At 47.7% G+C, this 138,719-nt stretch overlaps 1 protein-coding gene across 2 annotated transcripts; it reads left to right on the top strand.

The window, feature by feature from the left end:
• The first annotated feature begins 11,211 nt into the window (after window positions 1-11,211).
• LOC137521109 (dimethylaniline monooxygenase [N-oxide-forming] 2-like) lies at window positions 11,212-100,143 on the top strand. Of its 2 annotated transcripts, none has more exons than XM_068239913.1 (9): window positions 11,212-11,301; window positions 40,548-40,683; window positions 41,275-41,463; window positions 44,108-44,270; window positions 47,651-47,793; window positions 61,606-61,802; window positions 88,853-89,208; window positions 89,416-89,488; window positions 98,125-100,143. In XM_068239913.1, exons 2-9 carry the CDS (start codon window positions 40,552-40,554, stop codon window positions 98,468-98,470), a joined length of 1,599 nt encoding a protein of 532 aa, XP_068096014.1. In that variant the 5' UTR covers window positions 11,212-11,301; window positions 40,548-40,551; the 3' UTR covers window positions 98,471-100,143. The 2 variants fall into 2 exon arrangements, with proteins under 2 accessions (XP_068096014.1, XP_068096015.1); XM_068239914.1 differs by lacking the exon at window positions 11,212-11,301 and adding an exon at window positions 11,374-11,538.
• The last annotated feature ends 38,576 nt before the right edge of the window (window positions 100,144-138,719 follow it).

Below are 138,719 nucleotides of genomic sequence, written 5' to 3' on the forward strand. Positions count from 1 at the left end.
AGAGCCCGAGGAGACCTAGAGGCACGCCCCCCCTGCGACCGGCCAATCAGGAGCGGTGGGCGCATGGCGTGATGTCAGCCGACCCTTCGGTTAGCTAAAGCGACCTTATGGGCAGCAGACAGACACGTCCTTGGCGTTCTAGATGCCGAGGCACGGGTAGGGGGCCAGGCAGAGACACGGAGGCAGCTGCGGTGACGGTGCTGTTTGCTGCAGCTGCCCCACTATTTGTGACAGGCCTCTTTCACAAACATGTAAGCAGACTTTAGACCTTTAGATCAGACAAAGCATGTAAAACATTATAAATATATAAATATATATATATATATTTTTATATATATATATTTTATATATATTTATATACACACACACACACACACACACACACACACACACACACACACACACACACACACACACACACACACACACACACACACACACACACACACACACACACACACACACACACACACACACACACACACACACACACACACACACACACACACACACACACACACACACACACACACACACACACACACACACACACACACACACACACACACACACACACACACACACACACACACACACACACACACACACACACACACACACACACACACACACACACACACACACACACACACACACACACACACACACACACACACACACACACACACACACACACACACACACACACACACACACACACACACACACACACACACACACACACACACACACACACACACACACACACACACACACACACACACACACACTATATATTTTTATATATATATAATATATTTATATATATATATATATATATTTATATATATTATTCATAACTACTGCTGAAGATGATGGTTCCTGTAAAGCAGAAGCCTGTCACCGTCACCACAGCCGAAGTCCTGGTGCCTCAATTCCTCCCTGCAACAGTCGTCCACGATCCTCTCTCCAGCTGACCACTGTCCTCTGCTACTCCATCCACGATCCTCACTGGCTCCATCCGCGATTCTCCTCTGGCTGCCACTGTTGGCTCCATCCTGCGATCCCCGCTGGTTCCATCCCTGCGATCCCCGCTGGTTCCATCCCTGCGATCCCCGCTGGTTCCATCCCTGTGATCCCCGCTGGCTCCGTCCTGTGATCCCCGCTGACTCCGTCCTGGGGGTCCCCGCTGGCTCCGTCCTGCGATCCCTGCTGGCTCCGTCCTGCGATCCCCGCTGGCTCCCACCACTGCCTTGTCCACCCACATCCAGGATCCACATGTTCGCGCCGCTTGATGACAAGAAACAGGTGATGCTGCTCATGCTAGTATCTATACCTCCTCCTTTAGGTAAAGCCTCCTCCTCCCCAGGCTGAGCTCCCATAATTACTTGCAGCATGGGACTGAATGCCAAGGCACTAGAAGAGCTGAGGGGCGCAGCTTCATTAGTTTATTCAACAAACTTTTTTGGGAAGAATGCCCAAGAAACTATATGTAAGAGGCTCAAAAATGACAACAGCAAAAGTTTGCCTAGGATCCACTTTAAACACAATTTTTGCTTATTGCTGTTAGGTATACTATGTCTGTGACATTAGTCGAAACATTTCCATGCGAAATAACCCATGTATCGTGTGCAGTTTAGCACAGTGGCAGCTGCTAATTAGTGGCTGCTACTACAGTGGTGGCTGATTATCTACAAGTGAGCAAAGGGGGAGGCAGAGCGGCAACACAAGGTGGCCCCTGCAAGTGGCACTACAGCCTGCGGGGTGAATGGACTTATCAACTGTAGAGGGCTTTGGGGGCTACCAGAAGTCTCAGCGGGCTGCACTTTGGACATGCCTGGTGTAGATTCATTCTGTAAGGACGTCATTTAGTAGCGTGTAGAAGAGTTTGAATATTTGAAAAGTTTTCTTGTTTTCTGCCCCGGGGCCCCATATACCACATATGGCCAACAAAACCGCACAATCAGTTAACACTTTGCACATCACATACACTACAGGGACGCTCCCCAGAATTTATATGCATCCTAACTTTGATACTCATCAATCACTCATCAAAAATGTAGGACGTGCTGTTAACCACTTGCCGACCGCACACTCATACCGTGCGGCGGCAAAGTGGTAGCTGGAGGACCAGCGACGCTGTTCTGCGTCGCCAGGTGCCTCCCTAATTAATCAGGAAAGGCCGCTTGCGCGAGCGGCCATTTCCTGTCAGATCACGGAGCGGGTCTCCGTGAATAGCCTGCGAGCCGCTGATCGCGGCTCGCAGACTAAATGTAAACGTAGGAGACACATGTCTCCTTTGTTTACATTCTACGGCGCCGCTGCTGCGCAGCGCCGTAAGGCAGGTCGGCGCTCCCTGGCCAATCAGCGGCTGGGGATCGCCGCCATGTGACAGGGGACGTCCTGTCACTGGCTGCACAGGACGAATAGCGTCCTGTGCAGCCTGGATCACTGGGCATGACAGGTAGGAGAGGGAGGGGGGAATTTCACCGCGGAGGGGGGCTTTGAGGTGCCCCCCCCCCACAACATGCCTGCAGACCGGAGCGATCAGACCCCCTCTGCACATCATCCCCATAGGGGGGAAAAAGGGGGGCGATCTGATCGCTCTGCATGCCAGCTGATCTGTGCTGGGGGCTGCAGAGCCCACCCAGCACAGATCCCAACAAACAGCGCTGGTCCTTAAGGGGGCGTAAAGGGTGGGTCCTCAAGTGGTTAAATATGAAGCTCCCCTAAAAGGCACCCAGCTATTTGCCTCTATCCCATAGGAATAAATATAGGCCTATTTAGTTAAATTGCAAACCAGAGCCTAGTAATGCGGGTAGATATCCATGATGAATGCTACCACCATCTTGGGTTTCTATCCCTAACCTCAGAGCTTGAATTTAGCTAAGTGAGTTAACGTGTGTGTGTGTGTGTGTGTGTGTCATCAATGTGCTAGAATGAGTGAAAGCTTATTACACCAACCAACTATGGTGTTTTTATATCTGATTGGGAAAAGTTGAAATACCACTTGTGAGACCGCTGATTGTAGCAATACAAGTGTTAGCAGCCGAAACCTGTTCACAGCAACCCTAAGTACCCTCTGGGTTGTGAATGCCACATGTTGAGAACCTAGGTTCTAGAGCATCGCAATGTATGTAACTGAAACTGCAAAGTGGTCATATTGGTGTAAACGTCCTCACTAATGATACAATCTTGATTTGTACATTTTTACCAAATCTATGTAATAGAAGAGTAAACAGAGTGAATATATGTTAAATGGATACTTAAGTAGTCCTTCATATTACCTAAACTTGGTAAGATTATACAAACAAGATTGTAGCATTAGTGGGCACCTTACGGATCTAATCAATTTGTTCTAATATTTTAACCACTTAAGGACCACAGTCTTTTCGCCCCTTAAGGACCAGAGCCTTTTTCTCCATTCAGACCACTGCAGCTTTCACGGTTTATTGCTCGCTCATACAACCTACCACCTAAATGAATTTTACCTCCTTTTCTTGTCACTAATACAGCTTTCTTTTGGTGCTATTTGATTGCTGCTGCGAGTTTTAGTTTTTATTATATTCATCAAAAAAGACATGAATTTTGTCAAAAAAATGACTTTTTTTTACTTTCTGTGCTGACATTTTTCAAATAAAGTAAAATTTCCTATACATTTGAGCGCGAAAGTTATTCTGCTACATGTCTTTGATAAAAAAAAAACATTCAGTGTATATTTATTGGATTGGGTAAAAGTTATAGCGTTTACAAACTATGGTGCTAAAAGTGAATTTTCCCATTTTCAAGCATCTCTGACTTTTCTGCGCACCTGTCAGGTTTCATGAGGTGCAAAAATTCCAGGATAGTATAAATACCCCCCAAATGACCCCATTTTGGAAAGAAGACATCATAAAGTATTCAGTGAGAGGCATGGTGAGTTCATAGAAGATTTTATTTTTTTGTCACAAGTTAGCGGAAAATGACACTTTGTGAAGGAAAAAATTCCATTTCTGCTAACTTGTGACAAAAAAAAAAATTGAAATCTGCCACGGACTCACCATAGCCCTCTCTGAATACCTTGAAGTGTCTACTTTCCAAAATGGGGTCATTTTGTGGAGTGTATTTACTGTCCTGGCATTTTGGGGGGTGCAAAATTGTAAGCACCCCTGTAAAGCCTAAAGGTGCTCCTTGGACGTTGGGCCCCTTAGCGCTCCTAGGCTGCAAAAAGGGGTCACACATGTGGTATTGCCGTACTCAGGAGAAGTAGTATAATGTGTTTGGGGTGTATTTTTACACATACCCATGCTGGGTGGGAGAAAGATCTCTGTAAATGACAATCTTTTGATTTTTTTTTACACACAATTGTCCATTTACAGAGATATTTCTCCCACCCAGCATGGGTATGTGTAAAAATACACCCCAAAACACATTAAACTACTTCTCCCGAGTGCGGCGATACCACATGTGTGGCACTTTTTTGCACCCCAACTGCGCTAAGGGGCCCAAAGTCCAATGAGTACCTTTAGGATTTCAAGGGTCATTTTAAGAAATTTCGTTTCAAGACTACTCCTCACGGTTTAGGGCCCCTAAAATGCCAGGACAGTAAAGGGACCCCACAAATGACCCCATTTTAGAAAGAAGACACCCCAAGGTATTCCGTTAGGAGTACGGTGAGTTCATAGAAGATTTTATTTTTTGTCACAAGTTAGCGGAAAATGATACTTTGTGAGAAAAAAACAATAAAAATCAATTTCCGCTAACTTGTGACAAAAAATAAAATCTTCTATGAACTCACCGTACTACTAACGGAATACCTTGGGGTGTCTTCTTTCTAAAATGGGGTCATTTGTGGGGTTCCTATACTGTCCTGGCATTTTAGGGGCCCTAAACCGTGAGGAGTAGTCTTGAAACGAAATTTCTCAAAATGACCTGTGAAATCCTAAAGGTACTCATTGGACTTTGGGCCCCTTAGCGCAGTTGGGGTGCAAAAAAGTGCCACACATGTGGTATCGCCGCACTCGGGAGAAGTAGTTTAATGTGTTTTGGGGTGTATTTTTACACATACCCATGCTGGGTGGGAGAAATATCTCTGTAAATGGACAATTGTGTGTAAAAAAAAAAAAAATTTAAAAAAAATTGTCATTTACAGAGATATTTCTCCCACCCAGCATGGGTATATGTAAAAATAGACCCCAAAACACATTATACTACTTCTCCTGAATACGGCAATACCACGTGTGTGTCCAATGAGCACCTTCAGGCTTTACAGGGGTGCTTACAATTTAGCACCCCCCCACGTGCCAGGACAGTTAACAAACCCCACAAATTACCCCATTTTGGAAAGAATACACGCTAAGGTATTCCATGAGGGCCATGGTGAGTTCATAGAAAATTTAATTTTTTTGTCATAAATTAGCAGAAAATGACATTTTGTGGAAAAAAACAAAAAACAAAAAAACAAACCACAATTTCTGCTAACTTGTGACAAAAAATAAAATATTCTATGAACTCACCATGCACCTAACGGAATACTTTGGGGTGTCCTCTTTCCAAAATGGCATCATTTGTGGGGTCTGTCCTGGCATTTTAGGGTCTCTGCAATCATTACATGTATGGCCAGTATTAGGGGTTTCTGCTATACTCCTTATGTTGGGCATAAGGGTAATGCACTCTGGGCTGAAAGGAAAAATGTACATCAAACAATAAATCAATCAATGTGGATGAAAAAATATCTGCCCAAAAAAATTTGCAAAAAAAAAAAAAGAGGGGAAGGCGTCTGCCAGGACATAGGAGCTGTCGCCCCAAAAATCCAAGCTGACAGACGCGTAATGTTCTGTCAGGATGCACCATCAGTGCTGCAGCTGGTTAGTCGTTCGCTCGGTACACCTGGAAGGTTATTGGATGGAAAAAGAGAAAAAAAAATACAAAAAAAAACAAAAAACAAGCAAGCAGCAAAGCAATTACTTCATTAACATTAATAAACTTTGAACTTTTTTTTAATAAAAACCTTAACATTGCAAACCAAACATTAACTTCTTTGCTTACCTGTTTTTTTTTTTTTTAACTTACCTCCCGAGGACAAACCTCTCCTCCCCCATGGGACAATGTGCGACGTGCAAATCGCACAGAGTTGTGGCGAAGTACATTACGCATTTTGTCCCAAGTGAAAGGAGAGGTTTCTGGCAGCCCTGTGTATTACGATCTCTCGAAACCAGATGTTTGGTTTCACACTGCATATTGACAAATTCGGTGGGTCGAACCCGCCGCACCGCATCGTCCAAAACAGACCTCCAGGGAATGCCACAAGAGTAGCATTTGGCCTAGTAATGAACTGCGTCGCCATAGACTAACATGACTTCCGGGCAGATCGATATTGCCACAGAAGCCACTCAGTAACGTAGGCATGCACTAGTGTTAAGTCAAGCACTTCCGGCGTAGGGGGGGGGACCGCAAAGTGTGACTTTCGCTAGGCATTTTGCCCTAAAGCATCGCAGCAGTGTGAAATAGCACTGAGAGACCCTTGTGTGCCTACCGCTGTGTTTGGAGTTCCCTACTCTCTAATAGTGTACCTGCTCGTGGTACCTCTCAAAACACTCCCCTAGGCACAGGCTGGTCAGGACAGGTGGGACAATAAACAGTGGTGTCACGCCTTATTCCAACCCTGCTGCAGACACAACAACGTTTTCTTCGGATTCGGTGACCTGGGGTACTCGGAATTGGATAGGCGTAATGCCTTCCATGCAGCCAGCTAGCTGTATCTTGGGGTTGGGCCACGGCACCTCCTGGATACAGGAGTTCCATCACGATCTGTTTATTAAATTGAATAAACGATCCAGTAAATTGCCAATTGAATGAGGTAAAAAGACACTTTTTTTTATACGAGCGTCTTGTTTTTCGGGCAACTAAATAGGGCGCTAACCTCTGGTCATTGAAGTCCACCCCTCCCATGTTAGTATTATACTCGTGGACGACAAGGGGTTTTTCAATGACCTCAGTTCGCCGTTGAATTTCAACTGTCGTGTCTGCGTGAATGGTGGACAGGAAGTAAACCTCCCTCTTGTCCTTCCATTTCACCGCGAGTCAGCACACAAGGCGGCCCTCTGCCCCCGTTCAAGTCTGGTGGTAATGAGCTGTTGGGGGAAGCCCCGGCGACTAGGCCGCACGGTACCACAGCATCGGATTTTTTCTATTTTTAAGTGCTGAAAGAGGGCCACACTTGTGTAATAATTGTCCACATAAAGATAGTACCCCTTCTGGAACAAGGGTGACACCAAGTCCCATACAACCTTTCCACTGCTCCCCAGGTAGTCAGTGCTTGGGATGTACTGTTTGATGCGAAGGCGCCCGGTAAAGCGTATGAGGGACTCGTCTACGCATATGTCCTGGTCAGGGGTATAAGCATCTGCAAATCTGTATGACAGGTGGTCTATAAGGGGTCGAATTTTGTGGAGCCGGTCAAAATCAGGGTGGTCACTTCGATGACAGGTTTCGTTGTTATTGAAGTGCAGGATGTTCTCAAATCGTGTCCTGGACATGGCAGCAGAGTACAGGGGAACATGATATGCTGGGTCCGTAGACCAATAAGACCGCAACACATTCTGCTTTACTAGTCCCGTGTGAAGGAGAAGGCCCAAAAAAATTTTAATTTCGGAAACTTGGACTGGTTTCCACCGAAAAGGCTGGGCAAAGAACTTTTCCGGATTGGTGGTTATATATTGTGTGGCCTTACGGTTGGTCTCTGCCACTATTAAGTCTAAGAGATCCTGGGTGAAGAATGAATAGAAAAAGTCTAGGGCCGATCCTAGATTATCTGTCTCCACCTGGACTCCAGACTGGGCGGTGAAAGGGGGAAGTACGGGTGCGGCGGAATCAGGGGATTGCCAATTTGGGTTTGCCAGCACCTCTGGTAAACTAGAGGTAGTACGGGTCCGTCTTCTTGGTGGCTGCGACTGGGATCTTACTGCACGTGCCACCGAACCAGTTTCAACTTCCATGCTGGTGCTCGCCACTTCACCAGGGTCTACAGAAGTACTGGTGCTAGGTCCAGGAGATGTTGTGCTGCTGGTGCCTGCCCCACCATGAAATCTCAGACCAGCACGAACACCACTCTGCTGCCCTTGAGGCCGATCCTGCGCCACCTGCGGTCCAACAACATGGGGTGTGGTACGCCTGGCTTTAGCCGGGACCTCAACCTCGTCATCACTATCGGTCAGTGAGCCACTGCTCAATTCAGGTTCAAACTCTGACCCGGAAGATTTGTCGAATGAGGCGTCCCAATCGTCCTCATCCGACTGGGCCATGTACCTGAGAACCTCATCATCGGAATACCCCTTTCTTGCCATGGTGGGCTGCTAAATTTAGGGGGTATTCCTCTGAGACTACCCAGAAAAAAAGAGCACCTACCTAGCAAAAGGGAGCATTTGAGAGGTAGAAAGCTGTGGTCACTGAGTTTTGATAAAAAAAATATATCAAAACTGAGGTTAACAGTGCCACAGCTATTGTACAGTGTTTTTTGCAGTGATCAGGGGCGGGCTGAACGCAAGTGCAGGCGAACGATCAGGCCTGATCAGGCAAACACTGCGTTTTTTTTGTGTGGATCCTAGTGACCCTAATAGATCTGACTGCGATCAGTAATGATCACTTACAGATACTATATAGTACCAATGTTGATTAGCGACAGTGATGACGCTAATTAGTGATGGTGCAGTGGGCTGAGCACTAACTGACACTTACAAATGGGCCTAGCTAACTGGCCTAACTGCTAACACTAGTGATACTAAAAAAGTGACAGTTTTCACTGATCACTGTTTTTAGATCACTAGGATAGTGACAGGGGGGTGGTGGCGAGTGGGGAATCAGAGGCAATCAGAAACAATCACAGGGCAATCGCAGGCCAATCACAGGGCACTCAATTCACGGGACAATCAAAGCCAATCACAGGCCAATCAAAGCCAATCACAGGGCAATCAAACCAATCACGACACAATCAAAGCCGATCACAGGCCAATCAAAGGCAATCACAGGGCAATCAAACCAATCACGGCACAATCAAAACCGATCACGGGACAATCAAAGCCGATCACGGGACAATCAAAGCCGATCACGGGACAATCAAAGCCAATCACAGGCCAATCAAAGCCAATCACAGGGCAATCACGGGACAATCAAAGCCAATCACGGGACAATCAAATACAATTACAGCACAATCAAATACAATGCACTGGGAAGGTGATGGGGGGGGGGATCTGAGGGTGATCTGAGGGTGTGGGGGGTTGATTAGGTGCCCGCACGGGGCAGACTGGGTCCTGATCTGACACAGGAGGCGAGGATAGGAGATCAGTGAGGAATTACAGGGGAGAATAGATGTAAACAATGCACTGGGGAGGTTATCAGGAGGGGGGGTCTGAGGGCAATCTGAGGGTCTGGGTGGGTGATCAGGTGCCCCCAAGGGACAGTATAGGGTCTGCGCTAATGGGTGGTGGTGACAAGGGTGATAGACAGGTGATAGACAGGTGATCAGTGGGTAAGGCAGCTATATAGCTGTATACAGTATTCAGGGGGGTGGTCTGGGGGGGGGCGGTCTGGGGGGGATCTGAGGGTAGGGAGGGTGATCAGGGGACCCTAGGGGGCAGTTAGGGACCTAACCTAGGGGATAGCGTCCCTAGATAGTGACAGGGAGTGATTGATGGGTTTTTAGGTGGGTGGTGGGGTGCAGATACTGGTGTGCTGGGGTGGTCAGGGGGGGTTCTGAGGGCTGGGGTGGGCGATCAGGGGTTCTGTGTGGGTGAAAATGTGTGTTGTAACACTTAGCTGTAAGGCTGCCGTCCTCTGATGGTCGCACGGCGAGTGACCATCAGCGGAGGAGGCAGCCAGTATAATACACTTTGTTACAATAACAAAGTGTATTATACGCTTTCCCATAGGCTGATCGCCGCATTTGAAACCCGCCGGCGCTGCTAATTGGCCAGCGGGTTTCCGAGCAGGGTGGGCGGAGCCTTTTGCCGGCGGAGATCGCGTCATTGATGACGCGATCGCCGCACAGCCACCGCTGATGCCACCCCCGCCGATGGGCGTATTGCGGTCGTTTGGGCCCGGTCTTTGCCGCCGCCCATCGGCTGGGGGCGGTCCTCAAGTAGTTAAAAAAAAGCCATGATGTTTTTATTTATGGCTGCATGGCTGAAGAAGTTACAGTGCAACATGATTGCTCTTCATTGCATATATATGTGTATGTACAGTGCAAAACATGTTAACTGCTTCCGGACCAAAGCAGTACAAATCTATGTCCTGCAGATGGTGCTGTGGCTCTGACATGACGTAGATTTTACTGCTTGGGAAACCACACATACCCGACGCTATGACGATCACGTCACTTTCTCCCACTGCAGTTCACTTGTTTATATGAGGGCAGAGCTGTGTGAGCAAGTCACGAGCTGATTTATTTTGCTTCTGACCTCATGACCTCTGTAAGCCAATCCAATTGGCTTACATTGACGGACAGGGTCTGGAGCCAATGAAAGCGGCTCCTGATCGGTACACAGAGCTCTGCCGTCATAGAGTCGGCAGAGAGAGGAGCCTGTGGCATTGGGAGAGCAGTGTGACCAGCGGGAGTGGCGGGTATGTGCGGCAATTCGTCGGTATGTGCCAGTTTTTGGTACCAGCAGTCTCTGGTTCTTAAGGGGCCAGAGACTGCTGGTACACAAGTTGTTAATAACCAGGCTGTTTTACTTATTTTATTTTTGAGCCTAAAATAATAATTTTTTTAGGCATGACAGCTTCTGTCTTCTCTGTACCATGCCGGGAATATAGTAAACATCACTGATCAGTTAATTACAACCCTAAAAGTTTTCCTGGCAGAATACCACTTCTGAGAGAAGAGGGAGATAGAATACAGAGTAGTGACCTTTTTCTAACTCTGGGACACTTATTAGGCTGCAGAGGCAACAAAACATTCAACCTACTTTGTAAATGTTTAAATATAAAATAAAACTGTGGTATATCTAAAAAAGTCATTTTAGGCGTAGGAGGATAAATACAATTTTTTTTTTTTTATCTCATCAGTTTATTTTCACCTCGGGTTCACTTTAAATGAATCCTACTCCCTAAAGTATTAGCTTTAGGCACATTCAAATATTGCAGATTAAACTCGAGAAGTTTGTTGTTTTTAGCCTTGATTATATAACGATGTTCTCTTTCTTAGGTTACAGCCAGACCCCTTTTCCTTGCAGCCACACCCACATCTTGTTTCTGATCCAAATTCACAAACGCTGCTTCCTTGCCGTTCTCAGCTGTGTCCCTCTCTCCAGGACCCAATTCTGGGAGGTATGAGACCTAATTATCTATGCAGTTTTTGCTTAGATTAGTGAAAGAAATGGCACACTTTGTGTTTTCCTTGACTTACAGCTGGGCTGCCTAGAACAAAAGATTAATGATTTAAAATGACTTCACAAAGTATGCCAGGGATGTTGCAGGACATTTTACAAACCGCTAAGCCAAGTGCCTTTTACTGTTCAAAGGTTATTTTGTGCTCAACACATCGCAAAAAGGAGAAAAACGGAGGTAAGACTGATCTGGAAGGAATAAGAATCTGAAAGCATTTATAGACTTTTATCTCTAGTAACATGCTTTCACGTTATAAAAGGTGGTTTATTTTATGCAGCGTGTTCCAGATTCTCTTGCATTATAAAACAAATATTGCGCAAGGGAGTCTTATCTTGCGTAACTTACTATTGCGTACTATGATTTGTACATAGCACCATCATCTGTGTGACTGTAGAGAGGAAGGTTTAACCTTAGTGTATGCTTAAAGGGGAACTGAAGAGAGAGGTATATGGAGGCTTTCATGTTTATTTCATATTAAGCCATACCAGTTGCCTGGCATCCCTGCTGATCCTCTGCCTCCAATACTATTGACCTTGACCTTTCAAGATGGCGCCGCACCGGTAGCCACGGCCACAGGGCTCCGGCCTCTTCTTTTCTTTACTATCTCTTTTCTCTCCCTGGTCCCCCCTGGTCTACAGGGGAGGATGCGGAGACACGAGAGAGGACACGCGAAGACATGCAGAGACTTGGGCTGGTTCGGGGCGTCCGGTCTCGGGTGCTGGCTGCGGGACCTCGTGCTCGCCGCACCTTCAGCACTGCCCGGCTCTTGCCGCGATCCAGCCCTGCCCACCACCATGCAAGGGAGCCATCCATCACTGCTGGCTGCCACATCGCCTTTCGACCAGCAAGATAGAAGGAACAACCCGCAGGATCCCACGTGGTGCAGCCGCGGCTCTGCTGCCGGGGCAACCAGACGCAGCCTAGGAAATGCAGCTGCTCTGCGACGATCCGAGGACCCGGGGACTGCCTGTCCCACACTGGTATACTTTCAACACCACTGCCAGGGAGATGAGACGCCGCCAAGGACATGTGGCTACCCTGCCATGTACTGAGAGCCACTACACCCCGGAGAGGCCATCACAGAAACATGCGGGGCCTCTCCAATGCTGCGATGCGGATGGTATGTACACCACCACTCACCCGGGCTCCCTGTTCTGCTCCTTATGGCCACTGAGAATCAAGGCCGCGGCCGTTCCACCACTGCAACCCGTAGGGTATGTGCGCCTCCGCTCACCCCAATCCCTCTCCTGCTTCATGCATGCCACTGGAACATGCCAGGCCCTGCTCCCCACCACTGAGCCTTAAAGTCACCAGCAGCACAGTGCAGCTCTAGAGTACCCATCTGCTCTTATCCACCAGGCCACCAAGACCAGCCTACACAGCAGCCCTGGATCCCCGTAAGCCCTGGAAGGCCTAGTTCCAGTCACCAGAGGACCAGCTCCAGGACAAGTGGTCATTAGTGTTGGGCGAACATCTAGATGTTCGGGTTCGGGCCGAACAGGCCGAACATGGCCGCGATGTTCGGGTGTTCGACCCGAACTCCGAACATAATGGAAGTCAATGGGGACCCGAACTTTTGTGGTTTGTACAGCCTCCTTACATGCTACATACCCCAAATTTACAGGGTATGTGCACCTTGGGAGTGGGTACAAGAGGGAAAAAAAATTTAGCAAAAAGAGCTTATAGTTTTTGAGAAAATCGATTTTAAAGTTTCAAAGGGAAAACTGTCTTTTAAATGCGGGAAATGTCTGTTTTCTTTGCACAGGTAACATGCTTTTTGTCGGCATGCAGTCATAAATGTAATACATATAAGAGGTTCCAGGAAAAGGGACCGGTAATGCTAACCCAGCAGCAGCACACGTGATGGAACAGGAGGAGGGTGGCGCAGGAGGAGAAGGCCACGCTTTGAGACACAACAACCCAGGCCTTGCATGAGGACAAGAAGCGTGCGGATAGCATGCTTTGTACCACCATGCAGTCATAAATGTAATAAAGATAAGTGGTTCAATAAACAGGGACCACGCGGCAACGCTAACCCAGCAGCAGCACACGTGATGGAACAGGAGGAGGCGCAGGAGGAGAAGGCCACGCTTTGTGAGACACAACAACCCAGGCCTTGCATGAGGACAAAAAGCGTGCGGATAGCATGCTTTGTACCGCCATGTAGTCATAAATGTAATAAAGATAAGAGGTTCCATAAACAGGGACCGGCAACGGTAACCCAGCAGCAGCAGCAGCAGCACACGTGATGGAACAGGAGGAGGCGCAGGAGGAGAAGGCCACGCTTTGTGAGACACAACAACCCAGGCCTTGCATGAGGACAAAAAGCGTGCGGATAGCATGCTTTGTACCGCCATGTAGTCATAAATGTAATAAAGATAAGAGGTTCCATAAACAGGGACCGGCAACGGTAACCCAGCAGCAGCAGCAGCAGCAGCAGCACACGTGATGGAACAGGAGGAGGCGCAGGAGGAGAAGGCCACGCTTTGTGAGACACAACAACCCAGGCCTTGCATGAGGACAAAAAGCGTGCGGATATAGCAGCAATGCTTTTTGCCGCCATGCAGTCATAAATGTAATACAGATCAGAGGTTCAATAAACAGGGACCGGAAACGCTAAACCATCCCAGATGTTCATCGGTCATGTTACTTGGTTGGGGTCCAGGAGTGTTGCGTAGTCGTTTCCAATCCAGGATTGATTCATTTTAATTTGAGTCAGACGGTCTGCATTTTCTGTGGAGAGGCGGATACGCCGATCTGTGATGATGCCTCCGGCAGCACTGAAACAGCGTTCCGACATAACGCTGGCTGCCGGGCAAGCCAGCACCTCTATTGCGTACATTGCCAGTTCGTGCCAGGTGTCTAGCTTCATGCCCGGTTTCAGGTCCAGCGGTGCCAGCCACAAATCCGTCTGTTCCTTTATTCCCCTCCAAATTTCCTCCCCTGTGTGCTGCTTATCCCCAAGGCAGATCAGCTTCAGCAACGCTTGCTGACGCATGCCAACAGCTGTGCTGCACTGCTTCCACGATCCTACTGCTGCTGGTGCTGGGTTAGCATTTCCGGATGAGGTACAGCTTTGAGATGCGTTGGAGGAGAAGGAGTCAGAGAGGTAGGTGCTGCTGTTGTTATCCAGCTGTTTGCGGCGTGGGCAACACCCGCGCCGTAGCAGGTGAGGAATCGCTGCCAGGCTCCACAAGGTTCACCCAGTGCGCGGTAAGGGAGATGTATCGACCCTGGCCGAACGCACTCGTCCAGGTGTCAGTGGTGAGGTGAACCTTGCAGGCAACGGCATTCTTCAAGCTTCGGGTTATTTAGCTGACCACGTGCTCATGCAACTCAGGCACTGCAGAGCGCGCAAAGTGGTAGCGGCTGGGAACCACGTAACGTGGGATGGCCACTGACATCATGCCCTTGAAGCTGTTTGTCTCCACCACTCGATATGGCAGCATTTCGCAGGCCAGAAGCTTGGCTATGCTGGCTGGCTGTTACTGCCACGGCCCGGGGGTCATTTGCTGGCAATTTCCTCTTGTGCTCAAACATCTCAGAGACAGACAACTCAACCGTAGCGCTGCACACCGAAGGGCTGTTGGTTGTTGTGTTTGATGAACACTGGGAGACCTCAAGAGCACTAGTCCGGAAAGTGACAGTGTCAGCATCGTCTGATGTTTGTGAATGTTGTGAACCACGCAATGGCTGGGCTACTGCTGCTGCTGAGGCGGGTCTGGTGGTGAGTCTGGTGAACCCAAGGGAGGCAGTGTTGCTGGTGGTACCCTGTCCTGCCGCGTTTGCCCACAGAGTGGGATGTTTGGATAGAATGTGGCGGCTCATGCTGGTGGTGGAGAGGTTGTTAATACTTTTCCCCCTGCTCAGGCGGGTCTTGCACACCTTGCAAATCGCCATGGTAACATCCTCAGTGCAGTCTTCAAAGAAAGCCCAGACTTTAACTGGCTGAGGACTCGGACCTCGTGCGTGATGTGCTGGTGCTGCTTAACCCACTGCTGGACACTTGAGAGGTCTTCCAAGTAATTATCTGGTCCTGTTCTTTTGGATCTGTGAGGGTTGTTGTCCTGGACAACATGGGCAGTATTGAGTGGGTTTTCTTGGGTGCTCCCCTGTGGCCTGTACGTGAACCGTCAGGGGAAACACCTCTTCCCTTGCCCCTCCCTCTTTCACCGGATTTCTTCCTCATTTCACTTATCCTTAAAGTACACGCTGACTGGCAGCAGTACAGTGGCAGTACAGAAATGCTATACAGTGGTGGGTGAGCGGTGTACCACTATTGTCAGCAGTGACACAGAGCACAATGCTATACAGTGGCGGGTGAGCGGTGTACTACTGTTCCCAGCAGACACAGAGTGGAAGTAAACACAATGCTATATAGTGTGGCTGAGCCGTGTACACAGAGTGGCATTAAACACAATGCTATATAGTCTGCTATATAGTCACCCCGAACAGGGTGATGTTCTGCAGAACCCGAACAGTGGCAAACACTGTTCGCCCAACACTACTGGGAGGGAACGCAGATTTTAGTACCTAAACACACGATACAACATGTTTTCCGGGGTCGGACTCTGAGGCACATACAGATGGTCCCGATCATCATCCTCATCATACAACTCTTCTCCTGAGTCTGACCCACCCACCACCTCTGCCACCCCAACATCCCCAGACACAGACCCCTCATCGTCCTCAACATTAACTTGGGATGCTGGCCTGAGCCAGACCTCCTCCTCCACATCAGGCCCCATCATCTCCTCAATGGCAGCCCTCATTAATCGCTCTGGCGACGGACTGATGGACACAACGTTCTCCTCCGGGGAGGGCTGCTGCTGACCACTGGCTGCTGGGGTGGATGTTATAGCTTGCGTGGGGCGTTGGCTGTTGCTGTTGTTGGGAGTGCTGCTCACAGCGGAGGTCTCTGGGGAACTCATGTTGAGCTCATATAGTGGTTGACGGTGAGTGAAGTATTACTGATCCCAGCAATATACACACTGACTGGCAGAGTACGCAATGCTATATAGTGTGGCTGAGCGGTGTACACAGAGTGGCAGTAAACACAATGCTATATAGTCTGGCTGAGCGAGCGGTGTACTACTGTTCCCAGCAGAATCAGAGTGGCAGTAAACAATGGTATATAGTCTGGCTGAGCGGTGTACACAGAGTGTCAGTAAACAATGGTATATAGTCTGGCTGAGCGAGCGGTGTACTACTGTTCCCAGCAGAATCAGAGTGGCAGTAAACAATGGTATATAGTCTGGCTGAGCGGTGTACACAGAGTGTCAGTAAACAATGGTATATAGTCTGGCTGAGCGGTGTACACACAATGCTATATAGTCTGCTATATAGTGTCAGTAAACAATGGTATATAGTCTGGCTGAGCGAGCGGTGTACTACTGTTCCCAGCAGAATCAGAGTGGCAGTAAACAATGGTATATAGTCTGGCTGAGCGGTGTACACAGAGTGTCAGTAAACAATGGTATATAGTCTGGCTGAGCGAGCGGTGTACTACTGTTCCCAGCAGAATCAGAGTGGCAGTAAACAATGGTATATAGTCTGGCTGAGCGGTGTACACAGAGTGTCAGTAAACAATGGTATATAGTCTGGCTGAGCGGTGTACACAGAGTGTCAGTAAACAATGGTATATAGTCTGGCTGAGCGGTGTACACAGAGTGGCAGTAAACACAATGCTATATACTCTGGCTGAGCGAGCGGTGTACTACTGTTCCCAGCAGACACAGAACAGTAAACAGAATGCTATATAGTGTGGCTGAGCGAGCGGTGTACCACTATTCCCAGCAGACACAGAACAGTAAACAGAATGCTATATAGTGTGGCTGAGCGAGCGGTGTACCACTATTCCCAGCAGACACAGAACAGTAAACAGAATGCTATATAGTGTGGCTGAGCGAGCGGTGTACCACTATTCCCAGCAGACACAGAACAGTGAACAGAATGCTATATAGTGTGGCTGAGCGAGCGGTGTACCACTATTCCCAGCAGACACAGAACAGTGAACAGAATGCTATATAGTGTGGCTGAGCGAGCGGTGTACCACTATTCCCAGCAGACACAGAACAGTGAACAGAATGCTATATAGTGTGGCTGAGCGAGCGGTGTACCACTATTCCCAGCAGACACAGAACAGTGAACAGAATGCTATATAGTGTGGCTGAGCGAGCGGTGTACCACTATTCCCAGCAGACACAGAACAGTAAACAGAATGCTATATAGTGTGGCTGAGCGAGCGGTGTACCACTATTCCAAGCAGACACAGAACAGTGAACAGAATGCTATATAGTGTGGCTGAGCGAGCGGTGTACCACTATTCCCAGCAGACACAGAGTGGCAGTAAACAGAATGCTATATAGTGTGGCTGAGCGAGGTACACAGAGTGGCAGTAAACAGAATGCTATATAGTGTGGCTGAGCAAGCGGTGTACTACTATTCCCAGCAGACACAGAGTGGCAGTAAACAGAATGCTATATAGTGTGGCTGAGCGAGGTACACAGAGTGGCAGTAAACAGAATGCTATATAGTGTGGCTGAGCAAGCGGTGTACTACTGTTCCCAGCAGTGACACAATGACAGGGGGGACCCTGGCTAGCGTGGCTGGAGCGCGAACTACCCTGCCTGCCTACCCAAAGCTAAACCCACAGACAAATGGCGGAGATATGACGTGGTTCGGGTATTTATTTATCCGAACCACGTGACAGTTCGGCCAATCAGAGCGCGTTCGGGTCCGAACCACGTGACCCGTTCGGCCAATCACAGCGCTAGCCGAACGTTCGGGGAACGTTCGGCCATGCGCTCTTAGTTCGGCCATATGGCCGAACGGTTTGGCCGAGCACCGTCAGGTGTTCGGCCGAACTCGAACATCACCCGAACAGGGTGATGTTCTGCAGAACCCGAACAGTGGCGAACACTGTTCGCCCAACACTAGTGGTCATCAGTCAGCCTGCTGCACCACCAGCTGCCTTGAGGGCTCCAGCCATCCCACGGGTCCCTGTCCTCCAGCACGCTTCAGCGGCCAGAAGCACGGGGTCCCATCTGCCTACATCCACCATAGATCACTGCACATCAACTGGACTGATGGCCAGATCCAGGGGTGTTTTTTTAATCTGCAGCCCCATGGACTCTGCCTCTGTCTCTCTCTTCTTGCCTTGGTCTTCTCTTCATCCCTCTTAGCTATCCTTTCTCACTCTCTCTTCCTCTATCCACTCTTTCCAGGACACATTGCGGGGCATCTGGAACTGCTGTGGAGCGAGCGAGCGCCGTCGATAGTTGACAGGCTGCTCCCCTCACATAGCACTCCAGATTCCCCCACGCCTCCTTCACTACAGTTATAGGTGACGTGTATATATAGGCATATGCTTACTTGTACTACTGTACCTGATTGTATGTGTTAAATTGCATGCATGTGTTGGTACCATCTCCGACCCTGTATGAGCCAAAAATAATTCCGGGTACAACCCCCGTTGTACTTGGCGAAATAAATTTGATTCTGATTCTATTAACCATAGCCCCTGAACAAGCATTTAGCAGATCAGGTGTTTCAGTGGTTCAGACTTTAAAGTCAGATCTGACAAGACTAGCTGCATGCTTGTTTCTGGTGTTATTCAGATACTACTGCAGAGAAATAGACCAGCAGGGCTGCCAGGCAACTGGTATTGATTAAAAGGAAATAAACATGACAGCCTCCACATAGCTCTCTCTTCAGTTCCCCTTTAACATATACAGGTATAGAGTATATCTTTTTATGGGACAACACTGAAGAGAGTCACATCTTCAGTGTTGTACCATGAAAAGATTTAATAAAATATTTACAAAAATGTGAGGTGTACTCACTTTTGTGAGATACTGTACATGTAAATAGTGGTGCTCAGCAGAGCTCGAATATTCGAGTAGCTCGAATATTCGAGCTCTTTTTCAGCTATTCGAGCTCGGTATTCGAGCTCCGAATAGCTGTAGCTATTCGAATGGGCTATTCGAGAACACTCGAATAGCCCATTCACTATTCGAGCTATTCGAGCAAACCGGCGCTATTCGAGCTCGGTACCGAGCTCGAATAGCGTCATAGCCCAGATTGATGTGCTTAGAGCCAATCAGAGGGCTCCCAGGCCCTCTGACGGCAGCCAATCACAGAGGGGGACCCTGGCCAGCCCCTACCCTATAAATAGCGGCCGCCATGTTCGGGTTTTCCATGCTTGCCTGAGACTTGTACAGAGAGAGATCTGCTCCTTTGTGCTTTGGCTTAGCAAGTGCTCTATTGTGTTCATTTACCTAGCGTTTTTGCTCACCTACACCTGCCATATACACCTGTATTGTTGTTATTTAGATAGACATTGTATTTTAGTTAGTAGCTTGTGTGTTACATTAGAGACAGGCAGCTGCTGCAAGCTTACAGGTTTAGGCCTCAGGGGGGCCTTGCCTCTGTGGGCAGCTGTCCTCTGTTTATTTCTCTCATCATCTATACCAGTATTTCTGCTGTCCTTTACTAATAGTATTGTAGTTATACTGTACTAGGAGTAGGACACTCACTGACTGTCACTGTTTATAGGCTACTAGCTAGCTCCTGCGTGTGTGCACTCACTCACTGTCTGTGTGTACACACACTCTATTTCCTTCTCATTACTGATTGATTATTGTTAGTTGTACTTACTTACTACTTACTCTTACTGTACCCGTAGGGACACTCACTGTCACTGTTCATATAGGCTACTAGCTCCTGCGTGTGCGCACTCACTGTCTGAGTGTACACACACAACACACACTCTATTTCCTTCTGATCGCTGATTGATTATTGTAATTAGTTAGTTCTACTTACTGTTACTACTTACTCTTACTGTACTAGGAGTCTAGGACACTCAGTCACTGTGTTCATAGGCTACTAGCTCCTGCGTGCGTGCACTCACTGTCTGAGTGTACACACACCACCCACACTCCATTTCCTTCTGATCGCTGATTGATTATTGTTATTAGTTAGTTCTACTACTTACTGTTACTACTTACTGTACTAGGAGTCTAGGACACTCAGTCACTGTGTCCATAGGCTACTAGCTCCTGCGTGCGTGCACTCACTGTCTGAGTGTACACACACCACCCACACTCCATTTCCTTCTGATCGCTGATTGATTATTGTTATTAGTTAGTTCTACTACTTACTGTTACTACTTACTTACTCTTACTGTACTAGGAGTCTAGGACACCCAGTCACTGTGTCCATAGGCTACTAGCTCCTGCGTGCGTGCACTCACTGTCTGAGTGTACACACACCACCCACACTCCATTTCCTTCTGATCGCTGATTGATTATTGTTATTAGTTAGTTCTACTTACTGTTACTACTTACTTACTCTTACCGTACTAGGAGTCTAGGACACTCAGTCACTGTGTCCATAGGCTACTAGCTCCTGCGTGCGTGCACTCACTGTCTGAGTGTACACACACCACCCACACTCCATTTCCTTCTGATCGCTGATTGATTATTGTTATTAGTTAGTTCTACTACTTACTGTTACTACTTACTGTACTAGGAGTCTAGGACACTCAGTCACTGTGTCCATAGGCTACTAGCTCCTGCGTGCGTGCACTCACTGTCTGAGTGTACACACACCACCCACACTCCATTTCCTTCTGATCGCTGATTGATTATTGTTATTAGTTAGTTCTACTACTTACTGTTACTACTTACTTACTCTTACTGTACTAGGAGTCTAGGACACCCAGTCACTGTGTCCATAGGCTACTAGCTCCTGCGTGCGTGCACTCACTGTCTGAGTGTACACACACCACCCACACTCCATTTCCTTCTGATCGCTGATTGATTATTGTTATTAGTTAGTTCTACTTACTGTTACTACTTACTTACTCTTACCGTACTAGGAGTCTAGGACACTCAGTCACTGTGTCCATAGGCTACTAGCTCCTGCGTGCGTGCACTCACTGTCTGAGTGTACACACACTAAATTTACTTGTGATTACTACTACTGATTATTGTAACTGCTAGTTGTACTTCCTGACTGTTAATACTTACTTACTGTACTAGGGGACACTCACTCAGTCACCTCACCAACCAACCCACTCCATTAAAGTACCCCACTTTTCACCCGCCCTTTTACAAAACTTTTGTCTATACGCCCAAAACATTGAAGATGTCTGGAAGTGGCAGCCAGCGCGGTTTGGGCAAGGGGAAGGGCAGCAAGGGAATCAGGAAGAGAGGGAGCAGCATTGTGGCAAGCCGCGGCCGCGGGCGCGCCACCATGCACAGTTCCGCAGCAGCAGCAGCAGCGTCAGTGGCTAACATTCCTCCCATAGCCACTGGCCGTGGACGCCTTGGGCGCCGCCCAGGAGGAGCATCTGCAACTCACGCTGCAGAGACACAGCAGCAGCAGCGTGTAGCACCTGCTCCCATTTTCCTCCAGCCGGGTCGGAAACGTCCCATTGAGGAAAAGGATGCAGACACTGTGGTGCAACTCATGACGGAGGATGAGCAGCCCGCCATCAGCTCTGCATCCGAGGCCTCCACCCTCACCACCACCACCACCACCACCCCTGTTCGCAGCAGCCGCCCAGCAGGGTCTGGGGAGGAGGCCAGTTCACCGTCAGTCGCCGACCTCTCATTCAGCACTCTTTTGACCCCAGGCATGATGAGTCAATTGAATGCTGTTGTTGGCGATTTGGAGGAGGAGATGCTGATGGGCACTTTGGGGGAGGAGGGATTGGACAGCAAGACTGTGGCGACAGTCAAGCGTCCCATCCATGCATCAGCAGAGGAGTTTGGGGGGTCATCATCAGAGCAGGACATGTTTCAGGAGGGGCATGATGATGATGACCCGGTGACAGACAGAGACTGGGTGCCAACACATCCAGAGGATGTCGTCCTCAGCAGCTCTGAGGAGGAGGAGGAGGATGCGGTTGTGGGCCTTGCAAGGAGGCGCATCATTGCAAGCATTGGCAGCGTCCCACAGCCTGCTGGTGTCTCAGGCTCAGCAGCAGCAGCAGCAGCATCAGCCAGTACCACCACCAGCCGCACCCAAGACCCCCCCCCCCCCCCCAACCACCACAGGGAAACAGGCAGCAGCGCTTCCATGCCGTAGGGGGATGTTTTTGTCACCAATCTGGCGGTTTTTCACCATGCCCACAGTGTACAGCAAGTACGCCACTTGCAACCACTGTCAGCGGAAGTTGAGCAGAGGTGCAGACCCCTTGAAGTTCAGCACCAGCTCGCTGATCAACCACCTTTCTGCGAAACACTTCCACCAGCATGAGGAGTTCCAGAGGCTGAAGGCATCTGGTGCTGGCAGTGGCACCAATCCCATCACTGCACAGCCTTCAGCAGCAGCAGCAGCAACAGCAGCCACCCGCCCTCCTGCTCCTCCAGCAGCACCAGCAGGAGTGCGGAAACGCCCTGCTCCTCCCCCCTCTGCAACTCCTGCCGCCGACACTGAGGCCTGTTCTGGCAGCCAGTCCTCAGTGGCCTCCTCTGCTCCGTCTGCTGATTCCCGTGCCAGCAAAAAGGCACGCCAGAGCCTTTTGAGCGAGTCCTTCCAGGGGGTGGTTAGGGCTCTGCCTCCCAGCAGCCGTCGCGTGCGGCAGCTGAACGGCTTGCTGGCACGGGCCATGTGCTCCCAACTCCTGCCGTACACGCTCGTGCAGGAGGGGAGCGACATGCGGGCGCTGCTTGCTTGTGCAGCCCCAGACTGGCAGCTCCCCAGCAGACACTTCTTCGCCCGCAAGGCCATTCCTGCACTGCACCGCTTTGTGATGGCCAATGTGGAGCGAGGGCTGGAGCACGCGGTTGGTGAAAGGGTCCACGTCACCATGGACTCCTGGAGCAGCCGCTTCGGGACAGGCCGCTACCTGTCCTTCACTGTCCACTGGGTCAGCTTGGTGGAAGGGGGTGAGGATGGGAGAGCAGCAGCGGGCACAGCAGCAGCAGCAACACAGTGGGTGGTGCCACCCCGCAGGGTCAGGGGAACTGCAGCGGGTTCCTCCGATCCTCTGCCATCCTCCGCCACACCTGGCCAAACCCCCCGCCTCAGCAGCAGTGTGAAGGCCCGCCACTGCCAAGCGCTGCTGCACTTGGTCAGCCTTGGCAAGACCAAGCTGACGGCAGCCCACGTGTTGGCCAAACTCCAGGAGCAGGAGCGGATTTGGCTGACCCCCAGAGGCCTCAGAGTCGGAGAGGTGGTGTCCGACAATGGGGCCAATCTGGTTGCTGCCATAGACAGGGGAAACCTGACCCACATCCCCTGTCTTGCCCACGTGCTGAACCTGGTGGTGCAGAAGTTCCTGCGCACCTACCAGGGGATGGACGAGCTGCTGGAAACGGCAAGGAACGTTGTGCGTCACTTCCGGCGCTCGGCTGCAGCCTGTGCGAGCCTGGAAGACGTGCAAAAGGAGCTGGATCTGCCACGCCATCGGCTGATCATTGACGTTCCGACTCGCTGGAACTCCACCCTGGCGATGTTGGAGCGTCTGGTTGAACAGAAGCACGCTGTCAACCACTACCTTGCCCTGGCCACTGTTTCCGCAGCTCAGAGAAGGGACAAGACCAGCAACATCCCGTCCATCGTCCCCGATGATGACTGGAGGCACATGCAGCAGGTGTGCTTAGTGCTGGCTCCCTTCCTGCAGGCCACAAACATGGTGAGCAGGGACCATGCTATGGTCTGCGAGTGGGTGCCCCTGGTTTCTCTGCTGAACAGGGCACTCGATGCTTTGCTGGCACAGGGAGCGGCAGCCTTGGACCAGCAGGAGCGGCAAGCAGCTGCACAGTCCACCTCTGAGGGGGAGGAGGAGGAGGACTTGGTGGAGGTCCCTGACCTGGCTGCTGATGAGGGGGATCAGCGCAGTGCAGCTGAGTTGGTGCGGGGGTGGAGAGAGGATGAGGCAGCAGAGGAGGAGGATGAGGAGGACAGCACTGACGTCGATGTGCCAGCAGACGTGGCCCGCCTCTTCCCAATGGCAGCGCACATGCTGACGTGCCTGCGCAGGGACCCCAGGGTGATCCAGATGAAGCAGAGGGAGGACATCTGGATCAGCATGATGTTGGACCCACGCCTCAAGGGGAAGTTGAGCCAGTTCCTGCCGCCTGCAGGAGGAGACCCAGCGCAACAAATAAGGAGCTTGCAGCAGGCCCTTGTTGAGCGCTTGGAGGAAGCCTTCCCCCAGCCTTCCACCCCCACTGTCCAGCAGCCAGCACAGAGGCAGCAGCAGGTGCCTGCATCCAGCAGCAGCAAGCGCCCCACAGACCTGCTGTCTCTCAGCCACGAGCTCTACAGGACTGTAGAGGCTCCGGCAGCAGTGACTAGAGAGGAGATGCATGCAGCAGCATCCTCCTCCGGTCACAGCCAGCGCCTGACCCGCATGGTGGCTGACTACATGGGGTCCTACAGCGGGCTTGACAGCGATGCCCCTGTTGATCCCATGGAGTATTGGGTCAAGCGCATGGAGATCTGGAGCGAGCTGGCGCAGTACGCCCTGGAAGTGCTGTCCTGCCCCCCTTCCAGCGTGCTGTCCGAGCGCTGCTTCAGTGCAGCTGGTGGCGTGGTCACCGAGAAACGCTCACGTCTGTCTCACAAGTCTGTGGACAGACTGACGTTTCTCAAGATGAACCAGGCGTGGGTGGAAGGCGAGTTCCTGGCCCCTGTTGTCGGCGAGAGGGGGACATGAACTGGCTGCCGGAACTTAGTACCATCGTTAATGTGCCTTACCACCCTTTACCACCTCCTGGCTCCTGCTCACTAAGCCAGCCTGGTTCACTTTGACTATTACGTCGCCTGCAGCCACACATTTCACACCTACAGTGGGCTGCTGCTGTGTACTGCCCTTCTGCTGTCTGTCTGTGTTTCCCACTGCCAGGGTACACAGAATTACCGTCTGCTGCCACTCTGCCACCAGCTATTACGTCACAACAATAGCTGCTCACACTGCTCCTCCATTCCTCCTGCTGCTGCTGTCTGTCTGTGTTTCCCACTGCCAGGGTACACAGAATTACCTTCTGCTGCCACTCTGCCACCAGCTATTACGTCAAAACAATAGCTATATTGGTTGTAAAACCAAAACCAAAAAAAACCAATAAAAAAAAAAAAAGGTTTAATTTTTCTGAGGTGCCCGGGTTGAAAACTGTGTTGTCCCAGTTGTGTATTGGACACAATGTGGGCTGCACGACCGCTGTCTGGGACCTCCTGTTGTGTTTATTTACAGCCCTGGTATCACCGCTAGGTACCAGGGCTATTATGTCACGCTGCCTACCTGCTGCCACACTCACACTGCTCCTCCATTCCTCCTGCTGCTGCTGTCTGTCTGTGTTTCCCACTGCCAGGGTACACAGAATTACCGTCTGCTGCCACTCTGCCACCAGCTATTACGTCACAACAATAGCTGCTCACACTGCTCCTCCATTCCTCCTGCTGCTGCTGTCTGTCTGTGTTTCCCACTGCCAGGGTACACAGAATTACCTTCTGCTGCCACTCTGCCACCAGCTATTACGTCAAAACAATAGCTATATTGGTTGTAAAACCAAAACCAAAAAAAACCAATAAAAAAAAAAAAAGGTTTAATTTTTCTGAGGTGCCCGGGTTGAAAACTGTGTTGTCCCAGTTGTGTATTGGACACAATGTGGGCTGCACGACCGCTGTCTGGGACCTCCTGTTGTGTTTATTTACAGCCCTGGTATCACCGCTAGGTACCAGGGCTATTATGTCACGCTGCCTACCTGCTGCCACACTCACACTGCTCCTCCATTCCTCCTGCTGCTGCTGTCTGTCTGTGTTTCCCACTGCCAGGGTACACAGAATTACCGTCTGCTGCCACTCTGCCACCAGCTATTACGTCACAACAATAGCTGCTCACACTGCTCCTCCATTCCTCCTGCTGCTGCTGTCTGTCTGTGTTTCCCACTGCCAGGGTACACAGAATTACCTTCTGCTGCCACTCTGCCACCAGCTATTACGTCAAAACAATAGCTATATTGGTTGTAAAACCAAAACCAAAAAAAACCAATAAAAAAAAAAAAAGGTTTAATTTTTCTGAGGTGCCCGGGTTGAAAACTGTGTTGTCCCAGTTGTGTATTGGACACAATGTGGGCTGCACGACCGCTGTCTGGGACCTCCTGTTGTGTTTATTTACAGCCCTGGTATCACCGCTAGGTACCAGGGCTATTATGTCACGCTGCCTACCTGCTGCCACACTCACACTGCTCCTCCATTCCTCCTGCTGCTGCTGTCTGTCTGTGTTTCCCACTGCCAGGGTACACAGAATTACCGTCTGCTGCCACTCTGCCACCAGCTATTACGTCACAACAATAGCTGCTCACACTGCTCCTCCATTCCTCCTGCTGCTGCTGTCTGTCTGTGTTTCCCACTGCCAGGGTACACAGAATTACCTTCTGCTGCCACTCTGCCACCAGCTATTACGTCAAAACAATAGCTATATTGGTTGTAAAACCAAAACCAAAAAAAACCAATAAAAAAAAAAAAAGGTTTAATTTTTCTGAGGTGCCCGGGTTGAAAACTGTGTTGTCCCAGTTGTGTATTGGACACAATGTGGGCTGCACGACCGCTGTCTGGGACCTCCTGTTGTGTTTATTTACAGCCCTGGTATCACCGCTAGGTACCAGGGCTATTATGTCACGGCGAGCTGCCTGCCTCATTGACTGCCTGCTGCCACACACTCATCCTCCTCCTCCTGCTGCTGAATTTACCTCCTGCTGTCTTTGTGTTTCCACTGCCAGGGAGCACATACAATGGCGCTTCCAACATGCGTGCGCCCACCAGCTATTTGTTACGCTCAAAAATAGCTGCATTTCTTTAAAAAAAAATTTGAAAAGAGAAATACGTGAAGAAGAAGAAGAAGACGATATTGAAAAAGAAGGAGAAGGAGAAGATGAAGAAGAAGATGAAGAAGAAGATGAAGAAGAAGAAGATGAAGATGAAGAAGATGAAGATGAAGAAGAAGAAGAAGATGAAGAAGAAGAAGATGAAGAAGAAGATGAAGAAGATGAAGATGAAGAAGAAGAAGAAGATGATGAAGAAGATGAAGAAGAAGAAGAAGAAGATGAAGAAGAAGAAGATGAAGAAGAAGAAGATGAAGAAGAAGATGAAGAAGATGAAGAAGAAGATGAAGAAGATGAAGATGAAGAAGAAGAAGAAGATGATGAAGAAGATGAAGAAGAAGAAGAAGAAGATGAAGAAGATGAAGAAGAAGAAGAAGAAGATGAAGAAGAAGAAGAAGAAGATGAAGAAGATGAAGAAGATGAAGAAGATGAAGAAGAAGATGAAGATGAAGAAGATGAAGATGAAGAAGATGAAGATGAAGAAGATGAAGAAGATGAAGAAGAAGAAGAAGATGAAGAAGAAGAAGAAGAAGATGAAGAAGAAGATGAAGAAGATGAAGATGAAGAAGAAGAAGAAGATGATGATGAAGAAGAAGAAGAAGAAGAAGAAGAAGATCTAGAAGAAGATTAAGAAAGATAAAGAAGAAGAAGAACAAGTATATACAGTAACACTACACTACTGAACCAAATTAAGGACACAACTTCTCTTTCCACATTTTTTTTTAAAGGAACATCCCCACATAATCACTTGCTGTTGTTACTTGGAAAAAAAGATGTTTCTTGCATCATTCACCCTCAAAACAAGTGTTGGAAGCTATTTTGGGCCAATTCGAATAGTCAGCTCGAATAGTGAGCTCGAATACCGACTCGAATAGTGAGCTCGAAGTCCGAGGTCGAATCGAATAGTAAAAAATATTCGACTCGAATATTCGACTGACCTCGAATAATTTACTATTCGAATTCGACCAAATTCGAATTTTTAAAAGGGGTATTTGAGCACCACTGCATGTAAATGGAAATACCAATTATGTGGTAGGGAAGCAAGTTGGTGGAGACGCCCTTTAAACTTATCAATATGCCAATATTTAAAAAATATGTGAGGTATCTTTACAAGTAAAGGTTAAGCTGTAGACAACGCGTTTCACGGCAGCCCGCTTCCTCGGGTCAATAAACAGAAACCGTAATTGCTAGCCGTGCAGTGCGGGGGCGCTTGTAGAATTCTGTGGTAGCAACAATTGAGTACTTCTCTGCTGATTCTTGTGGTGTTCTTGCAGTGGTAAAAAAAAATAAAAAATCGAAAGAGGTATCTTAGTGATCTGCATAAGAGCACATTTGGCAGTTTCCACATCAGAATATACCATTTGTTTTTTTTTTTTTGTTTTTTTTTCATTATCTAGCCAATTACATTACCCTGGAAACGTTTGCGTTACTTGGGTAATGCAGGTCACACTACTAATGCAACTCTTGCAATACTTCGGTAATGCAAGTTGCACTAATTAGGCAAATCTCACGTTACATCGGTGATACAGTTGGCGCTGATCAGGCAGCAGGGGCTACACTGTCAGTGGTAGTACCAAAAAGATTTCCATATGCTACCTGTGCATAGCAGGGCTGGTTCAAATAACAATTGGGCCCTAGGGCAAAATTAAAATTAGCCTGGGGGCCCCCCAACAGACACCCCCCAACCAAAAAGCGTCATTAGGGGCCCTTTGGGGCCCTTTGTTGCAGCCAAATTTCCCTCCTGGGGCCCTGAGCTGGCTGATGACCCTCCCCCAATCACCTCCTAACTTAACAGACTCTGCAGAGTCCCTGGGGAGCAACAGTTAAGATGGGGAGGGACAACTTGGGGGCCCCTAAAGGCTCTGGGGCCCTGGGGCAATTGCCCATTTATTCCTATGGTAGCTCCGGCCCTGATTCCTACCAATAGATTGGTGAATCGGGGCCCTTATTTCACGCAATAAGATAGATAAGGAAAGCTAATACATGAGATAAAACAGTTAAGGGGCTCAATATAGTTCAGTTCCATGAGGTAAAAGGCTAATGCTTAGTACACATCATGCAATTGTGATTTCCCTCTGTGTCCTCGGGGTCCCCTCTATTCTAACGCTGGTGCCTACAATAAATGGACAGCCCAAACATGAGTTGTGACAACTGCGCATGCATGACCCCATCTGTGCGTTGGGAGCATTCTGCACATGCGCGGGTTCAAGAGTTCAGGTCCACTTTAAACAAGTTCACTTGAGCATTACAAAGGAGGATTTAGGGGATTTCTGTTTGCTTGTGCTGAGAAGCCTTATGTATCACGTAATGCCTCAGAGCTTAACCACCTTGGTGGTAATGACGAGCTCAGCTCGTCCATTACTGCCAGGGCGCGCCGCTCAGGCCCCGCTGCGCCGATTTTAATAATTTTTTTTTAAAACACAAAGTTAACACTTTGCTAGCTGCGCGTGGGGGACGATTGCCGCCGCTCACCGCCGATGTGCCGCTACCCGCCGCGTAACAGCCCCTCCCCCCCGAGACCCCTGTGCAGCCTGGCCAATCAGTGGCAGCGCTGATTGGTGGATCGGGATACCCTGTGACGTCACAACGTCGATGACGTCATTCCGTTCGTCGCCATGGCGACGGGAGAAGCCCTAAAAGAAATCCCGTTCAGAACGGGATTTCTTTATGGGCATACGCGCCGGCGGCGATCGGAGGGGTGGGAGGGACGCTGCAGGGAGGGGGGCATCCTGTAGCTAGCCCTAGGCTAGCTACATGATTTAAAAATAAAAAAGAACACCTGCGCAGCCACCCTGGCAGATTTAATAGAACGCCTTAATAGAGGCTAGAACCACTATTCTTTACATATTTATTTTTTAAATAGCTCTTCAAGACAGTTATGAATTATGGGAGTCTTAAGACAACATTAACCACTTAAGGACCACAGTCTTTTCGCCCCTTAAGGACCAGAGCCTTTTTTTCCATTTAGACCACTGCAGCTTTAACGGTTTATTGCTCGGTCATACAACCTACTATCTAAATTAATTTTACCTCCTTTTCTTGGCACTAATACAGCTTTCTTTTGGTGCTATTTGATTGCTGCTGCGAGTTTTAGTTTTTATTATATTCATGAAAAAAGACATGAATTCTGTAAAAAAATATATATTTTTTTTACTTTCTGTGATAAAATTTGTCAAAAAATAAAATTTCTGTATACATTTTTGTCCAAATTTATTGTGCTACATTCAGTGTATATTTATTGGTTTGGGGAAAAGTTAGAGTGTTTACAAACTATGGTGCCAAAAGTGAATTTTCCCATTTTGAAGCATCTCTGACTATTCTGAGCACCTGTCAGGTTTCATTAGGTGCTAAAATTCCAGGATAGTATAAATACCCCCCAAATGACCCCATTTTGGAAAGAAGACATCCCAAAGTATTCACTGAGAGGCATGGTGAGTTTATAGAAGATTTAATTTTTTGTCACAAGTTAGCGGAAAATGACACTTTGTGACCAAAACAAAAAATGAAATCTTCCACGGACTCACCATGCCCCTCTCTGAATACCTTGAAGTATCTACTTTCCAAAATGGGGTCATTTGTGGGGTGTGTTTACTGTCCTGGCATTTTGGGGGGTGCTAATTTGTAAGCACCCCTGTAAAGCCTAAAGGTGCTCATTGGACTTTGGGCCCCTTAGCGCAGTTAGGCTGCAAAAAAGTGCCACACATGTGGTATTGCCGTACTCAGGAGAAGTAGTATAATGCGTTTTGCGGTGTATTTTTACACATACCCATGCTGGTTGGGAGAAATATCTCTGTAAATGACAATGTTTTGATTTTTTTTTTTTTTTACACACAATTGTCCATTTACAGAGATATTTCTCCCACCCAGCATGGGTATGTGTAAAAATACACCCCAAAACAAATAATACTACTTCTCCTGAGTACAGCGATACCACATGTGTGGCACTTTTTTGCACCCTAACTGCTAAGGGGCCCAAAGTCCAATGAGTACTTTTAGGATTTCACAGGTCATTTTGAGACATTTGGTTTCCAGACTACTCACGGTTTAGGGCCCCTAAAATGCCAGGGCAGTTTAGGAACCCCACAAGTGACCCCATTTTAGAAAGACAACACCACGAGGTGTTCTGATAGGAGTATGGTGAGTTCATAGAACAATTTTTTTTTTTTTTTTGTCACAAGTTAGCAAAAACAATACAAATCAATTTCCGCTAACTTGTGACAAAAAATAAAATCTTCTATGAACTCATCATACAAATAACAGAATACCTTGGGGTGTCTTCTTTCTAAAATGGGGTCACTTGTGGGGTTCCTATACTGCCCTGGCATTTTAGGGGCCCAAAACCGTGAGTAGTCTGGAAACCAAATGCCTCAAAATGACTGTTCAGGGGTATAAGCATCTGCAAATTTTTATGACCGGTGGTCTATGAGGGGGACGAATTTTGAGGACCCGGTCATAAGCAGGGTGGCCTCTTAGATGACAGGTTGTATTGACACTGAAGTGCAGGAAGCGCAGGGTGTTCTCAAATCGTGACCTGGACATGGCAGCAGAGAACATGGGCATGTGATGTATTGGGTGCGTAGACCAATAAGACCTCAATACATTCTTTTTGACTAGACCCATGTTAAGGAGTAGGCCCCAAAAAATGTTAAGTTCGGAAACTTGGAGTGGTTTCCACCGAAAAGGCTGGGCATGGTAGCTTCTTGGATTGGCAGTTGCGTATTGTGTGGCATAACGGTTGGTCTCGGCCACAATTAAGTCGTAGAGACCAGCAGTGATCAGAAAAAAAAAAATTCTGTCACTGTGGTGGGGTGGGTGAGGGTTTGGCTGGGTGATCAGAAGCCTGCAGGGGGCAGATTAGGGCCTGATCTGATGGATAGGAGTGCTAGGGGGGTGACAGGAGGTGATTGATGGGTGTCTCAGGGGGTGATTAGGGGGGAAAATAGATGCAATCAATGCACTGGGGAGGTGATCGGAAGGGGGTCTGAGGGGGATTTTAGTGTTTGGCTGAGTGATCAGAAGCCCACACGGGGCAAATTAGGGCCTGATCTGATGGGTAGGTGTGCTAGGGGGTGATAGGTGGAGCCAGGAGGTGATTGATGGGTGTCTCAAGCAAGCAAGCAATGCACTGGCGAAGTGATCAGGGCTGGTCTGAGGGCGGTCTGAGGGTGTGGGCGAGTGATTGGGTGCCCAAGGGGCAGATTAGGGTCTGATCTGATGGGTAGCAGTGACAGGTGGTGACTGGGTGATTGATGGGTGATCAGTGGGTGAAAAAGATGGCAGAACAGATGTAAGCAATGCACTTTGGAGGTGATCTGAGGGTGGGTCTGCGGGCGATCTGATGGTGTGGGTGGGTGATCAGATGCCCGTAAGAGGCTGGTTAGGGTCTGAACTTATAGGTGGTGAATGACGGGTGATTGACAGGTGATTACAGGGAAGGATAGATGTATACATTACACAGGGGGGGGGGGGGGTCTGGGGAGGATCTGAGAGTGTGTGTGGGGGGGTGATCAGGAGCCCCCAGGGGGCAGTTTAGGACCTAATTAAAAAAATAGCATTGACAGATAGTGACAGGGAGTGATTGATGGGTGATTAGGGGGGTGATTGGGTGCAAACAGGGGTCTGGGGGGTGGGCAGGGGGGGTCTGAGGGGTGCTGTGGACAATCAGAGGGAAGGGGGGGCAGATCAGTGTGCTTGGGTGCTTACCTGGGGGTCTGCAGCCTGCCCTGGTGGTCCCTCGATCACTGGGACCACCAGGGCAGGAGGCAGCCTGTATAATACGCTTTGTATACATTACAAAGCGTATTATATGCTTGTATTGCGGTGATCGTGCAGCTAGTAACCCGCCGGCCGGCGGGTTACTGCGCAAGGCGGGTGGAGCCTGTCTTCGGCGGCTGATCGCATCATGCATGATGCGATCGTCGCATAACCGCGCCCGCCACCGATGGGCGTATTGCGGTCGTTTGGGCCCAGCCCTTGCCACCGCCCATCGGCGGTGGGCGGTCGGCAAGTAGTTAAAGGTACCCTAAACTGAGAAGAATATGGGTTATTCCTCTTAAAATAATACCAGTTGTCTGACTCTCCTGCTGTTCCTGTGTGGCTGTTACTTATAGCCACAGCCCCTGAACAAGCATGCAGATCAGGTGCTCTGACTGAAGTCAGACTGGATTAGCTGCTGTTTTAGGTGTGTGATTCAGCCACTACTTCTTTCAAAGATCATCAGAACTGCCAAGCAACTGGTATTGTTTAACCACTTGATGACCCACCCTTTACCCCCCCTTAAGGACCAGCGCTGTTATTTGTGATCTGTGCTGGGTGGGCTCTACAGCCCCCAGCACAGATCAGGGTGCATCCAGAGCGATCAGATCGCCCCCCTTTTTCCCCCACTATGGGGATGATGTGCTGGGGGGGTCTGATCGCTCCTGCCTGCCGGTGTTGCGGGGGGGGGGGCACCTCAAAGCCCCCCTCCGCGGCGAAATCCCCCCGCCCCCCTCCCTCTCCTACCTGGCCCCCCTGGTGTTCCGGGCTGCACAGGACGCTATCCGTCCTGTGCAGCCAGTGACAGGACGTCCCCTGTCACATGGCGGCGATCCCCGGCCGCTGATTGGCCGGGGATCGCCGATCTGCCTTACGGCGCTGCTGCGCAGCAGCGCCGTACAATGTAAACAAAGCGGATTATTTCCGCTTGTGTTTACATTTAGCCTGCGAGCCGCCATCGGCGGCCCGCAGGCTATTCACGGAGCCCCCCGCCGTGAATTGACAGGAAGCAGCCGCTAGCACGAGCGGCTGCTTCCTGATTAATCAGTGTCACAGGAGCCCTCAGTGGCTGACCGCACTTAGCCTTCTAAACGGTGCCAGCGCACAGATCGTGCGAACTCTGGTCGCAGTCAATGCGCAGGAACCGTTAAGAATTAGCCGCGGACAACTCAGAAGGGAGCCTGTGAGACACGGGTGATTACCACTTCACCCACTGGTTCAGAGTAAACTGCCACCACCGCGGTTATCATGGGACCGTGGGGCCCACTAACTGACTGACTAATCCTGCGAATAAAACGGTTAAACACACGATATTCTGTCTAGCCAACAACAAACAAACAGTAGCGTATCTTCAGAGACCCGGGATCATTTCTGTGTGTGCTGATAAGCAGGGTAGCGGAAAGTGAATGACTTGGAGAAAGTCGTTTATTCACGCAATATAAATAATTAATATATACAGACAATTATTAAACAGTAATAGCCAGTATGAAAAATAAAAGAAGGGAGAAAAATACTTAGTTCCTGAAAAGATGTCCTTATTGTGGGAAGAATCATAAAGTCCTTGGTTTCAAAGTCCAGAGTTCAGAGTTCAGACCAGGTGGATACCAGCATATCCTCAAGCTGGCATCTGATGAGTGCAAGATGGTTCAGTGTGGAGGACCCTGAGTTTGGGTCCTCAGCCATTCTTATGCCCCTGCTTCAGTAGGAGGGAGTGAGGGCGGGGAGCTATACACCTCCTTCAAAGATGAGATGAGCCCTCCTCTTGTACTGGGGCTAGAAATCATATCTACCCATATATGGGCTCTATCTCACAGAACCGTACAGGTCAGGGCAGATTTACTAATATTTTCAGATCTGCCTCGATGTACCCAGCAGTCTGATACCAAACATGAGGGGTGGGACCCCTGTGGTACCATTAGGGCACTGTTGGACTGCCTAACGGGCAGTCTTTACCTCAGAAGGTTCTGAAATGTTCTCAGAACCAACGCCAGGCAGGGCCCTACCTGCTCTGTTAGTTTGGAGGGTCTGCCAGCCTGGCAACACAGAAAATATGATACATATAGCAATTTATGGAATATGAGAGACCCCTGGGATTTATACCAGGTCATTCCCAGGCAAAGGTTCTTTGAAGTTGGCAGCAGCAAGCCACATGTCGGCTCCCTGCTGGGAAAAGGAGTCGGAGTGTCAGAGTTTCCTCACTCTAAATTGGTTCTGTCATGGTGTTTGTCACCTTATACCTGATGGATGGGCCATCAGCACAGCTTGAAGCCAGGGACTCTCTGGGCCCAGGCTCATTAGCATATCAAAAGAGCCATCCTGCAGTTAAGGTGATGCTATTCCTCTGCTAAGAAAGGACTGCAGACCTCCTACACAATAAATCCAGATTCTATCGATTTGAAGCGCAATCGACGCAGAGAATCGAGTGCGATCGCTTTTCTTCACAGGCGGTTACAGGACGCGCCTGCGGCCCCGCAACCGACCGTGACAGCCCTCCCTGGGGAGAAGGCAGATAGACATTCATCAGCAAGATGTGTGTCGTTGCCGCTAACCTGCGAGATCTGATCTAGTTCCCCGTTGGCGCTCTGGGGTCGGCTGCCCGCTGCGGGTCGGCCAACCTGGCTGACGGGTCTCGGGTTGACGGTGCGGCGGGAAAACCTATTGGAGCCTGTGGCTCGGTTCCCCTGGACCGGTCGCAGCCTGCTACCCTCAGGGTTGACCCGACATGGACCGTTCTGGACAGGGCGTTTGCGCCACTGCAGTCGGACGTGGTGTCTGCCGGGACTGCTGACAACGGGCAGTGGGTTGGTTAGGTCAACAGCCAGCCCACGCAGGGTTCCCCTGCCAAGTGGCTGTGGACCCAAGGGAACCCCGCGGGAATCCCTGGACCTTCCCAGCTCCTGACAGACGGCACATGCCCTGCAGTAGTTCGCTACATCCCTGTTCATCCGGGGCCAATAATACTGTTTCCGAATACCGGCAAGTGTCTTGCGGACACCCGAGTGCCCTGTCAGAGGATTACCATGTGCGGATTTCAGCACATGTCCCCTGAACGCACTCGGGACCACAAGCCATTTGGTATTCGCGTGTGATCTACCGGTAGGGGGCTGTACAGACTCACTGTACAGTCTCCCACCTTCCCAGTACACCTTGAAAGCGGCCCCGTCTGCGAGGGGCTCAGCGGCTTGCTGCCGGAGCACCTCCAGGTTTGGGTCACTTTGTAGTGCGGCTGAGAATACGGCGCTGTCAGTTTCAGCCAACTGGCTCATGTCACACGAGGCCAGCGGCTGAAAGGTCTCATCCCTGCGGTCAGAGGAGGGGGAGGAGGCCGGAACCCCCTCCACCTGTTCTGAGCTCGGGTTCCGAGCAGTGCAGCTGCGCGGTATGGCTAGCACAGGTACACTGTCAGAATGGCACATATTGGCATTACCTACATCATTGTCACAAGCATTTATAACAGTAACAGGAACATTTTCATCACAGACAGTTTGTACAGTAAACTCAGGTACAGTTACAGCATCATCACAACAGACAGTCTGTACATCAAACTCAGGTGCCTTTGAAGCAGGCACTATTGAACCGGGTACCCTTGAACTGGGCACATTTAACCCACCTCCCCCTGGTGCTCCCCCAAGTGTATAAAGTACCTGGTGGTGGGTGGAGAGTCCGTCTCCTTCCGTGAGCGACAAGGCGGTCGTGGCAGGTTCATAGTAGGACACAAGCTTGCCCAAATCAGTCCCTAGCAACACAGGGACTGGGAGATCCTTCATAACCCCAATAACCCTTTCGTGGACCCCTCCCACTCCCCAATCCAGCTTCACTCTGGCGTGGGCTATGTGGAAAAGGGTGCCCTCTACTCCAGTAAGGGCAAGGGATCGGCTGGAGCTGATGCTCTCCTTTGGCACAAGATGTGAGTGAACTAACGTGATGTCAGCTCCGGTGTCTCGAAATCCGGTGACAACTTTGCCGTTCACTCTAACAAGTTGCTGCTGGTCGGTTCGGTCGCGGATTTCCTTTCCGCGGGCAAACAGGACAAAATCGGATGATCCAGGCTGTGGTTCGCTGGCGGGCTGCCTCTGCTGTGGGTGAGGTGCAGGTGATGCAGATGATCCAGGTGCTGGTGGTGTCTGTCTCCGCTCCGGACAGTCGAATTTCATGTGTCCGGGCTGGCGGCAGTAGTGACAGGTGACCTCTCCAGGCGCTGCAGGCCTGGGTGCAGCAGCTGCGCTGGGTGGCCTCTGTGGCGGACGGCTCACAGGGGCAGGAGGGTCTGCCGAGGTATTGGGCTGACCTCCTCTCCAGCTGGATGGGACAGTTCTGCGGGGATCAGCCACCCGGGTAGTTGCAAAAGTCTCAGCAAGGTCTGCAGCGACAGTGGCTGAAGCCGGCCTGCGTTCTAACACAAACTGTCGTACATCAGCAGGGCAAATGTTCAGAAATTGTTCGAGGACTATCAAGTCCTCCAGGACGCCATAAGACCCTTTGGTGAGGCCTAGCGTCCACTGGCGGAGTGTGGTGAGCAAGCTGCTGACCACATCTCGGTACGAATCAGAAGACTTTTTCTGCCAGGCCCTGAACTTTTTCCGATAGGCTTCTGGCGTCAGCTGGTACTTACTAATGATAGCGTCTTTTATAGCAGCATAATCATTATCCTTTTCCGCAGGCAATTCTGCGAAAGCATCAAGCGCTTTGTAGCGCAGCAAAGGTGTCAGATGTCTGGCCCACTGGTCTTGGGACAGACGATACTGACGGCATGCTTTTTCGAAAGATCGCAAAAACAAGTCAATGTCTGTGTCTTTCTCGATATTAGCAAATTTAAATTTTGCACTTACGGGGGCTGCAGCTCCTTCAGCAGGGAGGCTGGGCGGTGAACTCCGGCTGGCCTGTTGAACCTTTGCCATGTTGAGCTCATGCTGTCGTCTCTCCCGCGCCTCGGCAGATTGGCGCTCCCGTTCCTCTCGTGCTTCCATGTACTGCATGTACTTGTCCAGGTCAGTCTCCATCAGCTTTTGTAATGCCTGCTGCATTACCGGGTCAGCACCCATGGACAGTCCAGTACTGGCCAGTTCCGGGCGAGTAATGTCAGAAACTCTGGGATTGGGGTCCATACTGACAGTCTCTGGCGTAACTGTTGCAACAGGGCCCGCAGGATGCTCAACCTCTGTACGCCTAAGATCTTCAGCCTCTGGTTCCCCTTGATTGTCAGATGGGCTGGTATCCACCTCAGCGGACACTCCCGGCTCCCGCAGTTGCTGGGCATCCCATCTGGACAAGTCTGCTATCAGGTCCCGTTTTGTCTTGCGGAGGATGCCAATGCCCCTCTCTTCGCAAAGATTTTCCAGGTCTGCTAGGCACATGTTCTGGTAGTTCCCGGACATTTCCATGCCAAATAAAATAAAACTTTGGGGAAGGGGTACTGGCTACACAGTCTCTCTGTATATATAAAAAATATATTGCCTTCCAGCTACACCAACGAATTAGTTCGTTTCTCGATAGCGCTAGCGCTATCGCAGATACTTTCAGCACAACACAGGTCCCAACCGCTGCCTAACACTGTCACAGGAGCCCTTGTGGCTGACCGCACTTAGCCTTCTAAACGGTGCCAGCGCACAGATCGTGCGAACTCTGGTCGCAGTCAATGCGCAGGAACCGTTAAGAATTAGCCGCAGACAACTCAGAAGGGAGCCTGTGAGACACGGGTGATTACCACTTCACCCACTGGTTCAGAGTAAACTGCCACCACCGCGGTTATCATGGGACCGTGGGGCCCACTAACTGACTGACTAATCCTGCGAATAAAACGGTTAAACACACGATATTCTGTCTAGCCAACAACAAACAAACAGTAGCGTATCTTCAGAGACCCGGGATCATTTCTGTGTGTGCTGATAAGCAGGGTAGCGGAAAGTGAATGACTTGGAGAAAGTCGTTAATTCACGCAATATAAATAATTAATATATACAGACAATTATTAAACAGTAATAGCCAGTATGAAAAATAAAAGAAGGGAGAAAAATACTTAGTTCCTGGAAAGATGTCCTTATTGTGGGAAGAATCATAAAGTCCTTGGTTTCAAAGTCCAGAGTTCAGAGTTCAGACCAGGTGGATACCAGCATATCCTCAAGCTGGCATCTGATGAGTGCAAGATGGTTCAGTGTGGAGGACCCTGAGTTTGGGTCCTCAGCCATTCTTATGCCCCTGCTTCAGTAGGAGGGAGTGAGGGCGGGGAGCTATACACCTCCTTCAAAGATGAGATGAGCCCTCCTCTTGTACTGGGGCTAGAAATCATATCTACCCATATATGGGCTCTATCTCACAGAACCGTACAGGTCAGGGCAGATTTACTAATATTTTCAGATCTGCCTCGATGTACCCAGCAGTCTGATACCAAACATGAGGGGTGGGACCCCTGTGGTACCATTAGGGCACTGTTGGACTGCCTAACGGGCAGTCTTTACCTCAGAAGGTTCTGAAATGTTCTCAGAACCAACGCCAGGCAGGGCCCTACCTGCTCTGTTAGTTTGGAGGGTCTGCCAGCCTGGCAACACAGAAAATATGATACATATAGCAATTTATGGAATATGAGAGACCCCTGGGATTTATACCAGGTCATTCCCAGGCAAAGGTTCTTTGAAGTTGGCAGCAGCAAGCCACATGTCGGCTCCCTGCTGGGAAAAGGAGTCGGAGTGTCTGAGTTTCCTCACTCTAAATTGGTTCTGTCATGGTGTTTGTCACCTTATACCTGATGGATGGGCCATCAGCACAGCTTGAAGCCAGGGACTCTCTGGGCCCAGGCTCATTAGCATATCAAAAGAGCCATCCTGCAGTTAAGGTGATGCTATTCCTCTGCTAAGAAAGGACTGCAGACCTCCTACACAATAAATCCAGATTCTATCGATTTGAAGCGCAATCGACGCAGAGAATCGAGTGCGATCGCTTTTCTTCACGGGCGGTTACAGGACGCGCCTGCGGCCCCGCAACCGTCCGTGACAATCAGCCTGCAGCTGGCGACGCAATACTGCGTCGCTGGTCCTGCAGCTGCCACTTTGCCGACGCGCGGTATGAGTGCGCGGTCGGCAAGTGGTTAAAAGGAAACATTCATATCCCTCTCAGTTCAGGTTCCCTTTAAGACAGCAGAAGTGATAGCAATGGAAGATAGAGCCGCTGCAACCACCACTGCAAAGCCAAAGGGGAGCCAGGGATCCAAACGTCTCCAAGCAAATGTTCCAAAAAAGGATATCCCGCTACACCGATTGGCAAGATAAAAAAAAGCCAAGGCTTTATTTAGAACATCAAATGACACAGAAAAAGCTCATGTGTATCAGAGCTCTGCATGGCTCCTTAATCAAGCTATGATTGAGCCATGCAGAGCTCCGATACACGTGAACTTTTTCTTTGTGTCATTTGATGTTCTAAGTTAAGCCTTGGATTTTTTACCTTGCCAATTGGTGTAGCGGCCAGCGGGATATCCTTTTTGGAAAATTAGCAGAAGTGATACATTTAAAAACCTCCACTTTAAAAAAAGTCACTTCTGTACTTTTCACAAGAGGTGCCAATAACAATGAAACTGTCCTCATAATACATTTTCTTTTGTCGCAGAACCATGGTTAAAACTGTGGCAGTAATTGGAGCTGGAGTTAGCGGCTTAACTGCAATAAAAGTTTGCTTAGAGGAAGGTTTGGACCCTACATGCTTTGAAAGAAGTGATGACATTGGAGGCCTCTGGAAATACACAGTAAGTTTTCATCTATAAATGTTCCTTAAAGTGGATCCGAGATAAACTTTTGCTCATTGCACAATTGTGTTCCTTTCATATAGTTTATAGGGCATTCTTCAAGCCAAATACTTTTTTTGTTTTAATACTCTAATTCCCTGTAAACTAAACAAGCCTCGCCCACAGCTTTTCACAGTGCCTTGGCATTTTCAGACAGTAGCAAGAGCTTATAGGAGCTCAGTCTAGGCAGGGGGAGGTGTGACTAGCCAGAGATTTCAGAGGCAGAGGGGAGGATGGAGGATGAGAGGGGACTGAATTTAAACACAGACAAGCTGATAGCATCTCCAGCTCTCAGCCTGTGACAAACAGAACATGGCTGCCCTCATTGTATCACAGCCACAGGAATAAATATTCATAAACTATCGAAGCTGTGTGCAGATAGATTTGCTGTGTAAACTATCTAAACTTTAGATGACAAGTTAGTTGTTATAGTTAGTTTTTCATCTCGGATCCGCTTTAAATGTAAAACATATTATATAGAGCTAGTAACAGTGATCATTTTTTATGTTTCTGTTATATATACATATTAAGTCAAATCATCAAACATTCCAGGATGAAGTGGAGGATGGCAGAGCAAGCATCTACAAATCACTGGTCACCAATGTGTCTAAAGAAACCTCATCTTTCAGTGACTTTCCAATGCCTGCTCATTTTCCAAATTACCAACCTCACCACAAATACTTTAAATACTTGAAGTTATATGTTGAAAATTTCAATCTGCTAAAATACATTCAATTTAAGGTAAGCTTAGTTCACTTTTTAAACTCAAACTTTAGCTACCACTTTTTATAATCATGTTGTTACTTTGTAGTTTTGTTGATTCTCAACATTTCATGACAGCTTTCTTATAGTTGTCTGTGAGCCACACTGTGGTGGCTGAAGCCCAGCAGGGGTCCTAAGTGTTAGAGCCGACTATTTGTTCTATGAGCTGCAGTCATTACAGTGTTAGGGAGACTTGCCCAGGCACTCTTTACTAAAAAGGTATTGGCTTACTAAAATAGGAAGCACTGAGATTTGAACCCTGGTCTCCTATGTCAGAGGCAGTGCCCTTAAAAAGTACATTCACCAGTACACTATCCAGCCAGTGCAGAAAAAACAGAATTACGTGAAGAGTACTAATTAAAGAGGCACTGTACAAGCATATTATAGAATACATTATTTAGGATACCCACTTTTATTATTTAATTGTCAGAATAATTTATTTGCCAAGTAAGACAGAAGCGTTCCCAGAATTGCTTTTGGCACATACAGCAAACATAAAGGACTTCATGGTTGTACCGTGTAATACTCAATAATAGCAAAGTGCACTGTGCAGTAACACAATACATCAGAGTAAACAAAGTCCACATAGGCGGTACATAAGAAACCAAAAAACAGTGCAGCAGTAACAGGGAAAATGACAAGAAGCAGCGAATAACAGCCATTATTTTCAATACAGTAATTCTGCATTCAAAACCATCACAGTATACAGTACCTATCAAGAAAAAATAAAAACGTTCACTCAACTTTTTACCAGAACAGGGTACTGTGTGAAAAAGGAAAAATCAATATAAAAATACAAGGGGCCATATCCTATTGCTGAACTCACCAGCGCTAAGCACTGGCAAGTTCTTAACTTAGGCGATGGGGGTATCGCCTAATCTTATTAAACTTTAGACCCCCCCCAGGCGAAAAATAACTCGCTTGGGCGATATAATGGATACTTCAGGCAGTTACCTTATATTACATAGAAATGGTAAGATTGGATGAAAAAGATTAGATCATTAGTGGCCACCTTAACACTGTAATTACTGTCCGCATAGGAGCCTGGGCAAAGTATCTTTGAATCTGCAACCGGGGTTCCCCATTGGTCTGCTATCTGAGCCATTTTATTGGTTCAGACAGCGGACCAATGGGGAGCCCCAGCTTCAGATTCAAAGATGCTTTGCCCAGGCTCCTATGCGGACAGTAATTACAGTGTTAGATACACTGTAATTACGCGACGGAATTTGCAGCGAGAGGTGTCGGGTGATCAGTGGCGGTATGTATGTTAACAGGGGTGCCTGGCAGAGCTACGTGGGGGGCTTCTAAGGTATTAAAGGAGACCCCCAGATGCTGCGGCAGAAGAAGGCGGCGGATGTTCGCCGTGTTTGCGCATGTGTGGGGAGTGAGGCCGTGGTACTGAAGGACAGCACCACAGCGTAAACCTCATTTCCCATCGCCCGGTAAAAGGGAGCATCGCTCAGGCTTTCGCCTGAGTAATGCTCCCTAACAATCGGCCATCACGCGAAGGATATGGACAATAGGATTTGCCGGTAATCCTCGCGCGATGGCAAGGTGATAAGTAGCTCACATCTACTAGCTACTTATCACCTTGAATAGGGTATGACCCAAAGTCTGCAGAGCTTCCTAAAGTGTAACTCCAGCCAAGAGCTTTTATTTTAGTGTTAGGTCATTTGGGAGAATGGCCAGAATGTTACTGTTACATTTCAGGACACTTTGGGCCTGATTTACTAATGTTAGAAAGCGTTGAAGAGTCCGTGTGATACAGCAAGCCTGGACTGTAATTATTAACAATTATTTGCAAAGCAGGAGAAAAAGTTTCTTGTGTCATATCAGATCACTGTTATGGTGCCCATACACGGTGCAATAAAAACATCAGATTTTCCAGTTTATTCGACCAAAACGAACGAATTGAATGAAAGTCAAAAATCTTTTTTTTTGTTCAAGAAAAAAGAACAATTATCCAAATTTTTCAATTAAAATCCGATTGGACACGTTGGAAAAATCTTTATGTTCGATCTAAGGAATAATTGAAAGAAATTATCTAATAAAAAAAATGAAAAAATTGTACCATGTATGGACACCATAAGGATTGTGAAATGGAGAGTTAAATGGCATTTGTGCACAGCAACATACTCATGCCAGCAGTAAGAACTTTTTGTTATAAATCCAGGAATACTTTAATTTATTATGAACATTGTGCACTGCATGCACACTTGTATGCATAACTATGACTGCATGACTGCTATTCCACTAATGTGTTAGCAACCCTTACTAAGACCTGATGTGACGGAGATAAAGCTTGCAAACCTTTGCCTTCAAATGGTAAATAACTATAACATAGTTTTGTTGAATTACACAGACTTTACTCCAATCTTCAGTTTTAATAAATCAGAGCCTGTGCTGTGTCTGTGGTGACTGTACAGTCACAACTATGACAAACTGCATGCAACAACTGTCAACTCCAGCAACAAGAGCATAGCTGACAACGCACGTATAGGATGGTGGCCTCCAATTTTGTCAATTGAATTATGTTTTATTAATTATTACTTGATATATTTTTACATTTGCATTTTATTATTTGTTGGACATTGTAAAAATATTACTTGTGTTTTATATTAAGACAGCGGTGTGCCAGGTGGAGAAGGACGCTAACTTTTCTGTAACTGGTCAGTGGAAAGTTACCACAGAATGCAAAGGAGAAAGAAGGACGGCCATCTTTGATGCAGTTTTAGTATGCACCGGTGAATATGCGGATGCTAACATGCCAATGGATACACTTCCAGGTATTATACTGTATATCTGTTTATTCAAATTTCTAAAGCTGCAAATCAGTGTTTAGCAAAGAGCTAAAATAATAAATAATTGAAGCTAGATGGATGTCATGATACAGCATCAATATTTGTTCACTACTGTAAATATACTGTATTTCTAATGGGGCTTTTGAGATGCAATTTACCATAGATGCCGGTAACACAAGTATTGTAATCCACACATACAAAGAAATCAAAACAAACACTGTATATACATGTGGATAAGACCTCACACGTATACGCCGACCCCAACTTTACCCTGAAAAATAGGCCAGGAGCTAATGACCTGCTGATTGGCCAACTTCCTAGTGTGTCACCATCACCCCCAATGCAGAGTGTGTGTACGAGCGTGCTTTAGCATGTACAAGGTAGTCCCCAGTTAACAAACAAGATCGGGACTCTAGATTCATTCTTAACCTGAATGTGTTCTTAAAGAGGAACTCCAGTGAAAATAATGCAATAAAAAAAGTGCTTCATTTTTATAATAATTATGTATACATGATTTAGTCAGTGTTTGCTCATTGTAAAATCTTTCCTCTCCCCGATTTACATTCTGACATTTATTACATGGTGACATTTTTACTGTGGGCAGGTTATGTAGCTGCTGCTAGCTGTTTTGGCTGTTAGAGACAGCTGTAAACAGCTAATTCCTGTCTGTGAACCTTGTTACATTGTAACAAACTGCCAAAAGTACCGCAGTCCCAGAGCTTCTTGTGGGAGGGGTTTCAGCACAAAATCAGTCATACAGCGCCCCCTGATGGTCTGTTTGTGAAAAGCCATATATTTCTCATGTAAAAGGGGGTATCGGCTACTGATTGGGATAAAGTTCAATTCTTGGTTGGAGTTTCTCTTTAAGTCAGAATACTGTGCCATTTCTGTCCACTGTACCTCCTGTGTGCCCCCCTGTGCCTCCAGTGTCCCCTCTGTGTCACCATTGCCCCCTCTACCTGCTGTCACAAGTTGAAAAGCCGTTTATATTTTGAATTTTTTTTATTGATTTTTTTCAAAAACTTTAAGTCCACTTTGAAAAAAAAAACATTTTGACTTGTTCCCACCGAATCTTTACCGTTCGTAAGTCGAGCATTCGTAAGTCGGGGACTGCCTGTATAGCTACCTGGCCTCACTCTGGCTTGCTTCCTATAATGTCCCGTGCACAATGAGCCAAAATCCAAACTGAGCAATGCATGTGGCTACTTTCTTCATACAGGACGCATTTCGAAGCAGTTGTTACCAACAAAGGCTTTTCTTCCAAGTATTAAATACATTTTAGTAAGCATTGTGATTCAAATTTACTAGACAAAACTTAATTTATGAACCTATTTGTTTTGATTTTTTTTTTTTGTTCTACCTGGGTTGTTACCAACATCTGATGTAAATTTCATGTCCCCCTTTAGAAGTAAATGTACTAAGAAAAACAATGATGTTTGATTCTTGGGCATGAGATGAAGGTTAGATTAGTGCTAGTATTCAGCTGAATTACTAGCAGTAGAGTGTTGTACCGCGTTAGCCATCAGTAAAAACAAGAATTCTTGAAGTCAGTATGCAGGAAGACCCAGAGGACGGCAAGGGTCAAAACACTCTGCGTGGGGCTAGAAGAATCCCCAGGTAAGTAAAAATCCAATATTTTATGCTAGTTCAAATGTGCTTTAAGAACTGTAAGGGCCCTTTTCCACTACACAGCTGAATCGCAAAATCGCAAATCGCTAGTGATTTTTAAATTGCTAGGGTTGCTACTTTATCATAGGAATCATGAGAAGTATTTTCCACTATAGCAATTCGATTTGGAAATCGCAAATCGCAATAGCTTTCTAGAGCGATTTTTAGAGTGATAATGCAATGCAAATGAAGAATCACAATTGCAATCGCATAACAGAATTAATGAAAAATCGCAATCAATGGCGTTTGTGATTTGTGACTGCGATTGCTAGTGGAAAAGGGCCCTGATTCAGATTTTTTTTAAAAATGCCCATTAACTTCACTTATGCCCCAGGGGGCGTAGATATGCATAGATGTTTATTTACAGAAGCACTCATGATAACCACACTGATCCCAATCATTTTTGTCAACATCCTGCTGGTCAGTGATTAGTGAATGGACAGCTGTTCCCAAAGCAGATCACAATGCCTATAATAAATGAAAGCTGGCATCAGCAAGATGCCCGCATTCATTCACAAGGTGAAAGTAAAAACAGACACATAGCACTTCCTGTGTACTTTTCACTGTACACAGGAATTAAGTGTGGCAACATCTTGTGGCCAAAAAGTAAGACTACACCCACATACACTATTATACATAAAAATAAATACATTTTAATTAATTTTTAAACCTCTTTCACCCCTACCCCATAGTTACCAAAATAACCCCCCCCCCCCCAAAGAAAAACATAAATAGTTACCTTAGGGACTTTTTAATATGTTATGAGGGTATATTACTGTTAGTTTTGTAAATAAAGGCTTGTAATTATTGGTATAGAATAAATACTAAACAGAAAAAATACACCTTTATTTCCACATAAAATATTATTGCCATACATTATACTATGGACTCAATTTAAATGTTGTAATAACCAGGACAAGTGAGCAAATAAACTTGTGGGTTTTATCTATCATAACACATTTTATTTTAAAATTTATAATGGCTGAAAACTGAGAAATAATGATTTTTCTCTCTTTTTTTTTTTCTTTGCTTATTACCTTTAAAATGCATATACAATAAAATAATTCTTAGCAAAATGTACCACCCAATGAAATCCTAATTTGTGGTGAAAAAACAAACAAACAATATATAGATCATTTCAGTGTGATAAGTAAGGATAAAGTTATTGGCAAATGAATGGGAGAAGCTTGATGTGAAAGGTGCTCTGGTTTTTAAAGGGGTAAAAACCTGTGGGAAGTGTTTAGTGACTCTAAATGCACATGAGAAATATAAACTAAAAATTATAAAACATGATCAGAGGATACCTCCAGTAAAAATTTCAAAGCAAAACTATTTACTATTCCAAAGTTCTATGTGGAAGATATTGTACTGTTGAAGCAAATATATTGCAGCTGATGTTAAGCTCCAGCATCAGAAAAAAGTCTCCCATTGGCACAAGGAAGTTCCTCACCTTGGATCTTTCAAGCCTTTCTAATTAAGTGTAATGGATAAATTCACTGAGCAAGAACAAAGCTCAGGAGCTTAGCTTACTTCAGTTTCAGATACACTACCATCTCCTGAAATTTCTAGAACCACTGAACATTTAGATGTGCAGTTTACACCAAACATAACCTTTCATTGTGTTGGAGTATCATACATGTCACTTTAATGTTTTACTTCTGTAAAATAAATGTAATATATTGTTTGTTTCTAAAAAGGAATTCGGATTTTCAAGGGTAGTGTTCGACATGCCAAAGAATACAAGACCCCAATAGGTTATGATGATAAAAGAGTGCTGATTGTTGGAATGGGAAACACTGGAGTTGATATTTCAACTGACCTTTGTACAAGAGCCTCACAGGTATATATCAGTCACATTGTAATTTTTGGAAATAGGATTAAATATTTTCTAAATTGTTGCTGTATCTGTAGCTTGAAATGTTTCACTGTTACAGATGAAAGAGAATTATAATTACTGCTTTTGTTCAGCTCAACTTTTACAGTTTTTTGAACAGGATCCTGCTGTTTTCCAATTGGAATTAAACAATTTTTCACATTTTCTTATGCGCCAAATAGGGATGGTCGGAAATGCCAATTTCCGATTACGCGGTAATTCTGCATTCCGCCATTGCCAAATACCGATTCCGCTTTCCGCTACCAATTTCCGCATTCCAATGCAGAATTTCCGCCGGAAATCACGGAAATTCCGCCCGACTTTAACATCGATTTTCTCAAACTAGAAGGACTTTTTGAAAACTTTTTTTTGCATCTTGTTTAGAAGATTCTGCTTTATAAACCCTGAAAATTTGGTGTTTCTAGCACGTACGGGGGCTTTGCTATTAACCGTTAAAGTCGGCGGATTTTTCCTCTAATGTAAATGCAGAAAATAGGCAGAAGCAGATTTTCAGCATTTTACATTACAGTAAAAATCCGCCGACTTTAGCGGTTAATAGCAAAGCCCCCTTAAGTCCTAGAAACACTAAATTTTCAGGGTGGATTAAACAGAATCTTCTGAACAAGATGCAAAAAAAAGTTTTCAAAAAGACCTTATAGTTTTTGAGAAAATCAATGTTAAAGTCGGGCGGAATTTCCGCGATTTGATTTCCGGCGGAAATCCGCCTAACGCACTTGCATTACCGATTTCCGAATTCAGATGCGGAAATGCAATTTCCGATCGGAATTTCGGAAATTGCATTTCCGCGGAATCCGAATGAGCATCCCTAGCGCCAAACAAGCTCCTTGTGTGCCGGTCTGCTATGACCCCTGAAAATGCTGACCGGGTGGTCAAGGTTTGTCCTTCACAATTATGCCTGAGAAAAGGAAGGCTTTCATTCAGAGGAAATGTTACAGGGGCAAGAGGCGCCCCTGTGTAGGTGTAAACTACCAATTTTGGAGTTAAGAAGGAACAGTATTACCTCGATATGGAGGTTAAATAATAATTTATTGGACACTACCAAACAAAGCATTTGTCGGCTTTCACCCACTTCTTCAGGTTAATAACAATGTGTCTTTAATCTCTGTAGCACAGGTAAGGAGAAACGCGTTATTTCTGGTGTCCAATAAATGATTGTTTACCCTCCATATTGAGGTAAGACTGTTCCTTATGAACTACCAAATTGGTAGCTTATGCTCACACTGGGGTGCCTCCTCCCACCCTGTCTAGTCCCCTTGTAATGATTAACACTGCAACAGTTATCCAATGGTTCCAGTGGGCCTTTTCGATTGGAGTGTGACCCAAGTCCGGAAGAGGACTTTGAATCCTAGTGGAGATAGTTTTCTCCACATGCTCTAAACAGTGGTTGCCTAAAACCAACTGGTGTTTGTAAATAGTATTGTTGAGGATTTAATTTCCCTTTTGTGAAAATACTACACTATTGGTGCTTCTGATCTGTTTCTATGTTTTTTTATTTCATTCCGGTCACTGGAGTTCCACGCTGACCTCATCATACTGGACACCCCCTTACTATTCAGAGGAAATGGCAGAGGACACCTGGATGGTGCCTGGTGTCTATTTGTCAGGCACACTTTAAGGGAAGCCTGTTAAAAACCATGCACGCCCTTCTCCTACCTGTTGGTGGCAGTATTGGCATGGACTACCCGGGATTTGTGTTGTGCCGCCAGCAGAGGGCTCTGCAGAGCCCTACAATTCTGCAATTCACCAGATGCATTTTGTTTATCACATGGAATATTTAAGGACTGCCTTCTACTCCAGCCAGTGGACAGAACTTCTGTCACAAATCTGAACAGAGGAACAGGGGTTGACCACAATTTGCAGCAATACCGATACTGAGACCAATGAATAAGGTGCAAATAAAAGTTTTATTGCAACCAGATAGTGCATACAACTGACAATGCAAATATGATGCAACCACATGCCCAGCACGCTATGTACAGACAACCCAGGAATAGAGGGACACAAATATATATAACAGCCTGACTAATCTATCTAGCTAAGTACACCACAATATATACAGACATTTAAAGAGAACCCGAGGTGTGTTTAAAGAATGTTATCTGCATACAGAGGCCGGATCTGCTTATACAGCCCAGTCTCTGTTGCTATCCCAAACCCCACTAAGGTCCCCCTGCACTCTGCAATCCCTCATAAATCACAGCCGTGCTGTGAGGCTGTGTTTACATCTGTAGTGTCAGTCTCAGATGCTCCCCCGCCTCCTGCATAGCTCCAGTCCCTGCCCCCGTCCCTTCCCTCCAATCAGCAGGGAGGGAAGGGATGCAGGCGGGGACTGGAGTTCTGCAGGAGGCGGGGAGAGCAGCAGACTGACACTATAGAGATAAACACAGCGAGCTCTGACAAGCTGTTTGTCAGCAGCGTGGCTGTGATTTATGAGGGATTGCAGAGTGCAGGGGGACCTTTAGGGGGTTTGGGATAGCAACAGAGGCTGGGCTGTATAGGCAGATCCAGCCTCTGTATGCAGATAATATTCTTCAAATCCACCTCGGGTTCTCTTTAAAACATGCAAATATATACAATCAGCATGGTATCAAAAGATAAAGAGATAGATAAAGAAAGGCAATAGATTAAATGTCCAGAGTGGTAATATAAGGGTTATGCCCGCTTCATACTGACAGACTAAACACCGCATTTACCGAGATTGAGCGCTAACAGGTCTGTAAGGCCATTAGGTGTGTGTGGTGCTGCATGTTGGCTCAATTTAACAGACCAGGGTGCTACAAGTTTCACCAGACTGGCTCAGTGTGCATTCTAATTTTTTTGGGGGTCGGCCTATTTGTTAACTTCACCATGCTAACTAGTTACACAACCATGCAGCCATGTGCGATTGGGTGGTAACAGGTCTGTAAGGTCCTTAGGTGTGCAGGTGCTGCATGCGCGCTCAATTGAACGGACCAGCTTGGGCATTGTTATTTATTCAAAAGATATTTATATTTTAGAAAAAAAAATTGTTAATGTAATTTACAATTTTTTTTTAAATTTGTGCGTGCTGCTCAAGTAAACAGACCTGCGTGGCGTCGCGTGTAGAGATGTGTGCAATCAGTTTGGCAGCAAACCGTTATGGGCAGCCTGGCTCTGTACTACTTCCGGGTCATTAGGTCCTTCAGTAGTACGCAGGCGCTGGACCGGCAGAGCGCATCCTTGATCTCGTGCCTGTGGCTAAAGATGGCCTGAACAATTTGCACACGAACTTATTCGCGCTCGTGCCGAATCGCGCACTTTTATGCGAGTTCGACCCGCCCCTATACGACATCATTGGGCTAAACTTTGACCCTCTACATCGCAGTCAACAGACACATGACAGCCTCTGCAAACACTTCTGCAGAAATTACCTGTGTTAATAAAGTTCAACTCCTGTCTGATCCAGCAGATGCCAATAGATGCATTACATTATCTTCTGAGTCCCAGCAATCCTGCCTGGAGACCTCAGAACCCCAGCATCTGAATCTCCCAATTTTACAAATGAATGGTGATTCAGATGCGCAAACATTGTGTCTTGATCTTCCTGTTTCTACACCTCGCTCTAGTTTCGTGAATAGCTCAGAGCATCTGCTATGTGAACCTGAAATCGCAGAATTATTACCTTGTTCAGAAAATGTTCTAGTAAATTTGCCCTGTATCGTGAATAGCTCAGAGCATCTGCTATGTAAACCTGAAATCGCAGAATTATTACCTTGTTCAGAAAATGTTCCAGTAAATTTGCCCTGTATCGTGAATAGCTCAGAGCATCTGCTATGTGAACCTGAAATCGCAGAATTATTACCTTGTTCAGAAAATGTTCCAGTAAATTTGCCCTGTACCATGAATTGTGCAGTAGATCTCTCCTATGAAGCTCAGGTCACAGAATCCTTATGCTGTCCAGCAGGTGCTTCCATGGTTTTGCCCTGAAATATGGACTGTTCAGTGATCCTGTCCAGTGAAGCTGGAGTCGCAGAGTCCTATGCTTCACCCAGTACTTTGGATACTTCAAACCCTCTAGCAGAAGACTCTGAGGCACTGCTTACCTCAGTGGGTGTTGCAGCAATATTCACTTGTTTAGCAGCTGTCTTAGAATTATAGTCCACTCTAAATAAACTTGATGAATCTTTGTCTGATGAAGCAGAAGTCATTGAAATATTGTCCTCGTCAGCAAGTGTCTTCGATACCTTGCCCTGTACACAGTCTGTTTTAACCAATGTTGTTGAGTCCCTCTCCAGTGTTGTAACAGCCGAGGAACTCCAGCCCTGTCCTCTGAATGTTTCAGAAGTCTTGCCCTGTAACATGGATAATTCTGATTCTCTGGTCACAATAACAGAAGTCTCAGAATTTCAGTCTGATTTAGTAAGTGTTCCTGAAAACCTGCCTGGTATCTTGGAAAATTCTGATTCTCTGGCCGGTGTGGCAGAGATTTCGGAGTTCCCTTCCTGTCCAGGGAATTCCTCAGATTTTCCCAGTTCAGTGGGGGATGCTGTAATATTGACTTGTTTTGCAGCTACTTTGGAGCCCCAATCCCAGGTACTAGATGAGTCTCTGTCCAGTCCAGAGGAAGTTGTGGAATCCCTATCTAGCTCAGTTCATACATCAGAAGACTTGTCCTGTCTTGTTTATGCCCCTGAACCTGATTTGTTAATAACCTTGCTAGAATCAGCGACATCCAAGTCTGTTCCTGCATTCTTTAGTGAGAGTCCTGTGCTTGTGAAGTCTAGTCATGATGAATTTTTGTCCAGTCCTGGTTTCGGTCCTATCTTGGCTGGCCCTGAGGTTCACAGTTCCTTGACATGCCCAGAGGTTTCTCTTGTGCCGGCGTGCCCAGATGTGCTTTGTGTGCCAGAATGCCCAAGTGTGTCTAAGGTGTTAGCGTACTCAGGTGCTTCCTTAGGGGAGACATGTTCTGATGTTGCCAGTCTGCCTGCATGCCCAGAGATGGTTCTGGTCCCTGAAAGCCCTGATCTTGATGTTTGTCCTTGTAACCCTGACTCGGGAATTGCCATAGGTTCCATGGGGATTCTTGATAGTTCTCCATGTGAGCCTAAAGGGCGTTCTGACCTTTTGGGATCTCTTTGGAGCTTTAAAGTGTTCTGGGAGATCTCTGAGGAAGCTTGTCCTGGTACCTTGGACTGGTTCAACAGTGGGTTTTGTGTTGGTAAAGACAGTTCCGGTGGGCATTGCAAAGGCTTTGGCATTTTTGGACGGTCCCTGGAAGGCAGTGGGTATCGCTCAGAGAGCTTCGGGGGGCTTTCTTCTGGAAATCATGGTTCTGATGGGTGTCAAACTGAGACTTGTAGTACTGATGGGCATGGTTCTGTAGGTTCTGGTTCTGATGGGTCCAGTCTTGTGATGACTGATTCTGGAATTTGGTCTTTCCGGGCTGTCCCGGTCATCATGAATTATCAGTTAGGTTGTCTCCTTGGGAATGTCAGTTTTGAGAGGCGTCTGGTATCCGCCTTTTTAAGGGGGAGGTACTGTCATGATCGCTGCTGCAGCAGGTGCTGCTGGCAGTAGTAGTGCTGTAGCTCAGGCAGTTCTGATCTCTTTCCATTTCCATTTTTTGTCTGCCTTTCCCTGCTGTCAGCTTGTGACTGATTATCATTCACCTGTGTGGGAATCTGCATGTCTGCTCCCATTGGATGACCTCAGTATAAAGATCTGCTTCCTGCAGGACTCCTCGGGTTATCATAGCTTCAGTTTAAGCCTGTCTTGCTGTTGCTTCAGCCCCCGATCGTGTTTCTTGTTCTAAAGATACTTTGCTGGTCTTTGCATCATATATTGGTTCATTGCCAATATATATGCATACCAGCACGTTTATTATTTTCCTTGTATTCGTGTTACGTTGATACATCAGTGTCGCTGATGTATACGTACACGAACTGTTTATATCCTGTGTGCAGTTAGTCAGCTTTCCAGCACGTTTTGGTAGTTTGCGCGTATCGTGATCACCCGTGCTGAGTTAGTTATCCTGCTCCTGGTTCTGTTTGTGGATTGCGTTCATCTCTGCGAAGAGATAACGAATCCTTCTGAATCCTGTTCTGTTACCGTTTGTGGATTGCGTTCATCTCTGCGAAGAGATAGCTAATCCTTCTGAGTCCTGTTCCCTGTATTACTCCAGTCCTAGTCAGTGTTCCTGCTTATGTCATATATCGGTTCATTGCCGATATATACATATGTTAGTCAGACGTTACAAATAGTTTCATTGATAGCTGTAATTGTAATACGCTAGGAAAACATACTTATTGTATATTTGTCTGTTACGTTCATCTATCTTGATCCTGCTATTTCCTGACTATCCTGTCCTGTCTTTGTGAGGTACGCCATCGCTGCAACGCATTGGCTGCCTCATTCCAGTCTGTCTTGCTGTGGACGCTTGCTGTCACCAAGTAGCGGCTAGCTAGCAAGCGTTCATTCTGTCTACCTGTCCTGATCTCCTCTGTTTTGGTTTATGCGCTCAGCGCTACCTTGCACTGAGACGTTATCGCAAAAGTATTGTTTGTGGCTGTCGGATCTGCACCGGCTCTGTGCGCCACAATCTCCTATTGGAGTCAGTCCTCCCCTCCACTATACTAGGGATAGCCTGTTTCCGTGTGCTAGTGTGTGTACCTTCTTCACGTCAGCTCATGCGCTGCATGCTGACTGTGGAGAATACACCACCAAGTCTTACAGTTATACCAGCAGTCACTGCAACCTTTTCACTGCACCTGTGTGACTGACTGCACATTGTTATATCAGCAGCAGTCGCTGCAACCTTTTCAGTGCACCTGTGTGAATGCACATTGTTATACCAGCAGTCACTGCATACCTTTTGTCACGCTTGGTATAAGACGTGTGCACAGAAGATCAGATTATTCGTAGTCAAAACATAAGCTAGGGTCATATACGAGATATCAGATAGCTGCGGTACAAAGGGCTGAGACAAAGTCTAGGTCGTTAAACAGGCTAGGATCATACATGGGTGGTCAGATGGCTGAGGTACAATACGCTGAGACAGAGTCATGGTCAAGGAGTAGCAAAAGGGTCATACACAGTAAATCAGGAAATTGACAAACTCTAGTCTAAAGGATAGATGTATATCGCAAACACTGCATATATGTAGCGTGACAGAGTGCCCAGCACCAGCGTACTGATTACTATCACGGGCCGTGAGCAACTGAATGAAGAGAGCTTATAAACAGGTGGAAAGATCACAGACCAGCCCAGAGAAGGAACTGGCCAATCAGCACACAGGATCATCTCTCCCTAAGTGTCAGCTGATCTAAGCTATCAACTGACACCATGATTGCCGACGTCGGAGAGTATAAGAGCGGCTCTGAGCCGCGCGTGCCCGCCCACCCAGGAACACAGAAGGGATGCCCACTCTCGTTCACCGCCGCAGGGATGCTGGGGATGCCGCCAAAGGGAATTGGAGGAGGAAGCTCGTGGCCGCGCTCCGTCATCAGAGCCGCCCGAGCCAGCACTGGAACCGCTGACCGGTGAGTCCTTACACCTTTCACTGCACCTGTGTGACTGCACATTGCATTATACCAGTCGGTGCATACCTTTCACTTCATCCCCCCCCAATATGGACAAAACTACAGGCAGAGCCAGAGGCAGGCCACCTGGCAGGTCTGGTCGAGGTCGTGCTGTCGTGATTTTGTGCAGCCCTCGACCAAAGTACAGTGTTCAGAAGAAGGCACGTGCCATCATATTGTCAGGACGTAGTTGACTATTTAACACAAAACGCCTCATCTTCCTCAGCTTCTCTACGGAAGCGTGACATATCTTCCTCCTCCTGCTCTGATTCTGGAACCCCACTTAACACTCCGTTGGCAGCCATCACCAAGGTGCCATCATTCCAGGGCTCAGCGGTGTGGAAATTTTTTTGTGTCTGCCGCAGATGAGAGCGATGCCATCTGTACTCTCTGCCACCGAAAATTGAGCCGTGGAAAGACCAAGACCCCCATAGGGACAACTATCTTACGAAGGCACATGATTACAAAGCACAAACTGCAATGGGATGACCACCTGAGGAAAAGCAGCACACAAAAGCAAAGCCACACACCGCAGTGGAAGATACCATGCCGCAATTATTTCTCAAAAAAGACGATACCCAAACTGTATCGTGATGTTGAAAGGCAAGTGGTGTCATCTCTGGCCGAAGACATTCCCCACACACACAGCATCTCTGCCTGCACGCCGTGTGACTGCCTGCCCCAAGAGTAAGTCGGTCCCCACATAGCAACTTTGCTTGCAGGCCGCTAGACTGCCTTCTCCTCCACCACCAACAGGGTCCAGGACTTCAGGTGGATTCCTGAATTTTTAAGGCCGCTGCTAGCAGTGGCCGCTATAATAATTTTTCCGGTGCGTGTACATGCCTGCCTAATTTGTCTGGCTGCACTGCGGCTTAAACAACAAAACAAAAGACATGTAAATGTGCCAATTCCCCTTCATGATCGTTACATTGCCGCAGTGAAGGGGCTTGCGTATCACAATGAAGCAATGACTGGCTATATGAGTGTGTTGGGGGGGGGCACACCCAAGCTAATAAGGTTGTTGCTTCATTGTGGACAGACCAAATTCGATCAGCGTGACACTGTCACTGTTGTTCTGTCATTGAGCTACCTCAGCCCGGCCATATGGTCTTGAAAACCGCCATCGCCTGCACTCTCGCCATGGTGTGCACCAGACCAGTCCAGCACGGCTGTCACTACACAAACAGCTATTTGCGGTGCGTTACACAGTGAGTTAAGTCTGTCAGTGTGAAGCAGTGCACTTATTACACTACGGGCTCGAATCACAAAAGAGTGCTAAGGGTGCTAACTCAAGTTTTGGGCGTGCTAACTAGGGTGCTAAGCAGTTAGCACGCCCAAAGCTTTTATTGATCGCACGCACGGTTTAGCCGTGCATGCGAAATGGTGCACCGCGTGCACCTAAAATGGCGCACTGTGCAACATTTTGGGCGCACCTGGGGGAAACGTTTTAGGTGCACCCAGCGCGATGGTTTAATCACACCCGGTATGACGTTTTGCGTGCACCGTGCAGCGCTAAACTTTGCGCGCGCTACTTTAGCACGCAAAACTTTGATTGCCCTAAAGAGCTTTAGGCGTGCTAAGGGGCTTTTAGGTGTGCTAACTAAGTTACCATCCTTTTCTGAATCAAGCCCAACCTGATTGATGTATACACATGCAAGATATTTTAAAGCACTTTAGGTCTCCAATTTAGCAGTAAAATGTGATTTCTGCCCTTAAAACCCTGCTGTGTGTCAAATCCGGATTTTTCCCCGGGACTTTTGGGGTGTATCCCACTCCGCCATGCCCCACTGCTGGGGTTAGACCCCTTGAAACATGTTTTCCATCACTTTTGTGGCCAGAAACAGTGTTTGTAGTTTTGAAAATTCGCCTGCCCATTGAAGTCTATTGAGGATCACGAAGTTCGCCGGTTCGCAAACTTTTTTCGCATGTTTGAGGTTCGCGAACCTAAAATCTGAGGTTTGAGCCAACTCTACCTGTTGCCGGACATGCTCTGTGCATGTGTATGATGTCACGATGTGACGTCACGCTCGTGCCGAGCGTGCTCGGCCACAGGTGCGCAATCATGGATGCACTCTGCCGGGCCAGCGCCTGCGTACTACTGAGGGACCTAGCGACCCGGAAGTAGTACAGAGCCAGGCTGCCCATAACTGTTCGCGAACAGTTTGAAAACATCTCTAGTGGAGGGGTACAAGGGAAAGTCTCTGGATTATCCAGAGGCTTCCCTCTACTTAGGTAAGTATCCAGTAGGGGCACTTTTTTCCTTTCAGGCACACTTTAAGACAAATTTATGGATTACTTTAGTTCTCTGGAAATTGGACTCAAGTGATAAAACAGCCTAATTTAAATATTTATTTTTCGCCTATTTTTTTTTACTACTTTTTTCAATGTTGTCCACTGCAAACTGAACTTATGTCAGACTCACATCTGTTTGACATAGAACCTGACTGCTGTAGACAAGCCATTATTTATTTCTTGCAGCAGGCAGCTCCTGTGTCAGACTGGGAAACGGGAGACACCAAGAAATGTATAAAATATTTCAAACAATATAAAAGTGGAGGTAATTGTGGTAAGTGCCTGTTTCCACTACACGTGGATTCTGGATGCAGAAAAACTGACTCCAATGGATGCCTATGGGCCTGCTTCCACTAAACACGACTTTTTAAATGCAGATTTCCCATAGGCATTCATTGGAGTCAGTTTTCTGCATCCAGAATCCGCGTGTAGTGGAAATAGGCCCTAACAGAAGGGTTCATATCAATTTCCAGCACTAGAGATGGCTTGAGCCTTCGATTTTTGGTTCGCAAACCTCGAACTCGAACTTCCGAAAACGTTTGCGAACCTGCAAATATTTCGAACTGCAATAGACTTCAATGGGCAGGCGAACTTGAAAAACAACAAACACTGTTTCTGGCCACAAAAGTGATGGAAAAGATGTTTCAAGGGGTCTAACACCTGGAGGGGGGCATGGCGGAGTGGGATACATGGCAAAAGTCCCCCTGGAAAATTACGGATTTGACGCACAGCAGGGTTATAATCCCTAAAAGGAAGAAATCACATTGCATTGCTAAATTGGAAGCCTAAAGTGCTTGAAAACATCTTGCATGTGTATACATGGATCAGCAGTTAGTGTAAGTATTGTACTGCTTCACACTGAAAGACCAGACTCACTGTGTAACACACCGCAAACAGCTGTTTGTGTAGTGGTGGCCGTGCTGGACTGGTGTGCACCATGGCGAGAGTGCAGGTGATAGCGGTTTTCAAGAAAATATGGTCGGGCTGAGGTAGCTCAATGACAGAACAGCAGTGACTGTCCAGCTGATCGAATTTGGTCTGTCTGCAATGAGACATCAACCTTATTATCTTGGGTGTGCCCCCCCCCAACACACTCATATAGGTCATTGCTTCATTGTGATACGCAAGCCCCTTCACCACGGCAAGGTATCGATCACGAAGGGGAATTGACACATGTACATGCCTTTTGTTTTGTTGCTGCAGCCGCAGTGCAGCCAGAAAAATTAGGCATGTACACGCACCAGAAAAATTATTATGTTTGGAAGCAGCAGCCGCTGCTAGCAGCAGTGGCCATAAAAATTCAGGAAACCACCTGGAGTCCTGGACCCTGTTGGTGGTGGCGGAGAAGGCAGTCAAGCAGTCTGCAGGCGGAGATACTGTGTGGGGACTGACTTAGTCTTGGGGAAGGCAGTAGCCCTCCGGGATCCATGCCTAATTCATTTTGATAAAGGTGAGGTACTGAACACATTTTTTTTTACCTGACTGTTGGTGGTATAATACAATTGTGCAGTCACACAGGTGCAGGGAAAAGGTATACAGTGACTTCTGGTGGTATAATACAATGTGCAGTTACACAGGTGCAGTGAAAAGGTATTCACTGACTGCTGCTATAGTACAATTGTGCAGTCACACAGGTGCAGGGAAAAGGTATGCACTGACTGCTGCTATAATACAATTGTGCAGGGAAAAGGTATGCAGTGACTGCTGCTATAATACAACTGTGCAGTCACACAGGTGCAGGGAAAAGGTATGCACTGACTAGTGGTGGTATTGTATAATGCAAAGTGCAGTTACACAGAGGAGGTGAAAGGTATGCACTGAATGTGCTGGGCCTGGCACAGTACAGCAATTAGCAAGGGCCAGCTGCGACAGACAGGGCTGTATATGCGGTGTCAGTGGCACACACACAAAAAACACATCAGAAGAACATTAGCTCTCAAAAGAGCTGTTTTGGGGTGCTTTTCATCAACCAATATCAGCAAGGAGCAAGCTAACAGACCTCCTAACTATTGCTTTCCCTATCTCTCCAATGTCACTCCCTTCTCTCACTAATACAGTAGCACACAGAGTGAAAACATGGCTGACGCTGCTGCTAATGATGGGCGAACAGCGTTCGCCACTGTTCGGGGTCGCCCGGATTTTGGCCTGTTCGGGTTCGGTTTGGCACCCCCCGAACACCTAATGGTGTTCGGGAGGGTGCTCGGGCACGCTGCCCGAACCTGAACAGGCCTTCTTTGTTCGGCCGAACACAGCCGTGTCCGGCCGAACATAGCCCCCTATAGGGTCCCAGCATAAAGGGAGAGCATGCCCCGAGCGTGGGGGGGGGGGGTCGGAAATGCCCCCCACCCCTCCCCGCTAAGCTCTCCCTTCTGCCGGTACCCTATGATTAAATTTAAGTGCCCAAAAGTACCTGAGGAGGAGGAGGGCAGGAAGAGGGAAGCCGGAGTTCTTGGGCACTAGTACCATCTGGTGCTTCCGCCCTCTCTTGACGCACTTCCTGTTTACATTTGAAGTCGCGTCAAGAGTGCACAGAAGTACCGCGATGACGCGTACGAGGGTACGTGTCATCATGTAGATGACGCGTACCCTCTTTCGCGTCATCGCGGTACTTCTGCGCCCTCTTGACGCGACTTCAAATGTAAACAGGAAGTGCGTCAAGAGAGGGCGGAAGCACCAGATGGTACTAGTGCCCAAGAACTCCGGCTTCCCTCTTCCTGCCCTCCTCCTCCTCAGGTACTTTTGGGCACTTAAATTTAATTATAGGGTACCGGCAGAAGGGAGAGCTTAGCGGGGAGGGGTGGGGGCATTTCCGACCCCCCCCCCCCCCCGCGCTCGGGGCATGCTCTCCTTTTATGCTGGGACCCTATAGGGGCCCCAAAGGGACATGTTCGGGTTGGGTTCGGGGTTCGGCTCGAACATGCCGAACATCAGGGGCATGTTCGGCCGAACCACACCGAACCCGAACATCCAGATGTTCGCCCAACACTAGCTGCTGCCTTTTATAGGGGGGGGGACACTCCAGGAGGGAGTGCAGCCTGATTGGCTGCCATGTGTCTGCTGACTGTAATGTAGAGGGTCAAAGTTTAGCCCAATGATGTAGTATAGGGGGCGAGTCGAACTCGCTGTCAGTGTTCGCGGTTCACCGCAAACTCAAACCAGCTAAGTTCGCGCGAACAAGTTCTCCGTTCGGGCCATCTCTATCCAGCACAACCCCTGGTACACTATTGACTGAGGAAGCAAGGTGACCCTCACAAAACCCTTTCCTTTTATTGTACTTTAATGAACATTGTTTATCTTTTTCTATTGGAAGGTCACATCCTTTGTAGTTAAGCCAATAATTGCCTCCTTTTTTAAACTGATTGTAAATATTTTATATTTTCCTGGGTGCTTCCTATTATCTGGCTACTGTACACCTTTGATGGGAGGTCAGAATTGTATCCTTCCAAATTGTATCTTCTTATCTTGGAATACAACCATCATTTCCTGCATACCCGATTGGGGACGGGGGACAGATCAGGTCATCTCGGCGCCTGATTCGCGCCATGTCTGACTCACACAGTGCCTGACTTGGGTGCCTCCATAGACTGTAATGTCAATATGGTTGTGGCTGCGCAGAGGGGTTTCTCAAGACCCTGAATTACGTATCTCCCCTGAGTTGCTACAACTCGGAAGGGAAATAGTTTTTAACATGGCCCCAGAGTTTCTGCGGCAGCAGGGTGAGCCGCCTTTCTCTAGAATTTTTTTTTATTTATTTTTAATATTATTTTATTTTTATTTGACTTGAACTTTAGTGTGCCAGCAAATTCTGGGTTCTCTCATAAACTGAATTCTAAGTTTCTTTATAGAACTGCACAGTTCAGCTCCTTTTGGGGTTTCATACTTTTTCTACAAATATTTCAAATAATTTTGTAAATTCATTTTTTTTTAGGTATACCTTACAACAAGACATGGTGTATGGGTGATACCACGTATTGGGAATGAAGGCTACCCAATCGATTTGTTCATAAACTGTCGTTACAAGCACTGGATAGAAAGTTTAGTACCACCAGCTGTGGGTAGATGGATGGTAAAAAATCACATGAACAATCGATTCAACCATGAACTGTACACTATACAGCCTGAAGGGTAATGTCACATAAACTTTTATTTAATGGCATGAAAAAGACTTGATCTATGTACCAGCTATCCTATTCCCCTTCCTCCCCGCCTTAAAGAGACTCTGTAACAAAAATGTCATCCTGTTTTCTACCATCCTATAAGTTCCTTAACCTGTTCTAATGTGCTCTGGCTTACTGCAGCACTTTCTACTATCACCATCTCTGTAATAAATCAGCTTATCTTTCCTGTGTCGGCAGAGGCGGGACAAGGTCCTCCAGCACCCAAGGCTGAGACACCAAAGTGCGCCCCTCCATCCCTCCCACCCCAGCCGTCACACACTGATTGCTATTAGACTAAGAGGGCCACAGGGCCCAAAACCTCCCCAACACCTTAATATCTAGTTATCTGGCTTGCAGTCACTGCTATGTATCCCCTTTTCTTATTTCTCTCTGCTTCATACATGATTAGGAATGACAGCTGAATGAATTCTGTGCCCCCTCCTACACTGCGCCCTGAGGCTGGAGCCTCTCCAGCCTATGCCTCGGCCCGGCCCTGTGTGTCGGACTTGTCACCCTGTGTCTGGAAGGCTGCCAACTTCAGTGTTGTGGATCTGTGATGCACGCCCCCCACCAGGCCCCCTCTATGCACACTCCCGTGTGTGTGTGTGTGTGTGTGTGTGTGTGTGTGTGTGTGTGTGTGTGTGTGTTATTTACATTAGCCAGCTTTTCTCTGCTCCCTTATCTTTTACAAGCTGGATAAATACTCCTCTGTTGTGAAATGAGTCACATACTGAGGAATTACAGACACCGGGCAAAGCGGTCTGCAGGAAGAAACAATCAGCCTCTCACTCTTCAGTGGATAAGAGCTGCAGGGGGAAAGAAACACACAAATGATCTCTTGAGATTCAAAAGGAATGCTGTATACAGCCTGCTTGTGTATGGCTGTATTTTCTATGTGTGGACATACTGTACATCAACCTACTTCCGGTTTTGGTGGCAATTTTGTTTGTTTACAAACAAACTTTTTAAAACTGTTTTTGACTACATTTAATGCGGCGGGGAGCGGCGAAAACACACTGATATGTTTACTTTTGTGCGATTTTAACAATACAGATTCTCTTTAAACATGTTTCTCTGCTTCCACAAAAATGAGTATACCTGTCACATTCTCCCATATGCAATTCACTTTTTCTCCTGAGTTTTCTCCTAGGTGATATTTTTACATCTTGTCATAAAATACCTTTTAACCACCCTGGCGTTCTGATTAAATCGCCAGGGTGGCTGCGGGAGGGTTTTTTTTAAATTAAAAAAAAACTATTTCATGCAGCCAACTGAAAGTTGGCTGCATGAAAGTCCACTAGAGGGCGCTCCGGAGGCGATCTTCCGATCGCCTCCGGCGGCAAGGAATAACACGGAAGGCCGCAATGAGCGGCCCTCCGTGTTTCGCTTCCCTCGTCGCCATGGCGACGAGCGGAGTGACGTCATGGACGTCAGCCGACGTCCTGACGTCAGCCGCCTCCGATCCAGCCCTTAGCGCTGGCCGGAACTGTTTGTTCCGGCTACGCTGGGCTCGGGCGGCTGGGGGGACCCTCTTTCGCCGCTGCACGCGGCGGATCGCCGCGCTGCAGCGGCGATCAGGCAGCACACGCGGCTGGCAAAGTGCCGGCTGCGTGTGCTGCTTTTTATTTGGTGGAAATCGGCCCAGCAGGGCCTGAGCGGCAGCCTCTGGCGGTGTTGGACGAGCTGAGCTCGTCCAGACCGCTCAGCAGGTTAATCCACCAGCAAGCAAGAAAATGCTCAAAATAATTTTGATAGCACTTTTTCACCTACTTTTTGGTACTTTTTCAATTATAAAATTCTGAAAAGTAATTTAAAAGAGAATATGAAAATTATCTCCTAGGAGATAATTCAGGTGAAAAAGATAGTTTCATACGGGCCATTGTTGTAAGTATTTTATTATATTGTTTCATGTGATAACACTGAGGATATGATACTTTGCAGTGGCGTAGCTACAAACCTCTGGGCCCCGATGCGGAATCTGGATGTGGGCCCTCCGGCAACAACAGCCCCCCCCTCCCCAGGCAACACCCGACGCACACACATATCCGAATCCCTATAGCCAGCTATAGGTCCCCCCAGCAGGGGCGTCGCTAGCCCTGTTTTAGGGGGGCACGTGCCCCCAATCTTTCCTGGGGTGCCACGGATCTCCGCCCGGCCGCCCCCTCTGTCAAGACTCAGCGGCTCCCTCCAGCCGCCGCGTCACTGACAGTCTCAGACCTCAGGATCAGGCGGCGAGCCGGCGACCAATCGTGCGGGCGCTAGGACCCAGCGCCCGCACTGATATGCGCTAGGACCCAGCGCCCGCTCGTACATCTGGTCGGGTCGCCGCTGATCCTGAGGTCTGCTGAGAGGTAGGGGGGGAGCGGCGGCGGCTAGAGGGGGGGCCTCCCTGTCACTCACTCACTAAAGGGGCTCCCTGGCACGCACTCCCTAAAGGGGCTCCCTGGCACGCACTCACTCCCTAAAGGGGCTCCCTGTCACTCACTCACTGCCTAAAGGGGCTCCCTGTCACTCACTCACTCCCTAAAGGGGCTCCCTGTCACTCACTCACTGCCTAAAGGGGCTCCCTGTCACTCACTCCCTAAAGGGGCTACCTGTCACTCACTCACTCCCTAAAGGGGCTCCCTGTCACTCACTCACTCCCTAAAGGGGCTCCCCTGGCACTCACTCCCTAAAGGGGCTCCCTGGCACTCACTCCCTAAAGGGGCTCCCTGGCACGCACTCACTCCCTAAAGGGGCTCCCTGGCACTCACTCACTCCCTAAAGGGGCTCCCCGTCACTCACTCACTCCCTAAAGGGGCTCCCTGGCACGCACCCACTCCCTAAAGGGGCTCCCTGGCACGCACTCACTCCCTAAAGGGGCTCCCTGTCACTCACTCACTCCCTAAAGGGGCTCCCTGTCACTCACTCACTCCCTAAAGGGGCTCCCTGTCACTCACTCACTCCCTAAAGGGGCTCCCTGTCACTCACTCACTCCCTAAAGGGGCTCCCTGGCACGCACCCACTCCCTAAAGGGGCTCCCTGGCACGCACCCACTCCCTAAAGGGGCTCCCTGGCACGCACTCACTCCCTAAAGGAGCTCCCTGTCACTCACTCACTCCCTAAAGGGGCTCCCTGGCACGCACCCACTCCCTAAAGGGGCTCCCTGGCACGCACCCACTCCCTAAAGGGGCTCCCTGGCACGCACTCACTCCCTAAAGGGGCTCCCTGGCACGCACTCACTCCCTAAAGGGGCTCCCTGTCACTCACTCACTCCCTAAAGGGGCTCCCTGTCACTCACTCCCTAAAGGGGCTCCCTGTCACTCACTCACTCCCTAAAGGGGCTCCCTGGCACGCACTCCCTAAAGGGGCTCCCTGGCACGCACTCACTCCCTAAAGGGGCTCCCTGGCACGCACTCACTCCCTAAAGGGGCTCCCTGGCACGCACTCACTCCCTAAAGGGGCTCCCTGGCACTCACTCACTCCCTAAAGGGCCTCCCTGTCACTCACTCACTCCCTAAAGGGGCTCCCTGTCACTCACTCACTCCCTAAAGGGGCTCCCTGTCACTCACTCACTGCCTAAAGGGGTTTCCTGTCACTCACTCACTGCCTAAAGGGGCTCCCTGGCACTCACTCACTGCCTAAAGGGGCTTCCTGTCACTCACTCACTGCCTAAAGGGGCTCCCTGGCACTCACTCACTACCTAAAGGTGCTCCCTGTCACTCACTATCGGGGTCCCTGTCACTCACTACCTAACTGGAGGCGCCTGTCACTCACTAGCTAACCTGGGGGTCCCTGTCACTCGCTACCTAACTTGGGGGGGCTACCATATTAAGGGGGCATTCTGCCTATTTATGTGAAATGCTGTCTATTTATGTGCCTCATGACTGCTGAATTTGTCTTGTTGGGGGCCTCATGATTGCTGAATTTGTCTTGTTGGGGGCCTCATGATTTGTTGGAGGCCTCATGATTGCTGAATTTGTCTTGTTGGGGGCCTCCTGATTTGTTGGGGGCCTCATGATTGCTGAATATGTCTTGTTGGGGGTCACATGATTGCTAACTGCGAGACTATGGGAAAAGCTGAATCCTTATCATATGAGACAATCGCATTAAACCTACTTTTTTAGCGTTTTAAAACAGAAAATAAAACTGGGAGGTTCTAAAAAATTGAATACATTTTTCAGGAGTAGGATGGATGAAATTGTTTATCTTCACAGTTTATTTTCAACTTGGATTTTCCATAATGTTCATGTATGAGTTAAAACGTTTGTACAGTATTTAGTTTAAATTGCTGTTGCCACTTTGCGATAGATACCGGTAAGTGACTTTTGGGTTGCAGTTTGGGCACTCGGCCTCCAAAAGGTTCGCCACCACTGTCCTAATCTGATGTCCCACCATTGCTAGGTTCATGTAAATTTGTCTCCACCCGTTACCACACCTATATTCTGGTCCATGGCCCACCCATTTTTTGGTGCGGCGCGATAAGCACGCCGCACAACGTGATCGTCATATTTTTGGCACGCTAGCTGCAGTGCGCTGAATTCTGCTGCCTACAGTATGTACAGTATACGCTGTTCTCTAGTGCTTGCACTGTGTGCTGATTTACCTCCAGTGTGTACAGTGTAAGGTGTTACTCTGTGCCTTTATTGATTGTAAACCAGCTGTATTGTATGCTGATCCCTGCTACTTTCAGTATGTACAGTATTAGCTGTAAAGCCTGGTACGCACATACAATTTTGATTAGCCAATTTTAGCTCTGTTCATAAAATTCATTGTCTGTTGGCCCACTTACTGCACGGGAGTGGGAAATTGGGGGTCAGTGATTGACCAATCAAAATTGTATGTGCGTATACATCTTTGATCTATGCCTATACTGATTGTAAATGATCGAAATAAAGGACAGGGGGCTCCGTCCAATATTTCGATGGGCAGGCCCGTTATCCGTAGCTTACACCGCTGCTAAGTTCATGTACATTTGGCCCCACCCATGGCCACGCCCACTCACCGCATGGTCACGCCCATTTTTTGCCGCGGCGCGCGCAGGTAGGTGCCCCCCATTACAGGTTAGATTAGGTAGGTGCCCCCCAGTATAGGTTAGATTAGGTAGCTGCCCCCCAGGATAGATTAGGTAGCTTCCCCCCAGGATAGATTAGGTAGCTTCCCCCCAGGATAGATTAGGTAGCTGCCCCCAGGATAGATTAGGTAGGTGCCCCCAGGATAGGTTAGATTAGGTAGGTGCCCCCCAGTATAGGTTAGATTAGGTAGGTGCCCCCCAGTATAGGTTAAATTAGACAAGACAAGACAAGACAAATAACATTTATATTGCGCTTTTCTCCTTGCGGACTCAAAGCGCCAGAGCAGAGCAGCAGCCACTAGGGCGCGCTCTATTGGCAGTAGCAGTGTAAGGGAGACTTGCCAAAGGTCTCCTACTGAATTAGTGCTGGCTTACTGAACAGGCAGAGCCGAGATTCGAACCCTGGTCTCCTGTGTCAGAGGCAGAGCCCTTAACCATTACACCATCAGCCAACTGCCAAATTAGGTAGCTGCCCCCCAGGATAGATTAGGTAGCTTCCCCCCAGGATAGGTTAAATTAGGTAGCTGCCCCCAGGATAGATTAGGTAGCTGCCCCCCAGTATAGGTTAGATTAGGTAGCTGCCCCCCAGTATAGGTTAGATTAGGTAGCTGCCCCCCAGGTTAGATTAGGTAGCTGCCCCCCCAGGATAGATTAGGTAGCTGCCCCTCCAGGATAGATTAGGTAGCTGCCCCCCAGGGTAAATTAGGTAGCTGCCCCCCAGGATAGGTTAGAGTAGGTAGCTGCCCCCAGGATAGGTTAGAGTAGGTAGCTGCCTCCCAGGATAGGTTAGAGTAGGTAGCTGCCCCCCAGGATAGGTTAGGCAGCTGCCCCCCCAGGATAGGTTAGATTAGGTAGCTGCCCCCCCAGGATAGGTTAGGTAGGTAGCTGCCCCCCCAGGATAGGTTAGGTAGGTAGTTGCCCCCCCAGGATAGATTAGGTAGGTAGATGCCCCCCAGGATAAGGTAGGTAGGTGCCCCCCCCCATAATGGAGGGGGGAGCCGCAGCCGCGGGGAGGGCAGCCCGACCTCTCCCTCCCTTCCTCTCCCCGGCTGTTCCAATCGCCACTGATCTCCTCTCTGCATAGAAGCTGATACACACACTGCTTCCAGGTCGGGCTGCCCTCCCCGCGGCTGCGACTCCCCCCTCCCAATAGCGCGCACGGGCCGCATGGCCCTCTAAATGGACATGGGCCCCCCGGGCCCCTCCCCCGCCTCCTCAGGAGCCGGGCCCGGTTGCCATGGCGACCGTTGCGACCGCGGGCCCTACGCCATTGATACTTTGATAGAACGTAGTTAGTGTACAGCTTATATAACAGTGTATCTGTTCTATAAAAAAAAAAATCTCATCTCAGAATCAGAATCACTTTAGTTTGCCAAGTACAGCAAGAGCTGTAATCGGAATTATTTGTGGTACACATGGCATAGAGTATAAGACAGACGCACAACACGTACAATTTGAAATGCAGTAGTCAGTTTGTAACGGCCATTACACTGCTGTGCAAATACAGCAGTAAATAATAATGATAATAATAAAGATGCAGGTAATGGCCCCAAGTCCATTTGGATAAGCCAAGGCAGGCAGCGGCGGGGAGCGGCTGACCAACCCAGCTAGAGCACGCTGGTATGCAGGCCAGACAGGGGGAGGTTGGAGTTCAGTAGCCTTGGGGGAAGAAGGTGTTCTTCCGCCTGGTGGTTTTGGATGGTATAACCATGCGGCGACGGCCCAACGGGAGGAGCTTGAAGTAGTGGCTGCCTAGCGGAGTGGAGGAGATCGAGAGGTGGAAGATGAGATCCGATGATCTTCTCCGCATCACTGGCCGTTGCGCCAGCATACCAGACAATGACTGAGGAGCAGAGGATGGATTCTATGGTGGCAGTATAGAAGATGGTCAGCAGCTCCCTGGGCATGCCAAATCTCGCAGCCATCAATGTCTAAACCACTGGGAACAAAAGTCAGCACACCCCTAAGTGAAGCGTATCAAATCTGTGCTCAAAGTGTCAATATTTTGTGTGCCCACCATTATTTTCCAGCATTTCCTTAACTCTCTTAGGTGTGGAGTTTTCTAGAGCTTCATAGCTTGCCACTGGAATCCTCTTTCAGTGGCAATCCTCCATGATGAAGCTGCCCTACAGATGCTCAATAGGATTTAGGTCTAGCACAGGCATGTGCAGACTTGGCCCTCCAGCTGTTAAGGAACTACAAGTCCCACAATGCATTGCAGGAGTCTTGCAGCCACAGTCATGACTCATAAAGGCAAATGCATTGTGGGACTTGTAGTTCCTTAACAGCTGGAGGGCAAAGTTTGCCCATGCCTGTTCTGTCACCCTCAGTTTCTTTAGCAAGACAGTGGTCCAGTCCTCTTGAAGGTGTGTTTGGGGTCATTAATCATGTTTGAATGCTGTTCTGCGGCCCAATTTCCAATGGTAGGAGATCATGTTCTTCTTCAGTACATATTGGCTTTTATGGCTTCTTCAATAAACTTTAGGTCCCCAGTGCCAGCAGCACTCACGCAGCCCCACACCATGATTATTTTCACCACCATGCTTGACTGTAAGCAAGATACACTTGTCCCCTGATCGCTGCTAAGCGGGTTGGATGCGGGTGCCAGATTCGCCAGAAAGCGGGTTGCGGGTGCAGGTCGGGTGCGTGTCTGAAAAATTAAACCTGCGCAGGCCTCTAGTTTGCAGGTTTTCTTTTACATCGCCTTTAGAAGAGACTTCTTTCTAGGACAACAGCTGTGTAGAACCAATTTGATGCAGTGTGCAGTGTATGGTCTGAGCACTAACCGATATTATCAACATGGTGAATAACAATGTACACTAATCAGTGGTGTGCTTCAATACTCAAAATATACTATAAAAACGAATACAAATACATTAGCGATCTACATGAGTCCACTGTATCACAGTATTAGTACAAAGACAATTTCAAAAGTCCATGACCAAGATCGTGCAGCAAGGACGATCCTTAGGACTTAAAGTGACACCACCACCTCAACGTATAGGAAGGGGCACCCATTACATAGACCCACTATGAGATTGAGTCAACAGCGCTTTGGGGTCATCTAGGCCTCCCCCAGCTTAGCCAGTATCTCCATCAGTGGTCTTGCTTGCACAGTTTCATGAACTGAGCCACTATAGTGTAGAGTTTAATAATGTTAAAAATGTGCACTCACATAGATTGGCACTATATTATCACACATAGTTTTAATGTGCTCTACCCCATGTTTTGGCCATTCAGGTGGCTGGGAACTGTGCTACCCATTCACTTACAATCACATTTAGGAACCTCTGTCACCCCACAATGCGCAATGCCCTTAGCTCAACTAGTTCTGTCCAGTGGCGTAGCTAAGAAGCTGTGGGCCCCAGTGCAAGTTTTGCATTGGGGCCCCCCAAGCTCTCTATACATAACAATTGATACGCCACACCAAAACCAATCAAGGACAACCACATTGTCAGAGGTGCAAGAAAGGGATGGGAAACAGTATGTTAATGATCACTGCTATTCTAATCATCTATAGAAGTGAATACTATCAGCATAAGACCAATAAAGAGCTAATACTGTGGTTGAGGGTGGGCTCTCTGGGCCCCTCTAGCCCAAGGGCCCCCATGCGGTGGCTACCTCTGCACCCCCTATTGCTACGCCCCTAGTTATGTCGTCATCTGCAACTCCTCAGGAGCATGCCCAGGATGCCACGCTGTATAGTTTCAATGAAGTAGTCCACCAGCAGTGAAGATTTTCAAGTTTCTGTTTAATTTACAAAGACAGTAAATATACAGCCATCACCCGGTGTTGATATCAGGTGTAAGTATAGCTCTCAGGTATAAGTAGCTCTCAGATGCTCACAGCGCTGTATGGCACACTTGGAAATGAGTGTGTCTACATTGCAGCTGGGCAGTAAAGTACAATGGACAGTCACCATTTCAAGTAATCTCCCGCTCTTTGTCGAGTGCAGTTTGTCGACAAGTGTGCCATACAGCGCTGTGTGCATCTGAGAGCTACTTATACCTGGGAGCTATACTTACACCGGATATCAACACCGGGTGATGGCTGTATATTCACTGGCTTTGTGAATTAAACAGAAAATTGAAAATCTTCACTTCTGGTCGACTACTTCATTGGATTTCAAGTCTGGAAGCCACACAGACTGGACCGTGCAGGAAGGATCTATAGCAAGTGAAGTGTGCTGTTCAGGAAGTATCTCTACGCTGTATAGATAAATGCACTATTGTTACCACCCACCTCTGCAAGGAAGTCGCCCATTGGCTCTCCAGGCAGCTGACAATGCATGACTGCCAATGGATTTTAAAAAAGAAGCGGGTGAGCTGAGAGCTAGGTTATGTACAAGGGGGTACTACAACAGGATTGTCATTGCAGCCTATCATAGGGCATTGGCCAGGGATAGGCTGAGTCTGATTAAAAAGGACAAAAATCCATTTGGTGACAAGCCTTTGGCTGACCACTGGCCTCTGGCCAGCCACTGCTGGCGAGGTCAGTGTCTCACGCATAGTGACCTCTTTTGTGGCACATTTTAACAAAATAAAAGAAATCCTCAACCAACACTGGCATTTGTTGAGGAGAGACCCCATAATTTCAAAAATGGTGCGGAGTTACCCCCATATGGCGGCCAGGAGAGGTTTTAATTTGGGGTACTTATTCGTAAGCAGTGAGTTCAGCTGGGATAGATGTAAGGGAAAGAATGTGTCAAAGAAAGGCATGTTTAGTTTACCTGCATGGACTGTGATGGTTGTAGGTACATTCAAAAAGGCAGCCTGTATTATAGTCATGATTGCACAAAGTCTTTTGCTGTCAATGATTATCAACCAGGCACCTCAAGCATCTGCTTAGGGCCCCATCAGGATTGCCAAACGTCTAGATTTCGACAGGCAGCCTGTTCATTACACTAAAGTAAGTATCCATACTGCCTGTCCTTTTGGGACAGGTGTCCGCCTAAAAAAAAAAAAGAGTTCCTTGCCATAATTGTAGCGCCCCTGCGTACACAGGTTTGTCTCCGAGCAGCTGAGCTAAAAAAAATTCACAGACTTCTTCTTCTGATTCTCCCGCCCACCAATCAGTAAATCTCTTTCTTTTTGGAGCCTCTCTTTGCCAATGAAAAAGACAGAGGCAGCCGAGTGAGCTGGGCACGCCCCCCAATCCCCGTCCAGACACCACCGTGCAAAGTAGTGATGGGAAGTCCCGCTCTTTTCAATGAATCGATTAATTCGATTCAATTCATTAAAAAGAACCGGATCATGAACCAAATCATTTGATTCATTTCACTGGGGAGGATGTAGCTAGCAGTATCTGGTTGCTAGTCACTCCCCTCCCCTGCTAATTGGCCCAGACATCTATTATTCCTCCTCCTGGCTCCTTCTCCTTAAAGTGAACCTCCGGACTAAAAATCTACTTAGCAGAACTGAAAAGGCTTGGTGTTTCTTTAAAGGATACCACAGCCCAAAGGCTGTGGTAAAATCAAAGTTGCAATGTGGAGGGAAAGAAAGATACATACTTACCGCTTCCCTCGTTCCCTGCCGATGGGTCCCGCTCATCTGTTACAGCTCCCGGTACCGACCCGACTCTCCTGACCCTTCACCCGGACATACTGTGCTGCGCATGCGCAGTATGTCACTATACTCTTCGCTTCTGCCGTCGCATCGTAACGGCAGAAGTACGGACACTCCCCCGCGTCCTCCTCTCCCAGCGTGTGCGCTCCAATCTAAAGCTAGCGTGACATGCTAGCTGGAGTTCGCACTGGGACAATCGATGTGGAGAGAGCGGAGGGGGAATAAGTTAAAAAAAAACCACACTGCCGGCTGGAGGGAGGGAGCGAGTGAGGGAGGGAGCGAGTGAGTGGGCGGCAAGTGGGCGGGCAGGCAGCGAGTGGGCGGCGAGCAGGCAGCGGCAGTACAGCCCAAGCATTCTGTACATAGATGCAATGACATCTATGGTACAGCAAGAAAATTATCCCCACATTTATCTCTGCATATGTGCATGTATATACATGTGTGTATATACATGCACATATGCAGAGATAAATGTGGGTATAATTTTCTTGCTGTACCATAGATGTCATTGCATCTATGTACAGAATGCTTGGGCTGTACTGCCGCTGCCTGCTCGCCGCCCACTCGCTGCCTGCCCGCCCACTCGCCCGCCCACTCACTCGCTCCCTCCAGCCGGCAGTGTGGTTTTTTTTAACTTATTCCCCCCTCCGCTCTCTCCACATCGATTGTCCCAGTGCGAACTCCAGCTAGCATGTCACGCTAGCTTTAGATTGGAGCGCACACGCTGGGAGAGGAGGAGGCGGGGGAGTGTCCGTACTTCTGCCGTCACGATGCGACGGCAGAAGCGAAGAGTATAGTGACATACTGCGCATGCGCAGCACAGTACGTCCGGGTGAAGGGTCAGGAGAGTCGGGTCGGTACCGGGAGCTGTAACAGATGAGCGGGACCCATCGGCAGGGAACGAGGGAAGCGGTAAGTATGTATCTTTCTTTCCCTCCACATTGCAACTTTGATTTTACCACAGCCTTTGGGCTGTGGTATCCTTTAACAGTTTCACAGCATTAGAACTTTGTTTTTCTTACCAAAGCATCATTTTTAGCTGCATTTTTAACTAAGCTCCACCCATCAAAGAAAACTGCCCAGGCTTTTTTTCCCTGATGCTGTGCAGAGCATGATGGGATTTCCTATGTTGTTGTTCACGTTGCCTAGCAACTGGGAGAGGTGCTCAGGACACAGCACAGTTGGAACTGTGTCTCATGCTCCCTGTCACCTCCTTTCAACCAAAAAGATGGCTGCCATCATGAAATCAAACATTTGCCTGTTCTTTTAAAACAGTGTGGGTAAGCGATTATTTAATTAACATAACTAATGTAACTTAATGACAGTTAGAGTTGGGCCGAACGGTTCGCCGGCGAACCTGGTTCGCGCGAACCTAGGTGGTTCGCGTGCGGGTACCGCACGCGAACTTTATTGCGGAAAAGTTCGCCCCATTGCGGTTCGCCCCATAATGCACTGAGGGTCAACTTTGACCCTCTACATCACAGTCAGCAGGCCCAGTGTAGCCAATTAGGCTACACTAGCCCCTGGAGCCCCACCCCCCCTTATATAGGCAGGCAGCGGCGGCCGTGGCCACTCGTGTGCCTGCATTAGTTAGAGTAGGGCGAGCTGCTGCAGTCTCTCATAGGGAAAGATTAGTTAGGCTTAACTTGTCCCTGGCTGCATACCTGTTCATTGATCCTGCCACTGCATACCTGTTCATTGATCCTGCCACTGCATACCTGTTCATTGATCCTGCCACTGCATACCTGTTCATTGATCCTGCCACTGCATACCTGTTCAGTGATCCTGCCACTGCATACCTGTTCATTGATCCTGCCACTGCATACCTGTTCATTGATCCTGCCACTGCATACCTGTTCATTGATCCTGCCACTGCATACCTGTTCAGTGATCCTGCCACTGCATACCTGTTCATTGATCCTGCCACTGCATACCTGTTCATTGATCCTGCCACTGCATACCTGTTCATTGATCCTGCCACTGCATACCTGTTCATTGATCCTGCCACTGCATACCTGTTCATTGATCCTGCCACTGCATACCTGTTCATTGATCCTGCCACTGCATACCTGTTCATTGATCCTGCCACTGCATACCTGTTCATTGATCCTGCCACTGCATACCTGTTCATTGATCCTGCCACTGCATACCTGTTCAGTGATCCTGCCACTGCATACCTGTTCATTGATCCTGCCACTGCATACCTGTTCATTGATCCTGCCACTGCATACCTGTTCATTGATCCTGCCACTGCATACCTGTTCATTGATCCTGCCACTGCATACCTGTTCATTGATCCTGCCACTGCATACCTGTTCATTGATCCTGCCACTGCATACCTGTTCATTGATCCTGCCACTGCATACCTGTTCATTGATCCTGCCACTGCATACCTGTTCATTGATCCTGCCACTGCATACCTGTTCAGTGATCCTGCCACTGCATACCTGTTCATTGATCCTGCCACTGCATACCTGTTCATTGATCCTGCCACTGCATACCTGTTCATTGATCCTGCCACTGCATACCTGTTCATTGATCCTGCCACTGCATACCTGTTCATTGATCCTGCCACTGCATACCTGTTCATTGATCCTGCCACTGCATACCTGTTCATTGATCCTGCCACTGCATACCTGTTCATTGATCCTGCCACTGCATACCTGTTCATTGATCCTGCCACTGCATACCTGTTCATTGATCCTGCCACTGCATACCTGTTCAGTGATCCTGCCACTGCATACCTGTTCATTGATCCTGCCACTGCATACCTGTTCATTGATCCTGCCACTGCATACCTGTTCATTGATCCTGCCACTGCATACCTGTTCAGTGATCCTGCCACTGCATACCTGTTCAGTGATCCTGCCACTGCATACCTGTTCATTGATCCTGCCACTGCATACCTGTTCATTGATCCTGCCACTGCATACCTGTTCATTGATCCTGCCACTGCATACCTGTTCATTGATCCTGCCACTGCATACCTGTTCATTGATCCTGCCACTGCATACCTGTTCATTGATCCTGCCACTGCATACCTGTTCATTGATCCTGCCACTGCATACCTGTTCATTGATCCTGCCACTGCATACCTGTTCAGTGATCCTGCCACTGCATACCTGTTCATTGATCCTGCCACTGCATACCTGTTCATTGATCCTGCCACTGCATACCTGTTCATTGATCCTGCCACTGCATACCTGTTCATTGATCCTGCCACTGCATACCTGTTCATTGATCCTGCCACTGCATACCTGTTCATTGATCCTGCCACTGCATACCTGTTCATTGATCCTGCCACTGCATACCTGTTCATTGATCCTGCCACTGCATACCTGTTCATTGATCCTGCCACTGCATACCTGTTCATTGATCCTGCCACTGCATACCTGTTCATTGATCCTGCCACTGCATACCTGTTCATTGATCCTGCCACTGCATACCTGTTCATTGATCCTGCCACTGCATACCTGTTCATTGATCCTGCCACTGCATACCTGTTCATTGATCCTGCCACTGCATACCTGTTCTGTGAACCCACCACTGCATACCTGTTCTGTTCAGTGGACCCGCCACTGTATACCTGTTTAGTGAACCCGCCACTGCATACCTGTTCTGTTCAGTGGACCCGCCACTGTATACCTGTTCAGTGGACCCGCCACTGCATACCTGTTCTGTTCAGTGAACCCGCCACTGCATACCTGTTCTGTTCAGTGGAGTTTGGTGTGTCAGTGTGAAGCAGTACCTTAATTACACTCCCTGATTGATGTATACACATGCAAGATGTTTTAAAGCACTTTAGGCCTGTCATTTAGCATTCAATGTGATTTCTGCCCTTAAAACGCTGCTTTGCGTCAAATCCAGATTTTTCCCGGTGACTTTTGGCGTGTATCCCACTCCGCCATGCCCCCCTCCAGGTGTTAGACCCCTTGAAACATCTTTTCCATCACTTTTGTGGCCAGCATAATTTTTTTTTTTTTTCAAAGTTCGCATCCCCATTGAAGTCTATTGCGGTTCGCGAACTTTAACGCGAACCGAACCTTCCGCGAAAGTTCGCGAACCCGGTTCGCGAACCTAAAATCGGAGGTTCGGCCCAACTCTAATGACAGTATGTTTGTTTAGGCTGGAGTTCCTCTTTCAGCTGTGTGTGTGTGGGCCCTTTTCCACTAGCAGCGTTTTTACCAAAATCGCAAAACGCATGCATTTGCTGATTCTTAAGGCCTCTTTCACATTAACGCGTGCAGGAGCCATTTCCTGCACGCGTTGAATAGCCTGCGGCGTGTCGACGGGATGCTGCGGTGCGACACAATCAGCGGCGGTAGTAATTAATTAAACCAACGGGAAAACGCCAGCTCCCGACGATAAAAATGTCCCGGGTGCGTCGTGCCGCAATGCATCGAAACGCAGCGTCAAGTGTGAAACGTAAAATGAAAGTCTATGGACTTCCATTTTACCTTGGTTAACGCAAAGTATCAATTTTGCGTTGAAATGCAGAAAAAGGGCCCTAAGTGCAGCCTGTTTAAAATAATAATCCTGGGTGGCCTTTTCCACTGCTGCGTTCCAATTTTTAAAAAAACGCAAACGCATTTCTGCGCTATTATGATGCGTTTTGCGTTTCAATGTAAAGTTTAGGAACGTATGAAAACACTTTGTGTTTTGTATTGATTTAACCACTAGTATCTATTTTAAAAAATCAAGACAACACTTGCCAATTAGAAAAATGTAAACGCATAGAAAATGCACATCAAAATTGAGCAAAAGCATTTTGCAGTGGAAAAGGACCCTGTGCAGCTGCAGTTCCTGACACATCCACTAAACTGATTCGGTTCAGTGTGATGAGTCGGATCACTCGATTCACAGGAAAGAACCGGTTCAAATGAACCAATAACTCATGAACCGGACATCACTAGTGCAAAGGCTTGCAGGAGAGTAAAGTGCAGCATCCAGCATCAGGGCCGGATTTGTGGAAAGGCCTGGGAGGCCCGTGACTAGGGCGGAGCCAAGGAAGGGGCGGGTTCCAACAAGGCAGTCAAACTCGTGTGTGTGTCCCCAAAGCCGACCACACTGTTCCACGGAGATGAGGGATAACATTGCTTGTCAGTAGCAGCCGCTCCCGCCCCCTCCCCTGCTCTGCTCTAGTCTGCACACACAGAAGCATGTCTGTGTACAGCAGCGGCGGCTACAGACAGGGCAAAGAGAATGCAGCTTTGCCAATATGACAGGAGAGGAGCATTGGCTGTATCACTGCATCCCTGCTCGCTGTCATTCTCTATAGAGGAGTCAGTCAGTGTTGAGCTGCCCCACCCCCGCTGCCTCTCCCGTGCTTGTGTCTGTGTCTCGGCCAGCTGAAGCACAGCGAGAGGAAAGGAGTTCAGCTTAGCGTTCAGCTACAATGTGATAGTGAAAAGTGAAAAGGTCCTGGCCTCGCATCCAGCTGTGAGAGGACATTTATGATTCAGTGGAGGAGGGGACCCGGGCAGTGTAAGTTGATAAAGATTAACTCTCTCTGTGCTTGTGCTGAACTCATCAGGTTTAAAATGAGACCTAAAAACAGCAACACAAACATGATTTACATACCTGGGGCTTCTTCTTGCCCCCCATAGTGTTCCTTTGGACTCTATCATATAACTGGTACCCCTCTTAAAAAGTTGCAATTGGCCTGAGTCGCAGCTATGGTGCATGTAATGTCCTGTGTGCGCAATGTCTCCTCAATCATGCTGCTCAGCGGCTGTGCCCAGCATCCCCAGCCAGTAACATGCTGTGCATGCGCGGTTCTGATTCTTTCCAAACCACACGTGAAGAATGCTCTGGGCCACGACTGCCTTGCCTAGCTTCTCGGAAGCATGATCAAGTACATTACATGCACCATAGCCGTGACTGTGGTCAATCGCAGCTTTTTAAGTGAGGCAACAGCAGATGGAGATGAGTCTAAAGGAACTGAGGGGCCAGAAACACTATAGGGGGAGAGGAGGGGGCTAAAGGAAGCCTCAGGTATGTGTCAATCGTGTTTTGTTTACTTTACATTTTCTAGAATTGTGTGGTGGTTTTACTTAATTTTAAAAACAAACAAAACTGTACTTTTACTTAGCCCCTTCCAGCCCCCCATAGTCCCTGAGAGGTCCCAAGGCATTCTCTGGGCCCCCTCCGTTTTCCCACTGGTAGCTCCATAAGTTTGGCGACTGGGACTGCAGGCGCACCTACTGAGTATGCACGGTCCCATCCATGTGTTCTTCTCTACTATACCCTCTCTCCATCCTGGCCATTTAACCCATACTGTGGCTTCCAGTACTGGTGCCTCTGTCCTCCTACATAAGGGGTGAGAGGGGGGTCTTCTGGCTACTTATACTGCTAAGGGGGGGAATGGTTACCTATACTGGGGAAAGTGGTCTTCTGGGTACCCATACTGCTGCCTGGGACCCACTTGTTCCTTGTGGTTATGCTCTTATCTGTGTACAAGCACAACCGTACTGGCCCAGTCCAATAACACGAAGCTGCTCGTGCACAAAGGAAAAAGCCATACACAAGTGGCTTTGTGCTACTGGAAATTTGCGGCTCATACTTGCGCATGCCCAGTACAATTGTACTTGAACACAGATGGAAGTGCAGCCTCAAAGAAGAAGAGGGTCCCGAGCAGCAGTGGTGAGGTCTGAACATGCTCAGAGGGTCCCAAAACTGGAACAGTGGGCACCAGGAGGATCTACTATGGTAAGTATCTAAGCTAATTTTTATTTTTGCTTCAGGTTCTTCACTTTAGGGGCCCTGACACACCAAAAAAACGTTTTTGCAGGTAGTTTTTTTAAAAATGCTTCCATAAAATTTGCATTGAAAATGCGGTAAAATCGTGGCTAAATTGCAGCGATCATGATTTTTTGAAAAATCGCGATCTCGGCTATTTTGCTGCAGTTTTTAAGTCAATAGAAGCATTTTTTGAAGAAGAAAAAAACCAGCAAAACACTTTTTGGTGTGTCAGGACCCTAAGATTGTATGTTTGGAGAAAAAGTGTATGTAAGTTGGGGGAAAGGAGGGGGGGGCGTGGACCTCCTATTGGTCAGGGGGGCGGCTGGTGACAGTGGGCCTTGGGCGGTAAAAAGTACAAATCCGGCCCTGTCCAGCATGGCTCCAGGAGTCCTCCACTCTCCTCATAGCTGTTTTTCCGGAAGCAGGAGATTTGGGCGCATGAGACAAGTGGACAAAAAGGGCGCCCCATTCACTCCCATTATAAATATCGTTTAATGGGCGCCGAACAGGGAAAAAAAGGCGCTGGAGATTATTAACGTTTTACAAACGGCGCCCGGAGATTTTTAAGGTTTTATAACTGTGCTTGTGATGATTTAACTTTACAAAATGAGCCCGTGACGAATAACGTTTATAAAGATACTAAATCACTATTTCTAAAACATTATTATCCACCCAAAAAAATTATTTACATTTTTTTATTTAAATTTTTTATTTATTAATGTTTGTAAAACATTATTATCCATAGGGGGTCTTAGGTTTAGGCACCACCAGGGGGGTCTTAGGTTTAGGCACCAACTGGGGGGTCTTAGATTTAGGCACCAACAGGGGGGTCTTAGGTTTAGGCACCAACAGGGGGGGTCTTAGGTTTAGGCACCACCAGGGGGGTCTTAGGTTTAGGCACCAACAGGGGGGTCTTAGGTTTAGGCACCAACAGGGGGGTCTTAGGTTTAGGCACCAACAGGGGGGTCTTAGGTTTAGGCACCACCAGGGGGGTCTTAGGTTTAGGCACCAACAGGGGGGTCTTAGGTTTAGGCACCAACAGGGGGGTCTTAGGTTTAGGCACCAACAGGGGGGTCTTAGGTTTAGGCACCACCAGGGGGGTCTTAGGTTTAGACACCAACTGGGGGGTCTTAGGTTTAGGCACCAACAGGGGGTCTTAGGTTTAGGCACCAACTGGGGGTCTTAGGTTTAGGCACCAACTGGGGGGTCTTAGGTTTAGGCACCACCAGGGGGGTCTTAGGTTTAGGCACCAACAGGGGGGTCTTAGGTTTAGGCACCAACAGGGGGGTCTTAGGTTTAGGCACCACCAGGGGGGTCTTAGGTTTAGGCACGAACAGGGGGGTCTTAGGTTTAGGCACCAACAGGGGGTCTAGGGGTTAGGGATAGGTACAGGGAGGGTTTTTAACAAACGTAAATATAAGTTTCAGTTTAGAAACAGGGAAGATTAACGTTTTAAGAATTGCCGATCTCATACACATTATTTAATGATTTATAAATTCTTAAAACACTATTTGTAAACGAAATTCTACACAATATTTTTATAAACGATAATACTGTTTATCGTTTGCACCACGCGCCCTTTTTTCCCGACGCCCTTTTTTGATGTGTGCGTTTTTCCCCCCTAAAAAGAAGGTAACCACCACAGGCACCTAAAACAATCTATGTAAGAGGAAAACCTGCCTGAACCAGCTGGGAGGAGACACAGGAGAGATGGTTTGGCTGCACACTTCGATTTCCATTCAGTTCAGAAGAGGAGCAGTGCAGGCTCAGTGACAGGCTGTGTCTGGGTGGGGCCTGATGATGTGCCCTGCTCCTCTGCTTTGCATCCAAAGTAATGAACCTGTGCAGAGCTGTGACAAATAATCACCTCATCTCCTGAGGTGTCTGTGTCTCTCTTCAGACAGGCAACTTGGTTTCCCCTCTATTAGCTGTGTAGAAGCTGGGGTCACTGAGCTCAGCTACTTGTAACTATCCAACAGTACAATGTAGTGCTCCCCCCTCCTCCATTCTACAATCTTCTGGAACTTAAAGTGGACCTGACGCACACACGCACACACGCACACACGCACACACACACACGTTAAGGGAGGGGGCCCAAATCTGCTACTTTGCTTAGGGCCCCAATTGGCCTTAATCCAGTTCTGGGTGGAAGAGCTGAGGAAAACCACCTGCTGGCCAAGCAGCAGAAATCATGTTACCACTCCCAATAGAAGCCTATAGCAAGTCTTCACTGTAATCAGCAGCAACACATAATTACTGCTTATTGATTACTAATTACTGCTGTTTGGCCAGCAGTGGCATAGCTATGGAGCTATGGGCCCCGGTGCGAGTTTAACATTGGGCTCCCTTCAGCACTCTATACGTAACACTTGATACAGCGCAACAAAACCTGCCAAGGTCATCCACAGTATTAGAGGTGCAAGAACGCGATGGGGAACAGTTTAATGATTGTTACTATTCAAAGCATCTATAAAAGTGATTATTACCAGAACAGGACCAATAAACAGCTAATACTTAGGTGCATATTGGAACTGTGTCCTGTAAAAAAAAAAAAACACATCAGGACAGCATGTCATTGGTCAGCAACAGATTTAAATTGAGCCCGAAGATTGCTATATTCAGTTTGGAATAGGAGTGCACTCCAGCGAAGAACTGGTTCAGTAACAAGGCTCATGCTGCTATCATTTTGTTTTTAACCACTTTGTCCTCCTTGACGTATAAAAACATCAAGGAGGATATGCGCGCTCCCGCGGCCGATCGCGCGCGTGCACGCGCACTCCCGGCCGCGGATTCGTTAGCCCAGGAATCAATGAATCGGGCTATTGTGCCCGATCACTGATTCCTCTCCCCCGCTGAAAAAGTGACAGCTTCTCTTGGAAGCTACGCTTTTTCTGACGCTATGTCCCTCTAAGCGTACATTGTACGCTTAGAGTGACGTCATGTAAACAAACTCAAGATTGCCATCTTGTGGCCAAAAAGCAAAACTACATCTAAAAGTAAAAAAACATTACAATACACAAATATTTCCCCAAATAAAACACTATTTATATCCCACCCTCCCAAAAATACCCACATAAAATGTTTAATTAAAAAAAACAAAAAACACATAAATATTTACCTAAGGGTCCAAACTTTTTAAATATCTATGTAAAGATGAAATATTTCTCTCTATTGTTTTTTTTTTTATAAGCTTGTAAATAGTGATGGATGCAAAACGGAAAAAATGCTCTTTTATTTCCAAATAAAATATTGTCGCAATACATTGTGATTGGGACATAATTTAAACGGTGAAATAACCGTGACAAATGGGCAAATACAATACGTGGGTTTTAATTATGGATGCATGTATTATTTTAAAACTATAATGGCCGAAAACTGACAATGAATTCTTTCATTTTTTTTCTTATTCTTACTGTTAAAATGCATTTACAGTAAGGTAGCTCTTAGCTAAATGTACCCCCCAAAGAAAGCCTAATTGGTGGCGGAAAAAACAAGATATAAATCAGTTCATTGTGATAAGTAGTGATAAAGTTATAGGCTAATGAATGGGAGGTGAACATTGCTCGGATGCATAAAGTAAAAACGACTGAGAGCTTAAAGAGACTCTGAAGCGAGAATAAATCTCGCTTCAGAGCTCATAGTTAGCAGGGGCATGTGTGCCCCTGCTAAGACGCCGCTATCCCGTGGCTAAACGGGGGTCCCTTCACCCCCAAACCCAACCCCGCAAAACTTGGTTGTCAACTTGGTCGTAAATTTTCTCTTCCTGGAGGCAGGGCTAACGGCTGCAGCCCTGCCTCTCAGCAAGTCTATCAGACGCGCATTGCCGCCTCTCCCCCGCCCCTCTCAGTGAAGGAAGACTGAGAGGGGCGGGGGAGAGGCGGAGGTAAGCGTCTGACAGACGCGTGTGTGAGCAGGGCTGCGGCGGTTAGCCCTGCCCCAATGCGGATGCGCTCCCCGGCTGTACGGAGTGGATTTGGGGGTGAAGGGACCCCCGTTAAGCCGCGGGATAGCGGCGTTTTAGCAGGGGCACATATGCCCCTGCTATCTATGAGGTCTGAAGCGAGATTTATTCTCGCTTCAGACTCTCTTTAAGTGGTTAAAGGGGTATGATTGTTTTATTGCTTAACCTTGTCAATTGTTACCATTTGTTTTTTTTATAATAACATTTTAAATATGTTTAAGCCCTGTACTCCCCAATAGTGTGTTGTCCGTTGCAGGTATTCTTAAAGGTGAGAGGAGCGTATTTTAGATGAGGTTGATATCCCGTATTTTCTATGGTGTATCCTTGCAGCTAATCTTGTTAGATTTTTGTGGAAAACATCTGATCTGCATGCTTGGTCAGGGTCTATGACTAAGGCTACTTTCCCACCAAGACGTTGCGTTTTAGGGGACGTTATGGTCGCATAACGTGCCCCTAACGCAAGGTATGGTGGTGTTGAAGTTGGACGTCAGATTGAGCTGCGTTATGCAGCTCTCAAAGCAGCCACTCCAGGTTAGTGATAGGAAGTCCGGATCTTTTTAAGGATTTGGATCATTTAAATCGGATCGTTGAAAACATCCGGATCTTTGAACCGAATAATTTGAATCATTTTACTAGGGAAGCAAACTGGGTGAAATGACTAACAGGACAGGACTTTCCCTGCACTGTATATTCTGTATGTTCCTGTTTCTTCCAGACAGACATCCACTGTGAACCGAATCTTTCATTGTGATGATCCGGATAATTAGATTCACAAAAAAGATCCGGATCAAATGAACGATTCGTTCATGATCCGGACAACACTACAGTCCCACCACGAGTCTCCACAGTGCAGTGAATATTAATTAGCCATGTGGCTGGCCGCGGAGGAGGAGGGGAGACCTCCTCCTCCAACATTACTGAGCATGTGCAAACAGTCTAACGTGGCTTAGCCCAGTATAACGTACAGCATGCAGCACTTTGTTTAAACGTGCTGCGTTACTATGTTACTATGCGTTACTATGTAACTGCTGTAACGTGGGACTTAAACGTCCCACTGTGAAAGCAGCCTAAAAGTATTAGAGGCAGAAGATCAGCAGGATTGCCAAGCAACTGGCATTGTATAAAATTAAAGAGAACCTGAAGCATGGGCTATATGGAGGCTGCCATATTTTTTTTGCTTTTAAACAATACCAGTTGCTTGGCAGTTCTACTGATCTTTCTGGCATTGGTAGTGTCTTAAACACTTAACGAACGCCCACTGCACAGGGGCGGCCGGAAAGTGGATCCCGTAAGGACCGCTGCATGTACAAGAGGCGGCGGTCCTTGTACGAGCATGGGCGGAGCTATCGCGTCATCCGTGGATCGATGGGCGGGGATTTAACCTCCAGCTCGCTGGCCACTTAGCAGCACCGGCGAGCGGAGGAATACACATATCCGCATGCAAAGCGTATAATAGCCTATTATACAGGCTGCCTCCTGCCCTGGTGGTCCCAGTGCCTGAGGGACCACCAGGACAGGCTGCAGCCACACTAGTCTGCACCCAATCACACTGATCCCCCCCCCCCTGCCCCCTGATCACCCACAGCACCCCTCAGACCCCCCCCCCCTGCCCACCCCCCAGACCCCTGTTGGCACCCAATCACCCCCCTAATCACCCATTAATCACTCCCTGTCACTATCTGTCAACACTATTTTTTTTATTCCCTAAACTGCCCCCTGCTCCCTCCTGATCACCCCCCCACCCCTCAGATTCTCCCCAGACCCCCCTCCCAGACCCTACCCCCACCCACTAATTACCCATCAATCACCCCCTGTCACTGCTACCCATCAGATTAGACCCCTATCTGCCCCTAGGGCACTCAATCACCCGCCCACACCCTCAGAACGCCCTCAGACCCCAGCCCTGATCACCTCGCCAGTGCATTGCTTGCATCTATTCCCCCCTCTAATCACACCTTGAGACACCCATCAATCACCTCCTGTCACCCCCTAGCACACCTACCCATCAGATCAGGCCCTAATTTTCCTGGTGTGGGCTCCTGATCACTCGGCCAAACCCTCAGACCCCCCTCAGACCCCCTTCCGATCACCTCCCCAGTGCATTGATTGCATCTATTTTCCCCTCTAACCACCCCCTGAAACACCCATCAATCACCTCCTGTCACCCCCCTAGCACTCCTATCCATCAGATCAGGCCCAATACAACCTGTCATCTAAAAGGCCACCCTGCTTATGCACAAAATTCGCCCCCTCATAGACCACCTGTCATCAAAATTTGCAGATGCTTATACCCCTGAACAGTCATTTTGAGACATTTGGTTTCCAGACTATTCACGGTTTTGGGCCCGTAAAATGCCAGGGCGGTATAAGAACCCCACAAGTGACCCCATTTTAGAAAAAAGACACCCCAAGGTATTCTGTTAGGTGTATGACGAGTTCATAGAAGATTTTATTTTTTGTCAAAAGTTAGCGGAAATTGATTTTTATTGTTTTTTTTCCACAAATTGTCATTTTTCACTAACTTGTGACAAAAAATAAAATCTTCTATGAACTTGCCATACACCTAACGGAATACCTTGGGGTGTCTTCTTTCTAAAATGGGGTCACTTGTGGGGTTCCTATACTGCCCTGGCATTTTAAGGGCCCTAAACCGTGAGGAGTAGTCTACAAAACAAATGCCTGAAAATGACCTGTGAATAGGACATTGGGCCCCTTAGCGCACCTAGGCTGCAAAAAAGTGTCACACATGTGGTATCGCCGTACTCAGGAGAAGTAGTATAATGTGTTTTGGGGTGTACTTTTACACATACCCATGCTGGGTGGGAGAAATCTCTCTGTAAATGGACAATTGTGTGTAAAAAAAATCAAACCATTGTCATTTACAGAGATATTTCTCCCACCCAGCATGGGTATGTGTAAAAATACACCCCAAAACACATTTTACTACTTCTCCTGAGTACGGCGGTACCACATGTGTGGCATTTTTTACACCCTAAGTGCGCTAAGGGGCCCAAAGTCCAATGAGTACCTTTAGGATTTCACAGGTCATTTTGCCACATTTGGTTTCAAGACTACTCCTCACGGTTTAGGGCCCCTAAAATGCCAGGGCAGTATAGGAACCCCACAAATGACCCCATTCTAGAAAGAAGACACCCAAAGGTATTCCGTTAAGAGTATGGTGAGTTCATAGAAGCTTTTATTTTTTGTCACAAGTTAGCGGAAAATGACACTTTGTGAAAAAAAACAACAATTAAAATCAATTTCCGCTAACTTGTGACAAAAAATAAAATCTTCTATGAACTCCCCATACTCCTAATGGAATACCTTGGGATGTCTTCTTTCTAAAATGGGGTCATTATTGGGGTTCCTATACTGCCCTGGCATTTTAGGGGCCCTAAACCGTGAGGAGTAGTCTTGAAACAAAAACGACCTGTGAAAGCCTAAAGGTACTCATTGAACTTTGGGCCCCTTAGCGCAGTTAGGGTGCAAAAAAGTGCCACACGTGGTATCGCCGTACTCAGGAGACGTAGTATAATGTGTTTTGGGGTGTATTTTTACACATACCCATGCTGAGTGGGAGAAATATCTCTGTAAATGGACAATTGTGTGTAAAAAAAATCAAATAATTGTCATTTACAGAGATATTTCTCCCACCCAGCATGGGTATGTGTAAAAATACACCCCAAAACACATTATACTACTTCTCTTGAGTACGGCAATACCACATGTGTGGCACTTTTTTGCAACCTAACTGCGCTAAGGGGCCCAAAGTCCAATGAGCACCTTTAGGCTTTACAGGGGTGCTTACAAATTAGCACCCCCCAAAATGCGAGGACAGTAAACACACCCCACAAATGACCCCATTTTGGAAAGTAGACACTTTAAGGTATTCAGAGAGGGGCATGGTGAGTCCGTGGCAGATTTCATTTTTTTTTGTCACAAGTTAGCAGAAATGGAAACTTTTTTTTCTTTTTTTCCTTGTCACAAACTGTCATTTTCCGCTAACTTGTGACAAAAAATAATATCTTCTATGAACTCACTATGCCTCTCAGTGAATACTTTGGGATGTCTTCTTTCCAAAATGGGGTCATTTGGGGGGTATTTATGCTATCCTGGAATTCTAGCCCCTCATGAAACATGACAGGTGGTCAGAAAAGTCAGAGATGCTACAAAATGGGAAAATTCACTTTTGGCACCACAGTTTGTAAACGCTATAACTTTTACCCAAACCAATAAATATAGGCTGAATGGGGATTTTTTTTAACCCACGCCCACATGACGTATAATAGATCGCACGGAGAGAGGGCGGTTATGAGCGGGGCTGTAATCCTGCGCAGCTCTGGCTATGAGAGCTGTGCAGGAGATAATTTTTAAAGCGGCGATTCTCATAAGGCGACCCTGGGGAGGGTCGAGACCTGTAATGAAGACTGGATTAGGCTCATAAAGCACCTGATAATGACAAGGAAGGTGCTGTTCGTCTGCCCTGAGGTCTGCTTTTGCAATGAGGTAATTAACTTATTTTATGAAATTCACCTCGTAAGTCCTTTAATCACACACACATGAAACAAGCATGCAGTGAATCCAGTTAGACTTCAGTCAGAGTATGTAATCTGCATGCTTATTCAGGGTATGTGGCTGAAAGTGTTAGAAGCAGAGGATAAACAGGACAGCCAGGCAACTGATATTGTATAAAAGAAAATATGTCAGCCTCCATGTCCCTCTCACTTCAGGTTCCCTTTACATAAATATGGCAGCCTCCATATCCCTCTCACGTCAGGTGTCATTAACCACTTCTGTACCAGCAGTCTCTGCTCTCTTAAGGGGCTTACTGATATCATGCCGCACTGATCAGCCGCTACCACCGTTTACGCTGCTTCCCTGTCACTGTAGCCCCTTGCATAGCTCCCAACTGTCCCTCTTTTGGAGGGACAGTCCCTCTTTGGGAGCCCTGGCCCTCTGTCCCTCTTTCCTCCTCATTTGTCCCTCTTTCAGGACTTTGTCCCTCTTTCAATGTAAAGATATATATTTCTCTACTAAAAAAATGTTTGACTCTAAACTGTATTCCCATCCTTTGAACTGATATATTACTCATTTTAAAATGTTAATATGAAGGAAAATGACCCAGGATAGAAAGGACCAGTGTGATTTGAATTATAAAACATATTTTCCTTATGAAATCTTCATGGTATGCGTGACTACGGATGTGACGGGGCGTGGCTTAAGTGTCCCTCTTTCTCATCTCAAAAAGTTGGGAGGTATGCCCTTGCACTGCCATCTCTATGATGACAGAGCTCCCTCAGCCAGTCAGGTGATTGGCTCACAGTGATCATGGGGCCAGGAGCCAATGAAATAGGCTGCCGACAGGCTCAGGGAGCTCTGCCATCATAGGGATGGAAGTGCGAGGGCGCTACAGTAACGGGAGAGCAGCGTGAACGGTGGTAGCATCAGGAGCGTGTGGCGGATATGATTGAAATCTACGCCCTGGCAGGAATAACAAGATCCAAACAGTTCCAAACAAGGCGTAGATTTCAATTAGCGAGGCCCGGAAGCAGTTATATCCTATCAAAACAGAAAGCGGGGAATCACACCAGGAAGAGAACCGACACAGTAGTTAAAACAATATCAAAATTAAAATATTCATTTTGTTAGTTTTCTTGCATGATTAGAAATGTAATAATTACATGGTTTTTTTTCCATAGAATTAAATGGAAGGAACCCTTGGTGAACGAAGAACTTCCAAGCCGTGTTCTTTCAGGTTCAATCATCATTAAGCCTGGAGTGACCAAATTCACTGAATCAGCCGCCCATTTTGCAGATGGTTCTGTAGTTGACAATCTTGACGTTGTTATACTTTCTACTGGATATGACTATAGTTTCCCTTTTTTGGATGAATCGGTCTTTAAGAAAGATGAGACAGAAGGATCTCTATATAAAAAGATTGTGCCAGTGCATATCAAGAATCCCACCATTGCATTCATTGGATTTGTTAAACCACTTGGACCAATCAATGTGACAACTGAAATGCAAAACCGATGGGCCATCAGACTATTTAAAGGTAAGGGACTCATCTGTGCCACTTGTTATTACCCTCAGTTCGCTCTCAAAATGTCAAATTAGGATGCCGACATACACGCCCATGTTTAATGTGGCAAATACTGGCTATAGGACATCAGAGGCGCTCCCCCCCAAAAATGCATTTTACCTTGTGCCTCTGTTGCATGTATGCATTCCTTAATATTACTTACAAAGTATCATTTTTCAGGCTTACACAAACTTCCAGATGAAACAGGGATTAGAGAAGAGATGCTGAAAAATAAAAGACAGAGACAGAAATGGTAAGGTATAGAACATGTTATGTGATTTTTGGCTAACCCTGAAATAATAAACCTATTATTTGTACAACGCTTTTCTCCTGTCAGACTCAAAGCGTTCAAGAGCTGCAGCCACTAAAGGCTCCAGAGCCCACCCTGCAATGTCAGGGAATCTTGCCCAAGCACTCTTTACTGAATAGGAACTGACCTTTACCAGGATTCCAACCCTGGTCCCCCATGTCAAAGGCAGAGCTCTTAACAAGTATACTATTCAGCCACTACTACAGTTTAGAACTGAGTGCATATCAAACAAAGCAGCAAAGAAAAGCATAAAAATTAACTTATCCCCTTTTGTGAAATGAACACACACATAACTCTTGGTATAATGAAGCAGCCACAACAAACATTTTAACGGTACAGTCATTTCCTGGGACTCCGACTCTTAAGTTACGTACACACATGGGATAAATTATTTTTATCCTTAAATATCTTTATCCTCACTCTGTGTATAAATGAAGTATTCAGCTCTCTGCCGAGCAACCCATTATCTTCTATGGAGAGGGGAGTTGGGAGGATGAGCAGGAAGTGTTCCACTGTAGTTTGCAGCAGGTACTGCAATTGGGGTTGAATGAATACTATTTAACCTTGGGACAGTGGAAGTCTGTATCACAGGTGGGGCAGAACTCTTTAACTACCTCCTATGGATTTCCACAAAATAGTAATAGGAGTCTGTTGGTGGGCCTTGAGGACCAGTGGCGTAGCTAAGGAGATGTGGGCCCTAATGCAAGTTTTACAATGGGGCCCCCCAAGCACTCTATACATAACAATTCATACTGTGCACCAAAACCTGCCAATGGCAACTACAGTGTCAGAGGTACAAGAAAGGGATGGGGAAAAGTTTGCTAATGATTACTACTATCCAAAGTATCTATAGAAGTGATTATTATGAGCACAGGACCAATAGAGAGCTAATACTGTAGTTGAGGGAGGTCCCTTTGGGGCCCCTCTGGCCCAAGGGCCCCGATGCGGTCGCTACCTCTGCAACCCCTATTGCTACGCCCCTGTTGAGGACAGGGTTGGGGAACCAAATGCAAACGCTTTAGAGAAATGTAAAATCTGATTGCACCATCTAGTGGCAAATCAAAGATTCTACACGGATAAAACATTGGAGACTTCCTCAGACAAAAGCTCCTTTTTTGGTATCCAATAGGTTTCTGACTTCTGATAAGCTTACATGTTCCACTGGCCTTCTCATCCCCCAAAATCTATTCAGTGGGATTAAAGTCTTTCTTATGGAATTTAAAATAGTGATGAAAGGCACTGTGCTTATGAAACCCAATTCTCTGTTATGTTTGTGGCTGTTTAAAGGAATCGTCAAGCAAAATATGCTGCCCATATTGGCTTAGGGTCCCATTACATCTTAATCCATTTCTGATTTCTGGGTCAAGTAATTATGGTAAAGACTAGATTGTGAGCTCCTCTGAGGGACAGGTAGTGAGTGACATCAATAAATATGCATAATAATAATAATGTGTTTTCATGGATTTATTATTTATTATTGCATTGAACTTGGGCCTGCAATATATCAGAATAACAATCTAGACTGAATCGTCAAGCAAAATATGTTGCCCAAGTTCACTGCAATAATACATGATAAATCCATGAAAAAACATTATTATGACAACTTCCACATTATTTTACATAGCATATGTAATGGATTGGCTGATGCCAGATAAGTGTGCTATCTGGTTGCTTGAGACTGAATGTTAAAACTAGGCCTAGTTAATAAAGTACAATCACCGACTCTGCATACATACCATCAACTCTATATTAAATGTTAGAATCAGAGGCGGGACAAGGTCCTCCAGCACCCAAGGCTGAGACACCAAAGTGCTCCCCTCCATCCCTGCCACCCCAGCTGTCACACACTGCTATTACACTAAGAGGCGCCACAGGGCCCACAACCTCCCCAACACCTTAATATGTAGTTATCTGGCTTGCAGTCACTGTCATGTGTCCCCTTTTCTTATTTCTTTCTGCTTCAAACACAATTAGGAATGACAGCTGAATGAATTCTGCGCCCCCTCCTACACTGCGCCCTGAGGCTGGAGCCTCTCCAGCCTATGCCTCGGCCCGGCCCTGGTTAGAATACAGTAATAGAAAGTATATTAACCTTTGAGGGTCATGTAATCCAGTCTTTAAAGGGAAGGTGTAATGATCAGTAGTGATCAGCTCTTTCTGCACAATAGTCAGTATACTTTATTTAAATGTGTAATACAAGTGATTTGGTGCACTACTCAGTAGCACTAGAGAGTAGTAGCCCTCAGTGGAAAGGGCCCACTAGTGGAAGAGTAGTGGCCCCTAGTGGCAGGGGACCACTAGAGGGAGAGTGGTCAGATAGGCGAGGTCGGCAACAGATTAGATTGGCAGAAATACAGAATCGTTAGGCAGAAGGAGAGTCAAGAACAGGAAAAGAGTCACAACAAATATTCAATACAATATAAATCTCCTAGTCTAGTGTGAAATCCCCCAAAGCAGCTCAACCAATCAGCAGTGAGATACAGCGATCTGATGTCAGCTGACCCGCCTCCTAAACGCATAAAGGTCCTGATGCTCCGTGCGCGAGCGTGCTGACCTGAGCTGATGTGGCGCTGAAAGACCTGTTCTGCCAGAGACTGCGCGAGATGCCTGAGAAGACGCGGCAGCAGCCGCGGTTGTGTCAGACGCGGAAGTGGCGGCCGCATCGCTTCCCGCTGTAGAGGTAACCGCACTATTCCTAACATTAGGTCCGAGCACTTTAAAAATAAAAAAATCCACTTACCTGGGGCTTCTTCCAGCCCTCTGCATCCGTCCTGTGCCCTCACCGCAGCTCCGGTGGCTCCCGGTCCCCTCTGTTGGAGGAGCCGACCTCACCAGGTCGGCTTCCGGGTCAGCTTCTCCTGCACTCCAGCGTGCGGCTCACTGGTAGCGCTGACGTCATCCGGACTGTACAGTACGGCGCAGGTGCAGAACTACTGCGCCTGCGCAGTACAGTCCGGATGATGTCAGTGTGACTGAGAGCCACTCACGCAGGCGCATCATCCCCTCCAGTGCACGACATCCTGCACCGGAGGGGACCCCAGGCCACCAGCGGTGAGCGGAGCTGCGACAAGGGCACAGGACGGCAGGCAGGGGCTGGAGGAAGCCCCAGGTAAGTGGATTTTTTTTTCATACAGCTCTGATGTATCCTTTAAGCACAGCAGAGCCTACAAAAAGACTAAAATGTTGGCCTTCACCACTGTGAATACTGTTGGTGATTTGTTCTGGTTGCTTGAGACTTCTGGTTAGTTGAGTTCTGGATAACTGGGACTCTGCTGTATAGTATTGACTTAGCACTTAGCCTTCTTGTAGAGATTTTTATATACCCATTTCTACTGAGGTAGAGGTTGACCGTGACAGCCACTGCTTAGACCTGTAGTCCTCCCGCCGGCCACGCTACACCGCTTACAACACACAGCCACCATCTTCTATTGAGCCTGGACTTTACATAAGATATATAGACAAGTTACTTGTTATAGTTAGTTTTTCATCTCGGATCCGCTTAAACTTGTCAATTGTTACCATTTGGTTGTTTTTATAATAACATTTTAAATATGTTTAAGCCCTGTACTCCCCAATAGTGTGTTGTCCGATGCAGGTATTCTTAAAGGTGAGAGGGTCGTATTTTAGATGAGGTTGATATCCCGTATTTTCTATGGTGTATCCTTGCAGCTAATCTTGTTAGATTTTTGTGGAAAACATCTGATCTGCATGCTTGGTCAGGGTCTATGACTAAAAGTATTAGCGGCAGAAGATCAGCAAGATTGCCAAGCAACTGGCATTGTATACAATTAAAGAGAACCTGAAGCATGGGCTATATGGAGGCTGCCATATCTTATTTGCTTTTAAACAATACCAGTTGCTTGGCAGTTCTACTGATCTTTCTGGCATTGGTAGTGTCTTAATCAAGCTAACAGGGAAAAGGGTAAGAGGAAAAAATTGCAGGGACATAAGTGAATTGAATAAGCATCACCTTTGCCAAGTTGGGCAGTGGTCCTGAACCTTATTTGTAAACACAAATCAAATTAACAAAGGGTTCCTTGGGACTCAACGGTGTATGCAAAGATAGAAAAACTTTATTGACTTATTAATAATACATATTGCAGGGCTAACTAGAGAAATGCACACAGAGCTATAAAAGCAACAGCGCTGTTGTCAGTTAAAACCGAGCCAACATCCACACCATACTGACACACTTCACACCATACGCATCCAGATGTTTGCGGGGTACCCCATAAGTGGAAAGAAGTTGGCAATGGAAACAGTCCGCCTGCGGGAAAAAGAGATGAAATACAGCCTGGTTTTAGCACACACAGGTATATGTGGCAGAGTGTCCAATGTCCTCCAAATAGACAGGCATATGTCTCACTTGAATGGGCTGGCACATGAAAGAACATATATTCACTGCGTGTATATACTCATACTCACGACCTCCAAATGTCCGTCGCAAGTTGAATGGAAGTGTTACTTCACCTGGCTATTTTGAAACAGCCGCGCAGGCAGGCTGCACCAAATGTAATCCACTGAGAGGGGCCCCTCTAGGTGCGATCCGGTCCGGCGTGTGATCAAACTTTAACAGCTGGGGAGACCAACCAAGCGCATCGGAACCGCGATAGGCGTTCACCTCCACACGGCTAGCTCGCCCGTCACAGTCCATCCACGGGCATGAGCACCCTTCACCGGTCGAGTAGCCAGCTTACTTAGGAGGACGCCGCACTCCACGCGCTGAAACAGATTCCCCAGCGCGTCACCGCCTGATAGGTCCGCGGTCAGTAGGCTGGATGAAGGCGAATAATCGCCGACTAGTTTCGCTTAGCGTCACCAAGCTTCATCAGGGCGGGGCTTGGAGACGTGAGCCGTCCTCCTATACGGAATCCTCGACTCCTCCTCTCCTAACGCAGCAATGCTGTATTTAAAAAGTGGAAGCTACGGCCATCCAATCAGGGAAGGAAGTAGTGGATCTTTATTCGTCTGCTATTATATAGATTTTCTACTCAAATCACATTTTTAATGTTGCAAGTTGAGACAGAAGTTAGGCAGCATGATTACAACACATATTCACATACAACCCATGTGAACACATCCTTGACCTAGTGCGGGCGCATCGACACACGACAACACCAAATACGGATCTATATGTGCTATTGATTGCGGAGCAAGATACAGTATCTAACCGAACCTACTGTTAGTTAGGTATGTGAATACGAAATTATTATCCCAAGGAGACTGAGATCAGTCAAAAAGCCTACTTAAGAGGAAGGAAAAAAAGGGGGGGGGGAGGTAGAGGTAACCGCACTATTCCTAACATTAGGTCCGAGCACTTTAAAAATAAAAAATCCACTTACCTGGGGCTTCTTCCAGCCCTCTGCATCCGTCCTGTGCCCTCACCGCTGCTCCGGTGGCTCCCGGTCCCCTCTGTTGGAGGAGCCGACCTCACCAGGTCGGCTTCCGGGTCAGCTTCTCCTGCACTCCAGCGTGCGGCTCACTGGTAGCGCTGACGTCATCCGGACTGTACAGTACGGCGCAGGTGCAGAACTACTGCGCCTGCGCAGTACAGTCCGGATGATGTCAGTGTGACTGAGAGCCACTCACGCAGGCGCATCATCCCCTCCAGTGCACGACATCCTGCACCGGAGGGGACCCCAGGCCACCAGCGGTGAGCGGAGCTGCGACAAGGGCACAGGACGGCAGGCAGGGGCTGGAGGAAGCCCCAGGTAAGTGCATTTTTTTTTCCATACAGCTCTGATGTATCCTTTAAGCACAGCAGAGCCTACAAAAAGACTAAAATGTTGGCCTTCACCACTGTGAATACTGTTGGTGATTTGTTCTGGTTGCTTGAGACTTCTGGTTAGTTGAGTTCTGGATAACTGGGACTCTGCTGTATAGTATTGACTTAGCACTTAGCCTTCTTGTAGAGATTTTTATATACCCATTTCTACTGAGGTAGAGGTTGACCGTGACAGCCACTGCTTAGACCTGTAGTCCTCCCGCCGGCCACGCTACACTGCTTACAACACACAGCCACCATCTTCTATTGAGCCTGGACTTTACATAAGATATATAGACAAGTTACTTGTTATAGTTAGTTTTTCATCTCGGATCCGCTTAAACTTGTCAATTGTTACCATTTGGTTGTTTTTATAATAACATTTTAAATATGTTTAAGCCCTGTACTCCCCAATAGTGTGGTGTCCGATGCAGGTATTCTTAAAGGTGAGAGGGGCGTATTTTAGATGAGGTTGATATCCCGTATTTTCTATGGTGTATCCTTGCAGCTAATCTTGTTAGATTTTTGTGGAAAACATCTGATCTGCATGCTTGGTCAGGGTCTATGACTAAAAGTATTAGCGGCAGAAGATCAGCAGGATTGCCAAGAAACTGGCATTGTATACAATTAAAGAGAACCTGAAGCATGGGCTATATGGAGGCTGCCATATCTTTTTTGCTTTTAAACAATACCAGTTGCTTGGCAGTTCTACTGATCTTTCTGGCCTTGGTAGTGTCTTAAAGAGACTCCGTAACAAAAATTGCATCCTGTTTTTTATCATCCTACAAGTTCCAAAAGCTATTCTAATGTGTTCTGGCTTACTGCAGCACGCTCTACTATCACCATCTCTGTAATAAATCAACTTATCTCTCTCTTGTCAGACTTGTCAGCCTGTGTCTGGAAGGCTGCCAAGTTCTTCAGTGTTGTGGTTCTGTGATGCATCTCCCCCCTCCAGGCCCCTCTCTGCACACTGCTGTGTGTTATTTAGATTAGTGCAGCTTCTCTCTGCTCTATTATCTTTTACAAACTGGATAAATCCTCCTCTGAGCTGGCTGGGCTTTCACATACTGAGGAATTACATACAGGCAGAGCTGTCTGCACTCTGCAGGAAGAAACAGCCTGACACTTCAGTGGAAGATAACTGCAGGGGGAAAGAAACACACAAATGATCTCTTGAGATTCAAAAGGAATGCTGTATACAGCCTGCTTATGTATGGATGTATTTTCTATGTGTGGACATACTGTACATCAACCTACTTCCTGTTTTGGTGGCCATTTTGTTTGTTTATAAACAAACTTTTTAAAACTGTTTTTAACCACTTTTAATGTGGTGAGGAGCGGCGAAACTGTGACAGAGGGTAATAGGAGATGTCCCCTAACGCACTGGTATGTTTACTTTTGTGCGATTTTAACAATACAGATTCTCTTTGATCACACACATGAAACAAGCATGCAGTGAATCCAGTCAGACTTCAGTCAGAGTATGTAATCTGCATGCTTATTCAGGGTATGTGGCTGAAAGTATTAGAAGCAGATGATAAACAGGACAGCCAGGCAACTGATATTGTATAAAAGAAAATATGTCAGCCTCCATGTCCCTCTCACTTCAGGTTCCCTTTTACATAAATATGTCAGCCTCCATATCCCTCTCACTTCAGGTGTCTTTAACCACTTCTGTACCAGCAGTCTCTGCTCTCTTAAGGGGCTTACTGATGTCATGCCGCACTGATCCGCCGCTACCACCGTTTACGCCTCTTCCCTGTCACTGTAGCCCCTTGCATAGCTCCCAACTGTCCCTCTTTTGGAGGGACAGTCCCTCTTTGGGAGCCCTGGCCCTCTGTCCCTCTTTCCTCCTCATTTGTCCCTCTTTCAGGACTTTGTCCCTCTTTCAAGGTAAAGATATATATTTCTCTACTAAAAATGTGTTTGACACTAAACTGTATTCCCATCCTTTAAACTAATATATTACTCATTTTAAAATGTTAATATGATGGAAAATGACCCAGGATAGAAAGGACCAGTGTGATTTGAATTATAAAACATATTTTTCTTATGAAATCTTCATGGTATGCGTGACTAAGGGTGTGACGGGGACGTGATCAGGGGCATGGCTTAAGTGTCCCTCTCTCTCCTCTCAAAAAGTTGGGAGGTGTGCCCTTGTACTGCCATCCCTATGATGGCAGAGCTCTCTCAGCCAGTCAGGTGATTGGCTCACAGTGATCACGGGGCCAGGAGCCAATGAAATAGGCTGCCGACAGGCTCAGGGAGCTCTGCCATCATGGGGATGGAAGTGCGAGGGCGCTACAGTAACGGGAGAGCAGCGTGAACAGTGGTAGCGGCAGGAGCATGTGGCGGATATGATTGAAATCTATGCCCTGGCAGGAATAACAAGATCCAAACAGTTCCAAACAAGGTGTAGATTTCAATTAGCGAAGCCCGGAAGCAGTTATATCCTATCAAAACAGAAAGCGGGGAGTCACACCCGGAAGACAACAGACACAGAAGTTAAAACAATATCAAAATTAAAATATTAATTTTGTTAGTTTTCTTGCATGATTAGAAATGTAATAATTACCGGTACATGTTGTTTTTTTCCATAGAATGAAATGGATTTTTATATACCCATTTCTGCTGAGGTACTTAGGGAATCTTAATTTGATGCTTTCCTTGAGGGAATCTTCATTTGATGCTTTCCTTGAGAAAAAAAAGATAGTTCTGTCAAGTGGGCAATTTGCATGTAAGGCTATTTGTGAGAGAAATGTACATTTAATTATCAGTAGCTTGATGTATAAACATTTAAAACTCCTCCCCTTAGGTTTGCAACAGCTGAAAATAACTTCCGAAGAACACATTATATCTCATACTTGGATGACCTTGCATCAGATATAGGTGTGAAACCAGACGTATGGAAGCTGCTCCTCACAGACCCAGTTTTGGCCTTCAAAGTGGTCTTTGGTCCATGCAGTTCTTACCAGTATCGACTCAATGGTCCAGGAAAATGGGCTGGAGCTCGGGAAGCTATTCTCACACAATGGGAGAGAATTGAAAAGCCTCTAAGAACCAGAGTGACAAAGCAGAATTCTAAACATTCATTGACATCTATTTTACTCTTTTGTTTCTGCCTTTTGATTTCAATCGTAGCTGTTTGGCTGAAAGAATGATATGTAACTGTGTTTTGTTCTCACAAGTGCTGTAAATGCTTGAGATGAAAATGTGCTGAACAGACAATCCCTTCATGAATTGCAGGAATCAATAGCAAATCTTAGTTCAGTTTGCTCATGTGTGTAAAATGTGCAAACAGAGGTTACACAACAGTGTGATATAATTGTTGCCAGTTAATTAATTAGTCCAGTTGTTGGAAATGTGCAAGAAGCTCCTTATCTATACAGCAAATTACTTATCCACTAAAATGGAAAGTTTCTAGGTTTTCCAGAAAATGAGTACATTTCCCAGGCTTAAAGAAATGCAATGTCAGCTTCAGACGATTTTGGATATCGACATTGTCGTTAGCATTCCCAATAACCACACTATCATAAAAGCTGCCAGTCAAATCTGTTCGTCAAACAAGACCTGTCCTTAGTAAACCTACTGTATGTTGATGATGAGAAATTAGATTTTTCTCTGAAGTGAAGTCTTGTAAAGCATCTCTTATGCTAGGTACTTACGATGCGTTTTTTTAGGTTAATTTTCTGTTTGATCGATTTTCAATTCGTTTTTCTTCTTGATTTCCCGCTCTATTCTCTTACCTTTTCTTATCAACTTCTATTCACTTCTATGAGGAATTGAGCGGTAAAACAATCAAAAGTAATATCGGACATGATGGAAATTATCTATGGAACGCAGCTATCGAACGCAAAATCGTATTGTGTATACCTAGCATTAGGAACCCCTCAAATAACTTGCACACAGATAAGATAAGATTACAGATCTATAATTTCCTGAATCTGATATTTTTGCTCTTCTTAAATAATGGGAAAACGTTGGCTGTATGCCAGTCTATTGGAACTCTGTCACTTGAAAGAGAGTCGCAAAAGATAAGATAAAGGGGTTTATCAATAACTGAACTTAATTCCCTTTAGCACCCGAGGATGTATGCCATCCAGACCAGGTGCCCTATTATCTAGGGCTCGATTCACAAAAGCGTGATAACAGCTTTCACAGCAGTGTGATCGCGCGCAAAGGTTTGTTTATCATGCAGAGTAATGCTTTCTCCTGCATGGGACGCCACGCCGCCCTAACCTCCATCCGGCCATACACTACAGGGCTTTGCTGCCATGCACGCTGCCCGGCCAAGTTGACCGTGACAGCTACTGCTTGGACCTGTAGTCCTCCCGCTGGCCATGCTACGCAGCTTACAACACACAGCCACCATCTCCTATTGAGCCTGGACGGGACACTCTGTGCTCTACAACTACTGACAGCCTATTGATATATTGTGTCATCATTTCAAGTTTAATGCATGATGATGTTTTTACATGGTGATATTTGCTGCTGGTCTCTGCTGCTTCCTGTGCTTGCTTCACCTGCATGTAGGGTCTACCTCTCCACTGCTTTACGCTGTGTGCTACATATAAACCATACTAACTTGGCTGTTTTGAATGACGGATGTCCTACGTGTAATAGTGTCTCTAAGGAACTGAACTGGCCTTAAGTTCTGTTATCTGGATTCCCCCTTTTTTTAACATTAGCTTTAGATGCCGGCGGATGATTGTGATCATGTGTGGTTATTATCGGGTGGATGAGCTGTGACGGGGTGGCCATCCCATGTGCTTTTTAATGGTATTATTAATATATCTTTTCAATAAATTTTGATACGCTTTTTTGCAACTATTAATGATCTTATGTGTGTACTCATTGCTTTATGGGTATTGTATGTCCTGCTCTTTTAAAATCCACTGCCAAACCTTTTGATTATTACAGGTGCCTTATTACCTAGGGCTCGATTCACAAAAGCGTGATAACTGCTTTCACAGCAGTGTGATCGTGTGCAAAGGTTTGTTTATCATGCGGGAGTAATGCTTTACGCACGCAAACCGCCACGCGCGGCAGATCGCATGGTAACTGCTGTGATAGCACTTGTGGACCGTGTCGGATCGGGAGGTGGAAAAACAGATGAAATAAACCTGCTGGCCAAGCAGCAGAAACCATGTGTTATCACTCCCAATAGAAACCTGCAGCAAGTCTTCACTGCGAGCAGCAACACCTGGTTTCTGCTGCTTGGGCAACAAGTGGATTTCCTCAGCTTTACCACCTCTCAGTCCAACACTGCTTGTGGAACCCACCCTTTCTAACAAGCATGTAGCCAATTAAATCAGAGCCTCTGATCTGCATACGTGCTCTGGATCAGGGAAGCAAAATGAATGGATCAGGGAGACAAGAATGGACAGAAAAAGTCTCTGCATCTTTTATGCCAAGTGCAGGGAGTCCCCAACTTATGAACGCCCGCCGATATCAACTGCAAATCCATCATGATGTCCGGGACTTCCTTCCTGTATTATCTCCATGTTTCCTCCACTCCCCGTGTTCTCCTACCGTCCCCATGAATAAACAGAAAGCTTCAGCAGCATGGCTCACCTAATAGCTCCAGGCTCCAGCGACTATCATAGGCCTCTCATCTCCTTCACGGCTCCGTTAGTGATGGCTTCCTCTGAGGATGCAACCAGCAGAAGTCAGCACTAGGGGAGCCGTGAGGGAGAGGTCTCTGACCCCTGCTGGAGCAAAGGAATTAGGTGAGTCGTGCTGCTGCTTCTTTCCATTTATTCATGGGAAGTGGAGAAGACATGGGGGAGCGGAGAAGACACATGGGGTACAAAAGAGGTCACATTGGGGAGCAGAGAAGACACATAAGGGACAGAAGAGGACACATGGGAGAGTGGAGAAGATACATGGGGACAGAAAGGTACACATTGGCGAGCAGAGGAGACACATGGGGGCCAGAAGGGGAAACATGGAGGAAATAAGGGGACACATAAGAGGCAGAAGGGAACACATGGTGGACAAAAGGTGACACATGGGGACAGAAGGTGACACATGGGGTCAGAAGGGGATACATGGGGGACAGAAGGATACAGAAGGAAACACATAGGGGACAGAACAAGACACATGGGGTGCACAGGAGGACACATGGGAACACAGAAGGACACATGAGGTTCATAGAGGACACAATAATTGAAGGAGAACATCTACAAGACACTCCTAGACCATGGACGCATCAGGTTTAGTATATTTTTTTTTTCCTGTTTTTTGCTCTCTAAACCTAGGTGCATCTTATAGTCCGGAGCCTCTTATATATGCCCAACAATATGGTAAATACAGAGGGTGAGTCTTGCAAGTAAGTGACTCAAGTGTTTGTTTGTTTTTCTTCACATCAAAGTCACCAATGGCAGGTTCCATATTTCTCTCAGTGTAAGTTTTCCCAAAATGAAAAATCACAAATCTATCAAAGCAGCTTATTTGCTTTCATATCAGCTACTTGTAAAATGTATTCTGTTCACTTCATTGAGCTGTTTCTCAGCAGTATACAAACTGCAGACAGAAAGGTGGACCAGCCTTATGATGGGGAAAGCAAAGTCAAAGTCTGCATAAGCTTACAAAACACTAGACATTGGATATGTGACCCTCCTGGCACAGCTGGCCAGACTCAATAATCACATTCACAGTAGTGATGTCGCGAACCTCCAATTTTCGGTTCGCGAACCTCCGCGGAAAGTTCGGTTCACGAAAAAGTTCGCGAACCGCTATAGACTTCAATGGGGAGACGAACTTAAAATTTTAGAAAAATTTCTACTGGCTGTAAAAATGATAGAAAACATATTTCCAGAGATCTAATACCTGGAGGTATTCCCTCCAGAGGGTCTCATGTGCCAGGGAATTAAAGTATTTCAAAATCCAGCTTACATACCGTGGCTTGGAATTGAACCCAGGTCTCAGTGTATGGTAGGTAACTAACATATCCATTATACCACCAACACTACTAGCTGAAGCTAGCCTAGCATGTACCATTTATGCTCAATCCAAGAGAAAAATTAGACAAGACAAATAAACATTTATATCACACTTTTCTCCTGGCGGACTCAACGTGCCACAGCTGCAGCCACTAGGGCACGCTCTATAGGCAGTAGCAGTATTAGGAAAACTTGCCTAAGGTCTCCTACTGAATAGGTGCTGGCTTACTGAACAGACAGAGCCAAGATTCGAACCCTGGTCTCCTGTGTCAGAGGCAGAGCCCTTAACCATTACACCATCCAGGCACTGCTTAAGGATATGTAGCCAGGCATGGCCTTGCCTTTTGTGTTCAACAGTTGTCAAGAAAAAAATTAGACAAGACAAATAACATTTATATCACGCTTTTCTCCTGGCAGATTCAAAGCGCCAGAGCTGCAGCCACTAGGGCACGCTCTATAGGAAGTAGCAGGTAGACTTGCCTAAGGTCTCCTACTGAATAGGTGCTGGCTTACTGAACAGACAGAGCCGAGATTCGAACCCTGGTCCCCTGTGTCAGAGGCAGAGCCCTTAACCATTACACCATCCAGCCAATGCTTAAGGATTTGTAGCCAGGCATGGCCTTGCCTTTTGTGTTCAACAGTTGTCCAAAGAGAACCCCATATACCCAAGTAGATTCATCTCTCTCTAGTAAGCCAGCACCTATTCAGTAGGAGACCTTAGGCAAGTCTTCCTAACACTGCTATCTTGTCTAATTTTTCTCTTGACAACTGTTGAACACAAAAGACAAGGCCATGTCTGGCTACATATCCGTAGGCAGTGGCTGCATGATGTAATGGTTAAGGGCTCTGCCTCTGACACAGGAGACCAGGTTTCGACTCTCGGCTCTGTCTGTTCAGTAAGCCAGCACCTATTCAGTAGGAGACCTTAGGCAAGTCTTCCTAACACTGCTACTGCTTATAGAGCGTGCCCTAGTGGCTGCAGCTCTGGCGCTTTGAGCCTGCCAGGAGAATAGCGTGATATAAATGTTATTTGTCTTGTCTAATTTTTCTTTTGGATTGAGTATAAATGGTACATACAAGGCTAGTTTCAGCTAGTAGTGTTGGTGGTATAATGTATATGTTAGTTACCTACCATACCTTGAGACCTAGGTTCAATTCCCAGCCACGGTATGTAAGCTGGCTTTTGAAATACTGTAATTCCCTGGCAGATGAGACCAGGAGGGAATGGATAGAAGGGAAATTAAACTCTCCCTAGCAGAGTGTGTAGCAGCTGTCCCTTAACTAATTAGTGTAGGCAGACAAGTGAGTCAAATGGCACAAGGACCTTGCCTTGTATAAGGGGGGGGGGGGGGGCCTCCAAGAGTGAGTGCAGTCTCATTGGCAACAACGTGCCTGCTGACTGTGATGTAGAGGGTCAAAGTTTTGCTCAATAGAGCATTATGGGGCGAATCGAACTTCCGGGAAAGTTCGCCTTTGGCAGGCGAACGCGAACCACCGAAGTTTGCCGGGAACCGTTCGGGACATCTCTAATACACAGTATCTCCATTTTATCTCAGTTCTTCAGCCATATACAGTAAAAAAAAATTATTCTTTGAACGGGATTTCCTGATCGGAGATCGCCGAAGGCGTTCGAAGCGGGCGGGGGGATGCCGCTGAGCAGCGGCTATCATGTAGCGAGCCTTCGGCTCGCTACATGATTTAAAAAAAAAAAAAAAAAAAAAAAAAAACTGCTGCGCTGCCTCCTGGCGGAAAACATTAGACCGCCAGGAGGGTTAATGGTCGCAGACCTTGTGAACGTACTTTATCGTTTTAAAACCTGCTTTTTTTTTTTTTGTCCTGCCTGAATATTTATCATTTTAAGCCCTGCTTTGCTGCCATTTAGAAAATGTCTGCCCACCGACTTTAATGTTTAACCACTTGCCGACCGCCCACAGCCGATGGGCGGCGGCAAAGTGGCCCGCAGAACGACCGCAATACGCACTTTGTCGGCTAGTTCTGCTCTGTCCTGCCAGGGATCGCACTCTCGTTGCGTGCGCATCCACCGGCAATAGGCTCCGCCCACCCGCGGCGTCAACCCGCCGGCTGTACGGAAGCGCCGGCGGGTTGTTAACCCCCGATCTGCCGCAATACAAGCGTATAATACGCTTTGTATTGTATACAAAGCGTATTATACAGGCTGCCTCCTGCCCTGGTGGTCCCAGTGATCGAGGGACTACCAGGGCAGGCTGCAGCCCTCCCTGTGTGCACCCAATCACACTGATCTGCCCCCCGCCCGCCCTCTGATCCACCACAGCACTCCTCAGACCCCTTCCTGCCCACCCCCCAGACCCCTGTTTGCATCCAATCACCCCTCTAATCACCCATCAATCACTCACTGTCACTATCTGTCAAAGCTATTTTTAAGGTCCGGTCCTAAACTGCCCCTTGGGGGCTCCTGATTACCCCCCCCCACACACCCTCAGATCCTCCCCAGACCCCCCCCCCCCCTGTGTACTGTATACATCTATTCTTCCCTGTAATCACGCACTGATCACCTGTCAATCACCCCCTGTCACCACCTGTCACTAACACCCATCAGATCAGACCCTAACCTGCCCCTTGCGGGCACCTGATCACCTGCCCGCACCCTCAGATTGCCCGCAGACCGCCCTCAGATCGCCTCCGAAGTGCATTGTTTACATCTGTTCTTCCCTCTAATCACCCACTGAACACCCATCAATCACCCATCAATCACCCATCAATCACCCCCTCACCACCTGTCACTGATCGCCTTTAGACCCCCCCCCCCCCCCCCCCGATCACCTCCCCAGTGCATTGCTTGCATCTATTCCCCCCTCTAATCACACCTTGAGACACCCATCAATCACCTCCTGTCACCACCTGTCAACCCCTAGCACACCTACCCATCAGATCAGGCCCTAATTTGCCCCGTGTGGGCTCCTGATCACTCGGCCGAACCCTCAGATCCCCCACAGACCCCCTTCCGATCACCTCCCCAGTGCATTAATTGCATCTGTTCTCCCCTCTAATCCCCCCCTGAGACACCCATCAATCACCTCCTGTCACCCCTTAGCACTCCTATCCATCAGATCAGGCCCTAATCTGCCCCCTGCGGGCTTCTGATCACCCGGCCAAACCCTCACCCGCCCCACCGCAGTGACAGAATTGTTTTTTTCTGATCACTGCTGGTCTCTATGACTTAATTGTCGCTGAGACCAACCATTGCGCCACACAATACGCAACCACCAATCCAAGAAGCTACCATGCCCCGCCTTTTCGGTGGAAACCACTCCAAGTTTCTAAACGTAACATTTTTTTGGGGCCTTCTCCTTAACGTGGGTCTAGTCAAAAAGCATGTATTGCGGTCTTATTGGTCTACGCACCCAATACATCACATGCCCATGTTCTCTGCTGCCATGTCCAGGTCATGATTTGAGAACATCCTGCGCTTCCTGCACTTCAGTGCCAATACAACCTGTCATCCAAGAGGCCACCCTGCTTATGACTGGTTCCACAAAATTTGGCCCCTCATAGACCACCTGTCATCAAAATTTGCAGATGCTTATACCCCTGAACAGGCATTTTAAGGCATTTGGTTTCCAGACTACTCCTCACGGTTTTGGGCCCCTAAAATGCCAGGGCAGTATAGGAACCCCACCAAGTGACCCCATTTTAGAAAGAAGACACCCCAAGGTATTCCGTTAGGTGTATGATGAGTTCATAGAAGATTTTATTTTTTGTCACAAGTTAATGGAAAATGACACTTTGTGAAAAAAAACCCACAATAATAATCAATTTCTGGTAACTTGTGACATTTCCGCCTGAAATATCTTTAACCTCTTGCCTGCCGACTTTGTACTGAATCTTCCTGTCTATTGCCAAACCGATCTGTCTGACTACTCTACTCACCAGTGAGCCCTTGTCACTGGTGAGGTTCTTTACTGATAGTACTCACCAGCTCCTCTGGTGAGGACTACTGTACTGTGTATATCCACCAGCTCCTCTGGTGAAAGCCGTCATACAGATAGTACCCACCAGCTCCTCTGGTGAGGGCTTCTGTACTGATACACCCACCAGCTCCTCTGGTGAAAGTCTCTATACTGATATACTCACCAGCTCCTCTGGTGAGGAAATTGCTAGCTCTCAGTTCTACTGTTGCACCAAGCATTATTCAATATACATCTCCTGTGTGTGGCTACACCTGTTATACCTTCTGTATTTGTTGTCACGGCAACTATTGATATACCAGCATTATAGGTGATTCTGCAGATCACCCTATAATCAGGTATATATCTGTATTATAGGTGATACTGCAGATCACCTAATAATCAGATTCTGCCTTGCTGACACCAATCGTTACACAAATGCTGAAAAATGACCTGTGAAATCCTAAAGGTACTCATTGGACTTTGGGCCCCTTAGCGCACCTAGGCTGCAAAAAAGTGTCACACATGTGGTATCACCATACTCAGGAGAAGTAGTTTAATGTGTTTTGGGGTGTATTTTTACACATACCCATGCTGGGTGGGAGAAATATCTCTGTAAATGGACAATTGTGTGAAAAAAATAAAAAAATTGTAATTTACAGAGATATTTCACCCACCCAGCATGGGTATTGTGACGAACATTACGGAAAGTCGTTAACGACTTGCGTAATGGTGCAGCCCATTACTGTCAATCCTGTGTAGAATAAAAGAAATATAGATAGTCAGAGCTGACCCAGATTCCTGCATACTGCAAAGGGTTAACAGAGCGTTCTCAAAGTATTAGCATAATTACAGTAGCGGGCTGTGTAACCCGCTTGGTGGCAGATCTTTGAATTGTATGTGTGTGGTGAATCCTTTGGCGTCCGAACGCTCCCTCCATTAGTCAGTTCATCAAACTGCGAAGTCAGGTTTACGCTTCGTGATGGACAAAATGACAGTGTGAGAGGATTTCTGACTCTGATCGATTGACCCGCCCGCAGACCGGCCTTGCGGTCTGTGACATTGGTTGGCAGCTTATTGGGATTTGTGTATGTTCAGAACATCAACGGCAACGTAATTTAATTAACCTGCCAGAACAGATCAAAATCTGTGCTCGATAACCGGTGCATTACCATTTATATAGACTAAACGTGTAGCACAGAGTTCCCTCCCCAATCTCTTTTTCTATCCTATCTTTTATTTGGCAAAAATGGCTGCAGCAAGATACAAGCGAATGTCAGTGCCAGACCTAGTAAACTTGTGTGAAGAAAAAGGCATTGTGACTTATGGAAAAAAGAAAGCGCAATTGGTCGAGGACTTATTGCGACTGAATACCCAGCTGGAGCAGATGCTGGAAGAGCACACTCCTGGTTCAGACGGTGCTGTAACTGGGGCAGAGGGAAGTGAGCGGTTGGAGCACAGTGACCCACTTCCAGACCCAGAGGAAAACGGAATCGCATCTGAACCGATCGCTTTAAATGCTGAGGAGCATGGTAACCGGCGGGAGCCCGTCCATGCAAACCCTTCCTGTGTTCCGGATGCTTGAATGCAGCATGCTTTACAAAGACTGTCGGATACAAATCCTGAGCTGTACCTGCAGATTGTCAGGGAAAACGCTGACCGCGCAGAACGCCAGCGGCTGGCCGACAGAGAAGAACGCCAGGCGGAAAGGGAAGCTTCAGAACGCCAGGCAAAAAGGGAAGCTTCAGAATGCCGGTGGCGAGCCGAGAAAGAAGAGAAACGAGAGGAGAGAGAAGCCGCATTCAGACATGACCTTGAAATGGCCAAACTGCGAGCGCAAGGCCAAGATTCCCAGCCAAGTGCTCCGGAACCCCGGCCCACAGCAGGCTTGTTTGGGACTCCAAAATATAAGTTCCCTGAAATGGAGAAGGGAACCGACCCGGACACTTACCTGCAATCCTTTAAAAAGACTTGTTGTCAGCAGCATCTGCCCCAGGAGCAGTGGGTGAGATTTCTGACACCCAACTTGCGGGACAAAGCGCTTGAGGCGTTTGTGGATTTACCCGCTGACAAGGACAATGACTATGCTGCGATAAAAGCTGCAATTATCACTAAGTACCAGCTGACCCCAGAGGTATGTTGCAAAAAGTTTAGGGCCCTGCAGAAAGGCCCCACAGACACTTATGCAGACCTGGAGGGTCGCCTGCTCACTGTGTTCAGGCAGTGGTCGCGAGGCCTCAACAAAGACTCTCACCAAGGTCTGGAGGACCTCATTGTACAGGAGCAGTTGCTGAACTGCTGCACTCCAGATGTCCGGCAGTTTGTCCTGGAGCGGAAGCCTGGATCCGCCAAAACTGCCGCAGAACTTGCAGACACTTTTGTGGCCACCCGTGTACCGGACAGCCGCAAACCTCCAGCCCAGAGCTGGAAAGGGAGGAGACCTGCGCAACCTAGCTCTCCTCCCCCTGCTAACCATGGGAATCTGGTCCCACAGCCACAGAGGCCAGATGCTGCACCTGTTACTCATTCGCCTGATGCCACATATGTCTCGAAGTGTTACCACTGTGGACAGCGAGGACACCTCAAGTCTGCCTGCCCCGAGGTGAGGACGCTGTCTCCAGAGCCTAGCGCAGAATCGGCTAGTGCATCCACTACTGCACACGCCTACCTCGTCATGGGAGCAGAAAATGCTCGACTTTCCGGACATCATCAAGTCGTGGAAGTAAACGACCAGATTGCTGTCGGTTTCCGCGACACAGCCGCAGAGCTTACCTTGGTTCGCTCTCATCTTGTGGCCAGGGAGAATTTCCTGCCTAATGAGCGTGTTACACTTGTGGGAGTTGGTGGCACACATGCACGCATTGCCAAAGCTCTTGTTGTTCTCGATTGGAAAAAGGGGCGCCAGACAAGAGTTGTGGGGGTGAAAGATGACATCCCAGTGCCTGTGCTGTTGGGCACCAATCTGGGCACCCTATGATCCTTTTATGAACTTGTGATCAACACTCCGGATTGCCAGTCTGGACCCGCTCAGGTACTGTACAAGCTTGGGGTGGGACAGAGGGAGGCAGCCAGGGTAATGGTACCTAGCTCTCCTAGGGAAGGAGGCAAGGAAGAGGTACCTGTTTCTAACGGACAGCTGTCTAATCACTGTTTGTCTGATTTTAAACCTGTCACTGTTGTTCCAGATACCTGTGTACATGATGTGAAAAATGATTGTAACTGTGATGTTAATGTTGTACCAGATGTTGCTAATAGCTTTCATGCTGAATCTCACATTGCTAAAAATTATGTATGTTTAAATGTGACAGTCTTTAATCTAAGAGGTAACTGTCTTGTTTTGCCTGGGTCATATCCTTGCCGGACAGCGGAAGAATACCAGGTGTCAGTGCAGGCAGCTGGAGGCCTAGACCTCCCCTCCTGCTATGACAGACAGAGTGCCCCACCATTGCCTGTTACCTAACAGCTGGTGGGGACAGGCAGTTCCTTCCCTGTCTTCCCCTTGCAGGAGCAACCCAGTGCAAAACTGCCCAGATGTCCACCCTCTATCCCTCCTAAAGGAGGGACACACCTCGCCACCCAGGTGAAGGCTAATTCGTTTCTTAAAATGTGTTCTACTGTCCACCTAGGTGGTGCTGACCAAAATGTTTTGCCATGGTGTAGTCAGTTAGAGTAGGGGTATGCCACGTTGCTTCCAGATTCGCAGGCTGACACCCGAGAGTCAGAAAGTGCCCTGGATGTCAGCCAATGACTCTCTCCCTTACAGGAAGCGCTATGCAAACCCAGCCAGGCCTTTAGAGGTAAGCTTGTTGGTGTGCATCGCACCGTCCGCAAAGCGGACACTGGGACACACCGGACCATGAGGCCTTATGCCTCTGGTTAGTTGTACAAAGTACAGTCAAGTAAGGAACTCGAGAGCACTTTCAGTCGGTGCATAGATCAGGTCATGGCAGACCTATTCCGTGCACCCAATTTATGAGGGGAGGTGAGACGAACATTACGGAAAGTTGTGCGCAATCGCCAACAACTTGCGTAATGGTCCAGCCCATTACTGTCAGTCCTGTGTAGAATAAAATAAATGTCTTTCTTTTCCCTCTCTTCTCTTAAAAACAGAGTACAGTAACTTCCCCCCATATCCAATTTCACACGTAGCCCAAACTCCCGGGGAGGACCACTTCCTGCCACAGCCCTCTCTCCCAAAAGCCAGATCGAACTGGCCAGATAAGAGCTCCCTCCAAAACCTTACACTCAGACAAAGGAAACTTTAATGTATTAATATTTCAAAATAGGCTTGTCACAGAAAGACAAAAATTACATTTTCAGATAACCATAAATCAGTTCTATCATTCACCTGAATTACAGTTCCCCAACTGTCAGGGGTCAGTCAGGGGAATGCTTTATTTAACCTGCGTAGAGCAAATGCGATAGAATAGGCATGTGTAGCCTCATTTGATACAGGGTCGCAGGCCGCTTATGAATATAGCCTCGGATTTGCGATGCGCCAATCTGGGGCGGGGTCACACAGATTATTAATAAATGCTATATTTTCTTGCTCTGAGTCTGGGGGTGGCAACCTTGCTGCCAGGGGATAACCCCGCCTTCCCTCCACTTAGTTTGGAGGTAACCCAGCCCCAATTCTAAGATTGTATAAATCTGGGGGCCAGCAGAGCCCACCCTGTCTTTCATAATTTCATCTGCTAAAGAAGAGCATGGAGCATGGGTTCAAGGAGGACCGAACTCATGCTGTGTTTCAAGGACTCTTAACATTAAAGCCTACTTTGAACGGGACTGCTCAGCCATAACTAAGTAAGAACTTTTTGATTTTATTCCTTTTATTTTTAAGCTTTGTGTGTATATGTTAATTGGTGTATATAACTGTATGTAATGCATTTTTCCTATTAAATGTTTTAAACATCGTTTAGCGGATGACCTGTTACTGAACATACACAATCGTACCTATTCTCTTGAAACCGCTACCCTGTGTTTAATAGAAGTGTACTTTTATAACCCGTATGCGTGAATCCAGCTTAGATAGTCAGAGCTGACCCAGATTCCTGCATACTGCAAAGGGTTAACAGAGCGTTCTCAAAGTATTAGCATAATTACAGTAGCGGGCTGTGTAACCCGCTTGGTGGCAGATCTTTGAATTGTATGTGTGTGGTGAATCCTTTGGTGTCTGAATCCTCCCTTCATTAGTCAGTTTATCAAACTGCGAAGTCAGGTTTACGCTTCGTGATGGACAAAATGACAGTGTGAGAGGATTTCTGACTCTGATCGACTGACCCGCCCGCAGACCGTCCTTGCGGTCTGTGACAGGTATGTGTAAAAGTACGGCGATACCACGTGTGACCCCTTTTTGCAGCCTAGGTGCGCTAAGGGGCCCAACGTTCTATGAGCACCTTTAGGCTTTACAGGGGTGCTTACAAATTAGCACCCCCAAAATGCCAGGACAGTAAACACACCCCATAAATGACTCCATTTTGGAAAGTAGACACCCCAAGGTATTCAGAGAGGGGCATGGTGAGTCCGTGGAAGATTTTTTTTTTTTTTGTCACAAGTAAGCAGAAATGGAAACTTTTTTTTTTTGGTTTTATTTTTGTTTCAAAGTGTCATTTTCCACTAACTTGTGACAAAAAATAAAATCTTCTATGAACTCACCATGCCTCTTAGTGAATACTTTGGGATGTCTTCTTTCCAAAATGGGGTCATTTGGGGGGTATTTATACTATCCTAGAATTTAAGCACCTCATGAAACCTGACAGGTGTTCAGAAAAGTCAGAGATGCTTCAAAATGGTTTCATGAGGTGCTATAATTCCAGGATAGTATAAATACCCCCCCAAATGACCCCCTTTTGGAAAGAAGACATCCCAAAGTATTCACTAAGAGGCATGGTGAGTTCATAGAAGATTTTATTTTTTGTCACCTGTGGAAAATGACACTTTGAAACAAAAATAAAACAACAAAAAAAGTTTCCATTTCTGCTAACTTGTGAACTGTAAAAAAAAAAAGAAATCTGTCACGGACTCACCATGCCTTTCTCTGAATACCTTGAAGTGTCTACTTTCCAAAATGGGGTCATTTGTGGGGTGTGTTTACTGTCCTGGCATTTTGTGGTTTGCTAAATTGTAAGCACCCCTGTAAAGCCTAAAGGTGCTTATAGGACTTTGGGCCCCTTAGCGCAGTTAGGGTGCAGAAAAGTGCCACACACGTGGTATTGCCGTACTCAGGAGAAGTAGTATAATGTGTTTTGTGGTGTATTTTTACACATACCCATGCTGGGTAAGAGAAATATCTCTGTAAATGACAATTTTTTTATTTTTTTTTACACACAATTGTCCATTTACAGAGATATTTCTCCCACCCAGCATGGGTATGTGTAAAAATACACCTCAAAACGCATTATACTACTTCTCCTGAGTACGGCAATACCACATGTGTGGCACTTTTTTGCACCCTAACTGCGCTAAGGGGCCCAAAGTCCAATGAGTACCTATATTTCAATAGGGCAAACCTGCGCCAAGAGCTGCCCCGTTACAAACACATCACCTGCCCCACCAGGAACCAGAACACCCTGGACCACTGTTACACGGTCCTCAAAGACGCGTACAAGGCCATTAGCCGAGCTGCCTTGGGTAGCTCTGATCACTACCTAATACACATGATCCCCACCTACAGAAGACACCTTGAAACCACAAAGCCGCTAGTCAAGCCTGTGAAGAAGTGGACAGACGAGGCGAAGGAGCAACTCCAGGCCTGCTTCGACAGCACCGACTGGTCAGTCCTGGAAGCTCCCTGCCTGGAGGAATGGTCAGAGAATGTCACCTCCTACATTAGATTCTGCGAGGAGACATGCATCCCAGCGACAACCATCAAGGTCTTTCCGAACAACAAGCCCTGGTTCAACGGAAGGCTACGCAGGCTCCGGAGGCAAAAAGAGGAAGCCCACAAATCTGGATCACCGGAGAGTTTCAGGGAAGCCAGGAACACCTTGAAAAGAGAGTTGAAGGTGGCAAAGAGAGACTACTCCAACAAGCTGAGTCGCAACCTCCAGTCCAACAATGTCAGGGAGGTCTGGAAAGGCCTAAGGGCAGCCACCAACTTCAAGCCTCCTTCTCAACACATACTTCCGAGCACTGCACTAGCTGAGGATCTCAACAAATTCTATTGCAGGTTCGAGGCCCAACCCTCCCACCTGGCGGATCAAACGACCACATCCTCACCCAAGCATCCACCCCCCTCCTCTCCTCCACACGCTGGTCATACTCCCTCAACACAGCTAACAGTCCAGGAGACAGATGTGTTGCGGCACCTCCGGAAGCTAAATACCAGGAAGGCCTCAGGCCCAGATGGCATATCCCCATCCTGTCTAAAAACATGTGCGGGACAGTTAGCCCCGGTCCTCACTTCCATCTTCAACAGATCCCTGGAGCTGGGCAAAGTTCCCTCCTGCTTCAAAAAAGCTGACATCATCCCGGTCCCCAAGAAGCCAGGGGTCACGGACCTAAACAACTTTAGACCCGTCGCCCTAACCCCGATTATCATGAAGACCTTCGAGAGACTGGTCCTCTCCTACCTGAAGCTTCACACTGCCACCCTGTTGGACCCTCTACAATTTGCATACAGGGCAAACCGGTCTGTGGAAGACGCCATTAACATCTGCCTTGCACATATCACTGAACACTTGGATAAACCAAAGACCTACGCAAGGATCCTCCTCTTGGACTTCAGTTCTGCGTTCAACACCATCTGCCCAAACATTCTGTATGACGACCTGGAACGGCTCGGTGTTGACCCAACCCTTTGCACCTGGATCAAGGACTTCCTTACGGACAGGTCACAGCTAGTGAGACTCGGAAGCTGCTCCTCCAGTGTAAGAACCACAAACACAGGCAAGGTTGTGTACTGTCTCCGATGCTCTTCTCCCTGTATACAAACAGCTGCACCTCCTCCACGGATACCGTCAAGGTCATTAAGTTTGCGGATGACACCACCATCGTAGGACTCATGGGTGATAAAGAGGAGCTGGAATATCACAGCGAGATCGAGCGGATTCTCAGATGGTGCTCTGACAACAAACTCGTACTAAACACAGCAAAAACGGTGGAACTGATAGTGAACTTCAGAAGGAATGCTTCACCACCCAGCCCTGTCATCATTGATGGCACCGAAGTCACCAGGGTACATAGCGCGCGGTTCCTAGGCACCACCATCACGGAGAACTTGAGATGGGACGTAAACACCTCTACTACCCAAAAGAAGGCCCAGCAGAGACTGTTCTTCCTGAGGCAACTAAGGAAGTTTGGCATGCCCAGGGAGCTACTGACCAGTTTCTATATGGCGACCATCGAATCTGTCCTTTGCTCCTCCATCATTGTCTGGTACTCGGGGGCAAATGCAAAGGATAGGCTCAAACTCCAGAGAGTCATCAATGTGGCTGAGAAGATCATTGGGTCTCCCCTGCCACCCCTGGACCTTCTCCACACATCCAGAATGAGGTCCAGGGCAAATAGAATCGCACTTGATCCCTCCCACCCTGGAAATCACTTTTTCAGTCCACTTCGCTCGGGACGTCGCTATAGGTCCATCTACACCAAAACCACCAGGCGTAGGAACACATTCTTCCCTCAAGCGATCACTCTTCTCAACTCAGACCCTCTCCCCAATGCCATCACCTAATCCCCTTCTGCACCTCCGGGCACTAGAGGATGAACGCGCGCCCATAGGCTGACACTCATGTTCATCTCTGCCTAATATAGCGTCAACCGCTCTATGTGTCATTTGCTATGTTTGAAATGTTTCTTTTAATTTGTACTATGTGTAATGTTACTTTGTACTATGTGTAATGTTTTGAAATGTTTCTTTTAATTTGTACTATGTGTAATGTTACTTGCACTGTTTGCACCTGCCAATATGCCTTGTGTCCACAAATAATTCCGGGTGCGGCGCCTGTCGCACTTGGCGAATAAAGTGATTCTGATTCTGATATAATTTCACAGGTCATTTTGAGCCATTTGGTTTCAGGAGTACTCCTCACGGTTTAGGACCCCTAAAATGCCAGGGCAGTATAGGAATCCCACAAATTACCCCATTTTAGAAAGAATACATCCCAAGGTATTCCATTAGGAGTATGGTGAGTTCACAGAAGATTTTATTTTTTGTCACAAGTTAGCGGAAAATGACACTTTGTGAAAAAAACAATAAAAATAAATTTCCGCTAACTTGTGACAAAAAATAAAATCTTCTATGAACTTACCATACTCCTAACGGAATACCTTGTGGTGTCTTCTTTCTAAAATGGGGTCAATTGTGGGGTTCCTATACTGCCCTGGCATTTTAGGGGCCCTAAAATGTGAGGAGTAGGCTTGAAACCAAATGGCTCAAAATGACCTGTGAAATCCTAAATGTACTCATTGGACTTTGGGCCCCTTAGCGCAGTTAGGGTGCAAAAAAGTGCCACACATGTGGTACCACCGTATTCAGGAGAAGTAGTATAATGTGTTTTGGGGTCTATTTTTACATATACCCATGCTGGGTGGGAGAAATATCTCTGTAAATGACAATTTTTTGATTTTTTTTTTTACACACAATTGTCCATTTACAGAGATATTTCTCCCACCCAGCAAGTGTATGTGTAAACATACAACCCAAAACAAATTATACTACTTCTCCCCAGTACAGCGATACCACGTGTGGCACTTTTTTGCACCCTAACTGCGCTAAGGGGCCCAACGTCCAGTGAGTACCTTTAGGATTTCACAGGTCATTTTGAGACATTTGATTTCAAGACTACTCCTCATGGTTTAGGGCCCCTAAAATGCCAGGGCAGTATAGGAACCCCACAAATTACCCCATTTTAGAAAGAGGACACCCCAAGGTATTCCGTTAGTAGTATGGTGAGTTCATAGAAGATTTTATTTTTGTCACAAATTAACGGAAAATGACACTTTGGGAAAAAAAACAATAAATATCAATTTCTGCTGACTTGTGACAAAAAATAAAATCTCCTATGAACTCACCATACTCCTAACAGAATACCTTGGGTGTCTTCTTTCTAAAGTGGGGTCATTTGTGGGGTTCCTATACTGTCCTGGCATTTTAGGGGCCCTAAAACGTGAGGAGTAGTCTTGAAACCAAATGGCTCAAAATGACCTGTGAAATCCTAAAGGTACTCACTGGACGTTGGTCCCATTAGCGCAGTTAGGGTGCAAAAAAGTGCCACACATGTGGTATCGCTGTACTTGGGAGAAGTAGTATAATGTGTTTTGGGGTGTATTTTTACATATACCCATGCTGGCTGGGAGAAATATCTTTGTAAATGGACAGTTGTGGGACGCATGCGCGGCGCTCACGAGGCATGACGTGCACTCAGTGAGCTCCGTTCCTAGCCGGAGAAAAAAGGGCCTAAATAGCATGATTAAGGAGGCGGAAATACAAATTCTCCAACCCAGCCTGCCTATGATATGCCCGGGAAGGGAGCACGGACCTCGAAAACATCAAAGCGGCAACCAAAGCTCACTTTACCGGCGCTGTTCTCCTCCAAGCCTGAACTGCGCACCTCTTCCAAAATGGCGGCCGCGGCCCAGGAGCGCACCTCGCCTCAACCAGCCACCAAGAAGTCTAAGCAAATACAGACTGACAGCCCCCCCCGGACCTCCTCACAAGGCACCCAGCAACAAGGTACATGGGATAAAGACGAACTGTTAGCTGACATTAGAAAAATGCTCCAAACGGAGCTCGCACTAGCGGTGAAGGATAGAACAGCCCAGGTTACCGAGGTAGGCCAGAGGGTGGGAGTACTTGAAACTCGCCTGGACTCACTGGTGGACACGGTAAACGAAGATAGCAAGCGAACGGACGCTTTAGAGGCCAGAGCCGACCTTGCAGAGACCAGGTTGGAAGACTTTGAAAATCGCGCCCGGAGATCCAACATTAGAATCCGCGGACTGCCTGAAACATTTACAGACCTAAGGGAGGTTGCCACTAACCTTTTCTCCGCACTTCTTCCGCAAGTCAAGGAGGAAATGTTCCAAATGGATAGGATCCACAGGGCCCTGGGGAAACCAAGGACCCCAAATACACCAAAAGATGTAATCCTGAAGCTCCACTATGACGAAATTAAAGACCAAATCCTGATGGCGGCTAGGGACCTCACAAATCTTCCTGGAGTGCCAAACTCAGTTCATCTCTATGCGGACCTATCCCCCATCACACTGCAAAGAAGAAGAGAGATGAGACCAATTACCCTCTCGCTTACGCGAGAAAAGGTTCGCTATCACTGGGGATTCCCTTTCTCCTTAAACTTCACATTGGGCAACCATGCCCACACCATTCGATCCCTGGACGACGGGAAAGCCATCCTGGAAGCGGCAAACATAACCATCGAAACTGTTGCAGCTAACCCGGCACTCACCCATCTTTCACAGCGAGGATCGCGGCCGCAGAGAGAATGGTCGGAGGTGACGCGACGATCCCCGAGGACATAACTTTACGTGAGATGCCCCTTGAATTTGGTCTCCCTATTATTAGCCCCTATATGGCTTCGCTACCCAAGTGTTTGCTTTATGATGTTGAAGGCCATGCTGATATACGTTTGCCCCCATTGTTAAACCGTTACACGCTTATTCTTAATTATAATAACACTATGGAGTGCTGCTCAAGCCCTGCTTTAAATCCTGAATTGTCCTCTTTATGACCCTACCTGGCATATTTACCCTAAATAGCTTGGCCTTTGGACTTCCAATCGAATACAATTAGGCAAGTTAACTTTAGGAGTCTGGATGACTTTTGATTCCCCCTGCTAGGCCGCATGCTGCAACTAAAAGCTATGAATCTCCCCACTGGAGGCGGTCCCCATGCGGGAGGAGAACTGCGCCGGTAGCCACAAACATTGGTTATGATATATGTGTCTAGGAGATCATTATAATGGAGTACAAGGTCTACTGTTTATGGACCATTAGCTGCTAGATATGCTTATTAATACAGAGCGGCCATTACGCCCCTTGCCTGACTGGGGGTGGTCCTCCCCTGGGGGGGGGGGGGTGGCGGCGGCTGAGGGGGGCGCCCCCCGGTTGGGGCCTGGCGCCCGCCCCCCCCCCCCCCTGTGTCGCCGTGCCCCCCCCCCCCGTCCCCCGGGCCCCCCGGGGGGGGGGGGGGGGGGGCTCCTGAGGCCCCGGGGGTGGCCTGCCTGGTGTGTCTACATACAAATGAATGGCAGCACTTCTGCATGGACTTGGGTTAGCCTACCATGAGCATTATAAAGGTTATATAAGATACAAAATTTAACTGTTAAAGTTTCCTATACTGTCTTATTACACTGTGTACCCTATGTTTTGCCCCTATCTCCTGTTGATACGTTTTGGCACATGCCCTGTTTCTCCGGTGGATATAGTAATGCTGTCCCCTACCCGGAGGTTAAATGAGGCATTAGACTCCCCTATAACCTCTAACTCTGCCTATATAGGCAAATTGTCTCAGCCCGTACTTGTACGAGCTGTTTACCTAGTGGACAATCTCCCCAGACCAGAACCAGCAGGGGCAAACGCAGGATTTTTAAGGGGGGGGGTTCCTGAAAGGTCCAGAAGCACGTATGTCCCCGAGTGCTTCCGAATACAGGTGGCTCCATACTGCCCATGCACAAAAGTGCGCTGGCGTATTACGGAGCTGCCTATCTTTGGAAGTACTCAAGGACACGAGTGTTTCTGAGGGCTTCAGGTAGCAGCAAATGTGAACGGGGTACAGCGCTGGCACAACTCCCCAAGAGAGGAACAGGAGATAGACTTAGTTTGGACAATTCAGTGGAATATGCTACATAGTGTCACATAGCGCAAGCGATACCCATATGATGCAGGGATATATGCATCTGCGGAAGATGTCGGCGCTACATAAATACTAAATAATAATATTTTGCCTCACCAGGATTGCACTTTTATTTAGCTTTCCTGTAAGACAAGAACACACAGCCAGCTCTAGGGGAAGAGGGAAACAAAGGTGAATGAGGGAGGGCTGGTGCACACCAAGAGTGGTTCTGAGCGTTTTTCAAATCAACAGTGATTTGAAAAGCGCTTGGCTAATGTTACCCTATGTGGGTGTTCCCACAGCAGCGTTGTGATTTTTTCAAAATCGCAGGTATACTGCATGTAGCATGTTTTTGAGCAATTCATTCAAAAATCGCTCTGAAAATCACTTCACAAAATCACACTCACAAATTGCTAGCGATTGCTATTGTCATTTTGGCGTTGCACTAGCCCAGAGAGAGGAGTGGAGAAATTGAGAATAGCCTGAGATGGAGCAGAGAACTTATCTGTATTGAAGTCCCACATCACACAGGCTACTTGCCTGTAATCGGACTCCTGTCCCTGTCAGTCTCTCACACAAGTCAGAAAGAAGCCCTCCTGGAGTCTAGGGACTGTCAAAAACTTTTCAGCTTGTTATCCACACCTTATCCACACATGCAGTCATTATAACAATGGGGAGAGACCAGACAGATGTTTCCCCAAAGACCCTGAGTCCAGGCAAGCTCTGCATCATGCTGTGCATATTTACCAGCTTGCCTGCACTCTAATTTCATCATGTCTGACACTTCTGTGCTGTGGAGAGTCCAGGACTCCATAATCAACATTCTCTCACTGCAGGCTGCATCTTCTTGTGAAGGTTGTGAGGGAAGCTCGGCTGCCTCTCTCATTCTATTAGCTGGAGGGAGGCACCAGAAGTAAGAAGGGAGGGAGAATGAGGCTGTTTATATTATGCGGGCTTCCCTGGCTGAATACACAGCTCAGTGCAGGGGGGAGGTTCCAGACACCCGGAATAGCCCCCTGAGTTCGCCAGTGACCAGATATAGCATTACCAGCATTCCCAGACGCACACCATCCTGTTATGTATAATCCATTAAGCCCATTAGCACATCTTTTCCACCTCCTGTATGGTCCTTAAAATATTATCCCACAATGTGAGAGGCTTCAACACCCCACAGAAACGAAGAAAAGCATTTTTAGACTATAATAAGCACTCTCCTGATGTCCTATGCCTGCAGGAAACAATTTCTCCTCTTCCTCCCACCCAGCATTTCTACATCACCAATACTCTAAATTTTTTGTTGCAACCACAGCTAAAAAGCACAGAGGTGTAGCCGTCCTGATTAGAAACTCCCTACTATTAGAAATAACCAAAGTGATTAGAGATGACCACGGCAGATATATTATTCTTATAGGAGCTCTCAAAGGACAACAATTATGTATTATTAATAGTTACTCCCCCCCTGAAATGGCCTTCAATACCTTCCAACTCATCATACGTAACCTGAAGATACCCTTAAATACTCACCTAATCTGGTGTGGAGACTTTAACATGACACTAAATGACACCTTGGATAAATCATACCCATCAGCTGATAAACTGACTAAAAGAAAAAGAGCTCTCTTAAACTCTCTCCTACGATCTGAACTACTGATAGATGCTTGGAGGGAACTCTATGCTAGCGCCAGAAGCTACACGTACTACTCCCCATCACACAATACCTACTCCAAGATTGATCATATTCTAATTTCAACAATATTAGCTAAAGCACTCCTCTGCATGCGACATATCCATGTCTCCTGGTCAGACCATGACCTACTTATCTTAAGTCTTGATTTGAACACCACTTTTAAAACTCAAAAAACTTGGAGGCTAGACGAATCATTATTGCTTGACCCAGATGTCAAAGCTGACATCACTGATCAGCTCAATAATTTCTTTCTTGACAACAGCACAGAGGATGTCTCCCCAATATCTTGCTGGTTAGCCCATAAGGCTGTGATTAGAGGACGCCTTATCAGAGCTACGAGTTATCGAAGGAAAAAACTTCCGGAAGTGACGTCAGCCGCTAGAGGGAGAAGTCTCCGATGGAACGCACGGAAGCAGGTATGTATCTGCCCGCCGCTCGCTGCCCACCACAGCCCCACAGACACTTACGAGCTGGAGGGGAGCGCAGAGGGGAGAGCCCCGAGGTGAGGGAGAGGGGGGGAACTACCCCTCTCCCCGCCGACTGTGGGCAAGGCTTTCCCCTCATGCTGCCACCCCTCCAACACCCACAAAACGGCCGCGAGCGGGCCCCGGGGGGGGGGGGGGGGGGGCCCGCTCAGAAAATCTGCAGGGGGGCCCGATGGGGCCTAGTTACGCCCCTGTATATAATCTGTGTTTGTTCTACCTGGTCTATATGTAAGAGCTCTAAAAACGTCCACTATAATCCTGAAGCAACTGAACTGTTTAATGCTATCTTTAACTGAACCAGTGGACCCTGTAAGGTCCCCTGGCTTCTTAGGTTCATTAATGCACTGCTAAGTTAACGAATCTGTAATGTAAAGTACTAACTTTGCTGTTTCAAATAAAGAGATTTTTGAAACCTTAATGGACAGTTGTGTGTAAAAAAAAAAAAAAAAATATTGTCATTTACAGAGATATTTCTCCCACCCAGCATGGGTATATGTAAAAATACACCCCAAAACACATTATACTACTTCTCCTGAGTACGGTGGTACCACGTGTGGCACTTTTTTGCACCCTAACTGTGCTAAGGGGCCAAAAGTCCAATGAGCACCTTTAGGCTTTACAGGGGTGCTTACCATTTAGCACCCCCCCCCCACTTGCCAGGACAGTTAACAAACCCCACAAATGACCCAATTTTGGAAAGAATACATGCCAAGGTATTCCATGAGGGCCATGGTGAGTTCATAGAAAATTTTATTTTATTTTTTTTGTCACAAGTTAGCGGAAAATGACATTTTGTGAAAAAACAAACAAAAAACAAAAAAACAATTTCTGCTAACTTGTGACAAAAATAAAATCTTCTATGAACTCACCATGCACCTCACGGAATACTTTGGGGTGTCCTCTTTCCAAAATGGCATCATTCGTGGGGTCTGTCCTGGCATTTTAGGGTCTCTGCAATCATTACCTGTATGGCCAGTATTAGGAGTTTCTGCTATACTCCTTATATTGGGCATACGGGTAATGCACTCTGGGCTGAAATGACCGTCAAACAATCAATCAATCAATGTGGGTGAAAAAATATCTGCCAAAAAAACGTGAAAGAAAATAAGGGGAAGGCGTCTGCCAGGACATAGGAGCTGCCACCCAAAAACGTCCACCCACTCACCTTGTATGCCCTGGCAAACCCGATTTATCCATTCACACCGATCGATGTGGATGAACAAATCATTGCCAGAGTTCTTTTTTGATACAAAGTGCTTGCCAAAGCATAGGAACTCCAACACCGCCCCTCAGCTCGTATGCCTCGGCAAACGTAGCATTTTTACTGCGGAGGAGAAATCTCGTCCTGCAGCGCTGCATGTACCAATTTTGTGTAACCTGACAGACGTGCAATGCTACTGTGAGGATGCACTATCAGTGCTGCAGCTGGTTGGTCGGTCGCTCGGTCCACCTGGAACGGTAATGGATGGAAAGAAAGAGAAAAAAAAACAAAAAAAAAAAACAAGCAAGCAGCAAAGCAATAACTTCATTAACATTTATAAACTTCTTCAAACAAAACCTTGATATTGTGAACCAAACATTAGCTTTTTTGCTCACCTGTTTTTTTATTTTATTTTCTTATTTTAACTTACTTTCCAAGGACAGACCTCTCCTCCCCCATGGGACAATGTGCGAAGTGCAAATCACACAGAGTTGTGGCGAAGTACATTACGCATTTTGTCCCAAGTGAAAGGAGAGGTTTCTGGCAGCCCTGTGTATTAGGGTCTCTCGAAACCAGATGTTTGGTTTCACACTGCATATTGGCATATCCGGTGGATCGAGCCCGCCGCACCGTATCGCCCAAAACAGACCTTCAGGGAATACCACAAGAGTAGCATTCGGCCTAGTAATGAACTGCGTCGCCAGAGACTCACATGACTTCCATGCCGACCGAAATTGCCGCAGAAGCCACGCAGTAACGTAGGCATGCACTAGCGTCAAGTCAAGCACTTCCGGAGTAGGGGGGGACCGCAAAGTGTGACTTTCGCTAGGCAATTTGTCCTAACGCATCGCAGCAGTGTGAAATACCACTGAGAGACCCTTGTGTGCCTACTGCTGTGTCTGTAGTTCCCTAGGTTCAAATAGTGTACCTGCTCGTGGAACCTCTCATAACACTCCCCTAGGCATAGGACAGGCTGGTCAGGACAGATGGGACAATAAACAGTGGTGTCACGCCTTATTCCAGCCCTGCTGCAGACACGACAACGTTTTCTTTGGATTCGGTGACCTGGGGTATTTGGAATCAGATAGGCGTAATGCCTTCCATGCAGCCGGCTAGTTGCATCTTGGGGTTGGGCCACGGCACCTCCTGGATACAGGAGGTCCATCACGATCTGTTTCTAAAATTGAACAAACGATCCAGTTCTCCGAGCCTTACTGTAGAGAACAAAGCTGTTGTGAATTGCCAATTGAATGAGGTAAAAAGACACTTTTTTTATACCAGCGTCTTGTTTTTCGGGAAACTAAATAGGGCGCTAACCTCTGGTCATTGAAGTCCACCCCTCCCATGTTAGTATTATACTCGTGGACGACAAGGGGTTTTTCAATGACCTCAGTTCGCCGTTGAATTTCGACTGTCGTGTCTGCGTGAATGGTGGACAGAAAGTAAACGTCCCTCTTGTCCTTCCATTTCACCGCGAGCAGGTCGTCGGCACACAAGGCGGCCCTCTGCCCCCGTTCAAGTCTGGTGGTAATGAGCCGTTGGGGGAAGCCCCAGCGACTAGGCCGCACGGTGCCACAGCATCAGATTTTTTCTATTTTTAAGGGCTGAAAAAGGGCCACACTTGTGTAATAATTGTCCACAAAAAGATGTTACCCCTTCTGGAACAAGAGTGACACCAAGTCCCACACAACATTTCCACTGCTCCCCAGGTAGTCAGGGCATCCGACCGGCTCCAATTTTGAGTCTTTTCCCTCATAGACCCTAAAATAAGATGTATAGCCAGAGCTTATACAGTTTCACCCCATACTGGGCGCGCTTGCTTGGGATGTACTGTTTGATGCGAAGGCGCCCGGTAAAACGTATGAGGGACTCGTCTACGCAGATGTCCTGTTCAGGGGTATAAGCATCTGCAAATCTGGATGACAGGTGGTCTATGAGGGGCCGAATTTTGTGGAGCTGGTCAAAAGCAGGGTGGTCACTTCGATGACAGGTTTCGTTGTTATTGAAGTGCAGGAAGCGCAGGATGTTCTCAAATCGTGTCCAGGACATGGCAGCAGAGTACAGGGGAACATGACATGCTGGATCCGTAGACCAAAAAGACACCAACACATTCTGCTTTACTAGTCCCATGTGAAGGAGAAGGCCCAAAAAAATTTAATTTCGGAAACTTGGACTGGTTTCCACCAAAAAAGGTTGGGCAAGGAACTTATTCGGATTGGCGGTTATGTATTGTGTGGCCTTACGGTTGGTCTCTCCTACAATTAAGTCTAAGAGATCCAGGGTGAAGAACAGATAGAAAAAGTCTAGGGCTGATCCTAGATTAACCGTCTCCACCTGGACTCCAGACTGGGCGGTGAAAGGGGGAAGTACGGGTGCGGCGGAATCAGGGGATTGCCAATTTGCCAGCACCTCTGGTAAACTAGGGGTAGTACAGGCCCGTCTTCTTGGTGGCTGCGACTGGGATCTTACTGCACGTGCCTCCAAACCAGTTTCAACTTCCATGCTGGTGCTCGCCACTTCACCAGGGTCTACAGAAGTACTGGTGCTAGGTCCAGGAGATGTTGTGCTGCTGGTGCTTGCCCCACCATGAAATCTCAGACCAGCACTAACACCACTCTGCTGCCCTTGAGGCCGATCCTGCGCCACCTGCAGTCCAACAACCAGGGCTGGCTTAAGTAACAATTGGGCCCTAGGGCAAAATTAGCCTGTGGGCCCCCCAACAAACACCCCCTGACCAAAAAGCGTCATTAGAGGCCCTTTGTTGCAGCCAAATTTCCCTACTGGGCCCCTGAGCTGGCTGCTGACCCTCCCCCAATCACCTCCCAACTTAACAGACTATGCAGAGTCCCTGGGGAGCAACAGTTAAGATGGGGGAGGGACAACTTGGGGGCCCCTACAGGCTCTGGGGCCCTGGGGCAATTGCCCCTTTTTTTCCTATGGTTGCTCCGGCCCTGCCAACAACATGGGGTGTGGTACGCCTGGCTCTAGCCGGGACCTCAACCTCGTCATGACTATCGGTCGGTCAGTGAGCCACTGCTCTCTACAGGTTCAAACTCTGACCCAGAAGATTCGTCGAATGAGTCGTCCCAATCGTCCTCATCTGATTCGGCCACGTACCTGTATGCCTCATCATCGGAATACTTCTTTCTTGCCATGGTGGACTGCTAAATTTAGGGGGTTTTCCTCTGAGACTACCCAGAAAAAAAGAGCACCTACCTAGCAAAAGGGAGTATTTAAGAGGTAGAAAGCTGTGGTCACTGAGTTTTGATAAAAAAATCAAAACTGATCTTTACAGTGCCACGGCTATTGTACAGTGTTTTTTGCAGTGATCAGAAACAAAAAATTCTGTCACTGCGGTGGGGCGGGCTGAACGCAAGTGCAGGCGAACGATCAGGCCTGATCGGGCAAACACTGCATTTTTTTGTGGATCCTAGTGACCCTAATATAGATCTGACTGCGATCAGTAATGATCACTTACAGATACTATATAGTACCAATGTTGATTAGCGACAGTGATGACGCTAATTAGTGACTGTGGTGCAGTGGGCTGAGCACTAACTGACACTTACAAAGGGGCCTAGCTAACTGGACTAACTGCTACCACTAGTGATACTAAAAAAGTGACAGTTTTCACTTATCACTGTTTTTAGATCACTAGGATAGTGACAGGGGGGGGGGGGGGGGGGGGTGACGAGTGGGGAATCAGAGGCAATCAAAAACAATCACAGGACAATCAAAGCCAATCACAAGGCACTCAAATTACGGGACAATCAAAGCCAATCACGGGACCTTCAAAGCTAATCACAGGCCAATCACAGGGCAATCACAGGGCAATCAAACCAATCACGGGACAATCAAAGCCAATCACAGGCCAATCACAGGCCAATCACAGGGCAATCAAAGGGCAATCAAATACGATGTCAGCACAATAAAATACAATGTCAGCACAATCAAATACAATGCACTGGGAAGGTGATTGGGGGAAGGGGGGGGGGGTCTGAGGGCGATCTGAGGGTGTGGGGGGTTGATTAGGTGCCCGCACGGGGCAGACTGGGTCCTGATCTGATGGGTGGCGATGGGAGATCAGTGAGGGATTACAGGGGAGAATAGATGTAAACAATGCACTGGGGAGGTTATCAGGAGGGGGGATCTGAGGGCAATCTGAGGGTCTGGGTGGGTGATCAGGTGCCCCCAAGGGACAGTTTAGGGTCTGCTCTAATGGGTGGTGGTGACAAGGGGTGATAGACAGGTGGTAGACAGGTGATAGATAGGTGATAAAGGTGATCAGTGGGTAAGGCAGCTGTATATAAATGTATACAGTACACAGGGGGGTGGTCTGTGGGGGGGGGGGGGTCTGTGGGGGATCTGAGGGTAGGGGGGAGGTGATCAGGGGACCCTAGGGGGCAGTTAGGGAACTAATCTAGGGGATAGCGTTGACAGTTAGTGACAGGGAGTAATTGATGGGTTTTTAAGTGGGTGCTTGGGTGCAAACACTGATGTGCTGGGGTGGTCAGGGGGGGTTCTGAGGGCTGGGGTTGGCGATCGGGGGGTCTGTGTGGGTAAAACTGTGTGTTGTAATACTTCACCGCAGGGCTGCCGTCCTCTCTGATGGTCGCACGACGAAGTGACCATCAGAGGAGGAGGCAGCCAGTATAATACACTTTGTTACAATAACAAAGTGTATTATACTCTCCTGATTGCCCCGATCACGCTGTTTGACACCCACAGGCGCTGCTAATAGGCCAGCGGGTTTCCGCATAGGGTGGGCGGAGCCTATTGCCGGTGGCAGATCGCGTCATTAATGCCGCGGTCGCCGCCAAACCACGCATGCCGCCGCCGATGGGCGTATTGCGGTCATTTGGGCCCAGCCCTTGCCGCCGCCCATCGGCTTAAGGCGGTCAGCAAGTTGTTAACCACTTGAGGACCCTGGGCTTTAACCCCCTTAAGGACCAGGCACTTTTTTTCCATTCAGACCACTGCAGCTTTCACGTTTTTTTGCTCGCTCATACAACCTACCACCTAAATGAATTTTATCTCCTTTTCTTGTCACTAATAAAGCTTTCTTTTGGTGCTATTTGATTGCTGCTGCGATTTTTACTTTTTATTATATTCATCAAAAAAGACATGAATTTTGGCAAAAAAATGATTTTTTTAACTTTCTGTGCTGACATTTTTCAAATAAAGTAAAATTTCTGTATACATGCAGCGCGAAAAATGTGGACAAACATGTTTTTGATGAAAAAAAGCCCATTCAGCCTATATTTATTGGTTTGGGTAAAAGTTATAGCATTTATAAACTATGGTGCAAAAAGTGAATTTTCCCATTTTCAAGCATCTATGACTTTTCTGACCCCCTGTCATGTTTCATGAGGGGCTAGAATTCCAGGATAGTATAAATACCCCCCAAATGACCCCATTTTGGAAAGAAGACATCCCAAAGTATTCACTGAGAGGCATAGTGAGTTCATAGAAGATATTATTTTTTGTCACAAGTAAGCAAAAAAAAAGTTTCCATTTCTTCTAACTTGCGACAAAAAAAAATGAAATCTGCCACGGACTCACCATGCCCCTCTCTGAATACCTTGAAGTGTCTACTTTCCAAAATAGGGTCATTTGTGGGGTGTGTTTACTGTCCTGGCATTTTGGGGGGTGCCTAATTGTAAGCACCCCTGTAAAGCCTAAAGGTGCTCATTGGACTTTGGACCCCTTAGCGCAGTTAGGCTGCAAAAAAGTGCACATGTGGTATTGCCGTACTCAGGAGAAGTAGTACAATGTGTTTTGAGGTGTATTTTTACACATACCCATGCTGGGTGGGAGAAATATCTCTGTAAATGACAATTTTTTGATTTTTTTTACACACAATTGTCCATTTACAGAGAGATTTCTCCCACCCAGCATGGGTATGTGTAAAAATACACCCCAAAACACATTGTACTACTTCTCCCGAGTACGGCGATACCACATGTGTGGCACTTTTTTGCACCCTAACTGTGCTAAGGGGCCCAAAGTCCAATGAGTACCTTTAGGATTTCACAGGTCATTTTGCGGAATTTGATTTCCAGACTACTCCTCACGGTCTAGGGCCCCTAAAATGCCAGGGCAGTATAGGAACCCTGCAAATGACCCCATTTTAGAAAGAAGACACCCCAAGGTATTCCGTTAGGAGTATGGTGAGTTCATAGAAGATTTTATTTTTTGTCACAAGTTAGCGGAAATTGATTTGTATTGTTTTTTTCACAAAGTGTCACTTTCCGCTAACTTGTGACAAAAAATAAAATCTTCTATGAACTCACCATAGTCCTAACAGAATACCTTGGGGTGTCTTCTTTCTAAAATGGGGTCATTTGTGGGGTTCCTATACTGCCCTGGCATTTTAGGGGCCCTAAACCATGAGGAGTAGTCTGGAAATCAAATGCCGCAAAATGACCTGTGAAATCCTAAATGTACTCATTGGACTTTGGGCCCCTTAGCACAGTTAGGGTGCAAAAAAGTGCCACACATGTGGTATCGCCGTACTCGGGAGAAGTAGTATAATGTGTTTTGGGGTATATTTTTACACATACCCATGCTGGGTGGGAGAAATATCTCTGTAAATGACAATCTTTTGATTTTTTTTACACACAATTGTCCATTTACAGAGATATTTCTACCACCCAGCATGGGTATGTGTAAAAATACACCCCAAAACACATTGTACTACTTCTCCCGAGTACGGCGATACCACATGTGTGGCACTTTTTTGCACCCTAACTGCGCTAAGGGGCCCAAAGTCTAATGAGTACCTTTAGGATTTCACAGGTCATTTTTGTTTCAAGACTACTCCTCACGGTTTAGGGCCCCTAAAATGCCAGGGCAGTATAGGAACCCCACTAATGACCCCATTTTAGAAAGAAGACACCCCAAGGTATTCCGTTAGGAGTATGGTGAGTTCACAGAAGATTTTATTTTTGTCACAAGTTAGCGGAAATTGATTTGAATTGTTTTTTTTTTTCACAAAGTGTCATTTTCCGCTAACTTGCGACAAAAAATAAAATCTTCTATGAACTCACCATACTCCTAACGGAATACCTTTGGGTGTCTTCTTTCTAGAATGGGGTCATTTGTGGGGTTCCTATACTGCTCTGGCATTTTAGGGGCCCCAAACCGTGAGGAGTAGTCTTGAAACCAACAATGTCTCAAAATGACCTGTGAAATCCTAAAGGTACTCATTGGACTTTGGGCCCCTTAGCGCACTTAGGGTGTAAAAAAGTGCCACACATGTGGTACCGCCGTACTCAGGAGAAGTAGTATAATGTGTTTTGGGGTGTATTTTTACACATACCCATGCTGGGTGGGAGAAATATCTCTGTAAATGACAATCTTTTGATTTTTTTTTACACACAATTGTCCATTTACAGAGAGATTTCTCCCACCCAGCATGGGTATGTGTAAAAATACACCCCAAAACACATTATACTACTTCTCCTGAGTACGGCGATACCACATGTGTGACACTTTTTTTGCAGCCTAGGTGCCCAAGGGGCCCAACGTCCTATTCACAGGTCATTTTCAGGCATTTGTTTTGTAGACTACTCCTCACGGTTTAGGGCCCCTAAAATGCCAGGGCAGTATAGGAACCCCACAAGTAACCCCATTTTAGAAAGAAGACACCCCAAGGTATTCCGTTAGGAGTATGGTGAGTTCATAGAAGATTTTATTTTTTGTCACAAGTTAGTGAAAAATGACACTTTGTGAAAAAAAACAATAAAAATCAATTTCCGCTAACTTTTGACAAAAAATAAAAACTTCTATGAACTCGTCATACACCTAACAGAATACCTTGGGGTGTCTTTTTTTCTAAAATGGGGTCACTCTCGGGGTTCCTATACCGCCCTGGCATTTTACGGGCCCAAAACCGTGAGTAGTCTGGAAACCAAATGTCTCAAAATGACTGTTCAGGGGTATAAGCATCTAAAAATTTTGATGACAGGTGGTCTATGAGGGGGCGAATTTTGTGGAACCGGTCATAAGCAGGGTGGCCTTTTAGATGACAGGTTGTATTGGGCCTGATCTGATGGATAGGAGTGCTAGGGGGTGACAGGAGGTGATTGATGGGTGTCTCAGGGGGTGGTTAGAGGGGAAAATAGATGCAATCAATGCACTGGGGAGGTGATCGGAAGGGGGTCTGAGGGGGATCTGAGGGTTTGGCCGAGTGATCAGGAGCCCACACGGGGCAAATTAGCGCCTGATCTGATGGGTAGGTGTGCTAGGGGGTGACAGGAGGTGATTGATGGGTGTCTCAAGGTGTGATTAGAGGGGGGAATAGATGCAAGCAATGCACTGGCGAGGTGATCAGGGCTGGGGTCTGAGTTCGTTCTGAGGGTATGGGCGGGTGATTGAGTGCCCTAAGGGCAGATAGGGGTCTAATCTGATGGGTAGCAGTGACAGGGGGTGATTGATGGGTAATTAGTGGGTGTTTAGGGTAGAGAACAGATGTAAACAATGCACTTGGGAGGTGATCTGACGTCGGATCTGCGGACGATCTATTGGTGTGGGTGGGTGATCAGATTGCCCGCAAGGGGCAGGTTAGGGGCTGATTGATGGGTGGCAGTGACAGGGGGTGTTTGAAGGGTGGCAGTGACAGGGGGTGACTGATGGGTGATTGACAGGTGATTGACAGGTGATCAGTGGGTTATTACAGGGAAGAACAGATGTAAATAAAGTAAGGGCCTGGAGCTGGAGCCAGCGTATGCGCAGGGCCCAGCATGATGGGGTAGCCGTTCTTCCCCTGGGGATTAGAGGGTTAAGGAGGTGGGTGTGTTCCAGGCTGGGCGGAGAGGGAAGCAGGGGTCTGCTGGGTAAGGCGGCAAGGGAAGGGGGCGGGGCAGTCCGTTAGTGTAGAGGAAGAAGAAGCTAGCAATGGAGACCCTGGAGCAGCTTGTTGCAAAAATCCGGGCAGAGGCTGCGTCAAGGGGCCCTTCCTGGGTCCAGCTTCAGTTGGCAGCAATGGATGTGGGCACTTCTACGGGGACTGTGGTGTCCAGTGAGCCGCCAGCGGCTGCTGCGCCCAGTGCCCCCGCCGAGCAAGGTGAGGAGAGGAGATTGTCCCGGCCGCCGGAGCGGCTTAGCCCAGAACCCCAGAGCAGAGCGCAACGCCGCGCAGGGAGCCCCCCCGGGACCCTCCGCCACCCCCCGCTAAGCGATCTTCCGCTGGGTCGCGCGGGTCGGGCGGGAGGAATCCCACACGCCGGCAAGGCTCTCCAGGAGAAGGGACATCCGGTTCCTCCGCCAGCAGACGGGCAGCTTCGCCTCCAGGACATGCGGCCATAAGTCCCCGCGCGGCGCGCCAGACTAAGAGGGCCCAGCAGAAGGACACCCACACTGCGGGCGCCGCTACCTCCAAAGCGGCGGCGGCCCGTCCGGGTAGTGGAGGGGGCAAGACCTCCAGCAGCGGGGGCAGGACAGGAAAATCCTCCAAGGCAGCACAAGGCAAGAGAGGCCAGGAAACGAGGGGACAGCAGGCCCAGCAGCGTCACCACCACCCCAGTGGCCAGGCGGCCAGGGGTAGCTCTACGCCGGTGGAAGAATCGGAGGAGGAGGATGTCGTGGACGCAACGGAAGGATCCGGAGTGACGGCTGGCGGGGACTTGCGTCCAGAGCAGCCAGGTGAGGCCGGTTTAGCGGCTATTAAAGCGTTAGCCTCTTTGCTGTGGGGTATGTGTGGGGGTGGTCCAGGGGGTGTGGGTGGGGTTCCCAGACCAGGTGAGCAACCACAAGGTGGGCAGGCCCAAGGGGTGCTGGGTGGGCCAATAGTATCGGGGGGTCCCGTGGGGTCACAGGGGTCACCGGTGGGGGCGTGGGCCCCTCCAGTCCCAGGGTTGGTGATTCCGGGTGTGGGGTCTGGGGTTCCCACCGTTCCCCCAGCAGCGGCAGCTCCCCCTAGTTTGGTGCCACTAGCACAAGGGGTGGTTCAGGTAGCACCCCCTGTGGGGTTAGGAGCGGTCGGGGTTCAGGCCGAGGTCGCGGTACAGACGCAGGTTGTTGCGAGCGAATTGGCAAGTTCCCATGGGGCGGGTCAGGTGCGGTTGGCGGATGCGGCGCATGCAGAATTGTACGTTTGTTTTAATGGCCTCCTGGGTTCTCATTTGAAACAGGAGGTGAAGGAGCGTATTTGGAGAGGGGAGTATATCGAGATATTCTCGTTGCTGCCCCTTGAGAAGTTTAATTTAGATAAGGGGAAGCCAGACGAAAAGAAAAGAGAGGAGGAGCGGAGGTATAGGTTAATACCACGCACTTTCCAGAATTGGTTTCAGGCGTTCTCGACTCTGGCAAGTGTGATTGGGGAAAGGCAACCGGAACACTGTTCTGCTTTGTTCGGGTATATGGACTCCATTGGGGAAGCCTGTCGGTCGTACGGGGGTAACGCATGGTTGCGTTACGATGAACAATTTCGGCAAACGAAAGCGGTGCGTCCGGAGGTCCGGTGGGACCACAAGGACATTACCCTGTGGATGCGGCTGATGATTCCTACCAGGGGCCCTCAGTCCTTTCTCGGGTCGGGCAGCGGGTCGGCTTCAGGCACCCAGCCAGCAAATAGAGGAAAAGGGGTTTGTTGGCAGTACAATGAAGGGTCCTGTCGTTTCGGGCACTCCTGCCGCTTTAAACATGAGTGCTCCTATTGCGGAGGCTCGCATGCTGCGGCAAAGTGTTACAAACAGAAAAAGAACAAGTCCTCCGATTCTGGGTACAAAAGGGACGACGCCAGTGAGGGTGGCAGAGATGGCGGGGTTTCTAAGACGGTATCCTAAAGGGGAGGTGGCGGAGTTTTTGAGTTTAGGTTTTGAGGAAGGTTTTGTGATCCCGAGCAGTTGTTCGTTGCGTTCAGTACCCCCCTTTCGGAATTTGAAGTCCGCAAATGATCGCCCTGAAGTTGTTGATAAAAAGTTAGAAAAAGAGGTTGTGGCAGGTCGATTAGCGGGCCCTTTCCAATCCTGTCCATTGGAGGACCTAGTGGTATCACCGTTAGGGGTGGTCCCGAAGAAGGATCCGGGATCCTTCCGTTTGATTCACCATTTATCCTTTCCTCGTGGCTCGTCGGTTAATGATGGTTTGTCCAGCGATGACGTGTCAGTTGTTTACACGTCGTTTGACGAGGCTTTGAGCTGGGTTAGGCGTTTGGGTCAGGGCGCACTTTTAGCGAAGACAGACATTGAGTCCGCTTTTAGGTTGCTCCCGGTGCACCCGTCTAGTTTTAGGTTATTGGGATGTTTTTGGAAAGGTGAGTATTTCGTGGATAGGTGTCTTCCCATGGGGTGCTCCATTTCCTGCGCATATTTTGAACGGTTCAGTAGTTTCTTGGAATGGGTGGTGAAGGATGTGTCGGATGTTCAATCAGTCATCCATTACTTGGATGATTTTTTGTTCATGGGGGCGGCGAATTCTCCCGATTGCGCCTACGTGCTGGCCACTATGCGGCATGTTTGCGAGCGTTTCGGGGTTCCATTGGCGGAGGAGAAGACGGAGGGGCCGGCTACAGCATTGAAGTTCTTGGGCATTACCATTGATACGGTATCTATGGAATGCAGTTTGCCACAAGACAAGGTGGATGACCTCAGGGAGTCCATTTTGGCTGTTTTCAGGAGCAAGAAGGTTACTTTGAGGGAGGTGCAATCACTGGTGGGGAAGTTGAACTTCGCCTGCAGGATTATGCCCATGGGGCGGATATTCTGCAGGCGGTTATCCTTGGCAACAGCAGGAGTGTCCGCCTCGCATCACCGCATTCGGATGACTGCGGAGCTGTGGGCGGACCTGAAAGTGTGGCTTACATTTCTGGCAGAATTCAATTGCAGGGCCTTTTGGATGCAGGAAACGGTGAGTAACGGGGATTTAGATTTGTTCACCGACGCGTCGGGCTCCCAGGGCTTCGGGGCGTTCCTGGCGGGGCAGTGGTGTGCGGCCCTGTGGGATGCTTCGTGGATTGAGGCAGGCTTCACCTCCAACTTGGTCCTGTTGGAATTGTTCCCCATAGTAGTGGCACTACAAGTATGGGGTCAGCAGTTGACGAACAAACGAGTGAGAATTCATTGCGACAACATGGGAGTGGTGATGGCGATCAATAGTTGCTCGGCATCCTCTCTCCCGGTTATACGCCTACTGCGGCAGCTGGTGTTGGAATGCCTGCGGTTGAATACGTATTTGTTTGCTGTTCATATACCGGGGGTCGACAACGTGATTGCTGATGCCCTTTCTCGTTTTCAGTGGGACAGGTTCCGGGCTGCGGCTCCCACGGCAGAAGAGCGTGGGGTTCCTTGCCCATCCACGGCGTGGAAGATTCCCTTCGGGCCGTTTCCTGCATGATTGGGAGGTCGTTATCGGCGTCGTCATCAGCAGCGTACACGGTAATATGGAACACGTGGGACGCTTTGACGGCGCAGGTGGGGGGCTGCAATTCCGATGAGGACAGGCTGTGCTTGTTATTGTATTTTTTAGGGAATAATTTCGTGGAAGGGATTGGGGCTTCTGTGGTGGCGAAGAAATTATCGGCGTTGGCGTTTTGGTTCAAGATTAGGGGGCTTACGGATGTTACAAAGGATTTCAGGGTTCGACAGGCGTTAAAGGGTTATCGAGTAGGGGCTGTGCGCAGGGAGGCCAGGCGCCCGGTCACGTTTGATTTGCTGGGCAGGCTGGTAGGAGTTCTCCCTGGGATATGCTCGTCCACTTATGAGGTGGGTTTATTTAGAACAGCATTTGTCCTTGCTTTTTTTGGGGCTTTTAGGATTAGTGAGCTGGTGAGTCACAGTAAGGCAGGAGTGGGAGGCATCCTCGCAAAGCATGTCACGGTACACGGCGGCTCCTTGGTTATTCATCTGCCATGCTCTAAAACCGACCAGGCGGGCAGGGGCAGGTCTATTACTCTTTTTCCGGTAGGCGGGCCTTTATGCCCGCACGCGAACGTGGCTGGGTTTCAGGCAGGTCGGCCTTCCCAGGCTACGGTATTTTTGGTGCATCAGGATGGCATTCCCCTGTCAAGATTCCAGTTTGTGGCGTTATTTCGCAAATGTTTACGTTCATTGGGTCTTCCGCATTCCGAGTTCGCCTCCCACTCCTTCAGAATTGGTGCGGCTACTGAGGCGTCCCGCTGGGGTTTAGGGGCGGAGGTTATCAAGCGCATTGGTCGCTGGGAATCACTGCGCTATAAATCATACATTAGACCCCATTTAATGTAGGGGGGGGGGGGGAGAGGGGGCGGCCGACTACAAGAGTTGTTGCTGTCAGCTCGTTTTTTCTTGTTGCAGGTTCTCCGATTCATGTTTGGATCGTCGGCCACTCTTATGTGAGCAGGGGCGCCAGAAGGGCTGATGTAAGGCCCGAAGGTCGCCAGTTGGGATTTCCCCGGGATCAGGTTTGTATCCGCTGGTTGGGTTTCCCAGGAATGGTGTGGCCTGGCTTGCTGCCAGAGCTGCATAGGTTGGCAAGATTGGACAGGGCTCCGGACATCTTAGTGCTTCATGTTGGGGGCAATGACCTTGCCTCCAGGTCCACTCGGATCATCATTAAGGAAATCAAGTTTGATTTTCTGAGGATCAATTCCGTATTTCCAGAAGCGATCCTAGTGTGGTCTGATGTCGTGGCCAGGGAATATTGGAGGTTGGCGAATTCAGTTATAAAGGTGAATAAGGCTAGGATTAAGCTAAACAAGGAGGTGGGAAGATTTTTTGTGCGAAATGGTGGGTTAGCCATCAGGCACATGGAGTTGGAAGAAGACACTGGCGTGTTTCTCCGAAGAGATGGGGTACACCTCAACGAAATTGGAACGGACTTGTGGGCTCTCGGGATTGAGGAGGGGATACAGAGAGCTTTGAGGTTGGGGGCCTCAAGGGCATAAGGGTTCATGCCTTTCGTGGTGGAGGGGTAAAAGGGGGATCCGGAGGGTGGTTACGTTTGGAAGCGGATTTGCCGCGGGGCAAAATCCGGTTTGCTTAAGAGCACGACAAGAAAAGATGACTTTGGGGCATGCAGCTGTCCCCGAGCCGGGGCTCGCGGCTGGGGGCCGGTTACAAGGCTGCATGTCACGCGGGGGTTATTTTGATACTCCAGTCGGTTACCTCCGGACCCCTGTACCCCAGCTCTCTGTGGATTGTTTGATATAGTGATTTATTGTTCCTTATATGATGTGTTTGGTTTATTGTTAATTGGGCTTAATAAAAGTTGGGCTGCTATGGCCTTAAATTATTCCAAAGTCAAGTAGTCCGCGTATTTATTATTAGGATAAGTGAAGGGGACAATATGTGTGTGTAATCAAAGTAGTGGTATAATAAGGGGGGAGTAGGCTCTACCATTATCAAGTAAGGGCCTGGAGCTGGAGCCAGCGTATGCGCAGGGCCCAGCATGATGGGGTAGCCGTTCTTCCCCTGGGGATTAGAGGGTTAAGGAGGTGGGTGTGTTCCAGGCTGGGCGGAGAGGGAAGCAGGGGTCTGCTGGGTAAGGCGGCAAGGGAAGGGGGCGGGGCAGTCCGTTAGTGTAGAGGAAGAAGAAGCTCCCTCCCTCCCTCCCTGTATGTTTTCTGTTTACTTCCTTTAGGTTTCGATTGTCATGGCAGCGGAGGGGTAAAAGGGGGATCCGGAGGGTGGTTACGTTTGGAAGCGGATTTGCCGCGGGGCAAAATCCGGTTTGCTTAAGAGCACGACAAGAAAAGATGACTTTGGGGCATGCAGCTGTCCCCGAGCCGGGGCTCGCGGCTGGGGGCCGGTTACAAGGCTGCATGTCACGCGGGGGTTGTTTTGATACTCCAGTCGGTTACCTCCGGACCCCTGTACCCCAGCTCTCTGTGGATTGTTTGATATAGTGATTTATTGTTCCTTATATGATGTGTTTGGTTTATTGTTAATTGGGCTTAATAAAAGTTGGGCTGCTATGGCCTTAAATTATTCCAAAGTCAAGTAGTCCGCGTATTTATTATTAGGATAAGTGAAGGGGACAATATGTGTGTGTAATCAAAGTAGTGGTATAATAAGGGGGGAGTAGGCTCTACCATTATCATGCACTGGCGAATTGATAAGGGGGGGTCTGAGGGCAATCTGAGCGTGTAGGCGGGTGATTGGGTGCCCGCAAGGGGCAGATTAGGGTCTGATCTGATGGGTAACAGTGACAGGTGGTGATAGGGGGTGATTGATGGGTGATTGATGGGTAATTAGTGGGTGTTTAAAGGAGAGAATAGATGTAAACACTGCGCTTGGGTGGTGATCTGATGTCGGATCTGCGGGCGATCTATTGGTGTGGGTGGGTGATCAGATTGCCCGCAAGGGGCAGGTTAGGGGCTGATTGATGGGTGGCAGTGACAGGGGGTGATTGATGGATGATTGACAGGTGATTGACAGCTGATCAGGGGGGATAGATGCATACAGTACATGGGAGGGGGGGTCTGGGGGGGGGGTCTGGGGAGAATCTGAGGGGTGGGGGGGTGATCAGGAGGGGGCAGGGGGGGGGGGGATAAAAAAAAATAGCGTTGACAGATAGTGACAGGGAGTGATTGATGGGTGATTAGGGGGGTGATTGGGTGTAAACATGGGTCTTGGGGGTGGGCAGGGGGGGGGGGGGTCTGAGGGGTGCTGTGGGCTATCAGGGGGCAGTGGGGGAAATCAGTGTGCTTGGTGCAGACTAGGGTGGCTGCAGCCTGCCCTGGTGGTCCCTCGGACACTGGGACCACCAGGGCAGAAGGCAGCCTGTATAATACACTTTGTAAACATTACAAAGTGTATTATACACTTTGTATGCGGTGATCGTCGGGTTAACATCCCGCCGGCGCTTCCGTATGGCCGGCGGGATGTTGCGGTGGGTGAGCGGAGCCAGGTGGCGGCGGAGGATCGCATCACGGATGACGCAATCGCTCCGCCCATGCCCTTACAAGGACCGCCGCCTCTGTGGGTGAGCTGGTCCTTGCGGGCTCCACTTCCTGGCCGCCACTGTGCGTTAGGCGGTCGGGAAGTGGTTAACACACACAGCAAAACACTTTTTGAGTAAGGCTTCCTGGCTTCTTCAACATTCCAGCAGGCTGTCATATGTAAATTCCAGGCTTCTGTGCATCAAGGCACACTGCAGCCAGTCCAGGTGACAATAGTACACATCTGAGTATTTCATAGCAGATCAAAGGTAAGGACCTAACTGCTATCGCCTAATAAGCCATTTCCTGGCCAGAGGCTAGCAAACCAATTTAGCAGTTCCTTCTCCTACTATTCACAAAACTTCACCCAGATGCAACGGTACTATATACTGGCCTACAGAAGACCCAATTAGCAGCGTCCAACTTCCAGAGGAATTGAATACAGAAACTCAAAGTAGCAGCTTCCTTCAGCCATACACAAATGACACAGACAGAAAAGGGGGAAATGTGCGCGC

Source organism: Hyperolius riggenbachi, chromosome 6 (assembly GCF_040937935.1).
Source record: "Hyperolius riggenbachi isolate aHypRig1 chromosome 6, aHypRig1.pri, whole genome shotgun sequence".
NCBI classification, from domain to species: domain Eukaryota; kingdom Metazoa; phylum Chordata; class Amphibia; order Anura; family Hyperoliidae; genus Hyperolius; species Hyperolius riggenbachi.

Excerpts from the sequence above, each read along its gene's own strand:
- LOC137521109 (XM_068239913.1), top strand. The coding sequence starts at position 40,552 with ATGGTTAAAACTGTGGCAGTAATTGGAGCTGGAGTTAGCGGCTTAACT. Across the intron at positions 40,684-41,274 it reads GAGGCCTCTGGAAATACACA|GATGAAGTGGAGGATGGCAG; the intron begins GTAAGTTTTCAT and ends CAAACATTCCAG. Across the intron at positions 89,489-98,124 it reads AAAAGACAGAGACAGAAATG|GTTTGCAACAGCTGAAAATA; the intron begins GTAAGGTATAGA and ends TCCTCCCCTTAG.